General features: G+C 31.7%; 3 protein-coding genes across 9 annotated transcripts; all 3 read left to right on the forward strand.

Moving 5' to 3' along the window:
- Nucleotides 1-12006: 12006 nt before the first annotated feature.
- On the forward strand, nt 12007-78127 carry unc-13. 5 transcript variants are annotated; one of them, XM_071893603.1, is made up of 28 exons: nt 12007-12179; nt 15355-15472; nt 16404-16527; nt 35439-35605; nt 37012-37058; nt 37124-37143; nt 37224-37308; nt 39858-40183; nt 41086-42470; nt 42706-43575; nt 48467-48919; nt 62601-62629; nt 62689-62782; nt 65339-65413; nt 65485-65704; nt 69457-69577; nt 70621-70727; nt 72298-72439; nt 72518-73400; nt 73464-73631; nt 73691-74194; nt 74260-74703; nt 74780-74914; nt 74972-75197; nt 75268-75366; nt 75434-75593; nt 75667-75793; nt 75859-78127. In XM_071893603.1, exons 1-28 carry the CDS (start codon nt 12022-12024, stop codon nt 76021-76023), a joined length of 7452 nt encoding a protein of 2483 aa, XP_071749704.1. In that variant the 5' UTR covers nt 12007-12021; the 3' UTR covers nt 76024-78127. The 5 variants fall into 5 exon arrangements, with proteins under 5 accessions (XP_071749704.1, XP_040580519.2, XP_071749705.1 ...); XM_040724585.2 differs by lacking the exon at nt 70621-70727 and adding an exon at nt 71421-71527; XM_071893604.1 differs by lacking the exon at nt 42706-43575.
- Nucleotides 49339-54296, forward strand: LOC121128962 (uncharacterized). The gene is made up of 2 exons (XM_071893607.1): nt 49339-54085; nt 54204-54296. Exons 1-2 carry the CDS (start codon nt 50366-50368, stop codon nt 54249-54251), a joined length of 3768 nt encoding a protein of 1255 aa, XP_071749708.1. The 5' UTR covers nt 49339-50365; the 3' UTR covers nt 54252-54296.
- A 10130-nt stretch (nt 78128-88257) lies between the features above and the next one.
- On the forward strand, nt 88258-93828 carry dock (SH2/SH3 adaptor protein dock). 3 transcript variants are annotated; one of them, XR_005868323.2, is made up of 4 exons: nt 88258-88734; nt 89514-90258; nt 92048-92579; nt 93338-93828. XR_005868323.2 is itself a non-coding variant. In XM_040724624.2 (3 exons), exons 1-3 carry the CDS (start codon nt 88526-88528, stop codon nt 92243-92245), a joined length of 1152 nt encoding a protein of 383 aa, XP_040580558.1. In that variant the 5' UTR covers nt 88274-88525; the 3' UTR covers nt 92246-93262. The 3 variants fall into 3 exon arrangements, 1 of the variants encoding a protein (XP_040580558.1); XR_005868324.2 differs by having other exon boundaries at nt 88274-88734; nt 93361-93828; XM_040724624.2 differs by lacking the exon at nt 93338-93828 and having other exon boundaries at nt 88274-88734; nt 92048-93262.
- Nucleotides 93829-144179: the final 50351 nt, after the last annotated feature.

Raw genomic sequence — 144179 nt, forward strand, 5'->3', positions numbered from 1 at the left:
ACTAATAATATCAAATGTCTTTAAAAACAACATAACAAAGAATTGTCAGAATTTCCAATAAACTTTTTCCTCTTTATTTATGGTAGGGGTTATAAAAAGCAGTAAAACCAAGTTTAGTTGTTTATACTGAGGATTCTTAAATAAAGGTACGTGGATATACTCCAGAGGACAGGTGAAATTTACAAAAAAAAATATTTTCAAGCAAAAATATTTTGCATTGGGTTCTGAGTAGGGAATACGTAACTGAAAATATATTTTGAAGGAGGTATGTCAGTAGAAAACGATTGAAAACCACTGGGCACTACTTTTGAAACTCTTCCAAGTAAGATACCCTTTATACATAACATTGAAATATAACTAGCCATACAGGTGTGCGCGTCTAAAACTGAACACTCCTTTAAATTTTAGGCGTTTTTCCTTGTCTACAGGTTTGAGGGCTTTGCGAGGGGTTCTCTTATAAACCTTAAGCCCAAGATCTTTCTTAACTAGCCGGTCCATGGTCCTTCTGCTGACGTTGAACTCCCTGGAGAGGCCGCTGACGGTGACCTTGCCTCTCTTTTCCTCGACAGACTTTTTCAAGGCATTGGCCATTTTGTCCGACCTTCGAGGTCTTGACTTAGATCTTGTGGTCACCTCAGAAGTCCCTTTGGCTACCACACTGTTAACGGTGGTGCAGCTGCAGTTCAGAACCTTGACAATTTCAGTGGGAGTTATTCCACGCGCGGAAAGTTCCAAAATTGCGAATCGACGTCTCTCTATATTATCAGCTGTTGTTTCACTACTGCTATTTAGATTTTGCTGGAGTTTTGTTTATAAATAGTCAAGACCCCTGCCTCGAAGTATAAATCGGTTTCAACTCAATAAAATCACGAATATGTGCATGGCGTAAAATCTAAAGGAGTGTTCAGTTTTAGACGTGCACACCTGTATTCGATTATCCAACTTTTTGGTTTTCGGTCCTCTCAAAATGTACAATGTACACATGTATATATAAATTATAAAAAGACAAATTTACTACGTATAATAAATTTTTTGTCTTTTAGACATTATTTTATTAAAGATAATTTGTTTTGTTTTTTTGTTTATTATGTATAGCATATTTTGTTAAAAATAACCATATGTGTGCTATATCACCAGAATAATAATATAATATCACTAGATTTTTTTTTTTTGTAAGATGTATACACAATACATGTGACTTTAAAAAATCCAAGATTATTCATTGAAAAAGAAATGTTTAAAGAGTGGCTTTCCGATTTTGTATTTTCTTTCCTCCTCAAAAGTACCCTGTTCTTATATATAGAAGCCATGATTTTATATATCCTTACATAATCTTTTTCATAGGAGTGAAAATAGAAATGATTAAGCATTATATTTTTATGAATGTGACCATTTGTTGTTGACAACTCAAAAAGTTGAAAAACATTTTTGATTATCTATATAAAAAAGGGTATGTGTTCTTAATGGGTGCTCACACTCTTGGACCTAGAAGGCACAATTTTAGATGTGTCCCTTATACAAACAAACTTTTTTAAAAACTATACGAATAATGACGTTTTCTAAATTTATTCAAATTCAAAAAAAAGTATTGGGCAAAATAAGAAATCCCTGAATGTTGCAATTTAATTTTTTTTCAGGTGCAAACAAATTTATTTCCAATGGAAAATTGGATACTTAAAAAAAAAAAAAGTTTATAGAAATTTGTTTGCATTTAAATTTGACATGTAAAATGTATTTATTTAATAATTTTCTTCTGTTTCTACTTTTTTTTTTTTTTTTTTTTTTCATTAAACGTCAATTTTCATTATTTTGAAAAAATGCCCCAAAACAATGTATTTTATGCACAACATTTTCCTACATTCAAATTATTTTCAATTTTCGGAACATTTTATAAGACTTTTTTTGCAATATTTGCAAAAATGAAGCAGTTATGGATGGTTATTTTTTGGACAACATTTTTCTCTATAACATTTTTTGGTTTGGTAAGTACAAAATAAATCTTGATAGGTTTGTGTTCCTCTTCACAATTGCAATAAATGCTATTTACTACCTTTTCTTTCAAAATTTGTACAAAACAGTTTTACCAATTTTTTTAGCAAATTTTGATTTGGTAATTTTTTTACAAAAATAAAATATACAAATTTATAAAATGTATGTTAGAATACCCTAACGCTGGCTCCCAACCAAAGGGATTTATGATTGTAGATGTGATTTATCACTCCTCTTTGGCCCAAGCAATGCCGAGTAATCCTTTGCTTGTGAGTACATAAAAAAAAGTTATGAGTATGACTAATAGAAATTTCAAAATCTACATAGTTAATATACCAAGTAACCCAACGTTTACTCTATACTCTATGGAAAGTACACTCTTTTTTAGTCAAATAGTTATGAAATAAAAGAGAAAGTTAAATTAAAGCAATTTGTAACCCTCTGTTAGTGAATTGGGATATGACCCGATATTTATAAGAATATTTCTTTTTCTTTTGAATTTATTTTTCAACGCCGATACTTTTCAGTATAATCCTGAAACATTCATCCAGATTATATGCAATACTTTTTTATCTGGTTAATGACTTGTGAAGGATTTATTGACATATTTAATTTACTGTTTTGCTTAAAAGTCGTTACTTTGCTTTTTCTTTTGATTTCTTTGATTCTTCTTTTTTGAACAGTCAATTCAAAGATATATTATTGTAGCTATTATTTTATATAATACATGCATCCTCATTAAAACTTATTTAGTTACGCAAATTATCATAGAGTAATGAATATTTCATAAAACAATTTCTCATTAAATTAAAATGTTTTTACTATGAGGATACATGTTCGGTCCCAAGGTAAGAAGGGAATTCGTGGCATTGAAAGGAGATTTTGAGCAGCAACAATGCAACCAAAGTATCAAATGGCTCAAAGACAATTTTGACGACTTTCTCTCAAAATAATGTTGGCCTCTAATCTTCCCAGATCTGAATCTAATGGATTTTTTTGTGTGTCGCGATCGAACAACAAACTAACTGAATTCCTTGCAAACCAAAGACAAACTTATCATTTGGATGACTCTAGTTGTTGTACGACTTAAATAACATCCTTATTGACATCATTTGCCTGTTTGAATATTGCCATACATGAGAGGTGAAAATCTATTAGTGCTATAAAGAAGATAACCGTCTACAATTTAAATAGTATTATTGCAAGAAGAACAATATACAATATTGGATTTCATATATGGATTTATTTTGTACTTACAAGATAGATTGGTGGGAATTTTTTTATTCTTTTATTAAAGTAGAAATATTTCCACCACAACGATCTATCAAAGAATAAGCACAATTTTCATAAAGAACAATAATCTAAATAATTTTCCCTTTTGTATTCATAAAATTCGAAAAAAATACTACTCCAAAATAAGTTAATAAAATAGAGGCAAGGGATGTCAAACATATTTTCCCCAAAGGTCAATGCAGAATTATGGTGACCCTAAAAAGAACACATTACATTTAAAAAAATATTTTTGCTTTGGGGGTCGCACTTGGCTCATGAGTCTATAGTCTGAGACTCCTGCACTAAGTTTTACTATCTCATAGAAATTTGAATATACTGACTGTTCCATTAAAATCTGAATACTTTGAATTTTAAAATTCAATAAGATTTTGTTTATTAATGAAGGAATAGCGGCCAAATACACATGCTTATATCAAACTTCTGGATAAGACAGAGCTACCTTGGGCAAGAGAAAAGTTCGGGGACAACTTTGTTTTCACTTGAGACGGAGCTCCGTGGCATCGCGCGGCTTAGAACCATGTCTTCTAGAGAGTCAACTTTCCGGACTTTTGGGACCTCAACATGTGGCGTCCCTCCTCTCCAGATGAGAACCCCTTGGGCCACCCTATCTAGGGGCGTCTGTAAGATAGAGTGTGTTAAGTATATGCTACTCCTCAGAGGCGTGTCCAGTATCTATAGGGTTCCATCAAGAAGGAGTGGACCAAGCTCGAGACTGACCTCGTATTGAGGCAATTATTCCAGCTGATGGCTAACATAATTAATTTTCAAAAATATAATAGAGTGTGCGGTACCATTTGGCCACGTTGGGATAACTGACATTGAATTATATTTCAACTCTTACATGTCAATATTTGCATTTATAGAATTTAGTAAGTAAAAACGATCGTAATCATTTTCTTAAATAGAATTTTTTTAAATCTTTTACAAGAATAACGTTCAGTTTTAATTACTCGATCTAAAGAAACTGACAAATTTGGAATTTTGCGTTAGTTTTGGAGTTATTTGGGTTAATAGAAGAACACTACTTGATGAGTGATTGTGTTTCTCAATCTGGACAACTGATTAAAAATCAAAACACATAGAAATTAATTTTTTTAGTCACTTAGCGTGGTGTATGTGCAGAAAACACTCGACTGTGATGCACTCATACGGGATCTTGATGAGACCAAAGTTTATTTTTATTGTAGTGTATGACCCTGTACGTTCGTACGTTTCTTTCTTTCCCTTTTTTGTGTGTGAGTGACCATGAAATTAATGTCAATCCTTCTGTTCAACTTTTTTTAAAAGAACTTTTATTCACATGTAACTTTTTATAAAAATATTCTTAAACAGGATGGAAAATCTTTTACCACGTTTAAGCTTTTTTATGAATATTTCTGTGTTATTTTCGTAATATGAAGGACCAAGTTTTTTTTTTTTTTTTAAATATTAGCTATTGTTGGAAAAGAATATAATTTCATTTCCTATTGATATAAACAATAATATTTTTTCAAACAGATGGGCATTATAAATTTATACAAGTGTTGAGTACGATAATACACTATACAACTGTTTTTATGTTTTAATATACATGCCTCCTTACAAAAGGCTAATGTATGAATGCTATGAAAATAACAATGACATAAATTACTCTCTAAATCAATTTTAAGTGACGTGATAGTTATAAAAAGAAAAATTATGTGTAATGGGAGGATTAATCAAAATTGGACAACCGGATGTTTTTTCTGGAATCCCAAACGGGAAAATAATGTAAAATTTGTGATTCCGATTCTTATCTATTATTCGTATATAACTATTTATTACTTTTCTAAGTTATGAAAAAAACAAAAATAGCTCCCCCGAACAAATTAATGAATTTTGCTTTTTACTAGAAAATTTAATATTTAAATTTTCCTACAAAAAATTTAATTTGTTTGTAAAAAGCTGTGCATTTATTTCTAAAAATTTTTTGTGAAAAGCTGTGGATTTTTGCTTTTTTTTTTAAATAGTTGTGGATTAAAAAAAATAATTAAATAATGAATTGTGTATTTGTTACTTTTTTGAATAGTTGTGGATTTTGCTTTTTTTTTTAAATTTTGATTAAAAAAAAAAAATAATAATATTTGTTACTTTTTTGAATAGTTGTGGATTTTTGAAAAAAAAATTAATATCAAATTGTGTATATGAAATTTTAAAAAAGTTAACATTTGAAACTTTTTTCAAAAAATTTCAAATTCGAAATTTAATTTTTGAATATTTTTTTCCAAAAAAAAATATAATCCTTTGGACGCCCCTGATAGCGAAGTGGTATTTTCTAACTATTATTTAAAATATTAAAGAATTGGAATCGGTAGAGGGAATTTTACAAAAATCACATCGGGATTGTTTTTTAATAGTCCTATCACTACAAATTATACATATTATTCTTTTGATTGTTAGTTAGTTAAGGATATATTGCTATTTACCATAGTACATACATACATTAAAAATAGGGCAGATATCCATACATTACAAAACCATACATAGATACGGGAAAGAACGAGCACACCAAGGGGTATATGTGCTACTACAGCAGAAATTGATCTTAAGTCCTATTTAATTGTATCGTTATTATCAATAATTTGTTGCTTTTTTGTTCATTTAATGGCTTGGTATCTCTCATATGAGAGAGATGGACATCTTTTAATAAGGTGGTCTGCATTTTGTGGTTCTTTCATGCAAATATCGCACATTGTACTTGTATTTTTCCATTTGCTCAGACGGGCCAAAAATGGCTCTTAACCTGTGTGGGCTTGAACAACTAGTTCATGCTTTGAATCGAAAGTTTGACACTCTTTTGGTTTGGTTGCTTTAACATATGATGTGTATATTTCATTCTTTGATCTTCCCTGTATTTGTTGCAGCAAACTTCGAAGAAGAAGTCACCCACCATCTTCTTTACGTAGCTAGAAGGGGCTCCAACGCATACAAGATTTTGACTTTCAGTACCACCAATTCCGATATATGTTTATTTCACATTTCCGATGTTGAATATTTCTTTGCACTTCTTAACTGTATCACTACTTGCAAACGTATTTAGAATAACAGCATTTGCCTAATGAGAATCCGATCGAATTATTACGTTTTTTGATGGATTGTGTCGGTGAAGAAGTCCTACCACTGATTGTGTGATGAAGATTATTTCTGCATGGAAGACCAACGCTTCTTTATTTAGTGATGTTGGTGATTGATGAATTGACATGTCACCTCGAGGTATATCACATCCCGCAACTGTGTTGCCTTTTTCATCTTTGGATCTGTTTGTCTATATAATGAATTCAATTCAACTTGATGAAATATTTTAGCGCCAAGGATTGATCCCCAAGATGCCTTGGAATATCACCGATGCCATCCCAGGTGCCCTGGAGACAATGCCTTGTTCTCCATCTTGACATCGTTACTTGCGCTCTTATGTAGAGGTAGAGGGGAGTGATACTACGAACTGCCTCTATTCTTGTTGTTGGTGTTGATCGGAGGGTATGAGTCATGCCCAAGTGTGGTTTTCCCTTAATGGTGTTTAATTTCCTTTCAACCCTTTCCTTGAAGTAACAATGTGCCCATACAAGACCACATTTATTGCATCCTGCATCCCATTGACAAGAGTACTAGGATATTTACCACTTATCAATAGAAGGATAGCATCTGCATTCTTCTGATTAGATGAAAAAATATATTTGAATTCAATTTACATATATATGTATCTGTCAATGTTTTCCATTTCTAGTTTTTAAATTGAAAATATGTAAGGAAAGATAATCTTTTTACTGTACCTGTATACATTTTCTTCAAATATTAGCACAAGAATTTGAACACAACCATAGAGTATAGGTAAAGTTATACGTCAAGAACTGTTTTATACATTGGTAAAATTAAAATACTTATGTTCCAATAAAATATCTGATTCATTAATCAGATTTGTTGGTTTTAGGCACTCTCTGCCACTGTTCAAAGTATAGTTTTTTAGATATTTGAGCTTTACTTAATTTTTTCTTGCATGTGATCAATAATAAACCATATGATGAATTTGTGGTCTTTATTTAAGTTGGAGAATGGCTGCTAGGATATACTGCGAGTTACTAAAAGCTTTTAAGAAGAATGATGGTTCTCACACTAAATCATCCCTCACATTAGAAGTAGTCGTGTAATGATCGATAACAGGCCTGTAGATATACACAATTATCTATACGGATGGATCCAAAGATGAAGACGGTAACACCAGTGCGGGATGGGGCATCAGTCGAGGGGATATATCAATCTACCACTCATTAATGGCATTGAACAATGAGGCCTCAGTGTTCCAAGATGAGGTTTTTGCAATCCCAAAACCAGTGGAGGTTCTCGCAAGAAAAAACATTGATTGATCATTCATAGCCGTCTTACTACCAGCGAGGAAGTCAGAAAGTGTAAATAAATCTTGGACAAAGGGAAATGTGACAAACAATATATATCCTGATTAGTGCAAAGGTCATTCTGATATTACAGGGAATGAATTTGCAGACTACTTTACAAGGAGTTGTATTGAAAGTAAGTGAGTAGGAGTGTCACCAAGCTACACAAAGAAGAAAATGCATGAAGTTTGCTGCAATAAAAACAAAAATATCAAGGGATGAAACATAATCACGTCATACTAATAGAACCGAAAGTGAAGGCTATAAAACTTGGACGTGAAAGCCTGAGAATAATGGTTCTAGCTGAAACTAGTTACGGGCCTTTTTTGGCCCACCTCCGCAAATGGAAGAACTCAAGTGCAGTTTGTGTTTCGAAGAGCTAAAAGGACAGACCACCTATTCAATAGATGGCCAGCTCTCTCATATGAGAGACATCCCACAATGCAAAAATAAGAAGATCAACTTTGTATTCTAAAATTAAGGAAATGTACAATAATGAAATAATTATTGAACGTAACTTTTAAATCAAATAGGTCTAAGGAACAGCTTTGATATCACATTTACCTCTTTGAGCGGGTGTTTTCATTGCCTTTTGTTTGTATTATTTTATTATAGTGCATGCATATGGTAAACATCAATAAATTATTTAACTAAACTCAATCACCCTATAAGCATGCGATATTTTATAGCATTCTAGAATTTTCTCCCGCTCTATAAAATATTTTAATTATTGACTTTAATATTAGTGTTCGAACATTATTCCATTATGTGATGGATTCTCAACAGGTGGCCTCCAAGTGCATTTCTTACGGGCCCAGAAAATTATATAATAACAATAATAAAGTGAAAATAAATGCATTGGATGTTGGGGGGGATCAATTGCCACTAGTTATTTCTACAATATCCTTCTTTTTTCATCCCACGCCTTTGCATCAACCAACATTACCTCCGCTCAAAATTATCCACTATTAAAATTGATACATCGAGCGATTTCTGTGTTCCCTAGTTTGATCCTATATTTATATTTATCAAGGATATTGTCTGTTTTCTTTGAGCTGAATGTGGTAAAAAATGGATGATGTACTAAACTCCTCATGAGCACTTAGATCAGATAATGAAGATTGTCACAACTAGTCGAAATGCGTACATTAAACAAATAGCTCAGAATTCATAAACAAATTACAGCTATTAGAGTTATAATATTCATAAATAAAAAGATTAGATTCAATCCTCAATTACTTTCATCATGTATATATTGTTTACTGTCCAATTATAATTAAAGACAATGTTTCATTAGTGTGGCCTCCTAAATAATATCCTCATCTCATTTTGGCTCACCCACAAAAACTACATATACTATACCATACGTATTTTGTTGATGCCAGGAAATACGTTTCGAAGCATTGCACCGATGGAAAATTCAGTGAATTTGTATTGCCATACAACTTTTGCTGTTCAAAACCACGATACAGAACAATAATTTTCAAGTACAACCAATTTATAATAGTGATAATTTTCAAACCTTGGAGGAAAGCAAAAAAAATTCCCAAGACAGCGAGAATCTTATTTGTAAAGCTAAGACATCATTAAAGATTTGTAAAACTAAATGTTCATGTTTCAAAGAAAAATTTTAAATAGAATATTGCATCGTTCTGTTCTAGAGTCCATCGCAAAAATCTGATTAATTGGCATATGCTAAGTGAAATAGAAAAATATTCCAGTAAATATGTGTCGAGACTTGATAGGTGGATATGAAACCCCACATATGGTAGCTGTAAAGGCCAAAGGCTATTATCCTATATAACATTAACTCAATCGTATGTTATACTGCTCTGGCTGAGATTTTCGACTTTTTTTTTGTTTTAAAGGTAAAAAATTAGTTTAATTAATACAATCAAATAATTTGTTTTGCTTTTTTGATGTTTTCCATCATTTTCCCAGCAATTCATAAATATTCATGGTATAATTAATTTTCATTATCACTATAATATTTTGGTTTAGAGAGTTATAAATACGTTTATTAACTCAATTCTACAATGTATGGCATATTTTCTAGGTTGTATTATTATTTTAAGGAAAGCAATATTTAATCCCCTATAAATCATTCATCACTAAAATTGAGGTTATTTATTAATTTATTTATACAATACAAATCTTCAATTCAAGGTCCAAATTAAGTCAGTAAGATTTACATTACGGCATCGCCTGACTAAAACAAGTCTAATGTCCTCAGCTATAACTGTTTCTACTTCATTCCCCCATAACAGGGGTTTGAACTTTAATTGGTTGAATTAGAATTAGCTCTTGTTCAGCTGTAAACAATTATTGAATAATAATATGTTTTATCATGAACACAATATCTTAAAGATTACCAATTAAAAATGAAAAGGATTTTTTTATATTTAAATTGTTTATGTTAAAATTCTAAAATAAAACGATTTACTATTACCTTGAATTATATAGTAGGTAAATTTCTATTGTAGAACCTCCTTATATATAACATTCTTTGTTGTTTCTGTCCATTTGATGTAAATATAATCAAACCTACTCTCCCTTTTGACAACACTCTGGAACATGACACATATAATTGACCATGTGAAAATACTCATTTTGCTAACTATAAAGCAATTTTATTTATTGTCATTGCCATTGCTAACTTGCCATGTTCCTTCTTCAACAATAATGAATATTAAAGATGCATACTAAGATTAAATCGCTCATTTTCTTCCTAATCCTTTTTTTTAATTCGTATTTAATATACATTTTCCCTGTTTCTGTTAGGACTATAATTGGTTTTGGTACATTTTCGAATGGACAACCCATTCCTTAAAAAAAACTTTGAGAGACGGGGAATCAATCTTATTTTTGAAAAAATTAACTTATTAGCGAAAAATCAAGCTTACCCTCCAGAGCCCGAGAAACTGGTCCTATCAGAATTAAACATAACTTTACATATGTAAATCAAAGTTCAAAACGATTTTCATTTTATGTTTAAAGTCTGTATCTGTGTTCGTTTTTATCATTGTTTTTCTAATCGGGACGTACATCACACATACACATAAATTATTGTAATACTATATAAAGTATAGTTGTCTAATTACGAACAAATTTGGGCCGGTTTTCTCTTTCTTTTTTATGAAAAAGCTGCAACATACAATAATGACCTGACGCTTGAATACTCGTATAATGCGATAATTTTCTACATTTGACAAATATTAAATAACTTTTTTAAACTATATATTCTTTCCAAAATTATAACATACAAGAGTTAGTACCCGAGATTGCTCTGAAAAATTAGGCGTCAACTAAAAGATAATTTTTACTTTAATATGTAGAAGATAAAATCTGTATTGTTACTCTCGTTACTTTTCGTGAGCACACTCACACGTAGTTACTCAACAACATGGATGTTGTCTCCTCAAAAATGAAAGAATAATAATACTTGAGGAAAAAAAAGTTAATATTATGGCACATCAGTTATGAGGCAAGAAGTACTTTAGTCTTTAGAGTGCTACCTGGCTGATCCTTAGCTACAAACGCTCAATACTCTATGGAGATACCTGCAAGAAGCCAATAATATGACTACACTGTTATTTCTCTGGTCCAAATATGATATACATCAGGGAGTACTGTATACAGTTCACTCTGTATACATGCTCGATGCTATATGCAAAACGTCTGCAAAATTTCATTTATAGGTAGCTTACATTTTTATATATAAGATCAAAAATGTAAATGTGATATTAATCAGGACCCACTATATACAGTGCACACAGCATACATGCGTTTACTACATGCATAGTGAAATCTGCCAGATTTCATTAATATGACACCATTGATACTTCGTAGATCAAAAATGACTGTTTTTCATTCAAACATTCATACAAACAAATGTAATAAATAATTATAAATATCTTAATTTTAATCCACTTTAATCGCTAAAAAGGATCAACTAATAAAATACTACTTGTTATAACTTTATTTTATAGCCAATTAATTCATTCTTTCCATGCATTGAACATTTGTTTATTTAATAATAAGGCTATCAACTGATTAGCAAGGAATGATTTGGTTTCAAAAGACCTCCGATGGGAATACTAATAAGGAAGAAGTGTAGATAATTAAAAAACTGGAAAAACATATATAGGAATTGTTGATGCTGAATTATGGGGAAGTTCATATATTTGCTTTATTAAAGATTATTAGATAAAATGTTATTTATGCGTGGCTTTTGTGTCGTAAATAAAATATTGTAAAAAAACCATCAAAGTTTAAATAATATTCTTCAAATAAATAGAAATGAAATTGAACAAATATACATAACTTTGTAATAATGAAATATATTTTGTACATTGCAGTCAGAAGAGCAAATCTAGTTAGACCACAAACAACGAATTCAAATACATATGTTACACTTAAGCTTCAACACGTTAAATCAACTACGCTCACTGTTACAGGACCTCAACCATCTTGGGAGCAGGACTTTTTATTGTAAGATTTATTTTATTTTCATGTGTTTTTTTTAAAGTCATTTTCCTCATTGATACTTATTGCCGAGTATAATTAATAATTTTATTGTATTATGATTAGGGTTCCAAAATTCTACGAATTTTCAAACAAGTAAGCTTTCTATGTGAATATTAGAGAAGTAAGGGAAACTCTAGGGAATTCACAGCAATTTTGGGGGATTACAGATAATTTTCCAAGGTGAAAGCTAGAGACAGAAATATTCTATGTGAAAAAAAAATATTTTTTAAGCCTCTGTTAATGAAATCCTTTTCATACGCGATTACTGTGAACCGTATAAATAAAAAATACCAAAAATATAATGTATTTAATTACATGATAAATAGTTGTACGGTTTTAAAAAAAAACCGTCATATAAGTTTTCTATTACTTTTTGAGCTATTCCATACATTTTGCACGCCTAAATATAAATTGAAATGCGAAAAAAAAAAAACTTGTATTAATATAAAACATCGAAGAATGATAAATCTTTGTTCTTAAATAATCTTAAAAATATGAGTTTGGGGGTTTAACAGAATATAATTTGTTATTGTTATTCTTGTAGTAAAGACATAACATTTAAAAAAAAAACAGAAAATCCTAAAAATCAAAACGAAAAATAAAGGAACGACTTTTTGTAAAAAAAAAAAGTAAAATTAATTCACTAGACCTCCATAAAACATGGTTAAATATACAGATAACTCCAAAAGAAGGGATTATCATATATAACTTTTTGTATCGGTGATAAATTAGGGATTTAAAGGAATAAGAATTTTATTTATAAATCTCAGCGAGTATATATCGGTTAATATATTAGTACATGAAATAAACAAATTAATATACGAAAAATAAAAAATTGTGACAAAAAGTTGCAAGATGGAAAAAGTATGAAATTTATTTAGTTGATACATTTCAAAGATTGTTACATTGAGATTGAATGTACTTCGTTATGGGGGTTTGCTTGCTCAGTCTCAAATATTAACTTTTTTTTTTAAATTCGTTAAGAGCCTTAAACTGCAAAAGGTAAGAATAAAATTTTTGAACAAGGGTAGCGCCCAAAAATAAAGATTTGTTGGGCTGAAGTTATAAATAAAATAATTGTAGTACAAAAGTTATTGTTTCTCTAGAAATATAACATTTAAAATCTATTATTGATTGTTAAAAGTTGGGGCAGTATACTCCAAAAGTTCCGTTTCTAACAATTGGAGTATGAACAATAAAAATTCTACAATATTGTCCTTTAAATAGATATGAAACTCTTCAAAATACCATTACCTACTTATTCGAAAATCCTCTGAATTTATATAGACAAGTTTTAAAATAAAATTTACTAAGCTATTTGTATACTTTTTGGAAACTTTCTACCCCTTTGCAACTCTCATCATGATATTTAATGGGAGCTACGGCTAGGTGGTGGGGACAAGGTACAATTTTTATAATGTACAAAATGGGGGTGAAACAAATGCAAGAGATAACCTTTTTCAAATTTTGGTATATATTTGGTATACCAAATCAGCAAGTCGATTTTTTATACAAAAATTGTAAAAAAAAGTATAGTTTATTCATATAATTGAGCCCCCCTCCCCCACTATGAGATCAGAAACTTTGGCATGCCCAAATAGTTTATGTTTTTTGAAAATTGGACCAAGCATCCCGAATGGTTGTTTTTAAGGCCTCCAAATTTGTGAGTTGGCGGTAGTAAAATCCTGTGTTTTCATGGCAGTATGGAAAGGAGGTGTTCCTAGGTCCAAATCCAGGGTAAAACAGCATGGCCAAGAACCCATATGTACTCCTTGTCCCCAGTTTTAGCTCTCGTTTTATAAAAGTATGGTAGCAAAACATTTCCATTAGACATAGAAACTTTTTTTGCATGAATGGTTGAGGGGAACACCATCAAACCCTTTGATACTGAATGGCAAGAGTCTGTAGAATACAAATTGTCAGCTATGTCCCCAAGTGCCTCTTCTAAACGGGCCATCTTATTTCGACCTGAACCTGGGGACTCTTTTATAATGTTGTTGGGATCCATTCCATCCTGCATGGGCTTTTCAAGTTTATTCACAGTTCGAATAAATGTTATATATTTTTTTTTTCGGGGGAAGGGGGTCTTAGGCATAAAGCATATCGATAATCAGTCGTCTTCAATGTTCCTACAAGAAATTTTTTCAGTCAAAAATGCTACTAACCCCTTCCTTTAAAGCTTATATAACCCTCAAAAGGATTCTGTACTTTTATTGGTTCCCAGTAATTCTTTAATTAATTATTATTTCTTCCCCTTCTGTATATATATATATTTTTTTATTTTATACTTTTGAAGACTGTTTTCTTTGAAAAAATAAGGAATAGTCAATGTACTATTAAGAAAATATATATATAACATATATCTATGAGTTATTTTATTTTTCAAATAATAACTTAAATTATAATTAATCATATCAGGTTATAAGTAGGTTAAAATTAATACAGTAATCTTGAGATTACGTGGCTAATCTATATGATAGAGTTACTTTTCATTCAACATGCTGCTAAGGCAAACTAATTATGTGCCTGATTCTAAAAAATAAATTGGGTATTATTCCATCAAAAATATCAACTGTCTGTTCATAAGAAGTTAATAAGATTTTATTTCAGTTTTCTAGAACTGTGTTTCCATAAATAAGGAAAACATGTTCAACATGAAAAAAATATTCAAAATTGGTTCAAATACTATTTAAAAGGAGAGACTGAAATGAACGTACTTTTTGGGGAAATGACTGAAGCAAGGAAACATCAATAAATTCAATAACAATTCACTCGTTTTACAAATTTAAGCGTCACAGTATAACAAGATGAAAGATCTTTATTGGTTTACACGATTTGTTTAACTGTGTTAATCTACTTCTTGACTACAAAAACCATTAAGTCATTTTTATTTTTTTTCAATATTATGTGTATAAAGCCAAGTTTATACATTTTACATGAGAGATATATATTTTTGTAATTCAGGATAAATGAAAATCCCATCATTAGGATAATGCGGGTATAATGGATTCTTTGAATAGTTTTATTAACCTAGAGCGTTAATGAATTCTCTTCCAAGGAACCTACATATGAATTTATGTAGATAACAATAATTCTATTCACCTATAAAAAGTTATAATAATATAATCATTATTTTCAGTGAAATCGACAACTATGACTCTGGCTTGCTACTTGAAGTTTGGGACAAAGGCATGCTCTGGGACAAAGCCATTGGTTACTGTTGGACACCACTTAGTACCTTCCAGTTTTCAAGAATGGTAAGAGATGGTTTATTTCTAAATTTTTTATCAGCAAGTAAAAAAAAAAATCCATATAACAACCCTTTCCAAATTTTGAGGCATTTTGAGTAGGAAATTTCATTTACGGCTGCGTCAGAGTACTTAATTAATTCATTTCTATTGTTGAATGGTATTTTTTTCATCTTTTTCTTATTTATTTAGTATATTTATGATCTATTTATTTACAGTTTCTCTTATATTTTTATTGAAAAAAAATCGTTTTCACAATTTTTTAATTCTCTTTGATTTTTGTAAATGCTCCATGAAAATGATTTTTAAAAGTAGATTCAATCATAATTAAATTAGTAAGATTAAAGTTTCTTGAAGGATATTTGAAAGAGTGACAAGTCCTTTTACCTTTTCAAGGAACTTAATCAATGTAATTTTTTCTTCTTATTCTCTATTTCTTCTCCTTTAACGGATTGAATTTTAGGACAAAGACTTTGTCGATTTTTTAGTTACTTATTTGCACTTTACATAATATATTGTTATATAGAAAGCTCATCAGGTTTGTGACATAAAAGCTAACTGTTGTAGGACACGTAAATGATTGTTACTTTAAATAAGTAAAATATCAATTAATTATTGGTAGGTAAAAGTGAATAACTACGGTTATTTTTTATTTTTTTTAAATAAAAACTTTTGGGTTCTGGCTAATGCAGTTGATTAATTGTTCATAGTAACTCACCTACAGTTATAGGTATATCATATGAAATCAAAGTAGATTAAAAACTTTTTATTCAATTTGATCTCTAATCTATAAATTTAATCTATTTTGACGTCATAATTGTTGATTTTTTTTTTTTGTTTATTTGATAAATCTATTAATTTCTTCGCAAATCACTCAAATCAACACCTGCTTAATTCAAAATAAATAAAATAAAATCACAAACTATTACAAACTTTCAAGGAATCTAATGAAAGCTGGTGGTCTTTGGACTCTGAAGTAGTCATGGAAAACGGTCAAATCCTTTGTACCCGGAATCCAACGGGTCATAGTATCCTGGTTGACTGTAAATTTGAACGTCCTAGTGGTGAGTCATTGAGAGAGATTGTATTTGTTGTAGTCTGTGTGTTTTTGTTTTTTAATGGTGTGTCTTTTTTACGTTCTATTCTACTCAGTGTTTTTTTTTTTATCTTTTTTTAAAAAATGATTCAAATTTATTGTGAAGCTTTTTTTCTCTCTTAATGTCGAAACATGACCACAATTCTTCACTTTTATATGAGGTAATACATTGGAATGCGGGCAACAACCCTTTAAATACTTATTAGAAACTTGGGTTTGTTTTTTAAACATACTTTATGTTAGATCAATTGATTGGCAAGGGGAAGTCATGGAAATTTGTTTCTCAAGAATGACACAAGTAAAAAAAATTACTTCTTTCCAAAAACCTTTTAAACTCCATATTTAATTCTAGTAGAACATAACAAGTTGATCACGAAACTGTAATTAATTTGTTCGTACAAAATCTAGTTTGTAATAATTTTTTATCATATATCTTTGAGTATTGAGAACCTTTTTATAGGTTGGAGTCAACTTTTGAGTATGAAAAAAAACAAAAAACAATTTGTAAATCAGTTAATTTTGCAAAACTTTACATTGATTTTAAATAAATAATCATCTAAACCTGAGAAAATATAATTCAAAAGTTAAAAAACTCAAATATATTAAACACTTTGTTTTAAAAGGAATAACGTAACAGTTTCTTTAGTTTAAAATATTTTTTTTGTTTACTTGTGTAATTTATGTTAGGGTGAGTCTACACATATATTGTACGTGTACACGTTAACAACGTGTTTTGAAAAATACACCTTACGTAAATAACTGTCGTTCTTACAAAGTTTCATAAATCCTAGTATTTTCACTCCTACAAACATGAAACATTTAAAGTCGCATATACTTTTCATGTTGAAAGTGATAATTATTGAGGTTTGAAGATTATTATATGCAAAATCCTCAGAAATCACTATTCAAAGGCCCATTTCATAATTAATTAAACAAGTTATTTATGTGTACACCTACGATGGATGTGGAAAAGCCCCTTAAAATACTCGTTACCCAAAAATACTTGCAATACAAAGTATTACTGCATGCAACAATACCCCAATCAGTCCGGGTATTTAGTTCAGTGGATACCATACTCTACACAACACACTGATAAGATTTTATTATTTTCAATTAACTGAATGACTAAAAAAGTCTTGCAACAAAAAATACTAATATATAACGAATCCCAACTGAACGGGGTATTGTTGCAGAGTGGAGAAAGTAATTATTTGATCCCTTGCCGATTTTGTAAGTTTGTCTCCACTGACAAAGAAGGGAACTCAGTATAATTTTAATGGTAGGTATACTTAAAAAAATAGAGATATCATATGAACAAAAAAAGTATTTGAAGGAAGAAAAATGGTGAGTATGTATAGACAAGAACAACATCCCTAACGGGAATCATGGTGTTTCTTTGCCAGGGGAAAGGACTACTTCACAGCATCGAAGGGAGGATGGAAGATACATGTAGTGTAAAATCTTGTGGGATAACCTCCTTCCCTCATGTCAGTGCACTGAAAATTGGTCGTGTAATAGGTATTCAATACGATAAAAACCTTACATAAAACGGCAAACGTAATAAAGGAGGGGCTCAAGAATATTAGCCAGTCTTCAGATCTCAATCCAAGAGGTTAAACTTACAAAATCAGATGGGTATTTCTTTCTAGTGCTGTGTTGGTCCTTATTTATTTGATCAATCCCAGTCTTAGGCCCTATATATTCCCTACAAATGTCACTGATTTATTTTTCAAAATGTGATAAATGAGATATGTTTTAACAACCCATTACTGCGGTTTCTTTTCGAATTTTGATTCTGGTTATAGCGGAAAAGTTGTCATATAGTATAAAAGTTACCCAAATAAAAATGCATTCTCCTACGAGGTCATCTTTTGGTAGCATATCTTGTTAAAAGTTTGAAAGGAGACAAACGGTATTTATTTCGTCAATAAAAATTAAAGTAAAGTATTAATCAATATTTTCCATCACTTAATTATATTAGACATTATTCTAATTTATAAAAAGTATAAATTCAGGTTTTTTTTTCTAAAGCTACACTAACAGAAAAATACAAGAGAAAATTATGGGCGCACTTTACGCAGATCATCAAATTTTCTTTCCTTTTTTCTCAATCGAACAATTTAAAAAAAAATCTATTTATTGGGATATTCTTTATAGTTTAGATAAATGTCTATCTAAAATATTTATTGTCAAATAACTAAAAATGTATTCTTTTTATCTCTATTTACAAAGTAAAGAGTGTTTGTCTTTTTCCTAATTTGATAGAGAGTTGAGACCTAAAGATGACCCACAAGGATAGTCCAATTTCGTGCATCTAATTTTCATACCATATCAACACTTTAATGCACTATCAGTAATCGAAATTCGAAAAAAGTTGAAAAGTTACACATGTCTTTTAAAATATATTCATGCTATTATTATAATGCAATATGAAAGGGACAATTTATACTTTTGTTCTAATTATATTATTTATTCCATTATATAACAGAGTCATTTAAAAAAAAAAAACTCAATGACGTCAAAAGGGATCAATTTGACTTTCTTTAAAAGGAGCGTCAAGTGGGGCTGGACTGTATTTTAGTTCTGAGTCCACAATATGGACAGACAAGACAATACTTATTTTCTCCACTGTATCTATATTTGCTAAAGTGTCCTTGTGGTCATGTTTAACCTGCTGGATTTTGTAAAGCAAACAAACAGAATTGACATCTACATTATATGTAGGTATGTCGTCGAAATCCGAGCTCACACTATACACTAACACAACTCTGCACATCACATCATACTTTAAAATGCACAAAATGTGTTCTATTTATTATTTATCCTTTTAACAAAAACAAACAAAAATACACGGCAGCTTGAACCCAGGTGAGAGTTTTTTAACCTTATATATATTTTTTTGCATGAATTGTTTGATAATATTTATATTTTATTTAGAAAACTTCCGCAGCACGTAAAAAAAAGCTTTCTTTTAAAAAATAAATAGAAAGACCTCAAAAATAATGCACAACCCCATCTAATTACTTACACACCTCCCTCTGTGTAACGCATTACTAAAAACCCATTTCTTTCCTATTAAAAAGACAGAAATTCTATTTCTTATCTCTTTAATACTAAAAAGAAGAAAAAAAAACTTTCTTAAAATAATAATCTAACAACTTGATCACTTTGAAGTCTCTTTATCCCTTTCAACTGCATATTGAGATATTTATGAATGGTTTGGATAACGGTCTAGTATGAAAAACTAAAATTGAATACATGATTGGTATTTTTTAGTGTTGTAATTTGATCTAGGTACAGGTTTAATGGTTATAATATTTTTTGAGTCGATATATTTGGGTATCAGGGCTATTAAATTATATTGTCAGTTGATGACATCAATTGATATTTTAAATCAACAAACTTTTTATTGGTTTTAAAACGTTTTAAAGGGGTTTAAACCTTTGTGAAACCAATGGTCATAGCAGTGGTGGAGTGACATAGGAGGGTAATGCTCCTGATTGATTAATAATATATAGGGGCTAAAATTTAGGGGACGGCAAATTAGGAAAAAATCAAAAATACAAGAAACTATTTTTTTATATAAAATGTCGTATAAGAATGAAAAAGGAAAAAATAATGTCTTCTAACGAAACGTCATTTTAAATTTTCAAGACAAGACAATTAAATTTAGAAAGATAGAAGAAAGGCCTATACCAGTGGCAATGCAAAGCCCCTTTTTAAGAGGGGTGCAAGCCCCCCATAATATATATAATTAATAAACCTATTTATATAAGTGCCTCGAGTGTAATTGAAAACTAGACATATGGAATTTTAACAATTTTTATTTTGGAAACTAAGGAAGCTACATTAACTAATCTCTGTATAGATGCTGGAACAGGTCTTGTCATTTCCAATCTTCAATTGTGTCTCCATTCACTTTGATAATAACATCGATCCACCTTAAATATTTTTCAAGTGGTACATCACTAAAAAAAAGGTCGAGAATCCCTGCCTTAGATAATGATCTCCTCTGGCCTCATCTCTAAGTCCACGAATCGACTCTGAGCCAAAATATAACTAAATCTATTTAGAAGAGGATGTTCACTACTCAGAAATTTAAAAAAAAATAACAACTGCTTAGGAAAAGATAAGTCATTCTTCAAATATCCAATTCCAAAAAAACGGGCCAGCTAAAAAATACACCAGCTTTTTATCCCTAAATATTGTCTTTGCTTCACCTGGCATAGTTATTTTTCTTTTTATTAAAACGTTGTGACAATTGAATTTCAACTCTTCGTTTAAACAGTCTCCAATTTCAAAATTGAAAGATAAAGTATGATGTACGGCCAAAGTTTAACAACGTAAAAGTAACGAAAAAAGATTTCAAATCCAGTCTTAACACTGGTGTTTTGTAGGTACGCCAAAATATTAATAATTTCATATTTTTTATATAAAATATTTGCTTTAAAAAAAGGGGATTTCAAGAAATTGGAACTTAGGTAGATTACAAATACCTTTATAAGTATAATTCATATAATTAATTTATGTTAAAACAAAAGTTTTCAAAGCTGAGAGCATGATGCAAAATGCAATTTCCATAAATACGCTAGCAAATACTCTTTTTAATAATATTATGCTAACTTTTATTCTTTAGGATTCATTAAATTTATATTGTATGTACATTAAAAGTACTTTATTTGCCAAGAAGTTATTAATTTTCAAAGAGTTATTAAAAGTCATAATTTTGAATTTAAATGACATTTTGTTCTTGAATGGTTGTGATTTATTGATATTTTTATTTATTCATTTTTTAACCTTGTCAGAAGCATTTTTAAGCCCGAAGGAAATTACTCTTTATAAAATACAATTTAATATCAAAATGTTATATTAACACCCTCGTAGTAAAACTTATATTTTTTAAAGTCAGCAATAAAAAAATCTATAGTAATACATATTAGAAAAAAACTAACCACAAATTTTAGTATTAGCTTAGGTTTTCGAATTTCAAATGGTTTAAGATGGAAATGATTTTAATCATTTAGTGCCGATGGTGCCTTCAAACACACCAAATTTTTAAACAAGTTTAAACATTGAATTTGTCTATGACTATATATTTTTTAGTTATTCCTTATGCTAACGACTCTTATGACGATCTAGGTAATGTTCTGTCTTATCCTTATGTTGACACAGATACATAGAGGTAAAGTTTTAAACCAAGTAACAAAACGCGACCGTTAACAAGAGATCAAATGGTGCAGCTTTTTAACACTTTTCCCCCAAGATGTCGCTTTTCATATGACGTCAATCGGTCATTTTTTGTACTGACGTATTCTGATATATAATAAAGAGGATGAAGCGCCCCTGAGACTCTAAAATTTCTGAGAGGAAAAATGAAATTATTTACTAAAAAAAGTATTTTTCACAACTTCAAGCCAGTTGAAGTTGAAAATCCATGGTCAACCTTAAAGTCATTATTCGAACTTGAGAGAATAGTAGGAAAGGGAATTAGTCTTCTATCCCTCATAATTTTTTCCTCAATGATTTCTTCCTGTGTAAAATTTATAGGACGATTTTTTCCCCAATAAAAAGTTAATTTTTATTTTACTATGACTTTTCTCATGAAGGACATATGTGACTAACTGAGATGTATTAGTTCTTTTTATTTAATTTTCAAGCTTTCAATCTCTTTTGACTCGGCAAATTTGCATTTCTAAATGACGTATTTCCTGTCGAGAATTTTGATTAGGACAAATTTTGTTTGATGATTGATCTACTAAATTATGAGAAACTTATTCCTCAGTTGATGCATAAATTTTGTTTCTTTAGTTTCTTGATTAAAGTTTTAAATTTATAACAACACCTTCTTTTTAATTATATCTTCCTTTGCTTTTTCAAATCTATTCACAAGGTCAATTTTATTACTGTAACTGGTCAGCCGTAGTCCTTTAGTTAATTTTTTAGATGATTAACCTTATGGATATTAACAGAAGGTACTATCCGGGAGCTCCAATAAATTATTCAACATCTTACTTTTGTGCTTTGCTCAGCTCAAAGAGTTCTAGGGAACTTTTCATTATCAATCGATTTTGAGGAATTGATATTTGGGTGGGTTTTAGTCTTTCAGGCATCAACTGACAGATTAAAGTGGATGTCTCAAAATTTATCATCACTGAAATGCTTGCTACATATAAATGATAGATCAAGATTTAAGGGATCCCTCACCATACAGAATTGAGCCCAACTTTTTCTCAAACGAGGATCAGATGGAATGAATGGCATCATAAGAACATGGGCAATTGAAGAAAGCAAACTTTTTTGTATGTTATTTTGAAGATTTTCAGGGATGAGTCCAAATATAAAATTTCACTTTCATTTATTCTCATTACGTCGATGACCAACTTGCACTAATGAGTTAACAATAAAACAGAAGATAGTAAAGAAACAATAATAAAATTTTTTAGGGTAATCTTCTTGTAAATTGAAGAGGGGTATATTTTTTCTGAGTATTATATTAAATACCAATTGATATGTAGTTCATATTACGTAAATAAAAAATAAACTTTAAGTTAATTATCCATATAACATCCAGTAATATCAAACAATCATTTTTGTTAGTAACTTTTATCAAAACTATTTAGTTTATTTTGAAACTAAACCTGTGACATGGATGCACGAATGGAAATTCGTCGATTATGTTCAAGTGTCATTTTTCTACTTCTACGCAAAGCTAGAGAGCTCAGGTTTGTTTTGTATTGTAACTAAACTACTTATGCCTTAATATATCGAAATATGAAATAATTTCAATTACTCAGGCTTAATAAATTATTGAATTAGTATTTGTTCAGAAATCCAGATGTAGTCAACTTTTCATCTGAAAAATAGCAGTTTCCTATATCTGGATGATTTGACTGTTCATGACTATAACTAAAGGGTTAAATTTACCAACAATATTGTATTGATGACAATATTTTTGAATATTATGAATTCGATGTATAAATATACTTTTATCAAATTTCCAGAGGTCCCCAATTAAATTTTCACAGAATAAATTCAACAGTTGACAGTTCCATGAAAAGAAATTTATTCTACTAAATAAGACGGAAAAAACCCCCATCAAATGATCTTATGATTGGGTAGTGTACATTAGTTGTGTGATCATAGGATCAAATGTATTTCATTTTCCTTAGATGCAAGCCAGCCACTGAATAAAAGAACATTTATTTCTTTACGTATTCCGCCTTTAAAAAAAGTAAAAATTTAATCATTGTATTTCGATATTATTAGATAATATTGGAAAAGAGTATGTAATCAGTGAAAGGAAATATTATGTTAAAAGCGTACTCTTGCATAACTTAGTAATTAGCCGTTAATATTTATGTAAAAAAGTAAGTTATGTCACCGCTTCGTTATCATAAACTAAAAACACTCAAGGAAAAAGGTGACGACAAGCTGGCAAAGTCATGTAATCAAATCAAATTATAATCTTTAATTCTGATTGGTTTACAATTCTTTATTGCCCATGAGTACTGAATTAAACTATAGTATGGGTGATTTGAATTATTTGCAAGGCTTTTTGTTTTAGGCTCAACTACCTGGAGCTGGTTTAGTTCAAGTATGTAAAAAAATATATAAGCATACATATGTTTACTATTTTGATTATATATCAGTCAGTATTTTTTTAACAAATTCCAGTTGAATAAAATCCTCCCAATTTTGAAACTGTTCCCGTTACCGTGAATATTTGCAAAGTTCAAAAAGTCTGAAACATAATGTTTTAGAGAGAAATAACAATGATATATTAAAGATAGCCAATTAAAAAGATTTTATTTCTATTTAGTTTGTTTATGTTAAAATTTTAAACTGAAAGGATATGCTATAAACTATACTTAAATAATAGGAAATTTTCTATGTTCAATTCTCCTTATATACAACATTTGTTGTTGTTTCTGTCCATTTGATGTGCATGTAATAACCCTGCACCCCCCATTGACACTCTTGAAAATCTAACATATGATTAACCATGTGAAACTACTGATTTTGGTCAATATAAAGGAATTTTTTCAAAAGTCTGACCTTGTGATTTATTTAATGTCGTCATCATTGCTGGCTTGCCATGTTCCTTTTTCAACAATAATAAAGATTGAAGATACATATTACGATTAACTCTCTCATCCTCTTTTTAATTCGTATTTAATATACGTTCTGTTAGTACAATAATTGGTATTTTGGATTTGTAACTTTTTTGGTGCATTTTTGAATCGACAATCCGTACAAGGGGGACGTATATCAATCACACATAAATTATTTTAATACTACGTAGGATATAAACACAAATGTGCATGTCTCCTCGAAATTGTTGTATGAAAGAAAATAAAGCTCTGCTATGATATTTAGATCTGACCAGAATTTCCCGCATTTGAGATGAAAATATAATTAAATGACACTTAAAAGAGCATTACTGAAAAATGCACGCCAAAGAAAGCGAACCCGAATGAGTGGACACGCTTTAAATGCAGCCCAAGGTTATGTACAGTGATGTAAATATGGTGTGTTTTTTAGGAGGGCCTCTTTTTTGTAATTGGTAGAATAAAGAAGGAATTTTTCCTGTGTAGTGAAAATCCTATCCTATATGGATTCAATTATATTCAAATCCTGTTTGTGACGTTCGTGTGTGCTCATAAAGGACGGAGCCTTGCCCTAAAGTTTGCTTCCGGAGTTATAATTGTAAGTCCTTGTTGTACTCAAAGTAGAATTGGTGATCGACATCGGAGTAACTCTTGCAAATGTCCTTGTTTATATCCTTTTCTCTTTCTTCTCTTGAATAAGCTGATTGTAACATGAGCATCATTATTTTTCTCCTCCAAAACATTCTCCAAATTGTCAGGGTTACAATGTTGATTTTCGGTTTTTTTTTTTTTTTAACATGCGCAAAGGATTCTCGTCACTACTTATTTACATATTGAGGTAAATCAAAAATGTCCTAAAAAGCGGTATATAATTTTTATGGTTGAACACGATTTATTTTTATTTTTTTAAACTTTTATAATTATTATGTAATTCCATTAATTAAGACTTAATAACTAGAGTGCGTGCTCATTTTAAGACGGAAAGTATCTCGGGAGAGTTTGCTCGGGATGTATAGGTGTAAGTCCTTGTTGGAGTCAGTGTAGAATGGAGGATCCATATCGGATTAATTCCAGCCTAAGTGGGATTTCTGTTTAGTTTCTTTCTTTCACGACTGCTTACAACTGATCTAATAAAAAGTAATGAGAGATGAGCTGCTCTCACCCAAACTTTCTTCAAATTGACAGGATTAGCAAGGTTAATAGAAATACAAGATTACAATGCAACGCTTTTTCTACAAATGTTTCACTTCCACCACGCTTTTAACTGTTACCAAGAGTAGCTATATATCGCCTGACTTGACTGTCATTATAAAAGTACCGCTGTTTTACTCTATGACGTCGTATATGTCTGTCTTACTCAGCTGTCGCTACAGTACATCAAATGAAACAGTCTAGCAAGCCCGATTTCATGATAGATTAACCTTGTATTTGTATTAACCTTGAGGATTAGTACGTTCCTTTTCGGTTTCTTTTATTTTTACATACCGGTAGGGCATATTTTAAACACTTGCAGTTATGTATGCTTTGTTTCCCAAATAGTAGGATGGAATTTTTAAAAAAAACTACTTTATAGGGTATTGAATATTTATTTTTTCTTGTTGTTATATGAAATAGTTTGTTCAAGAATGCGGCATTCAACATTGTTATAACAATGAGAAAAGTTAGACTATTACAAAATGTTAAACAAAATAGCTTTTTATATCACACTTAGATAGTATAAAGTGCATTTGATGAATATAATGAGACTGCAATGGAATCCTAAAGGCATTTATGAAAAGAAATATATGTATATACATACAAAAGAAACATTATGATTCATTAAATAAACAAACTGAGTCAATAGGTATGTACATATATCTGTAGTGTTGTGTAAGTCCTTGTTTATTCGGTCCAGTCCAATCTTAGGATAGGGTTTATCCGTCCTAGGGACCAATCTTCCAGATTATCATATCAGTATTAGAACCGATTAAAAAAAAAAAAAAAAAAGTTGAGTGATGTCAACAAGGACCAAATTTATAAGTTTTAGGACCGGACCGAACCAAGACTGAACTGGACGAGACAGTAGTCTTCATTCCTATTTATGGACTGACACAACACTACATATTAGACTCTACTGAAATGTGAAAAAAGTTTAGAATTTGGTGTTGCAGGATAAATTTTACTCTGCATTTGATTCATATAAATCAGAGAATAGTCTTCAATCATCCAAAAAAGGTCCTACATGATTTAAAGCTCTTAAAAATATCGGGAAAAAATGATTTTTTCAAGTTATTCCTGTACAATTATCGAGTTGAAACGAGATACATGATTTTTATAAGATTAAGTATTTCAGATTAGACGTATATCTTTCAATAATATTTTAACAACATTGTTCTAAATGATTTGTTACGAAGTTATAATTGTAAGGCCCTTTTGGATTTAGGGTAGAATTGGAGATCATTGTCGGAGTAATTGTAGCAAATGTCCTCTTTTTCTTCTTTTCCTCTGAAGTTGATATAATGAAACGTCATTCCTCTAAAACATGCTTTAAATTGTCAGGATTGCCATCTTGATTTTCGGTTTCTTTCTGTTTAACATGCCTATTCTCACTGGATTTTCATCATTAGATATATGTTATAATGGATTGTAAATCAATTATCCAAAATTTACAACACCAAGAGAAATGGCTTTATAAATAATACTTTCGTATATGCCCTTAGAGAAACATTTATGAGGATGTATTAAGAAGTTGGGTGAGGGTCATCTATAATTTGATTCCAAAACTAATTCAACTTTTTGTTGGAACTGTGGATAAATCTGGTAACATATCTGAGCAGTTTCATTCATAATATTTATATTTACTAGTGTATTGGTTCGGTCAAAAAATCCTGGACCGGTCTGTGGGCATTATGATTTTGAAAGTATTTTGAAATTTTTTCTCCAAAGAATTTAATATTTGAAATTTAATTTCCTTGTTAAATTTGTTTCCTATATTTAATTTTCTGGAAAAAAACTATGTATTTTTTTTCAGAAAATTTAATATTAATTTTTTTTTATTTAATACTTTTTCCCCCAAAGTATTTTTTTTGAAATTTTTTTTGTATGCATCTCTGAATTTTTGAATTTTTTTCAAATAAATTTAATTTTTAAGAAAAGTTATGAGTTTTTGAAATTGTTTTTCAGAAAATTTTATGTTTAAAAATGTCTTTTTTTTGAACGCCTGTGAATTTTGGAAATTGGACCAAAATAATTTAATTTATTTTGGAAAAGCTGTAGATTCTTGAAATTTTTTCAAAAAAACATCAATTTTTGAGAATAGCCATAAGTTTTAGCGAAAAATTTAATTTTTGATTTTTTTTCAAAAGAATTCCTATAAACAACCCGAAAAAAAGTAATTCTGTTCAACGTTTATATACTAAAACACTATTTTAGTGGAGGATTTTAAAACCTTTTCCAATGAATATCTTTATATCTATTCAAAAACCATAATTTTTCAAGGAAATTGCAAAGATATATATTTAAAAAAAAGCTGTATTCGTCAAAAATCAATAACCTACGGAGCGCAAGACTAAAATACATTATACATATTATATAAAGGCTATCATAATGCAGTAGAAAAATAAGGCCTCCTAAAGCTAAATACAGCATTGCTATAACAAAGACTGTATAATTTTTTTATATAAAACCAAGAATATTAGGGGATGTTTTCATTGAGAACTGTATTTGTGTAGAACTGATTTATTGGCTCAATACAATTTGCAATAGCAAATACTTCATTGTCCTTTTTTTAAATCTTTTCTTCATACTTTATGGATGAAATGAATGAAGGAATCTTTTATATATTTGAGTGCGTTACGTACAAAATACATTCATACGTCATTCTTCCAGTCATTATTTACTTATACATACTTAAAATATAGAAAATATATTGCGTCATCGAAAAAAAGGATACAATAACTTATTTTTCAAAAAATTACTATCTTAGTTTTAGAGATGTAATGAAAGAAATTATTCATTTATTTACAATACAAACATCTGTAAAAACAGTTGTAGGTAGTCAACACACAAGCAAACTAGAATGACTTTTCACGAAATTGGATGTGGATAACATTTGTAGCCTTGAGAGAAATATCGTCAAGTTCTACTCACAAACAATTATGATGTTTCCATTGGGGCTCGCCACAAATTACAACTAAACTTGCAAACATTAATTGTCACAAAAGAGAATAAGAAATTCACGGATTTTATTGGACAAATCGATTTGGGACCAATTTAAGTCTAATAAATCGTATAAAGGTCATCTGTATATATATATATATAAAATAGAGTTTGTGTGAATTTGTCTTTTATGGGTTCTCACACCGTCGAACATAGGAGGTTGAAATTTTGCATGGTTGCCTCTTTTGAACCTGGTTAGGCTAAGACGGGTGTGCCGATTTTGGGTGGGATGTTTTTTGGAGCTCAAGAAGACTAGATGGGTTGAGTTATAAATCAAAAAGTGACTGGTGGCTCAAAAAAACAAAAAAAAATATACGAATAAAGATGTTTTCTTAATTGATTAAAATTCAAAAAAAATATCGGCAGCATAAAAAATTTGTGAAAATAGCAGGTTAGTTTTTTTTTTTCTTTTTTTCAAGTGCAAAAAAATGTATTGGATTCTTAGATAAAATAAAGTTTGCAAAAATTTGTCGGGACATTATTTAGCATATAAATTTTACATATAAAAATTTATTTTTATCTGAAATGTTTATCATTTTCTGAATAACTTTTCAATTTATTCATAAAATATCAGTATTCCATTTTTAAAAGGAAATGTCACATAAATTTCTTAAATTATTCAAATGCATTTTCAATTTCGGGAACATTTTATTTGCAAAAATAAACCAATTATCGAGAGTAATTTTTTCGATGATATTATTCTCCATAACTTTTTTGTTTCTGCAAATACGAAACAAAAACAGAATTAGGTTTTTTTTCTCTTTAGAATACCAATAAATGCTATTATCTATCTTTATTATAAGTAAATTGGTGGGAATTTTTTTTTTTTTTGCAGTTTTCTTCACAAATTTCGATTTCGTAATTTTTTGACAAAAATAAAAAATAGACTTTTCATCCCCAGAAATGTTTTCTCTCATAAATACTTTTTTTTATAATTAATAATAGTACATATACATAATGATCCTGCGCCGAAGGGGGGTAAACATTATAATGATAACTATATTTTGAAAGGTACTTATTTACATATTTTAAATTTAAAAATGGGGCTCCTCATGACTTTTAATAAAGGAAATGAATTCTAAAAATAAAAAAATCATTCTAAAAATATATTCCATTATTTGTCATGGTTTATTTTCTTTAATAAGTAATAACTATTCATTCAACACACAAATAAGTTTCATTCAACACTTTCTTAATTCTGGAACAATATAATTTGATATATGGATTTACATACAAGTACATATATACAAATAAACAATGAGTAATTGGATATCATTATTTGATCTGATGATGTCATTATATATGTATATTATTATTTTTTATTAGCTTACTCGATAGTTGTATTTAGGAACTATATTCAAAATTATAAATTAAATTATATTCCTTATCGTTCTTTTATAGTAACTACAACAGCTGAAATTATATACTAATTAAATATGTCCTTTCAGCTGTTCAACATAACCATTTTCAAGAGACAAGATAGCTCAAGTTGAAAGTAATAGGAGGTGTGTGGCTAGAGCTTGCTTTTATACCTTCTACTTAACATTTATTATTTTTTTCTTTTTATATTATTCAATCCTTTAGGTAATATAAAAGAAAATGGCGTACAAGAAGCCAAAAAAGGATGTGCGGACTTACACTGTGGTGTAATGTGTCTTTGTATTTTGAAATAGAAAATGATTTCCTTTTAAAATATTTGATCTTCTGAAAATGCACGTCATCTTCTTTTCATACTAAATGGTCAAGAAACTTGTCATGTTTTTTAGATTAGGTCCATAAAATGTGTAGGAATGGACAAGATGTAGATAAACATAACATTTTTAAGAGTAGAATAAGAAAAACTTTTGATACTTTGGCTCTTTTAGAAATGATGGTCATTCTTTGATAGATTGTAGTGATAGTATCATATCCTTCTGAAAGAATAATTCCAACATATCTTTGTATAATTTATTTTTTAAATGTTTAATAAAATATATACATACATACAGTAGAATAAATAATCCCTTGTCCTTTTGGTGAGGTTGCCCACTGATGAAATTTTTATATAGGATTGAGGTCCAGAGACTGGCAAGGGCCCTCAACTACCTTAATGTGTTTCTTCTTGAGCTACTTGTGATTTTCTTATCCACAGCCCTTTTTCAGTACCCTCTCCTCCGGAATGGAGGTTGTCGCCCAAGATTTACAGGGTGAATAGTTGGTCTATCCTCCCTTTGTAGTGGTGTAACCATCCTTTCCTCTTAGCAGATAAACACCCACAAAACATAAAGCTTCCCCCCTCCCACCCTTGACGGTGGGGACGGTGTTCTTAGGCCACTTTTTCTTCCTTCGAACACTTTTACAAAAACAAAAAGACAATAAACCAAGTTTTATAAATCAGAAAATTATTATTTTTGTTTCATTCTGATAGTACTCATTTAAAATTTTGTATTAAACGGCTTTGAAAATCATACATCTCTCATTGTCCATATACCAAACTTTGGTATTTTAATACCAAGTGATTTTTTCATTATTTTATTTCTCTTTAAATCAATTTTGTTCAGAAGTTATAGAGGTATAGTTATCCTAGTACAAAAAGGTGCAAAATTTAATTGGCAACATATTGTATTTTATAATTTGTTATTGATAATTTTGCAAAAACCTAATAAAGTTGGTTTTTCCAAAACCAAATCCGATTCTAATTATTTATTTAGACAACCGATTTAATTTGAAATTATTGCATGATACGGGATCTGATGGCACTAATTTTAGCTCTATATTATCATTATTCGGAGATTTATCTGTGTTCAAATAATTTGACAAATTTTATAGTGTAATTGAATAGAACAAATCGTTTTTTTTTGTAATATTAGCAGTTGACGAAATTAACTGAATTTCAGAAAACGCAGCGATAAAAACTCAATAGTAAAATTGCGATTAGTTTAATGTTCTAAAATATTTGGTCAAACCAATTTATGGCAATATTTATTTTCCACGGCAAACGCACACTCTTCCCTACTCCAACGCATGGTAGCAATTGACTCTATTTCCCTGAAAACTTTAAAAATTTGTCTATTGAATGAAACCACACCCACCCCGCCACTACTTCTACAGCCTGATTACCACGCATTATAAAAAGGAAATAATGTTCTTGCACCCTACATCCCTGTATCACACTCTTAAAATAAACCTATCATAAAAATTACCGTCTGTTCTTTTCTTTGTCAGCGAGGACACTCTTGTTTTTTTCTCCACTGCATGTATGCTATATATTTAACTATATATAATTATCATATTATCCTTCAACGAATGTCATTCCAAATGTACGAGTAAAAAGCCCGTTTAAAGTCCGAGAGATGGCGCTACTGGCGCGTATCGAGGTTATGTTTAGTTAGTAGCATCTCATGGAAGAACACACGCCAACTTTCAGCCAGATCGGTCTATTTCCTTCGATTTGATATTCGTTTGAATCGAGGAATCGGCCGGAAAGATTATGGCGACTGTCTTTTGGATTCGCAAGGAATAATCCTCATTGACTATCTGGAAAAGGATTCATATTATTCATCCTTATTGGACCGTATGAAAATCGAGTTGAAAGAAAAACTCCCCCAATTGGCCAACAAAAAAGTCATTTTCCATACGACAATTTCACCAGCTCATACATCAGCAATTGTGGTTGCAAAATTAATGTAAATAGGGTTCCAACTCGAGATGCTCATAGCACTAACAATCTCATGTACCTTCATTCTTCTATCATACATCACCATATAGTTGATTTTATAAATGATTTCTGGAGTATTAACGTCAACAGGGCTTCCAGAACGATCAGCGTCATTTGTGCCCATATGGCCACTCCAAAATTTTTGAAAACACTTATCAACTGTTGTGACCGAAAATGCCTATGATATATATCGAGCTTCTTCTTAATCTCCTGAGGTATTTTACCTTTCCTAAAGTAATTGTTTAATCAACACACGAAATTCTTTTTTGTAAATTTTTTGAAAATCACTCCACTTTCTCGATTCATAAGAATGCCAAACATGAAATTAAACGTTCAAATATGTCAGTACTGTGTGAGCATTACTGAAAAACTTTGTCCTAACTAAATGTCGGATATGCTTTTTATTATGCATTCAATGAATTGCATACAGGAAACTTGTGTTTTGGAATAATTAAATGTAAGAATTCCATAGAAATATATTTGCTCCGTGAATTACTCTAAGATGTAAAAACCCCTATAAATCTAGGTAAAACGGATTTCCGAGATATTTGGAGATAATCTTGAATCACTGTATACCTATACATAGAATTCATAATCATTTTATTTTTAGTTTAGTTTATTGATAAAAAAAAACGCATAATCATTTGAGAAATGAGATTATTTAATGTATAATGACCACATCTACGCTTAACTATGCTGTGTATTACCATTGGAGCATGTGTATTATTTCTATGAATGGATATTCAGTGTTTTTACACATAAAGTTTTATGTATTCATTCCTTAGCAAGCAGAAACTAATTAGATAAGTTTTGTTACATACAAATGATGAATGATGAACTTCCAAGGCATCCTGATGAATAATTATTCTTAATTGTGAACAGTAATATACTCATAAAGAAATAAATAAAAGGCGTGATGGTTTTGGAGTCTGGTCTAATCGATAAACAAATCAAAAACAAAATGTATAGATATTAAAGTTATTTAATGTATATGTGGCCCGTCAATACAAAATCAAGGTAGAATAATTTTTCTCAAAATCAAGTCTGGATTACATTTAAATTCTTCGATAATTATCAACAATTTTACATGACAAATTATTCTGATTAATCCTTTGTAGTCCCCGCTAATTCCACTTAAAGTAGCCAAAATCGATTGTCATAATAAAAGAACACAAAATATAGATATTTTATTTGGCCGATCAAAGTTTTTAACTCAAATAAAAGTTCTTAACTATCGTTAAAACTCTTGGGCATCTTAACTCATCTACGTCACTATAAATATTGATCACTATTAGTGTTGAGGCTTGATCCAGTCCATATTTTTCTTTCTTTTTCGGTTTGGTCTTAAATTATCTTTTGGTATAGACCGTGTACTAATTATTATTATTTTTGTCTCGTTTATTATAAGACCATTTTTTTTTTTTCTAGATCAACCGTCATTGATTTTTTCAAAAAAGTCTCGACAGTACACGATATTTTCTAGAACAATACTGTATAGTATATTTATATAATATAAATTTATTCATTCGATTATACAAACAAATCAATTGAGTAAAACGTAATAAGTAATAAAAATCAGTTTCCTGGCACAGCAGTTTGTTTGAATATTTCATTATTTAGTGGACTTCTATGTTTTCCAAAAGTTAAGACCAAAGGGTGAGAGAGTGAATTGAAGGAAGATACTTCTAATTTGATCATCCATCTTAAGAGATGCTACTCAAATTCAGAATTAATTCTGTATTCCACAGGAGACGACGGCATTAAAATTCATCTGTTTAAACTTAGTATGACGTCATTGTAGTTGAAAATACATATAATGCCATGTTGTAAACAATATATCTATAAAATTCGTCTAGACTGATTTTTTTAGGAGAGAACTAGACCGAATTTTTCCTTTGGACCAATCTAGACCAAAATTTTCCTTTAGATCGAATTAGTTCTGTTCAACCAAAAATATAACGATATCAGACCGGTCAAGGATTTCCAGTCGAAACCCAACACTTGTTTTTATCTATAAATGAAATAAAAAGTTAAATGGCATTTTCTCTCTCTTTTTTAAAGATTGTTTTTATGTCGACATAACACGCTCTGTACAAGCTGTTTTTAGTATATGCAAGCTTACAGGTTGCAACTCAAAAATGAGACGAATTATTTAAAGTATTTGTGATGAAGATTATGGATGGTCGGTATGGGACGATCCCAAAAAAATTCCGATTCTTTAATATTTTGAATAATAGTTAAAAAATGTCATTTTGCTATAAATTTCCAAGAAGTACAATAAATAAATAAATAATATTATTTACATTAGATAAGCTTCAATTGGCCACAGTTAAGTAACACATAAATACATGACAAAAAGAAATTTTAATCAAACCAAATGTCTCCAATTAGTAGTTTGAAATTAAAATGAGTCATGTTCTAATTATATAACACATTTTACGACCAAAAATATTATAACTTGTACAATTTGCGTATACAAGATGTAATTTTTACAAAGCATATATCTAAATAGAACTTCATGGATGAAATAAAACACATAAGACTTTTAATTCACAAACAACAGTTCAATCGATAAATAGTCAAATTATTCTGCTTTCAGCAAACCAGAAAATAATATTATCTCACATGGATCCAAGGTGACTATATATTGGATCCAAATGAATTGTACATAACTATATAGTGGAAATCTGTTTCCTGTCGCTGTTATAATTTTTTTTCTCTGTTCACACCACCTATAGCAATTACTAATTAAATAAACGTTTTGACCATCTAAAAATACGTGTCATTGTTTTTGTTGTGAAATATAAATTGACGTGATCAAAAATAGTTTGAATTAGGTCCACTACTCTAATAAATTCTTTGTTTTACTTATTTCAGCCGGCTTTTCTGAAGACAGTGATTACACAAGTGATATAAACTTCCCAGGAGGTCAAAGTCCAAACACAGCAGCATTGCAGTATTATCAAGTAGGAGGTGCTACTCCAAATTATACAAGAAGCAACCAAAAGGCACTTTTTCCCGCCAAAGATTCTCCACACAAAAGAGTATGATTGTATTGCTATATAAGAAATATTTAGATGAAACTTATTTCTATACTTTGATTCAATTAGAATCCTGATCTAGAAAGTTATTTCATTTCAAAATAAGAGATTTCTTAAAAATACAAGTTATTTATTTTTGAAAATAACTTATCAAAAACCTCTTATTTTGTAAAAAGAGAAATGTTGTAGATCAGGACTATATTATTATACAATGTTATAAGTTTGTTTATGTACATTCCATATATTAAGACCCGAATGATTCGTAGTTTCTGGGGATCATATGACTATTTGGAAGTTAAATAACACCGACTTCTTGGTCGATATTTTGTTGAAACTAACTTTAGAAGGGGGGAGGGGGCATAACATACAGGTATTAATGGATAGCCATTAACAATTAATCTAAAATCGGCCAATTTAGTTGGTTTGCTGATTTATTTGTGGGGCTCAAATATTGTATAAATCTTTATACCTTTATCAAAATCCCTCTTAGAAAGATCTATAAGTCCATCTGATTGAAAATAGAATTCCCTCAAGCATACTTTAAAATAATCAATAAGTACTAAGGTTGTAAAAATTGATGAAATATGGTCAACATAAAACACCACCTGAGATAATGATATAAAAAATATAGGTAATTCTGAAGAACGGCATGTCTGCTGACAGAGATCACTGGTGTCACAAATGAATAGGCAGCGCTACCAAACTGGAGAAAATGGAGAAATATTTGTTAATATCCAACACTTAGATATGGGAAAATTACATATATTTTTTAAGATGTATTTTGGTCATGGCTTATTGAGGGCACTTTTGCTGCATAAAATCACGTCAATTGTTGTATATTATAACAACCTTCTCAATAAAAGCTTCGTTCCTCTATAAATTCTCAATGATTTTGGTAGACCTGTAATATTTGGAATCCTATTCGTTTTGATTATACATATATTGATAAGATTCCAGCAATTTTTACATCTCTAGAGTAACTAATACAAAGAAGAGCGAGTTATTTTGTGGAACATAGTGTTCTTTTAAAGATTATAAGTATTTTAGCAACAACACGTATGCATAAATCAGTAAATATTCAATATTGGTGGGGCTTGGTTTTTAATTTTTCTTACAAATAAAAATCAAAAGTATCATAAGTATTGACAGAAAATTAATTTTTTTGGAATAAATAAATTAAATTTTTGGAAAAAATTAAAATATTAAATTATCTACTAAAAAGCGAATATTCCTTACTTGGGGGGAGGGGGCTACAACCCCTTTATCCCTCCCTCTATGGGGGCCCCTGATGAAGAGTAATAAACATCCATTGTTATGGGCATGTATGGAAAAATAATATTCTTAACTTGATTAAAGGAATCCGCTGATATGACAACTCATAATATACGTAAAAATAATTTATTTTTCAGAAAAACAAAGATTCCTTCCGATATTCTCAACTTGCACAATCAGATAAGTAAGAAATTTAATGCTATAAAGTGTTTATTTGCAAAAATATAATCCAATTATTTTGATTTGCAGGCGTAATATCCCCAAAAACAGTAAGGAAATATTATGTTTACTTATAGCTGAAATACAATAAAACTTTAAATAATTCATAAAAATATTTCTTTGTTTTTAGATTTGTCTCATTTAGTCAAAGGTGACGAGGATACAAAGGATGGAATCATCGACTCATCAAGACAATCAACTGAATTCAATTATATGTATGTCAAATAATATATACTTATATATAGCCCGTCAGCTCAAAAGGAACCTAAAATGATTTCTCTTAAAATTGAATGTGGATTACATTTGTTTTCTTAATTGATTTATCATCAATTGCTATACCAAAATCAATCTTAGTAATCTTTTGGGAGTGTTGCAAATTATTCTTAACTGAGGGAGCCAAAAAAAATAGTCACAATAAAAGAATGAGAAATCGACAGATTTTTTGCATTTGAAAGACTTTATCGAGGCCAATTTAATAAATACCTTAAATCAAATAATAGTTCTAACTATGCCTAAAATTCTTGGGTGTCTATGAAATATTGGGCTGTACATATATATAAAGTTAAAAAATTAGTGGTCATTAAATTATTTTTTGTGTTTTGTTCACGATTCTTTTTATGTTAATACATCACACATGTGCAAAAATTAACATTTTAAAGGTACGTAAAAGGTTGCGTGGGTTTACATTAAAATAGTTGCGTTTATTTTAGCTATATTGATATACAGTGATGATAATCCACAGCAGTTGTCATTATTATTTAATTCCTGAGATGTGAACTTCCTTTTCTAAATAGATTAAATAATATTCAAAACTTGATAAAACATTCGTATTTGGTAATAAAAGACGAAGCGTAACACTGATGATTTGTTGCAGAGTTATTATTGTAAGTCCTTGTTGGATTCAGAGTACAATTGGAGATCCACATCGAAGTAATTCTATCAAATGTCCTTGTTTATATCATTTTCTCCTTCCTCTCTTGTCACAGATAATATTTGTCGCAGTTATAATTATATATCAGAAAAATTGGTATTTAATGCAACTCTTTCACTTTGGAATAATATTTGAAATCCTAAAAATATATTTTGAGCAAAAAATTATGAAATTACTTAATTTATACCATTCAAAATCAAAGTAGATATATGTTAAAAGTGTTCTAATGTAAGCTTCTTTTTTTTTTAACTATTAAACTAATCATTTAAACTGATGAATTTGCCCTTCAAAAAAAAAGTGTCAACTTCAGATCGGGATTGTACAACATTATGTAATTTTTAGTAATTTCATTTAACTGAGGCAGTATTTTGTAAATTTGCATGTATGTACGAACGGAGTTAAATGGATTTAGAATTAGAATAATTTGTATTCCAATGATACAAAATATTCCCCCATTACTGTTGCATGAATAATTTAATTAATCCATTGGTTTGAAATTATATTTGGTGATGAAATGGAACCATTTGGAGACATCAGTCAGACCGTATAGATGTCCTATACCCCATTCATGAGCTTAAAAGGATCAAAGTAATGTAATTTTTAGTAACTAGGTACATCTACTTCCCATGAAGTTATTATTATGGCCGATGAATGAGCCGGGAGTTAGCAGAATCACATGTATTTACTCAAGGAGTTGGTTTTGAAACACAGAGAATATTCATTTTTATCACTGATTTAGAGTTGCAAATTTTAAAATAGCTAGAGATTCAGAGCCAGGATCTTTATATATTATAAATCCAACCTCAATAAACAGTTCGAATCATACTCTAGAAATTAATTTTAAATTATCAGTCCTTAAGATAATAAATCAACATAAACAGTTTCACTCAAACTACACACATCTAAGAATCAATTATTCTTAATTTATAGTTTCGGATAACATTTTGTGATCTTGGCTCTGTATCCAACCATTTGAGTAATGCAACTACATGTCCATTTGACTCCTTGTGCAAATAGACTCGACTCAACCGACTTTAAGAATTAATCACTTTAGTATTGAAAGATCAATCGATAAATTAGTTATTTGCATGAAACTTATAACATTTTTCTTTTGATTTTGAATTGTATACATTCAGTCAATCTATCATTTTTTTGCTCAATAATTTTGTTTTGGGATTTCAGCCATTATCCCAAAATGGAAGAGTTCCTTAAAATACCACGTGATGTTGAGATAAAATTAAAAATACTTGTGCTCCCCAAGATAATATTTGTATTCATTGTTTTAAATTTAAAAAGACAGATAATAAAAATCAGGGGCGTCTGCAGGGATGGTCTGGAGAGGCTGTAGCCCCCCCCCCAATTTAGAAATCTTTACTTTTACTAGAAAATTTTATATTTATATTTTTTTTCAAATATATTTGAAATTTCATATAATTTTTAAAAATTTTTGTGAATAGTTATAGATTTTGGAAATTTTTTCCAAAAGAATTTGTTTGAATTACAGAAGATTTTTGAAATATTTAAAAAAAAAACGTAATATATGAAATTATTTTCCTATAGCTATGGATTTTTGAAATTTCTTTCGAAAAAATGTAATATTTAAAATTTTTTGGGGATAATTTAACATTACAAAATTTAATTCTTCAAATTTTTTGTAAAAAAACAACAACAACTATATATATATATATAATCGGCGAACACCCCTGAAAATGATTACTTGACTGCTAAATAGTTGACTCGTGCTGGAATGTGGCAATAGCAAAGTTATTTATATATGCTCATAATTTTCCTACAATGTTCTATTTTTTTCATTTATTTTTTTATTTAATGCAGCAATGGTTATGGTGAAGAAAATTGGGGAGTTCCTTGTACTTCTTATGGTTATGACTACGAAGGTTGGTATCAAGACGAGTACGGAGAATGGCATGTAGATCCTTACTATTATCATCATCCAGAGGGTTACTATACACAAGAACCAGAAGAAGAGGAGCCGACGTCCCTTTTTTACGATCCAAAGAGTTCTTCAAAGAAATCCTTATCCAACAACAAAAAGAAAAAATCAAAAAACCTTCACTCCGATTCATCCGATGATCAGCGTTCGAACTATACAAATTCGAATAGAAGAAGTTCCAAATTTAAAGTTGTTAGAAATAGTATAGGTACTATTGTGTGTGATTTTCTGTAAAAATATGAAAGGCTCTAAAGTATCCGCAATAGGCGTGAGACTCACGCATTTCCACCAAATCTTCCTCTTTTAGACCGCATATCATAAGAGGGGCGTCTGCCGGGAGTGGGCAGGAGGGGCTGTAACCTCGCTCTAAATAAAGGAATTTTCCTTTTTTAACTAGAACAAATTTCGTCATTCGGGCAAATATGAAGGAAACAATTTAATATCAAAATTATTTTTTTTCAAAAAATTTGATTCTTTATGACTTTTTGAAATAACATTTGAAATTTCTATTAAGCCGACGTAGCTCATGGACAACACGATTGATTGAAATTATTTTCTTTTACCTGATGTGTCCTAGTTTGCGCCCCAGTCATTCCTAGAGAAAAAAATACTTTATATGTACATAAAAGCTTCACACAAGATTCCTAGTTTAGATGTAATACTACACTAGTTACTTATACTTAGTCAGCACAACTCCATTTATTAAATTAAAGGAACATTAAAGAAAAAAAATCAAATTTGAATTTTTTTTTCCAACAATTTTTTTGAGGTTTTCCAAAAAAATAAAATATATATATATATAATCTGAAGAAGACGCCCCTGAGTAAGTTATTATGATAGTGCCAATGATTCAAATGGGAGTTACCCAACCTCGGCATTGAAATAAACAACAAGTGCCGTTTATTATTTTATTTGAAGTTTAAAAAAAATCATTTTGTTCGTACGTCTAAATTTTCATGTGATCAGAACTCATTTAAAACTTGAGACCCCTGTTGAGTGAGTTAATAATAATATCTTATGCCCTGCATATATGTGTGTAGATACATGTATAAATGTTTATACGTATAATTAAATCGAGTTATAAACCTATTAAAATCTCTTTTCATGCAGGATTTATGAAAACTCTAGAGAACTCAATGTCTGGAGGTAAAGAAATTGTGGACTTGAACCACAAAAACGTCATTAACTCATCTGTACCTGTTGATTCGGAGTATATTCCTTATGGTGAAGAAGGAACAGAATACTATGAGGAAGGTTGGTACCAGGATGAATATGGAGACTGGTATCAAGATCCTGAGCATGCAGCATATTCAGCTGCATCGACAGGTGGTGCTCCCAATCCAAGCTTAGATAACAAAAACCAAAATTCAACTCCTGCTACAACAAATATAACCTCTGCTACCAGTTCTTTATCCCGTCCGAATAACTATGATGAAGGATGGTATCAAGATGAAGAGTCTGGAGAATGGTATAATCAATTTGACTGGCATCAAGATGAAAGTGGGGAATGGTACTATGAGGATCGTAGTCAAGACTACGACGGCTACTATCAAGACTCGAATGGTGACTGGAAAAAAATTGAAGAAGAGCAAATCCCTAATGGAACAGCCATTAAAGCATTTGACTCTGCACTACCTCTTGAAGATAAAGTAGATGGGGATGCCAGCGGTGGTGGAACTTCTTCCTCTATTTTCAAAGGACTTTCTTCAATTGGAGGTGATCTTCTGGATAAAGCCAAACAAGCAGCCGATATTTTGAAGGAAAATGAAGCAGAGACAAAACCTGAGGATCCCCCTGTTGTCACAGAGGAAACTTCAACCAAAAAACTACCTCCTCGTCCAGCCGACTATGATTATTACTGGTACCAAGATGATGAAGGAAATTGGTGGAACGAATACAACGATCTGGGCTACGAATTCGATCCAAACGAATATGAAAAGGACCCTGCATTGGCTCAGGAAAATAAAGACAAACCTAGTGAACCTGTGCCTTCCAAAACTGAGGAAAAAGATGAAAAGCTCTCCTCTACAAACAAAAATGACAATATTCCGGAAGAAAAGGAAAACCTTGTTACGGATCAGCCTATTTCTACTAAGAAACTACCCCCTCGTCCATCAGACTATGATTACTATTGGTATAAAGATGATGATGGAAACTGGAGGAATGAGTACGACGATAATGGATATGAATTCGATCCAAATGAGTATGAAGAAACCCCTCCACCACCTATATTAGGTGAAAAAACAAATGAGGAGGAGGAATTTTATACTGAGGAAGAAATTGCTCAAGGTGAGAAGGAACTTTTAGAGAAAGAAAATGAGGATGAACTTTTGTGTCGTAAAGTCTGTGATAATGAGCCACTTGATGTGGTATACGAAGAACCGGAAGCAGAGGAATCCATTAATAAGCAACAAAAGCGGGTATCATTTGATAATAAGTCGAGAGTTGATTCTGTTCGTCATCAATGGCAATGGGCCTTCACGAAGGTAGTTCAGGTAAGGGATTTTTGTTTAATAAGATGTGTTATCTTTCATATATTTATTTTTCTGTTTAACATATAATAATACATATGAATGAATGAATGTTGATCATAATTATAACCTCACTCTCACGCATTCAGCATTGTTACATATGTATCTTTCAATGTGAATAATAAGCCCTTTTAAATGTATTGCATTCCTGCGTTTGATATAAATATATTTTTTGCCCCTGGCATTACTACATATAAAGATGAACCGAGCATTGGAATATATGAGAATTACTGGCGAGGTATCCACTCTTGGAAATGAAGACTATGGATATTGGGATGAAAATGGAGTATGGATTGAGTATCAGGGCTATTATGATGAAGACGGTTATTGGATTGATACAACAGAAGAAGTAGAAGAGAAGCCAAGTAGTTCAAACTCTTCAACAACCCCAAAAGAACCACCGCCTCCTCCCCCTGTCTCAGTTCCTCCTCCTCCCCAGAAAGAAAATGATATTAAAATACCTAATGAGGCTAAAACTGCAGCAAACGAAGCTAAAGCCGCTGCAGCAGAGGCCAAAGCTGCGGCTGATGAAGCGGCAAAAGTAGCAGCAGAAGCTTCAAAGAATATTATGAAGGGCATATCAAGCTTTGGTGGAGGACTCCTGAGTGGCTCCAGTGATAACAAAAAAGGCGGGGAGAAAAACTTTTTGGGTGGTTTTGGCTTTGGATCTTCCTCGTCAAATTCTCAAAAATCATCGGGTGGTTTAGGAGGGTTCTTGGGTGGCTTAACAGATGCCGCAAAAACGGTTGAGGTTAAGAAGGCCCCTGTTGTGAAAAAGGTCAAAGAAATTCCACCCAAGAAAGAAACTCCCTCTGCATCTTCCCCTCCACTTAAACCACCTACAGCCAGTAGTGAGAAGCCTAAGGAGTCCAAAGGCCCTGAACCAAAAGGCAAAAGTGCTGAAGAGGTTATTATTAAAACAGGGGAGAAATCCGAAGAGAAGCGACATGCCTTTGCAGCCTCGGATGAACTAGAGGTTGATGAAGAAGACGATCAGCTTTTCAAGCCTTTTACTCATTGGATGACTCCAAAAGAGAGATGGCTATGGTCTTTTGGAATGATAATCAAGGTAAAGAGCCAGTAAAGAAGTAGATGATGCTTCAATGCTCATTAGTCCAGATTTTTTTAAGCTTCTTCTTATTCTTCTATATTTTAAACTTAATACTTTAATGCATTCATGCATAATACATACGTATTCAATACAAATGTACGTTTAATACGTTAATGTAGAGAGCTTGCAAAAATAAACATCTCAAGACAGAAAAACAGGTTGGGTTTTTTGCCAGACTTTACCTTTTTATTGCTTATTAGTTTCGTCTATACAAAAACACGTATATAATGCACTTAGATGATGATGATGATGATAGCAAGGTCATTTAATCAATCCATTAAAATCATTTTTTAATATGTTGTTTCATAATTACGTATATTTACGACGATACTTTTTTTCTTTTTGTAGATTTTAGTCTTTTTCTTTTTTTTTTTTTACATATTATATAGAATAAATTTGGTTTGAGAAATGAAGATACAAAAAAAAAGATAGTGGACACTAAAGAGACTTTAAGGCAAGAGACCATGAATTCAAATAGGTCTAAAATAATTTACATCATTTGTTTAACCTTTTTGTTAGTCACTGTTGGGGGTGAAATTTGTGTAGAGAAAACTACAGTTATATTATCCTTGCATTCTACAAAGGTCCCATATCTTTGAATTGCTATTCTATGTTTTGATCGAGGTTTCGAGAATGATAGAACGTAATTTTCGGATCATATTTTTTTGCTTAATCATTATCACAATCAAAGCTATAAGCAATGGCTATATAAAGTGGGCTCATAGTCACCGTAATATATTTTTCCCACGCAAGACTTCGTTTTTTATGATAGCACAGATGACTTTCCATGCCCATTTTCTCTCACAATGTATACAACATTTTTTTACTTTAATAGCATTCACCTTGCTCACTAAATTAAAAGTAGTAATGGGACACATCCAAAAAATCAATGCAAATTCTTTAATATTTTAAATAAAAAATACAATTTTGCTTTTAGGAGCATCCACAGAATAATATTTAATGAGGGCTTGCTTTTTGGAATTTATTTGAAAAAAAATCTCAAAATTAAATATTATTTGCAAAATTATTTAACATAATTAATTTTTTTTTTTAAATTTCAAATATAAAATTTGATATTTTAATTTAGCTGTAAATATCAACAGCTATGTACAATTAATTCATTTTTTGGAAAAAAATTCAAAAATCCATTGCTATTTACAAAAAAAAAAAAAACTACAGCTGTTCAAAATAAACAAAAAAAGTTTTGAAGAAAATTTAAAATATTAAATTTTCTAGTAAAAAACAAAATTGGGGGGGATTGTAATTTTTTTCTTTCATAACTTAGAAAAATAACATTTAATTAAATTGGTATCTGAATTGCAAATTAAATATTATTTTTCTCATTCTGATTCTAGAAAAAAAACATTTGATTTCCGATTTCCGATTCCGATCAATTGTCCCATTACAAATTAAAAGTTTGAATTCATGAAGATTGTGTAGTAATATTCAAATTTACTCAACACGTCAAGCTGACAAACAAGTTACGACAAAGCCAACTATATTTAGACAAATATTGATCATGTGATTTTTTTTTTTTTTTTCACATTGATTTCAATTGTCACTCTGCCTTTTTCCTTAAAGTCTCTTTATTTGGCATCATTCTCAAGTTAATCCCTATTTCTCAAGCTCTATATCTTTCGTTATACATACATATATACCTTTGTAAATTTTGTTTTCATTTTGTACCTGTGGTCATCGCTTACTAAATCTAAGATTGACATCAAGGAATCTTAGATAGAAAATCAAAATATTTTTTTTTTAGAAAAAAAAGTTTCCTACTGATGAATGTCAGGTTTCTCTTTTTTTTTTTTTTTTAATTAAAATAAGAAATCAGAAGACTTTACTCATTACTATTCATAGACATGCTTCAAATTAGCATTTTTTTCAATTATTTACCTACAGGAAAAAAATAATGAAGAAATTTATTTTTTGAACATCTTTTTTTAACATGGTTAGTGAACTGGGGTAAAATAAAACAGAGATTTTATACTTTATTAAGTAACATTAAAGACTCATTATTTAATACTTTAAAATTTGTACGATTTCTTTTTTTAAATTATGTAGAAAACTTTGGTGGCTCAACAAGATATAATTTATTAATGTTATATTTTAAACATTAGAAAGGAATTTTGCATCAAAAAGACCATAAGTATATATTACTTTAAACCAGTGGATCTCAAACTTTTTACAGTGTTAAAAGGAATGATAAAAAATATCCATGATTGAATATACAATAGGGGGTTTAATCCAATTTTATTATAGAAAGTATACTCGACAATGATTGTCAGTTCTCACTGAAAATCCACGAGTATAATGGATGATGTCATTGGAACATAAATACAGGAATATAATACTAAAGAAGGTTTTAAAAACCTAAATAAGGCGTTGATAGATAAGAACCCAATGGAAAAAACAAATTTAAATTTTTTAATGTATTACTTTTTATGTATTACGTTTGGCGTTTATTCATTTGAGCAAGTATTTATTTGGGCGAGCTCCCCATGTTTGGATGACATTGATTTATCCTATTTGTGACGTTCTTCTATTAGTTGTAGTTTAAGAACCACCACGTTAAAGGGGATGGAGATGCCTAATCAACGCGCATCACCTTAGATGAGATTGTGTACGATAAATACATTCAAATCTCCAATTTTATTTAGAATAGTGTTAGATTCGAGTCAAACTTTCGAGTTCGGCGTCGATCTGAGTTCGTTTTAGGACAATATATCAATTTTCAAGTTTGGTCGAGTTCGAATATTTGAGAATTTCCACATAATACAATGGGATGCATTCTATATGTATTCCCACACGTCATACTTTCTCTGTCTACCCCAAAATTGGAGACAGCAACAGCAGAAAGTTGACATTCAATTATCCCAACCTATTAAAAGCAAAAAAATAACTTCACCATGTGAGACAACGTGCCGCAAAGAATATATTACTAGAGTAGGAGTCGTCGAGGGATCTCGACTTTTTAGAGAAATTTGGAAAATTAGCACTTTGGAGGATCATGAAAATAGATAGATGGTCTCATTATGTGAAAGAAGTTGTAAGTTGGTCTCTTATAGAGTACCTATATAGGTAGGTCTTAGTCGATCCGTGGATTGAGGATGAGGCCGGAGGAGATCATTACTACGACTCTCCTGGCATTTTTACTCTGGAACATAAATGAACTAGCACTGAATACACTGAAATCATGTCTCTTATTCAAACTTAAATATATCTAATGTATAACTAAAGTATGCTATGATTTTATGGCAGACCTCTACGGATAATTCCGAAATAAGACAATAATGCAACAACGACAAAATTGTATTTATTCTGACTAGACGTTCCAGGCAATGAAATGTATTTTAAATGGAAGTATAAACCATTCTCTAAAATAGGAGGGGTATATAAAATCCTAGTTCACTAACGAAGGGTTAATAATGTCCTGTACAAAAAAGCCACAAAACGGTATTACATTTGGGATTTTGTCTACAAGATCAATATAACTACTATTTTTATAAGCATGCAATCTCCTTACATCTTTATATAACTTTCAAGTATATTTCTCTCATTCTTCTTGAGCCTTCCTTTTTATAACCTTTTTTTCTCTATTAATATATATGTTATATGTACATAACAGGTGGAAACTTGAGATTTACGAAATCTCAATTATTTTCTAATTGCTTCATATTACAAAAAGATAAATATTTAATAAAAAATGATGTCAAGGGATGGATGCTATATGTACATTCAATTCCACTCTCATCAGCTGTGACTATGCAAGCCACCCTTTTTTGGAAAGCAATGCAAGTCTTGCATATGTAGTTTGGATTCATTCTAAACTAGGTTTTATTTACAACTGCATTTATGTCCATCACACTCCAATGTTGCATCTTAGATGCCTTAATCTCAACATGTTGTCAGAATGTATTGTCAAGGGAGCTACCATCTGTTCCGAAGAGTGGCGGTGGTGATACACTCAGAATCATTTGTCTCCCCAAAAAAAACTTATAAATCGGTCATTACGACAGTCTACATTTTCATCTGAAAAGATTATCACGTTTCCAGCTGTTGGAGATTTAAGGTCATTTCAAAGTCCTTTTAACGTTGGAGATGATTCTGTTTCCTACTTTTTCTAAGTATAGGCCTTTCCAACATTACCAAAGACATCACAACAAGTTTTGTAACTGTTTTATTAAAAACACTTACACAGCTGATATTTCATAGAAACAATAATACATATTCGACACTTTTGAAGTGAGTCACTTAAAACCCTTATAATATTGAATTATTTAAGTGTGTAAGTTCCAAGTTTCCACCTTGTATGTGTACAGTAATGAAAGGCATTTTGAAGACACGAGAATAACGATGTACAGAAAAGAAAATCATTTAAAATATTTCTACTAATTTTTTATTGTTTCGTCTTATATTTAAACATAACTTTAAAACATAATCATTTTAGATGCCACAGTGAGCAAATTTTAACATAGTTACATATATATAAATACTAACTTATTATAATACCTATATGACAGGTACTACTACTGATTAAATGATATTTTATTTGATAGTGATTTGAATTAGGTGTTCTCTCTCTAAAAAAAAAAATTAATATATATATATAAATATATAATAAATAAAATATCAATGAATCGTTTTAACAATTATGTTTAACTCAAATGATAGCACATAGTGACATACTTTGAAGCATGAACAATTATTTAAATTATTTTTGTGATAATTCTAAAAATGCATAACTAGATATTAAGAAACTTACAAATAAAAAATAACATGTACTTTTTTTTATTTCATTTTTCTCTCCCCGAAAAATAAAATAACTTACTGAACCTTATAATAAAAGATCAATTGGCTAACTCGACAAGGATTTTCCCCTGAGCAAATTGATGAAGTCCTTGCAGAAGAAGAGTATATGGAGGCAGCACGAAAAGAAGGGGGCTATTTCGATGAAAATGGAGATTGGATAGATCTCATACCAGAGAATCCATCCCCACACCCAGACAAAGATCTTTTAGCTCCTTCTCAAGGATTGGATGGTGAAAGTGCTGCTCCCACTTCCACGCTCCAAGGACTTTCCACCATTTCCGAAGAGGGAACAAAGGTCAAGTCCGTAAAGTTCCAAGATGTAGATGATAGAACTGCAGAGAGTTCGAAAGGAAATGAGGGTCAACCCCCTGCATCCCTGGGCTCCGCTCCTCCTGGAGATAATAAACCTAAATTTGTGAAGCATATCAATAAGACAAGGACCATGTCTGGTAAACAGAAATGGGAATGGGCCTTCGAGAAAATCATTCAGGTTCGAATTGTTGGATGTTGTTCTTTCGTTTTTAGTTATTGCATGCAGTTATTTGATGAAGCTCTATAATTAATTTAATTACTATTATTTATTTTTTTGCATGTCTTAGACGCACATTATACATATACTATTTTTCAAAAGACTCTAGGGTTTAACAATGTATGATGCCTTTACATATATGTTATATCAAACACCATTAAAGACACTCTTGTTCATTACGGTAAAGAATTGATTTTTCAGTATATTTTGAAGAACGAAACATTTCTTTTGAGTCCGTTTGTTACATCTCTATACGGACATTTTCTTTCTATATAATTTCAATAGATAATTTATACAGCATAAATATATGTACATACATACATACCTCAAAACTCTTTTGTAAAAAATTCTGGAAAATAAGTAAACAGAATAGCAGCCCCCACAAATTATATCATATAGTATGATTAGCTTTCTCAAAGGGGAAATCCTTTTTCCCATGTGATCGTTTCAAATCATGTATGTATTTAACATGATGAATGGCCCGTTAATTAGATGATTGTTGAATAAATGTGTAGATATATGTACACTTAGGAGAATTGTCAAATCCTTCCACTTACAATATTGTACAACATATCACGTGATCTTTTCCTGTTTGGAAAGGAAAAGGCATTGAGTTAAATATGATTATTATTAGTTTTTCATGAGTGAAATGTGATCAAAGTACTTAAAGTACTAACTATTTCATGTCTTACAGATAAGTTCAAACAACTCCCAATGAACCAATGTTTAGGAAATAGTTTTGAATTTCAAAGTGGGCAAATACATAATATATATTTTTTTTTTCAATTTCATGTCTGTGTTGCTTGGTTATTTTTTTTTTTTTTCTTACGTGGCCCTCGATTGGCTTGAGGCAGAGTATTTTTCCCCTTTTTATGGAAAGAATCAATACATAGAGGCATTTGTGTATTATATACCGCTTTTCCTTTGGTTCTGAGAGTGCTTTCTTTACTGGAGAGAGGAAGGCTAAAAGAGAGATAGAGAGAAAAAAAAAGACAAAAAAAAAGGCTTTTTCCATAACTATGCCACTCTAAGGCTGTTTTTTTTTTGTTTTTTTTTTCTTCTTCTTCATTTATGTGTATAGTTGTTCGTTTAGTAGTGAACAAGACTAAATTTTAGTTGTGTGTCCTTCTGATTTCTTTTCTATTTTCTTTATTTTTTTGTTTACTCAAAAGTGTATAAATATCTGAGACTCTTATTTTATTTTATTTTTTGTGAATCTCTAAGATGTAAATTAGTCATGAATCAAATTTGTAACTATTATATTAAATGCATTACAACGTATGCATAAGATAAATCGGTACAATTGAGAGCACAACTCTTGTTCTTGTTGGACATAATGAGCCTCACCCGGCTACTAAAAAATCATTCAATAAGTGCGCTCCTCTGGGTGGAGATAAAAATGCGAATATGATACCACATCTATCTACTTATGGGGGTGTTCATCATCCCCATCATCAAACACCCCCCTCCTTTCCACCACAACCCCCCAATATTCGCCCTCAAGTTAGTGGAGGAGGGGCTCTTCAACCTCCAATTAGACAACTACTACATCCAAGTCTTTTTACCAAGCCCGCTTCAGTGCCCAATGTTTTACCTAGACCACTGCCAATACCACCACCTCTCCATACTCAACAACCAAATACCTCTAATGACCCTTTTTTGGAGGAGCAGGTTGAACTCCTTGCAGAAAAGATGGAGGGACTGGAGGGGGAGTTGCGCTATGCCTGGCGCGCTCTTGATGTATTAAGTCAAGAGTATGTTAAAATGTGGCAAAGACTTGAGAAAATGGAGGGCCTTCTCTCTGAGCAGCAAACAGTCATCAGTCAACTGATTGATCTTTACTCTGTGGACTCCTCTGGCTCTGGAAATGAAAATCTCAAGGACGAGCTCTCACGACCAGGATCGCCTCCCTTGCTCATTCCTGATGAAAATTTCTACAAAGCATTGAATCAAGTTCATGGAGAAGCCAATTCAGACATGAGACTAGCTCTGAGCCAAGATGGGAGTAACGATGAAGAAATAGAGTCTCTTAATGGTGTTCGACCTACCTATCTCCCAACAGAATCACCCAAGGCTTCCAAAACCGGAACCTTTGCTGACTTTTACAACGGTGAATCCAATAGTCAAGACTTAATCAAAAAGTTGAGTAAAAAACAATCAAAGAAGAAAAAGGCTGAGACCACAGATGATGATGATTACTCTGAGGAAATGGATGGAAAGTCTGTCACTACTTCCTCTCGCTCTACCCAAAGTGGACAAACTCATAAATCTGATGAAGGAATAATTGATCATCCTGAAGAAGTTTGTACAAGTCCTGGTGTGTATGATAATATTACACCTCCCCCACATCCAGGACCTCCAAAGAAATTGAGTAAAAAAACTCACCGACCTGAAGAAAAATTAAGGAAATATTCTTCCCCGGTAAATGGATCTTCCTCATCCAGTAAATCAGAGAAAGTATCTAAGAAAAAACAAGATAAAATACGTCATGGAAGCCTGCCAATTGGAGATGGTTCGTATGAAGAGAAAGAAGCAGCCCTCGCGATGGCTGCCCTCGGAGGAATTCATTCTGACACGTATCCAAGAAGTTCTCGGAAAGAAGGAGGGCCTGATGAAGAGATCCCGCATCCAGGGTTGACTCTTATTGGAGGAAAGTACTCATTTTCCTTAGAAGATGCAAGAGAGGAAGAACTGATAGAAAATACTATCAAGGGTAGTAAGAATAAAGGAATGATTGCAAATACGTCGACAACTCCTGTTCTTGGCCCTACTCCATCTGTTTCTTCTTCTTCCTCCTCCAATACGGCCCCTCCTCTCCCTCCGAAAGCGAGCGTTGCAAATGGTAAACCTCTATTTACCAGCCTTCAATCCACAGCCATGATGAAGCCTTCTTCTTCATCTGCTCCAAACATTAGCATCAACACGTCCTCTTCCTCTTCTTCATCCGCCTCTAATAATAATAATAAAAATATTAGCAGTCAAAATATCAAAGCACTCAAGCAACAGCTCTCGAACCCATTACCTCTAAAACAGAGTTCTACTGAAAAGACAAGAAAACTCTCTTTGAAAGAAAAGAGGAAACTACGTGCTGAAAGAGGAATTCGAGAATTAGACATTCAATCCTCATCGGAGGGGGGAGGTGTTACGGCTCCTGGTCAAACTAATATTCCCCCAGGTCATCCACCCCTTCACTCGACTACGACGACATCTACCACAACTGCAAGTACAGTTTCTCTTCGGGGCAAATTGGACTCTAGTGAGAGTGATCAAAGTATTCGATCGGATCAAAGTGCCTCAAGTCCAAAACTAGAACTTGTGCCACCTTTAACTCCTAAAAAGCCTCAAGAGCAGCAGCAGAACGATTCAAGTAACGGGTCGAATGGGCGTGAAAGAAGTTCTTCCCGAGAATTTGCCGTATCTCGTGCCCTTGGGAAGTATCGTGAAAAACAAAAACTAACCAAGGAAAAAGGAGGCAGCTCCAACTCAGATTCACAAGAGGAACTAGATCTTCCCTATCCCACTGACATTGTATCTTCCCTCACATCTTCCATTCTAACTGAAGGAGAATCATCATCGAGAAAGAATTCTTTGAAGCATCAACAACAAGGAATTAACGATACATTGAAGAATTTAGATGCTAAATTGGCAAAAATGGAGGAAGTGAAGCCCCTTATTAAAGGTAAGAAGGAGCGCGGTAAGCTTCCAAAGAGTAAACGCCAGAGTACAGAGGATGAATCGATTGATAAAGAGGATGAATGGTATAAACATGAAATGAAGGTACTTGAGGAAATGGAGTATGAAAAGGAGATGGAAGGGATTCAACCTCCTCAGGAAATCAAAACGAATATGAATCTTGTCTTAAAGGAATTAAGAGAAAAAACACCTGTTTTAGAAAAGTCAATTTGTGATAGAGTTGAAAAGGATCGACTCCAATTGCAGTTTAAAAGTGTAGCCGATTTTTCTAAGACGGTTCTTCATTCTAGTATGAAAAGGAGTAATGAATTTGATGAGGGAACTCTTGATGACGAAGAGGAGGATGATGATATCATTGATGATGATGATGATGACACAGACTCATCTCATCCTGCTGGAGCCCTTAGTTCAGAAGACGAAGAGGAGGACGCCTCAGATGCAACTCAATCTGGTCCAGATTCTTTAGCCGATTCATACGATGAGGTTGAAGACAAAAGAAGAAAATCAAAATCAGGTAAATCTGAGAGAAAGGCTGCTGCACATGCAACTACTGCTCTTCAGTCTGGAGAGTCTGGCAGTGCTGGAAGTTTAAGTAGCCATTCCAAACCCTCATCTAGTTCATCATCATCTACACCTCATAGAAAGAGTGATGGACAACAAAGTCCTCCAAGCAGCACTAAGGTTTCACCAAATGAAGATTCTCTCTCTCTCACTCCCACAAAAGAAGAAGAATTCGAGGAGCAGGATGTTACTACGGGAGAAGTGGTTGAAGAAAATACCGAATATCAAGAAGAAGAAGAATTTACAAATGGATATTATGACGAAAATGGGGAGTGGATTGAATCAACAGGCTATTATGATGAGAATGGAGACTGGGTTGAAACTGGGGGTTACTACGATGAAAATGGTGTGTGGATTGAGTATGCTGGTTACTATGATGACAATGGAGAATGGGTAAATGTGGAGCCTAATCCACCAAATGTGGCACATGAATATACAGAGGATGAACCCGGAGTAACAGGTGTGTACCCTGGGATTGAAGAAGATTCTGAGCCTCCGGATCGGGGAGGGAATCAAGAAGAAGAAGAAGTAAAAGAAACTCAGTTTAATGAATCTAAATCTGCCGATCATTTTTTAGTGGAAGCGGGGGTGGCTGTAATTCCTCCCCAGGGACAGACCACTCCCGTTGCCAACAATCATAATGAACCACCCTCTACCGATCCAGACAACAACTTCCTTCACGAAGATGACAAAACTAACAATAACCATCAAATATTAATAAAAGAACAAGATTCAGAGCCAACTGAATTTGAAGAAAGAGATGACGTAAACCCTCAAAATCCAACTCTAGATCCTTCAGATACAACAACAAAGAGCGGTGAGAGTAAATGGGGAGCTTTGGGGCATACCCTTAAATCTCGGAACACTGAATTGGTGAGTCCTTTCTTCATTTTACTCAAAGGGTTCAATATCTCATATTTTATTTTCTTCTTTTTTCATCTTCCCTTTTCGTGTAACGTTCTTACTCACATATTCCACATAAAAATTTAAGTATCAAGAGAGCATTCTCAATGGATCCCTAGGCATTCGCAGTTTTTAAAAAATAAGTCCATTTTCCTTAACAAAAAAAAATACTATAAAAAAACATTTTTTCCATGACCATATTTGACTTATATAAAAAAAAATACTTGTACAAATGAAAAGTGAGGGAATAGATATTTTCTGAAATGGTTTGTGTATGTATGTTCTTATAATTGTATTTGCCATTCTCCACATCAATCAAGATATCGGTAAATAATAACGGACGTGCTAATTAATCTAACACATTAATGTACATAGACAAAATAAATAATTAGTAGTTGTGAAATATTATGAAAACGAAAATGGTTAAAAAAGTAAAAGAGATTTTTTTTTTCGTGAAACTCTTTTTTTTAATACATCTTCCTTTTCCTCTCTTTCTATATATCATGTTATTACCTTAATTGTATCTTGCAATCTCTCCTTCTCTGAAAGAGAAAAAAAAGGCCCAAAATCATTGACTATGGCCAATTCTTCCCATAAATGGAATTATTATCCAATAATGGCTGGGAATTGTTCACAGTAGCTTAACTTGAGCTAATTTAAATTGAGCTAATCCACATTCAGATTTACACTGATAAGAGGAAACGAAGCAAAAGTATAAACAGCCGACAACGAAATGCTGTGTAAATTGTTGTTTTTAGTGAGGTAACGCCTTGATATATAAATGTATTAGAGTGGCCCTTCAATTTGTTTTGTTTTCCAAATGTTGGGAGGTATTTCAATAATGTTCCGTTTGGTACAGAAATGTAAAAATATACTAACTGGAGTCTGTAGCTCACAAAGAAAGCCTTTTAGAAAAATTGATGGAGTCCCATTATTAATTTTATTCTACTTTGAATGAATAGAGCGTTGTGCATAACGTCACTAATTGCATTAAGTTTAAGAAAATGCACACTTGGGGGATCATAGAGGATATTTTTACGCCATGAAATGAACAAATTCCCAAATAATATTGATGCAACTTCATCAAATGGGTTTCAACATAAAAAAGGACTGAACATCTGCATTGAATACTACTTGATGCCAAGGATAAACAGTAATATTTGAATTAAATCAAATTAGTATGTACTAAAAAATATCAAAATGGGTAGATTTGTATAATTTTGAATATCGATTAGGGACAAGAAAAATACCCCATTCCTTCCATTTGATTTGTAATTACAACACGGAAATAAGATTGCGTGACGCTGTAATAACATATTTTTAATAACTTATATATTTATTTAAATAAATATGCAGGAAAGGGTTAAATTTAAATAGACATTAGACAGTAAGGTTGAAATCATTTTATTTGATGCGTCCGTAGGATTATATTAGGGAAAGGGCTTGGCTTTGATCTTCCTTTTTTTTTTTTAAATGAATCCAAAAATTAAAATTTTTTGAAAAAAAATTCCAAAAATTAAATTGTAAAAATTACATTTTTGGAAAAAAAAATCAAAAATCCACAGTTATTCTCAAGCAATATTCAAATATTAATTTTTTGGATAAGAAATTCAAAAATCCATAGTTAATTAGAAAAATTTTAATTTTTTGGGGAAAAATTTCAAATATTATTTTTTTTCTTTGTTGCATAATTTGCCTGAATGACGAAAAACAAAAATATTATATATATCTTAAATATATAATATCTTTAATTTATATTTAATATTACTCTAAAAGTAAGATTATAAAACTATCATGTATGTGTGAAGTCATAAACAATGTAACAAAAGTAACATCACTTTTAATTACTAAAACTTCAACGAAAAATATCGACGATTTCCACCGTTAGTGTCTTACGGATCTGTTTCCTGCTCTTTTTCTAATATCTTTTGCAAACTATAAGGAAATACATATTAATTACAGACCTTTAATTGTATATTTCGGATTCTCAGTTAGATACTTAATCAATTACACCTTCTAAATTTAATAATCAATATAAGTCAAAATAGAGAAAAATAAATTTCCTGCGTACTTTTTTTGTTCTTTATTTTTAACATAAAATCTTAAATTTTTGTGTAAATAATTTTTAAATGTGAAAAAGTGCCTATTCATTCTAAAGTTACACATTTTTACGTAAAATATTTTGATTTTAGATTGTTTGTTTATTGATCTCACAGTCAAGACTTTTGTTGTTGAGGGGAAATATTAATACTATAAAATATAATAATATTGAGTGTTTTATTTTATATAACTTGACTTGGACTTGAAATTTGAGTACTCGTACTTGACTGTAGTCTAAAATAATGCCTTTTTATATATGAAAAAAGAAATTAGATGTATGTATTTTCGAAAGAAAAAAAAGATCATCTAAATGCTATATTTCCTTAAAAAATCCTGATGACTTGAAAATTCTGACTTGCACATCGTGATTTGATCCATTGTGGACATGTTTATCGAATATTTACTCAAAATATGTAATAATAGATGTAGTAAACATAGATCCAATATTTGTCTTTTGTCAATATATGACTTTAGTAATATGTATCGTGCGTTATATAGTATTATAGGCTATATAGTATTAGAACGATAAAATTTCGCCATAAAAAACTTTTTAGGCAATTTTGTGATTGTTTGAAAAGATGGGCACCACCAAAGAGGAAATATCCTTCTTTTTTTTAAACGTTCTTTTAATAGGCTAGATAAAGTTTCACTGATTAAGTACAAGTAAACATTATATTATTAAATTTACTCAATCTGACCTAGGAATCTTCTTTGAAGTCCATCTCTATTAAGTATATTTCCTTTTCTAGAAACGGCCGGGTTGCGAACCTACATACAGTGAGTTCAAGAGAATAATTTATCCCATGTGCGTTGTCCATTCAGCTACGTCGTTCCAAACCCCATTTTACAGTTTTTCTTCGAACAAGCGGAAAATGCAGGGCAGGTCGCAAATAAAGTAATTAGTCTTGATAGTGTAACAGCCAATCAAACGATATTTAAAATTCGTCTATTCCGTTCCGGCAACTTTGTTGCCAAAGTTGCACCATGCTCTGGACGACCAATTAATAAAAATGTGCATAAAATAATGGAAATCATCGAGTCTGACGGTTAATTAAGATTATTATTTCTTCTTTTTCTATCAAACAGAATAATTTTGGGCTATGTCCTCCCAACATTTCAAGGGGAAAAAAGATTTTAATGAGACTTTTGATATACATTCTCTCAAAAAAGTACCGGGAATTGTTAATTTAAATTACCCACGCTCAAGGGGTTAAAAAAAAATTATAGGTCATCATTATCTTTCATTATGATGCCAAGTTCGAGCACGATCTGTAGACCCATTTGCTTAGAACAGCTAGAAAAGTAAGTGTATCTCTCTAGTGCTCCCCGATTTTTACAATGAACAAAATTATTGAACAAAAACATCGTAATAACAGCTTAAGGAGTTATCACATTGCCATAACATCTCGCACGAGTCAGTTTGTACCATTCTGGGTGAAAGTTTGGGCATAAGACGCGTGGTTGTACGGTTTGTTCCAAAAGAGCTGAGTTTTCTGCAAAAACAGTAGTGTGAGCAAATCTATTCGGACATCCTTGATCGAAATAAATCCAACGTTCATAGAATAATGAACTAATGATGTAAGAGTATGCCATGCAAACAAGCCAACAATCATCAAAATGGAGGGAGAAAATATTCATTGTACAAATCGTGGAGGCGCTCAAACTTGGCATCATAATGAAAGATAATGCTGCCGACCTAGAAAAAAAAAATTTATATTCCTTCGGTACGGACAATTTAAATTAACGATTCCCGGTACTTTTTGTATGTATGCACTATATACTACTATAGAGTAGACAGTAAACTAAGTCAAAAGTGAACGAACTTGCTTCTTTCATGATAAATAAATATCATTTGAATCCTGTTTCAAACCGAGTCCCCTTTCCTCTCTTGAATATGTATCTTATTCTTGACGATGTATATTATTACATCTCTATGAAAAATGAGATAATTTATATAATAGCACACCGTATACATAAATAATTGCCCTTCTCATCTTGTTCTAGAGTAGATAGAAGGGTTGTTAATGAATATAAGAGTCCCTGTTGGTCTTACGTCTACAATATTACATACATTGTCCTTAATGACCCTTCCTTTTTGTATTTAATTATATCTTGAAAGTGATAAATAATACTATGGAATACTTATTTATGTATCTCAGGTCATACGCGTGTTATTATCAAAATGACGATAAAGTACTTTGTAGCATCATTTTCTTATGTTGTAGATCAACAAGAGCGTATGTCCTATTCTCCATCTCCAAAAAAAATTTAAGGAATTTTTACAATATTTTTTTCAAAAAAATTGAAATTTAATAGTTTTTGTCAACAGCTGTGAAATTTTGAATGTTTTTCAAGAAAATATTATACTTGGAATTTTTTATGAACAGCTGTGAATTTTGTAATTTTTCGTGAACAGCTGTGAATTTTGTAATTTTTTGTGAACAGCCGTGAATTTTGTAATTTTTTGTGAATAACTGTGGATTTTTGATTTTTTTTCCAAAAAATTTCATAAAGCAATTTAATTTTTGAATTTTTTTTTTCTAATTTTTTTACAAAAAATTTAATTTTTGGACCTCTTTTCAAAAAATATTCTTAAAACCAAGCCCACTTCTCAAAAAAAAAAGTCTATACATAATCTTGGGGACGTTCTTAATCAACCATGACATTTATCCACGCTTAAACTCAGCTTAAATTACATCATAGTTGTGTTTGTTTATCGAGGAAGTGAATAAATAAATTGGCTAATATATTTATAAGAAAAGATATTAATTCATTTGAGCAATATGTCGCAAATCCATATATCTGACTTGTTTGTCAAAAAATCCATCTACCAAATCACTCAATCAAAGCATTTCCCTCTTGTCAATACTTATTTTTATCCTACAAGGTTATGTGGCGATTCAATTTCCTACTTGCTAAGATATTATGGGTTAAAGCAATCTAAAATTACCTCGATGAATAAGCGTAAGGATCTATTTTCCTTCAGTATAATAAAACTGACTCAATGCCCTATCCCATATTTCTTTGAAAAGATATTGTCATTATTAATATACATTGGAGAAAGCAAAACATACATTTGGAGGCCCTCTATGAACAAGTTTGTTATAATAATATGTAGACCAAAAAATTCATACAATACTTACAATTGTTTTATGTATTGCTCTTCATTTTTTTTTTTTTTTGCTAAACAGTCAAAATGTTGTAGATTTGTAGTCAGTTGAGCGTTTCTTTAGGATTGATATAGTTACATAGACGTCAATTTAGAGCGTTCTGTTTTTGGGGTACAATTGATATTTGACTCCACTAAGGTATTTTCTGTTAAATGGTAGTATAGAAACGCTATTTACAAAATTTCAGATCTCTCATTATGCAAGGTAACTTTAAAAATGAAAAATGGGATTTTTTTAAGTCAAAATGGCAGATTTCAGACAAGTTGTACCACTTTTAAAATTTTAAAACTATTGGTAAATGAAATAGGAGCGCTTTTTAAATATATAAGTACGTTTACAAAATGATCAATAGTCTCTCAGCATTATAGTATTTTTTAATATATTTATTATTTGCAAATTTTATTTAATAAATTGTATTTGGTGCACCTCAAAGCTACATATTGCCACATCATCTTCCTGATAATGTATATATTTTTTTAGTTTTCCCATTAATGTGACCTTATTGTCGCAGAGGCTTTAATCTATCCCAAAAAAAGCTATGGTTATAGGTATACAAATAAATAAATACAATGTTTAAGTTATTTTCATCGGTTCAAACTGGTTTTTTTCTTTTTTTATCGCTTAAAGATTATGTTCCCATATTAATACAGCAAAGTTTGTCTGAATGTTTGTAGAGGCATCATTTTTAAGTGTGTGTTTATTATTTTAAAAACTACTTGATCGAAGAAATAAACATGTAACAACTGGCAGATGTAGCTACAACTCAGCGCCTCATATAAAAAAAAGTCATAGTATAATGGTAAAAAATATAATGTAGCAACTAAAAATATAAGTTTTTGAAGCAATATATCAAGTATATAAATTTACCTGAAACATTTTTCAGACACCTTAGATTTTTAAAATCAAACTCTCACAGTAATTATTGATCCATAAATTGGGCCTAATTTGACCAAAAAATGTCCATTTTTCACATTTTGAATGAGATTATTATACCAAAAAAATAGCTGAAGGACCTTAAAATTTTGTGAATAACCTCTTTTGCAAAAACTTTATAAGAGAAAAGACAAAAGTGCCTTCAAAAAATTAATCTACCTCTAAAAACGGACCACTAAGTTTTTCATATAGATATATATAAATATTAACTAATACGAATCGGAGACTTCGATGTTATCATACTATGATTAGTATTTTTTTTCTTCATTTTAAGTTATTTTGAAATGTACTGCTAGAGAATTTCAAATCGTCTACCTACACACACATATACGTATATCCCATGTACAAGTTGTGATTCCTACCATTAAATAGTCCTTATATTTGTCTAATTCTCAATCATGACACCATTAAGATGTATTACATATACATAAACTTTACGAGTATGCATATATATTACACCAATCATTTCATTATGACGTTGAATAATTTATAGTACATACTTAGTTAAGAGTGATCGAACTTTGTACTCAATAGTTTTTGTAAGTGTATCACAACATTACTTCAAACAAAGTGTGTAACTTTCATCAATAACGTCAAGTTATAAAGTTCAAATTTAATTAAAAATTTTAATAATAATATTTTTTAGGCTATATTTTATTTTAAAGGATTCTCTATAATTGTATCCACAAAATACTTTCTTTATTTAAAAAAAAAAAGTGAATTGTAAAATTTGGACACATGTCAGTCAAAGCTGGTTTGAACGTGAGTGGGACCCCTTCGAAGCCCTGATTAGGACTATGTCTAGCTCCAGTTTTTTTATTGATGTATTTTTAATTTAGTTTTAATACAAAAATTGAGACGTTATAACAAACTTATCACGCGTAAATTACTTCGCATTTAAATAATATAATTATATTTTTTACTTTATAAAAATAAAAGCCCTAAATACCCTTAAAATTAAAAGGTTTATCAGTGACTGACTTGTTTCTAAAACGTCCTTCTTCCAATAACTTCTTCACATAAGCAATTACAAGGGCGTCCGCAGAATTATATAAATATATTTTGAGAGGGTTGGTTTTTTGAAATATTCTGGAAAAAAATCCATAGCTATTTTATAGAAATTATTTTTTTTTGGAAACAACTATTCACAAAAAAAAAATATTCCGTAAAAAATTTGAAAAAATCCATAGACACTCTTGGAAAATTGAAGTTTTTGGCAAAAGATTTCAGAATAAAATTTCAAATATTAAATTCAAAATGTAAATCCATAGTTATTAACAAAATTTTCATAAATTTAATTTCAAATACTACAATTTTTCGAACAAAATTTCTAAAATCTATTGCTATTCATAAAAATAAAGTGTTTTGTGTAAAAATCAAAAATGTATTACTATTCATAAAAATTAAATTTTATGGAAAAAAATTTCTAAATGAAATTTCAAATATAAATTTTCTGAAGAAAAATCAAAATCCACAATTTTTGAAAAAATTTCCAAAATCCACATCTAATCACAAAAAAAAATCAAAAGATTAATTTCAAATAGTAAATTTTTTTGGAAAAAAGAAACAAAAATCCATAGTTATTCATAAAAATTAATTTTTTTCGGAAAAAAAAATCAAAAGTTCATTTGCTATTCACAAAAAATTTCAAAAATTAAAATACTAAATTTTTAGCTTTGCTGCATAATTGGCCCGAATAACGAAAAAAAATTATAGTATAAAGCAAAAAAAAAAATTTTTTTTTTTTTTTTTTTGGAGGGGATCCTTTCTGTCCACCCCTTGCGGACACCCCTGATTGAGTCCTTCATTCTGAAAAATATATGCTTATGTCAAAGCTCACAATCCAGAGTTTTTTTAAACTTACAACTGCTCATCGGTCTAAAAATGAGCGCTGCAAGATAGTCCATTACATTTTTCCCCTGAGACAAACAAATTCCCAACTTGTATATGAAATATATTGTATGTGTAAGCATACGAATATAAGTAAAGGGTTGTAGCATTAAGATCATCTTGCTTTATGTATTCAGTCGTTTCTTACCTTTGTTTTTTTTTTTTTTTTTTTTTTTTTTTTGTTTCTTACAACATACTTATTAGTATAATTTTTTTTTAAATTGAGGCAGTTCCAGAACTTCTCATCATTTACTACCTTCTATTATTTTTGTTATCATACATTAACTAATTATTATTAACATAACTTTTTCTTAATTGTAGTCTTTTATTTTATTTTATTTTCACTATTGACTCGATTCAAACATTTTTTCTTCTTCTTCAATTTCCTATAGGAAAAAACCGGTGGGAATAGATCCAATAGGTAATGTATTACTATCAGTTGTTTCCTATATGCCAATATATCTATACAAAATTTTCTAGGGCCGAGAGTGACAATCCATTTTTTAAAGACATTGATAGCATGCCTCCAGAGTTTAGACCGCGACGGAAATCCATCCCTTTGGTCTCTGAATTGGTGAGTACATTTATAATTTGCAAATCAAATTTCTTCATAAATCGGTTTTCCTTTTTAAAACACAATTTTCTCTCTTTCTTTATTCATTTCCGCTTTACCAAATTATATAGGTGCTCAAGGTAAATAATCCTTTATAGATTATTATAAGTATAATTAAGTAATTGGTTGCATGTACAAATAACGTATTTTATTCAAATTATCGAATTATAATAAGTAGTAATATTAGAGTAGAAACAGGGTTTCAATTATTTAATAATTACCGGACTTCTATCCCATAAATCTACAAATGTCCAATAATGTACATATATTTTCCCGAAATAGAAAAAAGATTTAATTTTTTTAAAGAAAACATCCAACCAATGTATTCGGATTTTCTAACACCTTTTTTCGTAAATTAAAAACCTACCTACGGAATTGTCCCATTTTTTTTTCTGGGTATGATATTTACATACGTAGCTCGTCAACACTAGAGCAAGTTATAATGATTTACACCGAAAATGAGTCGGAATTACAACATTTGTATTCTTCAACTAATTATCTACTATTTATGTTGACGCAATAATCTTATTACTCCTTTAGAGTCAATGCAAATTGCAAATGCAAGTGTATATTATTGGTTATTAAATTTCATTCCAAAAATTTGAAAGGAAAGCTCACAAGGGGCCGAAAATATGTTCGTGAGCTATAAGGGTGTGTGCATTGATGAACAAAAGTTATTGTTTTTTTTAAATTTATCATTTTCTTTATTTGTGTTTAAGATTGTTTTTGTCTTAACTCACCACATACAGAATGGTGACCCAAGACTTGCATTACCATGACTTAAGTACGAAAAGTGTGCTTTGTATCCAATCAAGAAAAGAACACTCAAAACCAATTTGAAATATGTTTAAATAGTATATTTTTCATTAAATATGTCCTCCTTCACAAGTAATAACAGCCTCGGCACGCCAGTGAACATATGGTTAGCACTTGATGATGAAGGCCGTGTCCCTGGACTACCACACTGTCATGATGGCAGTTCGGAGTAAATCCAAATTTGATGAAGAAGTGTGGTAGACATTCTTTTCCATGACGACCTGAACTGCAAATTCAAAGGTGTCAAGGCCAGAGCTGGAGACAGACCAGAAATCAGCCATATTGTTGCTGCAGATGTTTGGGTTCTTCTAGGCTATATGGGGTTGTAATGGACTTTTTGATGTTTTAGGCAGTCTGCATGGAGATGTCAACGGTTCTTCTCAGCAATTACCAGCGTAGTGCCTTTTTTTGTCGTTGCTCTCACATTTCTACACTTTGAGACATGTTATAAAAGCAAAACACGTTTATTTTTGTTTCAGCTGTCATTTGGTGGCCTAATAAAACATGCTAAAAAAATAAAAAAACGTAATTAATTGATATTGCAAATTTTTGGTCCCCATTCTGTATACCCAAAAGTTTTTTTGTTTGTTTTTTTAATCTAGTGCCAGTAGAAATGGGTGTAGGGAATAGTTATTTCCGCCCATATATGAGCATATACATGGTATACTTAAGTGGGAAGCACGTTGTAGGGTTATTGGCATATTTGTTATTGTATTTAGAATAGAGATAATTATATGTGTAGCAGTACTGTACATAATTATTATTTAATGATAAATGAGGTGATATTGACTCACTTCATGAAAGAATCATGTCAAGTAGATACACAACAAAGCTTTGAAGGTAAAATCCAAAGAAATAGTCACGTCCCAAATTTTTTATTATTACTTTTCTTTTGTCATTGAAGTGAGTTATTTTCCATTTCTTTTTTTTATCCTTCTTTTTCCTACAAAGATTTTTATCTACTTCTAAGGCTAGAATAAAATATTGCTTTTGGTATTTCTTGGAAGTAAAATATTATCAAATCTTTTGAATCTCATGGAAATATTGATAAGGATTTATTTTATGTCTACAAATATACAATGTATGTAAATATAGAGTACTAAAACGTATTTCTTCATATCCAACGAGAAAATATACCAATTCAATGAATCTGTAGTACAATAAATAGATGTGAACATTTACTTCAATATCCAAATAATAATCCTAAAGAATCCGGGTTTTTTTTTATATTACGAATTCAATTATCATTCGATGCTCAAATTATTTTTTTATAATATTGTTGCAAATATCTGCCTTGTTACACGCATTTTGATGTTCTCCATGATTGTCTACTATTGAAAAAAATGGAAAGAAAAAAATCAATTCTATTGAAACTTTTGAAAGATTGTTTATTCTTCACATTCTAGGATTTTGTAAAAAAAAAAAATAATAAGCTATCTTTTAAACAAATTTTCCCTAATTTGATTTAACCTTTCCATTTTTACAATAGTAGAAAATCTTGGAGCACACCAAAAAACATTTGATTTGTTATTGGTTAAAAAACTAAAAATGGCTGATATTGTCAACATACGTTCTGGAGATGTCTACCAATTTGATTAAAAAAACATTTGAGAATCAAATAAGAAAATAATTCGGAATTAAAAAAGAACGGTTTCTTTTTTAACAAAGATGTATAAACTATTAATATTTTATTTTACAAAGACTATGGCAGCGAAACGTAACTCTTCAGGCTTAACATCCGCCTTACCAAGAGCAAGTTTGAATGATGAGGAGCTGGTAAGCAGTTGATCAATATACTAAGAGTTCCAGCCTGTAATAAATGTATATTTCGTATTCATTACTTTTAGAAACTCCACGTTTATAAAAAGACCCTTCAAGCCTTAATCTACCCCATATCAAGTACCACTCCTCATACCTTTGTTCTTTGGTCCGCTACGTCACCTACTTACTGCTATGAGTGTGAAGGACTCCTTTGGGGGATTGCTCGACAGGGGGTTCGTTGCAATGAATGTGGTGTCAAATGTCATGAAAAGTGCAAGGATCTTCTCAATGCGGACTGTTTACAACGTGAGTATACTGTGGATCGAAATATTATGTTATAGGTAATACATTTCAGGGCCATCCGGAGGGCTATACATGGGGGTTTTTGGTTGCGGAATTTTTTTTTAAATTTATTTTTTGGTTAAAAATTTGAAATATTACTTTTTTTACAAAAAAAATTCAAATATTAATTTTATTGTAAAAATTGAAAATTTTTGAATTACATTTCTTGCTCTTTTGCATTATTTTCCGGAATTATGAAGAGAAAAAAATTGTCATTCCAGTGGCTCACTCCCTGTGCAGACACCCCTGCATTTGGTACACTTTACCATTTTATATTTAGATAGAGAAATATGATTTATTTCATTTCTATAATTTCTGTGAGTAAATACGAAAAAAAAAGAATATAAATGAATAAGGTATATTAAATTGGATGCTTTCTAAATTGGTACAGGTAATGATAATTAGAGTTGAGAGGGGGGAAGAGAAATAATAATAATAAAAAAGAGGAAAAATAAAGTAAACGTACTCCCTTCCCCCATATTTGTAATGTTTTTTCCCTTTACTTGATAGGCTTCCTTCATTTTAACACACATTGAAGCAATTATTTCTTTTTTCTAGGCCATATCATAGAGACTGACAAAAAATCAGGTATTTTGAAAGTATAGGAGATACCATACTTAGTTATAATATATAGCATCGCATTTGATATGAAAGAAAGAGTCTTTGAAAAGTATTTTATAAGGATATTCCTTTGAAATCCAAATAGATTTAATTATCCGGCTTATACAAGACAATAAATTTTCGGGTTTTTTGTTTTTTTTTAGTTTAACAAATATATATATAATATTATTTAGTTCAATTATAGTTATTCTCATTAGTTGAAGTTACGGTTAAGTAAAAGTAATTTTTGTGAATACGACACGGTTGATAATTATTAAATCATCTATGAAGGACAATAATTAGAGTTGTAAATTCTATGCAATTTCTCTTTTGTTAGATTTTTTGTACTTGGCAATCTGAGCAGTGTTTTTACTTTCCAAAGTTGACAACCTTATTCTTTCGTTATTGAGGAGGTAATCTAAGGTGTAGTAAAAATAAATCTATTACTTTTAATAGATTTTTTTTCCATTAATGTTAATCTCCTTAGAAATTAAAAAAAGTGACGGTTCTACTCGAAAATTTCCATTATTTTATCCACATTTTCGACAATTGACCTTCCAGAGCATGGTGTATCTTTGACATCAAAGTTACCCAAACAGAATCTACGAAACCAAAATACTACATGATTTGCTGTTGCAGTATCAAAAACATAAACACTATTGGCATTTTTAGCCATTTACCTTGCGGCTTCGCCTTTTTCAAAGAACAACTGTAAAATATGGAGTATTTTCTCTTTGCTAGTGTTCATCTTTGAACCCCCTTCAATCAATACTGAGTCAAACAATCAGAAAACTGTACCAAAGGTTTTTTTAGTACAAAATCTTATCCTTCAGACACCTTCCAGCATAAACCGATTGCACGGGAGATATACATATATTACTAAAGCCATCTATTGCTAAAATAATGGATTTATTTTTACTACGCCTATTATATACGTATATAGTAACCACGAATGCGTGTGCTGATGATTTTTGGAGGTAGTTATAGGTAGGAACTCAAAGTGGAACTAAGGATCGATATCCTTCCATTGTCCTTGCTAAATATAGAATGGAGTTTGTATTAATTTCCTTCCACTCACAGCTGCTTATAGTTAGTCTAATAAAGCATCCTAACAGATAACCCTCCCAAACATTGTTCAAATTGTCAGAGTTACCCTGTCATTTTTGGTTGTGTGTGCTTTTCACACACCGAAAGTACTTATTATTTACGACTCTAGAAATTATAATTATTATAGTACGTATGTAGTCTATCTTTATTTGTACTTTTTAGTCACTCTTATAGGTAGTTGTGTAAGGGTCGTCAACATCTTTGCCTTTCTTCTCAAACAGATAAAGAAAAATATTTCATTTTTTTAAGCAGAACTTATTCATAATCATGATTATTTATTATTCATTTTAAGTGGGTTCATTAATCATATTAAAGGTTCATCTCAGTACATAAACAACTAGATTATTGTTTGGAGAAATGCTTACAACTCTCTGCGTGAATACAGCAGTCAAAGTATAGAGAAGAGTAGGGATACTTTATCCCCTAGGCTCCCTGCCAATAATGAGCATTAACAAATCAAACAAGTTCATTAGGACCCATGTTTTCTTTTAGTGTTGAGTATTTTGTTTACGAGTATATGTTATGTCAAAAGGAGTATACATATGAAGGAATGTCATTGACGTAAAGAAAGCAATGGATCCAAAAATTAGTTCAGGAGTAAACTGGGATTTGACCTATATGGATTTTTATTTTCAATTTCTCATGTTTTGTGAGGACATTTATTTAACAAAATCATATAAAAATAGTGCCCGGTACAACTTTTTTTCAATATTTGAGCTTTCAATACGAGGCCTAAATCCCTTGCAGAACTTGACTATGTAGTCAGACTCGAGCTTGGTCCACTCACTCTTGATGGAAGCCTCTACAGACTTGACATTCCGGTCAAGAGGAGTACACACCCTTTCCTCCAGACGCACCTAGATAGAGTAATCCAAGGGTTCGCATCTGGAAAGGAAGTCTCAAAAATCTGGAAATTTGTTCAACTGTTAATCATGTAATTAAATACGTTTTATATTGGGGTTTCTATTTTTCCAAGTTTGCTAACCGGTTTATAAAAAGTATTTTAAGTAACGGAAGAGTAAAATTAAAACTGATGTGTTTTTTTGGGAGTTCGTAAGAGAAACAATTCAACTTTGTGTCCTTAACCCTCCGTTCGAGAGCATCCTATTTATAGGGGGTTATTGTACCGGGGTAAAGCGTTGAACTAAATAATCCAAGAATTTCATTACATCAAACAGTAGTAACATAAACTCAAAATTACGCTATTTGACTTTGCAATACTTTATACATTTGGCACATGTATATATCAATTAAAATTCTTAAAATACTTGATTCAGTTCAAGAAAAGGATGTAAAATACCTTTTCGTTTTATATTAATTTTAACAATAATAACTTGGGGTATCAAGAAGATATAATTCGGGTTTATTATAGTTGAGATAAAATATCATAATTTCCTTTTTGGTATAAATTTCCAAAAATAATAATTAATTCTAACGAATTTTAGCTACCCAAAAAGTACTCATTAATTTTAATGAGATTCAGTATGATATATAGAATAACAGCGGATATATCTTTTATAGCATCGTTGTAAATAAATAAAAAACAAAACAACGACTTAAAAGTGAACAAATTAATCAACTTATATCACTACACCTATATTAGAAATTGCAAAATTTGCGAATTAATGTTTACAGCAGCAAAAATTGCATTTATTCTTAAGGATATTTCAGGAGAATACTATAGATTCGTGATAATAAAATCTATTTTAAACAGATTTAAAGTATTTTCTTATGAAATTAATGCAAAAAAGCTCCCAGTTCACTAACGAAGGTTTAAAGACAAATTGAGGCCTATACATGGTAGAAGTACACAATACGAATACTTTTTGCTTGGTGACAAAACAAATGACATTAAAATACAAGTATTATTTGCTTATAATTAGGAAATGTTGATAGATTACTAATTCATATCAGACTGACATTAATCTATTCGTCAATAGATATAGTATACATATTGGGAATAGAGATTTGTTTTGTCTCACTCATATATTCAAAAATATTTTTTATAGGTGCTGCCGAAAAGAGTTCTAAGCATGGTGCAGATGACAAGGCCAATACAATCATTATTGCCATGAAGGAGCGAATGAAGGAACGTGAACGAGAAAGGCCAGAAATTTTTGAATTGATTCGGTAAGTATTTGCAAAATAAGCTTAAGTACATAAGGATTTTTTTCCATGGTAAAAAAAAAAACAACCTGCTTGAAAGCAACATAATGTCCAAGTAATGTTGGGTCGGTCAAAAAAACTAAAAACACTGAAATCCTATCAGTCTCGTCCTAATAAAAATTTATTAGTCATATGATTGGTACTTATTGGTATTTTTTGGTAATTGCACCAGCTGAAATGACGTAGTTCACTAATTACGTCCCAGGAGGCGTGTAGCTAGAACGTGTAACATGGCGTTACCTCACTAACACAAAAATACCCTATCTATTTTGTTGTCTGCTGTAGATTCTCTCCTCTCCCTTAATACTCATGGCTATTTCATGATGTATTATTTTTGATAAATAAACAAAGTAATAGGTTATTCAATACTTATGTTCCGTTTCCAAAAGGACAGGAATACAATTTCTTGTTGATCCCTCGTTGTTTATAATATATATATATTGGTCATTTCATTATTTATATGAATAAATTACGGCAATCATATAGAAATACAAATTTATAGCTACGCTTTTAGTAGAATATTATTAATCAATATTATAATACAGTATAGAATAATATACTATATATATTTTAACATTTCCAAATTTACGGAATTACAATTTATTTTAAAAATGGTGAGGTAGTAATATGACTGTGATAGTCTGGGAGTAAATAATATATATAGCAGTTTGTATGATTGACTTATTTGGCTAACTACCATATGATTTTGAGCCTTTTTTTTGTTTCTTTTTGGAGGAAGGATTGCAATAAATAATAAAGGTAACTATGGGGTAATACACAAGTACTATACCTTCTAACTGGCATTCATTATTATTTTGTTTTTATAACGATAGGACTGAAGAACCGACTAATTGGTCTTTAAATACCATTAAGTGGTAAAAAAGATCAAACTGATTTTTTTAAAAAAGACAAAAAGAGTATTATGAAATCAGTTCTATGACCGATCCAACAATATGCACAAGTAATTTTCTCTTCAAACACATATGTATTTTAAAAAATTATAACAGGACACTTTTCAAAGTACCGGAAAAAATTAATAGAACCATTATGGAAGCCACTCGATTCACTGTGTCACAGGGGATAGGAAAATGGTTAGCTAAAATAATTATAAAAGGTTCGAAAATCTTTTCTTTTTCATAGTAAAAAAAAAAAAAAATGGAGAAAACAATTGGGAACGTTGTATGACTTTTTTTGTGGTTTGTCCCTAAAGGAGTTGAAAAAATAATCATATTTTTTTGTCTCTTAATTATTCATATAGATATTTTTGTCTGTATGTACACATATCTACTTCTATAATGGATCTTCGATAGTAATTGTGCTGTTGATATTTTTTTATTTTTTTCCTTTTTGTATGTTATATTCAAGCCATGTTTATAATTTGAAAGGATTTGCAAAAATCATGCGTTTTCTTTATAGAGCAAATCTGAATCCTCCCAGGATCGGAAATACCGGAGTATCCATTTGACTTTAATGCTCCTTATTTCCACGTGTTGATCTGTGTGTTGATTTGTTTGCATATATTACTACTAATAATATAATTTTCCCAAATAGTTGTGGATTTATTTTTTGTAATTGATGTTGCCATATTTTTTCAACCCGTGCTACATTTAATACAAAATTCTAGGAGTTTCTAAGAATATCAATGGATCTGATGCAACAGTTTTTTTGTTTTTTTTTATCACATTGACATGAATAATAATAAAAAAATTATAATTTCATGCTCATAATAATTAAATAACGATTATTTTTTCTGCAAATGAAACTTAGAGAAAACAAAAGATGTATTTTATATTTTTTTACTATTCAGGAATATATTTTCCATAAGCCCAGATAATCATATTGAACTAATGAATCAAGGGGAACAGACTGTTCTTGATGGCACATCCAAATGGTCATGTAAAATTGCTTGTACAGGTAAGTTTATCTCAAATATATTCTATTTTCTTCTCAAATTCCTGTTTATACAAAGGAACAAAATACTTTTGGGTGTGTGTATTGCTGTTGCTGTTATAGTTAAATATTATTTTTTTAAATTAAGAGTCATACTTTTTATCTTTTATTACTAACCTGGATTCAGTCAATGTTGTTGTTTTTTTGTTTAATTTTTTACTTTGATCTCGTTTTGAATAGAATCAATTTTCCAATAGGTTCAAAACACGACACTTTCTCCATTTTTAAAACTACTTTTAGATGCATACATACTTAAGTAACGTTGTCAGAATAACTTATAACTCTATTCAGGGACGGTTTTAGCATGAAAGGGGGCTTGGAAGACCTTTATTTTCTTCTAAAAAAGGCCAATCCTATCTTATTTATTGACCTTTTTTAATTAATAGGGTGCATATTTCATTAAATGACGTTTTTGCAGAAGAAAACTAAAATTATACCCTATTTTAAAATATAATTTGTAGTTTAGAAATTTATTCTCAGTCTATATATTTACATTTTATACAAATATATATTCAGGGTGGAGCCCTCAATCAACAGTGGAGCAAGTCCCTCTTATTTCTCCCTAAAACCGACCCTGGCTATTGATCGCAATAATAATAATTTCCCAACTCTAATTAAATGATTTGTAATTATCATCAACACTTTTAAACTTTTCAATCAAATAGAATTCTGACTTATTAATATTTCAAAGTTGATCCGTTCTTCTGATTCATATGATTGTTGTATTCCAATAGTGATTTGTGCTCAAGGACTTATTGCCAAAGATAAAACAGGTACTTCAGATCCTTATGTGACTGTTCAAGTAGGGAAATCCAAGAAAAGAACGAAAACAGTTCCTCAAGAACTCAATCCTGAGTGGAATGAAAAGTTTTATTTGTAAGTTCTTTTTAAAAGCACATGGCTCCTTCTTCCCTCCTCTGAATCGATATTTGTCATTATTATTTTCTTTTATAGTGAGTGCCATAATTCTTCCGATCGAATCAAAGTCCGTGTTTGGGATGAGGATAATGATCTTAAGTCAAAGCTTCGCCAAAAGTTTACCAGAGAGTCCGATGATTTCCTGGGTCAAACCATCATTGAAGTGCGAACTCTCTCTGGTGAAATGGACGTATGGTATAATCTAGAGAAACGCTCAGATAAATCTTCAGTCTCTGGAGCTATTCGACTACAAATCAGTGTTGAAATCAAAGGCGAGGAAAAAGTTGCTCCCTATCATGTTCAATATACTTGCCTCCATGAAAATTTGTTCCATTACCTCTGTGAAAAAAATGGAGGAAATGTCTCCCTTCCTGAAGCACGAGGTGAAGATGCTTGGAAAATATATTTCGATGAAAATGAGCAAGAAATCGTTGATGAGTTTGCTCTCCGATATGGTGTTGAGTCAATTTTTCAAGCCATGACACATTTCCATTGTTTGTCTTCCAAGTATCTTTGTCCCGGAGTCCCTGCCCAAATGAGTACACTTTTAGCCAATATTAATGCATTTTATGCACACACAACAGCAACCACAAACGTATCAGCCTCCGATCGATTTGCTGCGTCTAACTTTGGAAAAGAAAAGTTCATAAAGCTCCTTGACACACTTCATAATTCACTGAGAATTGATTTATCCATGTATCGTAACAATTTCCCTGCTTCCTCTCCAGAAAAGCTTCAAGATCTTAAAGCAACTGTGGATTTACTTACAAGTATTACGTTCTTCCGAATGAAAGTTCAGGAGTTATCAAGTCCTCCAAGAGCCAGTACTGTTGTAAAGGATTGTGTCAAAGCCTGTCTTCGATCAACCTATCAGTTCCTCTTTGAAAACTGTTATGAGTTATATAATCGCGAATTCCAGGTACATTTCCATTAGAACTTGACATATATGTTATTATATATATTTAATTACTCAATCCTAAAGGTGGATCCAAACGAAGCTAAACGAGATAGTGAAGACACTGGGCCACGATTGGATGATTTAGAGTTTTGGCACAAACTAATTGCTTTAATTACTTCTGTAATAGAGGAAGATAAGAATTCATACGGTCCAGTTCTAAACCAATTTCCCCAGGAACTCAATGTTGGACAGGTTAGTAGTCTGTTTACAAAATGCACTTCTTTATAAATTACTTTTTGATATTTTTTCAGCTTTCAGCAGCAACCATATGGGGTCTTTTTGCAGTTGACAAGAAATACGCTCTTGAGGAACATGAACAATCCAGGCTTTGCAAGTCATCCACGTATCTAAATTGTCATTTCCGTGTCAAATGGCTCCATAAAACATATGTATCTTCCGTTCCACCTTATAAAGGACAGGTTCCAGAGTATCCCGCTTGGTTTGAACCCTTTGTTATGCAATGGTTAAATGAGAATGATGATGTATCCTTGGAATTTTTGCATTCAGCTTATGCCCGTGATAAGAAGGATAAATTCCAAAAAAATACAGAACATTCAAACTTTTCCAATTCAGTGGTAGATGTTTTTACACAGTTAACACAATGTTTTGAGGTGCTTCAAAAATTGGAATGCCAGGATCCTGAAATATGGAAGAGATATATGAAACGTTTTGCCAAAACCATTGTCAAAGTTCTCACGGCCTATGCTAACATTCTCAAAGGGGATTTTCATAATCATGTCAAGGATGAACCGACTGTAAGTCAATATTTCTTTAGTATTCCATTATTTATATGTACAAACTCTTCTACGGTCGGTTTTAGGCTTGTGTTCTTATGAATAACATTCAACAAACTCGCATTCAGCTAGAAAAAACTTATAATGCTATGGGCGGTCAAGAATTAGAAGAAGATGCAGCTTCTGTCTTGAACCAACTTCAATCCACATTAAATGGAGTTTTAGATGAGCTGGCTCATTTATTTGCCATGAGTTTCAATCGGCGTGTAGATGCATCCGTTATTTCAATGGGGAAACTCTTATGGGAGGTAAAAGGTGGAGGACAAGGTCAGGCTATATCCAAATCAGAGGTGCAGGCAGCAGCTGATGGAATTTTACAACCCCTTATGGATCTATTAGATGGTTCTTTGAGTATGTATGCAGAAATTTGTGATAAGTCCGTGTTGAAAAGGTTGTTGAAAGAATTGTGGAAAATTGTGATGAAGAGCTTAGAGAAAAATATTGTACTTCCACCAACGACGGATAAATCTGTGAGTTCATCTTGAAGGCTTTTATTCCCTGCCCACATACATATGACTATGTAATTTATATTGTATTCTTCAATAGGCCGCGATTAAAAACTTGGCTGGTGATGTGAAAAACATGGCAGAGAAAACAAAGAAAGTTGAGGATGTAACGGGATTTTTCAAATCTTTTGGAGGCAAGCAGGATGTCAAGAGTAGTGTCATGAGTGTTGTGTCTGTAAGTTCATACAGATCTAGTTTCAAATAAATTACTGATACATTTTGATTTTTTTAGGATATTTCAAAAGAAGGAGAAAGAAGTTTATCTCCCAAGCAATGCTCCGTTTTAGAAGCTGCTCTTGAAGTGATAAAACAATACTTCCATGCTGGAGGAATAGGTCTTAAGATGAGCTATGTCAACAAATCAGAAGAGCTTAAATCCCTACAACATGCCTTGTCTCTTTATACGCAAACCACAGATGCTCTTATTAAAACTTATGTGTCAAGTCAAACGCATCAGGGTAAATACTTAGCTATATAAAGATCCTTTGAAATAATTAATAAGACTTCTTTTTTTTTGTCGCATGACAGATTCGTCTTCATCGGAAGAGGGAAGCGTTGGAGAAGTATCTGTACAAGTAGACTTATTTACTCACCCAGGTACGGGGGAGCATAAAGTAACTGTCAAAGGTAAGACATCTTTTAAATAAGTGTGTCTTCAAATAACCATTTTCCTCTCCACATTGGATTCCTTTAGTTGTAGCTGCCAATGACTTAAAATGGCCCAAGACACAAACTTTCAAACCCTTTGTTGAAGTGATTCTGATTGGTCCACATCTTTCCGATAAGAAGAGACTTCAGAAAACAAAGTCTAAAAACGCAAATTGGTCACCCAAGTACAATGAAATATTTAGCTTGTAAGTATATTCGTTTTTACTTCAACCATGAAGACTGAACTGAGTACTAATGTTTCCCTCCTTTATACCACAGTATTATTGGTAATGAAGATCAAATCGGTAGTTACGAACTTCACATTTGTGTGAAGGACTATTGCTTCGGACGTGATGACCGACTCATTGGGGTATCCGTCGTGCAATTAAAAGATATTCAAGATCAGGTAATGACTCTCATTTCCACCTCATTATTAGTCATATGGCGTTTTAATATGTTTTTTGTTTACAGGGATCCTGTGCTTGTTGGCTATCCCTTGGTCGACGTATACAAATGGATGAAACAGGTTGGACTATACTAAGGATATTATCGCAGAGAACAAACGATGAAGTAGCAAAAGAATTTGTTAAATTGAAATCTGAAGTGAGAGGAGAAGATCCTCTTCAAGGACAATAATAAACATTGCTTTATTAGGCTCTCTTCAAAAAACATTTATAAATGATGATAAAAATAACCAAAAAAAAAATAACAAAAAAATTGTTGACAAACTATTTTTAGAATTGTGTGATAAACGTCCTCATTGCTATTATAACGAGAAGTATTCCAAATCATTTATGAATTCTTAATTACTACATAAATACCGTTAGCACAAGTTATTAAAAAAATAAATACAGTATAGATATATTACAAATGTGTATGAAAAAAAAAAAACATTCAACAGCTGTAATATCTGTTATTATCTCTTGTAACTATCTTAACTTTTATATATCCAATTAACGCAAAAAAAAAACCCAAAATTTTTTGTACTTGTGATAACCTAACTAAACAAACTTAAAAGATTGATGATAATCTCTTCTATAGTTATATATATATACCATATATCTATATATTAAATATGCGAATACGTATTCCTTCTATGTATTATAAACAAAAGATAATTTACAAAATTGTTATTTAATGATCCTGTTACTTCGATCGATCGATCGATCGCATCATTGTTTATAAATGATTTTAAAATTTATTAGTAACATATTTATCCATTCACTATTTATTTGAGACCCTATTTATTCTAAATGAGTCTCTTCTTTTTTTTTCTTCTTGTTCCGATTCTTCATTCCCATTTTTTTAAGTCCCTCATTTTAAAATATATTTGACAGATCTATCTCTTTAATTAAGTAACCTCAAATGGCTATAAGTGATATATACATTTAATTTCCATGCATAAACTACTATTAACAGAGCTGGTTTTAGGGCGAGTAAGGAGGCCCCTTTATTTATTTCGTTCGTCAAAATTTGAATTTCACAAAAATATAAATTTAAAATCTTATTTGCAATATACGATGAAATTTTTATATAAAGCATTTTTTAGTTTTAGTATAAGATGATGTTCTGCCAAAAAGAAGTTTAAAATCTTATTAGCAAATAAAATGCAATTTTATTTAAAGGTCTTTTTTTAGTTTAAATCTGTGATGATCTTTTACAAATAGATTTTCGTCTGAGATTAATCTTTTTAGAAAAATATTTGTTTATTTTTCTGAGAAGATCTTTTTTGAAAATAAGTTTTTCACTTTTCTGAAATGAAATTTTTTTAGAAAATATATTTCTATATTTTTCTGAAATGATCCTTTCAAAAAAAAAAAAAAAAAAATCTTCTGAAATGGCCTACTTAAGAAAATAAATTTATCATTTGTCTTAAATGAAGTTTTTTTATTATAGAATTTTTTAATTTTTCTGAAAGTGCCTTTTTGAGAATATAACTTTTTTTTTTTTTTGTGAAATGATTATATCTAAAAATATAAATATTTTGTTTTTCTGAAATGAACTCATTTAGAAAATAATTTTTTCATGAGATGACATTTTTTTTTTAAAACGGACCCTTATTCAAACGTGGGGCACAAAACATATGCTCCACCTCCCTTAAAACTGGTACTGCCTACAAACCACAATCTTGTATATCTACCCTCATGTGGACAAGGCAAGATTTTACTGTATAATTATATATTTATTTCATACATTTCTATACATCGTCCATTTAATTTAATAATCAAACTTCGGCTTTTTTTCCATCTAGAAGTCGCTTAGCTTACATCATACTATATGCATATTCCTATATCCATTTTGTATTAATTCATCTTATCCCCAATTCATTTGTTATGTTCTTCGTTGTTGTTGGTTTTTTTTTCATTCACACAAACGATTTTCTTTTAAAATTCTATTTTGCAATCGTTGTATTTCCAATAGATACATACCCAAATCCTTTTAAATATTAAATACATATGAGCATAAACAATTTTTAACTGCCTTAATTAAGCCATTATTAATAACATATATATTACTACACTTCATAAATATCTACATAGATATCTTTTTATTATGAATACATAATATTACAAAAGTATTGTTTTCCCTTTTTTTATTTAATTTATAAGGATAATTATTAACAAATAATAATAATACTTATTATTTTTAATTTAATTGTTACCTATTATGATTAATTATTACCATTATTCTTACCAACAAGAAATATATCATTATTATTCAAAAGCTTACATATACCATATATTAGGCGTTTCATTTCTTTATTTAAGGTCGGTTCACTGATGGGGGCAAGCAATATTATTAAAGGGAGCCTGGCAAACAGAGCAGATTTATTAAGTGACGGTCTCTCTTTCTATTTCTGGTGACGTCAGTGGGAACCTGGCTTGGTTAAATTTAATCATGAAAAAGTAAATAAAAAAGTAGTTCAAAAGTGATTCAACAGGACATTACATGCATTTAAACATATACAGCCGTTTAATGATGGATTTATTAAAATTGAATATTATTAAATAATTTCATATCATATCTTTAACTTTCTGTGTTAAATTATTATATTTCGCTATATTATTGATAGGGGATATTACATTGCTTTAGACGTGGACCATTGAAATATGTACAAATACAAATTCTATAACTAATTAAGGTTGAGTTAGGAAAAAGAAATTATATACCGATATGTTAAAGCATAAAAAATTAGCTACAAAACAAAGCAAATATGAGCTCTCTGGCTTACGTACAAGTCTAGAAAATGGTACTTGAACGTGATTGGCGAATTTCCATTAGCTCACTCCAAGCAATTGGGCGTTTTCAGGACTACCGTCTACGCAATCAGTATGTCCAAAAAGTTGGAGAGGAAGAAGTGCTATCTCAAGAAGCCCAAACTGATTCGGAAGAATTAAAGAAAAAGCCCGGGAATATCCTTTCAAGTCCATGAGGACTCATGCAAGAGATCTCAGGGTTTCACACCAAACTGTCAAGAGAGCTCTAAAAAAGTTGGAAGAAAGAGCCTTGTGAGGTGGAGAGGCCACTTTTGACACCTACAATAAAAGAACCCCATCTCCTCCCTTGTAAGACTCTTTTGGACGAGTCTTTTCAGCTCTTTTGAACTTTTTTTTACACTTTTGGCCCCCTACAGCCCTGATGCCAAACACTGAGGCCCTCAATGACATTGTCAACCACCACTGGGACAACAGAGCATTACTTTGGCAACAGGTGCCAAGCCTTCTGCTGCCTCCTGGAAGCCGTCATTGTTGCTAAGACGGCTACATTATTATTAAGAAAGATCAGACACTTTTGTTGAAATTCTTTTGTGAATTAAATAAATTATATCCTGTTGAGGTTTAAAATTCAAATTTTCCAGATTTTAATGGACTACTCGCTACATAATTAGATTAAATAAAACTGCATATATGTTTTGTATTAATTGGCTAAAGCACTGGATGACACTTTCCCTAAGCAGTATAATTTGACATATTGTTTAAAATTCCATAGAGATTATTATTACTTCAAAATAGAATGCAATTTTTTTTCCATATAATTTCTATATTTTGAAGATATATACTTTCTACTACAATTTTAAGACAAAGTATCTTATTTTTTTATTCAATAGGATCTTTCAATTCAGTCAAACAATAAACATACCTACAGAGAGTTTCCGCTTATCACCATTTTTGGGAACAACAAAAATCCGGGTTATATGAAATTCGCGCTGTACAGGGATATTTTTAGCACTAAAACCCGTAAAATGTGAGAAAATATTTTTCAAACTGCACTTTTTACTAGTTTCCTTTATTTTTGATTTATGATAAGGACAGTCAAAACTTTTTATTCATCCTAAATTATTTAAAACAATGTATGCCCAAGGTATGTCCATAAGAGTTTTCTTTACTTTTGTTTACTGGCTATTTTGGTGACGTCACAAAAGAACAAATTTAGGAGGAAATTGTATTAATACATAATACAGTATTTCATTTTCTCATCAGATATTAGTGTAAATTTTTACCCTCCGACGATTACGGTACTAAAATTATTTTACAAAAATAAATTTCAAGTAGTTTTTAATGAAAATAAATGAAACATAATTTTTTCGAAAGATTGTCACTGGAGAAAATGGCAAAAAGGACTGGCAATACAGAAATCTACCGAATTAGGTCTCCCTTCTTCTTGATGAACTCTCTAATTCTGCCAGGATTCTCCAAGATTTCGAGGTCCAGAGATTGCCAGACAGTTTTGACTTGCTCTATAAGCTTCTCTTTGGATGTGCAAGTGGGCAAGCACTTCTCTTTCATAATTGCCCACAGATTTTCTATCGAATTCAAGTCAGGACTCTTACCAGGCCATTGGTATTTCATCCAGAACCCAGAAAGATGCTCAGAACACCATTTTTGAGTTGATTTGGAGGCATTTTTTTTTTTTTCACAATTTGTCACTTGCACTCAGGAACAATAAAATACTATTTACCATAATTTTTCAGAGGATCTATTTATCAAGAAACATTCAAAACAAGCATGGAAAAGTATTCTATTAGCATCATTTTGGCTTATCAGGGTCATACCAAGCAACATGGTGGAAAGATTGAGAAGTCCAAAACGACAATCCCTATGTGTCACACCTTTTATACACTACTGCTTGCTTTTGTGTTGATGAGTCACAAATATTTTATAAAAATGGAGGATTATCTTGTAAATTGTTTTTCGTAGAAAAAGAAGTTCACTCCTCGGAAATGAAATAATAATGGCAACAGCTAAGGAAAAGAAAATTCTCTCTTCATTTTGACAACTCCAAAAAGAACGGCGAGCTAAAAAAAATGCACCTGATTTTTTTCACTATAAATGAGTACGTAAGTGACTTTTAGGTCATTGGTTTTTGTTGGTTGTCTATTTGCATATATATTGTCTCTGGTTGGTCACCGTCTTCAATACTGATTGGTTCAAACCAACTGATTTGAAGCCTTTTTCTTTCTCTTTTTGGAAAAAAAAAGATGGCGCAATACAATAATTATGAAAAAGTACAAATTTTGAGGTTTAAAATTTTTCCCTGTCAGATGAGGCAATGTTGAGATTGCAAACTTCTTAAGCCTGGACAGGTTCTTTGTCTGGAGAGTCAGGAAGGAACTGGAACAGTTTGGAGGTGATTATGAACCAACAGCAAAGTGTTGTGATCACAAGATGATGACAGCCAGGTTGATCAAGATTTCATTGCAAATTTGCAAAAACTCATTGATGATAAGCCATCCAAATTGAGGAGGGGCGTCACCAAAGACAACTGAAATGAAAGGCTGATTAGGAGGATTAAGATGATTTTGGATACTAATCATACAACAAGCGAAGAGCTCAGCTTCGGACATAAAAGACAAACATTGGACTGGTAGTCGTGTTTTTTGTTTTTGTTTTTTTTACTTTGTTGAACCCTTTGCTTGGCCTCCTACTTCACTGGATCTCAACCTTATGGGCTCCTTTGTGTGGGGTGCAGTTGAGCGACACACCAACAGATCCTTCTGCAATACAAAATACGAGTTAATGTTCTGGATCTGGGAGGAATTCCGGAATATGCAAAAGGGGATATTATCAAAACCTGCTCCCGTTTCCGAGGTCGAGTCTAAGGCATTATTCACGCAAAAGACATTCATATTAAATGACAAGAATTTATTTTATTCAGCTTTCATTTGAAAATGGTTTTTATTAAAATCAGATGACAATAAATAAGTAAAAAATCTTCTTCTTTTTTAATCGTATTGGTTTTTTAAATAGAAGTCGTACTCAGTGTATCCATCAAATTGTTAGGCTCTGATACACTAACTAACAGCCAGATAGGCAGAAGGATCGCTTGAATACTATATACATAAAAATACTTCCAACTTTGTAAATCTTTTTTTTTTTTTTTTTTCAAATAACTCTTTAAAACCTACAAAATGTTTTCAAAAAAGACATAATTAACACACTAATCTGGACCATAGTTAAACCTCCCCTGTTATAAGTTATTTCCACTTATTTGGAGGGATTAAATTTCAAATGTATGCGTGACTTAAAAAAATTCTTGTTTAAGGCTGTTATACAAATGTATCCACTTCTATATATCTATGTCTACTTATAATCCTGTAATCATGTATTATAAATGGATATTTTCTTATAATCTTGAAATTTGTATATTTTATGAGAGTTGATTAATGATTGTTATTGACTTTCTTCGTTAGGAAATACCAGGAACATTTGCAAAACAGAAGGGATTAATATTTTGAAAAAGTACAAATAAGTCCACGGATAATAATGCTAGAGAGCTTAAATTGATACTATTAAATTAGGTGCTATCCACCAAAAATTTTAATTATTGCAGTTTGTTCAAATCAAGTAATTGTGGCTGCATTTCTTCCAGGAAAAAACCCCATTTTTAAAACCTTTGCGTAGTCCCCCCGTTACAAACAATTATGTAATCAGCTAATCATCCACGAACATAAAATAAGACATGTTGTTAATTGAATAAGCATCTATTTACAGGGGGGAGGACTCAAAAATTAGAATTCCCTTTGAGGCTGTTTAGTCTCACTTCTAAAAATCTGTTAATTTTGTACTTAGCGTCATTTGAAAGAGCTGACAAAAGCTCCAATTTTATATTTGTTTTGTTTTTTGCGATGAAAAATGTCGGAGTAACAAGCAAAATGGCCGAGGGTGTGCGATCTCCTCAGGGCAAACGTTGATCTCCGACAAGAAGTTATTCACAGTGGACGCTGTTCTGAACAGGAAAAATGATCGCTTCTCGGCTAAATCAAGAACTCAGGTTTAGGGAGCCTTCAGGACAAACATCATCCAGTCAGGTCATGGTCCTCGGATTCGTGGTGTCCGACGGCAGCAAGATGCCTCCTTACTTCTTCAAGGCCAACGAGAAAGGGAACTCTGACGTCTACTACGAGGTGCTCAGGTACTATGTATTGCCATGGTTGAAGAGCACGTTCTCCAGGGACAACTATGTGCTTACCCAAGACCACACCCCCAGACACACACGTCCAAGAAGGTACATAATTTCTGCAGGGAGAACATGGCTGCCTTCTGGTCGTCATAATTCTTTTCTTCGTCTGCGCCCGACGTGAATCCGCTGGACATTGTTGTTTGGTGTTCTCGGACGGCAAAACGAACTAGACTTCTCACTCAAATGACAATGCTATGAAAGAAATTATCACGGATGTGGGGGTTGGCATCTTTGAAGTCCATTTACATAATACATATTTCCTTCTCTAGAAACGAGCGAGACGCAAATCTACGCACATTGAGTTCAAGAAAATAATTTTTCCCAAGCACGTTGTCCATTGAGCTACAGTGTGTAAATAATATAAATGTTACCTCCACAATATAAAATGGGCCCCACTCACAGTAAAACCGGCCCTGGCTACTATCAAATGTATGCATTGTCTATTCATATATAATATATTTCTCGAGTTTATTCTTGGTCTCAGCCTATGAATATGTCTTGGTTTGACTGTCAAGGCCAAAGCAACTCGAATATTTTCTCTTACTCCTCGTCTCGATTCCTCAATATGTTGGTTGAAATCTGAGGTAAGGTAATCTTGAACACCATATTACTATAGAGTCATCTAAAGCTGTGATTGATCTATCACAAGGATCACTAAACGTCTGATTTAGAGAGAAACAATGCAGACAAGTGCCTGAGTCCCATGCTTATAAGATTTAAGATGTTTTATTTCATAAACATTTTATATTACACGAATAAAGAGGCCTCGTATATTCAGAAACTGTAACTGATAGGACCAAATAAAATGTATGCAGATAAAGTACAAAATTTAAATAATCATCTTATTGTTAAGTGCAGCTTAGCTTTCATGACGTTTCATTAAATTAGCTGCCAGCAGATATGAGTTAAAGGAAATCCTCAATTCTACTCCGAATCCAACAAAAATTACATTTAAAACTCCACAAGAAATCCTCAGAGTTAGTGTTCTACTGTTGGAATTAAATTCAAATAGTATAAAATGCTGGTATGTTAAATAAAAAAAAACGAAAATAAACGTGGTTAGCCTAACAATTTGAATAATATTTTGGAACAGAGTAGCTTAGCTGTAATGCCTTTTTAATAGATCAGGGGCAAGCAATTGTGAGAGAAAGGAAATAAAGACAAATCCCACTCCGTATATAGCAAGATCTTATAGTCTGGAATTACTCCAATATCGCTCCTCAACGATACTCCAACATGGACTTACACATATAGCTCCCAAGCAAATCCCCATTCTTACTCTCAGTCTTTTATGAGCATGCACACATGTGATTACTTTAAAAAAGAATAATGATAACAGCTATAGAAAATAAAAACATATATATTTAGGTGGCTAAATACTCCAAAACGCCGGACCCCTACCATTATAAGAATATTTTCATGTATGGCTATAAGTGTTAGCCCCTGTTGGACTCGGAGTAGAATTGGTACTTATTTCTATCATCTCATAACTGCTCACAGCTAATCTAATGTAACGCCATGACAGCTAAACTGCTCTCCTCCGGATCTTGGTTAATACAAGAGGGTTTTTTCTTTGTTGTTGTTGTTTTTAGGTGGGAAGGGGGGAGTTGTGTTACCCATTTTTTATGTAGACATAATTTCACCAAAATACAAATGAAACCGAACTTGGATCGAATGAGATAAGTCTTTCAAAAATAATAAGGTCATCATACCGTTCTAGGATTTCCAAACCGAAAACCAACACTAGTCATAATTATTTGTACTATTTATATCCAAGACCAATTATAATGCAATATTTTTTTAATTTCTTTTTTCCTATTTTATTTTATTAATCAACAGGAAATATGTATATTATATATAATACGAGTCCAAATATAGAACAATAATACCAATATGCTATAAAAGCGGCTGTATATACTCTAAATAATGCTCTTGTTGGAAGTGATTCCATTGAGATCCCACTCTGAATTTTAAATATGTTTGAAAACATATACTGACACATGTTCTACAAAATTAGAACAAAATCAGGCTTGCTGCTTGGCAGGGCGCCATTTTGAAGGATGCACCAGAGCCCCAAACTTTTATTTTCGATTAAAATTAGATTATGATTGAATATAAGTTAAAGTTTGTGTTCTTGTGCATCTTTTGACGTAATTTGTGTTAAAATTGAGGCACTATGAGCGGAATTATGGCCTTCTTAACAACACTGGTCCAACGCATTAGGCCCAACTTTGAGCGGGCCCACAACGGCCCAGGTGAGTCACAGAACCCTAATATTTCACACACTCTCTTATCTAATATAAAAAAGCCAGCTCACCAAAAAAACATCAAAATCGGGTATGGTCATGCCGTGAGGGTGTGTACACTTGACGTGGAATGACTCTAAAGAATCAGTACTTTCTTCAACAAATTTTAGCAAGGCCTTTGCTTGTCCCTGATTTGTTGAAAGAGGTGCAATCTATGCAAATCCGTTGATTTTACATAAGGATAAAAAGATCCACTACAACTACAACAAAAGTACTATAAATAAAACCCTCACTCACAAATTTCGATGTCTCTTCATTACAACTCCATAAAGCCATTATGTAATGTACTTACATAACTTAATAAAAAAATATACTAGAGGGAAATTAAAATAATCCATAGGATTCATGGTCAAATAAGTATTTGTATTATTGTCTATGATATTTTGTAAAGCATTCATCTGTTGGTTAGCGTAGGATTCATAATATGTTATATTATGGATCTCCCATACCCGTTATGGGCGTCTAGTGCCTTTTCTTACTATTCATGAACTAAGTACATATTAGGTAGACGGACCTACATACATCGTATAGAGTGGGATATCAATGATGAGTTATTTCATTTTTATTGATAACAAAATATACATACAACTCACAGAAAATACCCCACGCCGACGTCGATAACAAAGAGTAATCCAGTGAAGGGCTCTACACATAGTAGCATAATATGATATGGATGAAAAAGCCATGCTTTCTTTTTGTCTCCTCTTGGAAATGAAAGAAAATAAAAGAAGCCGGCTTCTTTGAGGAAGGGGGGATCTACCCCTGTCGCCCTTACTCACTCCCCTCTCAAAATTAATATTTGAAAAAGGGAAGAGTCCTACTAAGGAGACAGCCTCAAAGGCTGCTGCTAAATAAAAAGTAGTTATTCTTTAAAAAAAGTCTTATTTATTTTAATGATGTTATAATAACATGATCTATTATGAGAAAAAGTATACCATTTGATAAGAAAGAAATTGAATATGTCAGCAACCATTTTGTCCCCAGTTGAGATATTTAAAATAATATCAACTAAAAAAGATAGCTAAGAAACTTGGTCACGCAGAGAAGCAGGGGAGGTGTTGACTAAAAAAAAGAAGGAGGAGGCTGCAGGAAAAAAGAAAAAGAGAGTGAGTAAGTTTGAAGGGGGGAGAACACACACTCAGAATGCTCCGTGGGTGAAGGAGTTTTCGATTTACAACAGTGGTTCTCAAACTTTATACAGTATGAGCGCTCTTACAATACTAACTGGCGCACTGCATGCAAAATAAGACTAATATCTTATAATTAAGTTAAATATAATAACAACATCATGTCTTACCTCTATGAAGTTTATTTATTCCTGCCTTAATGAGAAACGAAGGCCTGATGAGACCTGTGCATGTCTTCAATGTTCGACCTCATGTTTGAGTGACAAACTCTTATTTCATCATCAATACATTGAAGAGAGTTCCTTCTATTTGTACACTTTATAACAGAAGCTAGTTACAAGAAAAGTCACTTCTAACTAGGGATCTGAAAATTGTCTGAATCCTCGGGAGTGGAAATCAAACAGAAATATATAAATTAGCAACTCTGATAGGCGACATATCTGCTGACAGAGCTCAATATATAAATATAAAGTATTCCTTGCTTGTAAATATGTTAGAATTATTTGGAGCACTAATATCTTGTAGATTACCAGCATTTTCTTTCTTTTTAAATCCATGCTCACGGGGATTTTGACAATAATAATTAAAAAAGAAGCAGGTTTTTTTTTTTTTTTTTTTGTTAAAATGGAAAAATAGAGTTCACAAGGTATGCAAAAGACTGTTCCATTGCCTTTAGCTGTTAAGTTTGGTACGCTCAAGGGATAGTATTTTGCCGAAAAAGTCATTTATTTAATGGACGGATTTTTTTACCCAGGATTTAAAAAAAATAATAATAATATCTACTAGTAGAGCAACCACAACAGCTGTATTAAGCTCCACAATATCAGAATAACTTATTATAAATCTTTTTGCCTGACTAAGACAAGGGACCAAGTAAAAATCCTTGTGACTCATATATTTTTCTTTCTATAAGGTTTTTCATAAATTCTATAATTAAGATTTCCATTTTTGCACAGGAAAAATTAAGTTTAGACATTATAAGAAAGAACACACGCACCAACCGTTGATCGTTGTAAATTGTAAGCATTACCGCCTCTCTTTGGTGTAAATTGTTTTAGAATGCATAATGGAAAAATAATATCTTCCCTGTACTTAGCTATTTAAATGTAGAACTTTCTCCTCTTTATAGCAGCAATTCTTTTTCAATCTCTTAAAATCATATACCAGACAACTGATGTCAATAAGGTTCAGTAATACCTTAAGCCCTGCTCTGGCCTTCACAGCACAATCATTTTTTCTTTACAAAATTACATCCTTAGCTACAGTTTAGGATAGTGATAGTCCAAATAAACCGGATCAATTTGAATGAATTTGTGTATAAGAAAACATAGGCCTAAACAGCCCAGTTTTATAACTATGAAACCCCTTTTTTCATTAATATTAAGGAAAATAGTAAACTATTGAATGACAAAATGGAACCAAAAAAAAGAAAAAGGACATAAACCTTACTGTCTATAAAAATTGTCTAATTTTATGTTATATCTAACCACAATATGTATTTAAAATATTAAATTACATCGTTGTACAATCTTATTTCTATAGTGTAGAGAGTAAATTAATATTACAATGAGGAAGGAGATATTATTTTCTTATTATTAACCAACTTTTGTCGTCCCTAATAGGGATAAGGGATCTTTTGAACATATTACTTTAATGATATTCAAATATTTGAGTTGTTATGATTGCCTTTAAGCACTATTTAATGCAGATGTCAAGTCTTTTTTTATTATTATTAAAGGCATTTGATGAAATTTCATGAAGATATATTGAACATTTCTTCGTTTTATGTAGTAAAGTTATTAATTTTAAGCCCCCAAAATGGCGTTTCCTTTAATGATGATGCAATTTATGATGTTGATGATAATGCTCTACATATATTTGAGGAATACAACAGAGCGCATCTGAAGAAACAGTATTAAAGGCGCCCAGTTTGAGAGCCACTGATTTACCCAGATTGATAATAATAAGAAAGAAAAGGAAAGAAGAGAGAGAGAGAGAGAGAAAGAAAGAAAGAAAGAAGGGGAAAAAAGGAAGAAGTGAATAGAGATTGAGGCTCGAGAGGACGGTGTTTCCATTCCTTCCTTCGTTCCAGTGATTGGGAACTCTAGTTTGCCTAATTCCAGTGTACACCTGATTCTGGCTCCCTCGTATCATCTTGGACGCACTTGAGTGAGTCTTATCGGTTGTTGTTGATTGTCCTGGGTCTGAAGTTGCACCTGTGCAAGGATTCCGCTTGGATCCACAATGGGATGCAACAATGAAGAGGCCCAATATGTGATGGCCAAGTATGACTATGTGGCTCAAGGGAACCAAGAGTTGGATATGCGTCGCAATGAGCGGCTTCTACTCCTGGACGACTCCAAGCATTGGTGGAGAGTGTCCAACTCTCGGCACCAGACGGGATACATCCCATCCAACTATGTCAGAAGAGAAAAACCTTCCATTTTTGACAGGTTAATAACCTCATTCTCTCCTTCTCTCCCACCCCTTTTTCACTCTCCTCAGTCAGAGGCATAGTACATTGAATCCAGAAAATACACAATAAACAGTAATGAAACTCCATGAAAATGCCGTTAAGAACTGCGTTTCATTCTACTTGACGCCACTCCTAAAACACTTCTATTTCAATTCAAACTAAGTAATATCTACTAAATTTGTACAATTTACCCATTACTTCCGATGGATTAGGGACGAGAAAAAGTAGGATTATTTGATATAAATATCATATTTTCTTCCATTCTAATAGATTATTTTTATCTACAAAATGGAAATAAGATTGTATTACGATTTAATAACATTTTTTCCTTCTATTTTAGTGTTTGATTTATAATACCACTAGACAATAGAGGAATAGATTTTTGATAGGCAGTAATGTTTAAGTCCTTTTATTTGTTAGTCCTATTTGACATCCATTAAAAGTTTATTATTTTCTGTAACATTAATTTTTTGTAAATGCTTTCTTTTGTTATAAAACTTGGTTGTTTAGGCCTTCAAAATGGCCGACATTAACCGTGCTGACGTCGTGTGAAAACGCTCAATGAATTAGTGGCGGAAGGGTTCTTTTGTATTATGCAATCCTTATTCTCTGACCCAAGACAGACAATTCAATCAATTGTCTGCGACTTTTGAGACAAAGTAACCTTTGAAACCCACAGGAGTGTTTGGCCCATTCTTTCCCCGTTCACTCCCTTTAATTATGTTAATTACATATATATATATTAATTTTTTTTAGTATCAAGAAAAAAGTAAAGGGTAACAACACAAGCAATTCTTCCAATTCTCGAACATTGCCTTCATCATCCACGTCAGCATCTCATCAAAATGCGGGCTCTCCCATCAAACCCTGCAGCAAAGACCCCATTGGTGAGCCCATCTCTTCTGCTATAGTCAAATACAACTATCAAGCGCAGCAATTAGATGAGTTGAGTCTAGTCAAAGGTGCAAGGATTCTCATTTTGGAAAAGTCAGGTGATGGATGGTGGAGAGGTCAGCATGGTAATAAAATTGGATGGTTTCCTTCCAACTATACTCAAGAAGAACTTGGAGACGATGCGGCCCATACATATTGTATGGCAGAAAATATTTTGGACATTATGGTCTCACTCTATAATTTTAAAGCTCAAAATGATACTGAACTTTCCTTTGAAAAAGGGGATCGATTAGAGATTTTGGATCGACCTGCATGTGATCCGGATTGGTATAAAGCTCGTAATACGCAAGGACAAATTGGTTTAGTGCCAAAAAACTATCTTATCGAACTAAGTCAGTACTTGACTCAAGATGTTAATAATGGTTCCACCACACAAACGAATGGTGGACAAATTAACAACAATAATAACAATAGAAATAATGTCAGTGTAGAAAATGCTAAATCTCAAACTTGGTATTACGGTCCGATTTCTCGATCGGAATGTGATGAGCTTCTCAATGATTGCGGTCAAGATGGAGATTTTCTTATTCGGGAGTCAGAAACCAACGTGAGTGTGTTTAATAGATTTTATATTTTTATTCAATTAGAAGAATTACGCCCTTGAAAAAACTTATTATTCAAGTGAATATTTGGCCCTTTATTAGTTCACTTTTACTATTAAATTTAACTAAAATAAAGTACATTTCAGTACTTCTACTGGATCTTTGACATATTTGTGACGTCGATGCTTTCTTTTTCTTTTTACTTATTTATGTTTATTGCTCATATATTATACTATTATTTTTATGAGATAAAACTTATAGATTTACAGTTGAGTTTAGGGGGAAATCAAACGGCAAAAACTGCTTTCAACATGGGTAAAATTGAAATACTACTGCTCATATTGAAAATATATTGGTTTTGCTACAGTTTTTGACTTTTTAAAATATAGTTTTTAAGATATTTGCGCATAACTTCCTTTTTTATACATTGTGTATGATCAATATTATAACATACGATGAATCTATAGTCTCTATTTATGTTGAAATAAGGCTGTTAAGGTATATTGGAGAGTTACTAGAAGCTTCTAAGAATAATTAAAGGGTTCTATTACTCTTAATCATGCCATATTTCAGAACATTTGTGTCATTTGTCTGCTCTAGAAAATATCCTAATTTTTTAGAGGTGGTATCAACACATCATTCCATTACGTCATACCACCTTGTTCAAGTCAAGAAATACGTTTTGAAGCTATAATATTATGAAAAAAATGAACTTTTGTTGCGCAAAACCACAATACAAAATAATAATTTTTAAATACAACAAATTTGTAATTGTTGAAAACTTCCAAAGCCACGAGGAAAGCGAAGAATTTCACCCAAATTCGAGAGAATCAAATGTAGAAAGGTCACTATCAAGCCAAAGGTGACACTTAATACATCATGACGATTTAGAGAAGGGAGATGTCTCATGTTTCAAATTTAATCGTGAGTAGAGTATTGCGTCATTTTGGACTCCATGGTAGACGTCATTCTAGAAATACTCATTTCCACTTTAAAAAATATAAAAAATCATTTTGAGTTTGCCAGATAGCATTTTGATAAAGATGACAACTTTTGGGATTTCATTTTGATGTTTAATGAGACAAAAGTCGAACTTTGTGTGCTAATGACAGACGTTATGTTTTTTAAAAGTAAAATGAGGAATACTATTCTGACTGGGAAACATGTTTGAATAAATGTTAAACTTATGATTTGTTTTTCATCCAGATGTATTGGTGAATTATGCTAAATACATCATGAAAAAAAAACACCACAGATTATATTGATATATTGGAGGCTTATATTAAGTCATTCGACAAAATTACATGGAATTATATGGATTTGACCATTATTAAATGGGCATATCTAAAAAAAAGTATATATATATATTCAAGTAATAAATTCCGGATCTTAATCCGATTGAGAATCACTAGCGTGAATCGAAATCTAGAGTCTATCTTAGTAATTTATCTAATGAAAAGTAATTAATTCAAATTTGCAAATAGGGAGGGAAAAATGTTCTAGTAAATGTAAGTCCAGGCGAGATAAGAAGATATAAAAGACAACTTATGGAAGTTATCAAAGGCCTTGCTAAACTAAATCTTATGTTTACTGTTGCTGAAATTTTTGGTTAATTTTGAAAAAGTTAAAATTTCGGTTAATTCATAAAAAGAAAAAATTATAGCTTGTTCTAAGTATAGGATGATATTTTCAGTAGTTGATTAAATATATGTTCCATAATTAATTTTCATGGTCATTGCAATTGCAACTGTATACATAAATTGGAATAATAAGTAAAATCAATTTTTATTTCAGATTGGCGATTTCTCTGTATCATTAAAGGCCCCAGGAAGAAATAAACATTTCAGAGTTCACGTAGAGGGAAATTTATTTTGTATTGGCCAACGTAAATTTGGATCTCTCTTACAACTCGTTGAACATTATCAAAGGGCTCCAATCTTTACGAGTTCAAGAGGAGAAAAATTATTCCTGATTCGTGCTTTGCCCAAATAATGATAAAAAATAAATATATGGTATTCACATGGAAAGATTGGGAACACAGAAGATTGTAAATCAGGAAGATAACAAAACAAAACAGACTCAACTTTCTTCCTTGTATCTATCAGCTCTATTGTTTGAGCTAATATCCTTCTATTATTTAATCATCATTGTCAACATCAGCGGTTTTATCACTTCCACCACTCCTTATTTACTATTATTTTAAACGGAACGAGCCTTGTTTAACAATTGTTTGATTTATTTAAAAAGAAACACACAAAAAACTGTGGAATTACTGGTGCATCGTGGTTTTATACTTTTATACATTAATTGTTTAGTTAATAAATTGGTATGTTGTAATAGTATAAAAATAAGACTCATATGGTCACTCAGTTGTGAATTACGATTCTTATATTATTACATATGGAAATTACTCAAAACACATTTAATTAATCCTACTTTTAAATTCACTTTTTCCCTCCCATGACATTATAACGTAACTTATGATCGATTGAACTTTGATCCAATTCGTCTCTGTGTAGGGTAAATCAAAAAGTTACACAGCCCTGGATTCCACTCGGAATAGATTTATACTGTAGTGCACGATGAATTAAATTACTATTAATATAACATATTTTTCGACTATAAAGTTGTATAATTTCCTTTAATGTGTGTGTGTCTTCTTCGTGAATTGCATGATAACACTGTTATATCGATTATTTTATGAGGGGGGGGGGAGATTTCGAAACAAGAAACAAATAATCATATTGCTCCAGTCATAATTTGTGAGGATTCTCTCAGTTGAATAGCTTATTATTATAATTAAAAAATGAGCACGCTGCAACAAAAATATATTGTTTTTATTTCGTTCGTTTCCTCTAAATAATCCCACCCCATTCCTCGCCCGCCCCTGTGTTATATAGAATCATATATATATTTACAATTTTTTTATAATACATTCTTATTGTTGACAATTTAAAAAAAAGATACAAATCACTTCTTATGATAGTAATAATAATAATTAATGATGAAGCCAAGTACATTTATTTTTAAAATCGCTCTGATTGACAATAACGAGTTATTTTTTATATTATTTATTCTATTAAGTTCTTGTAATTCATTTACTACAGAATGGTCTCGGACATGTGTATGTAATTTACTTGGCAAGGACGACTCAAATACCTACAATTAAAGAAGACATCCTTAATGTGTTGATAAATGATATTCTCTTTATAATAAGGACCCTATTTTTTTCCCTGCAATATGTAAATTACGAATATATTAAGTATTTATGATCAAAGTAATGCTATGGAACAACGTAATCACTCTTATCATATTTGTCTACTTGATTTTTTATTTTATTTATTACATTGCTTCTTTTCAAATTTCCCCCCATTTAAAAAAAAGAATATTTTCTCGTGAATGTAGTAATACTACATAATATAACCAAAATTTACTAAGACTTTTTTAAATCAAACTTTGGTCACTAGTGATGTGTAAGCAGGAGCATTCCAATAAGTTCGAAGCCACTTCCTTATTATCTTTGTAACAAATACTTTCTTCACCCCTAATTATATTAATATATATATAAATGTTAATTAGATGTGGTTTTTTTTTATTTGCTGCTAATCCGATTTCTAGTCCGAAGTTGCTCACTATTACTTTGATATAAAAGAGCTTAATATTATATATTTTATTTACTACTTTTTATAGATCTTAACTGTCAATCTGTTATGTTACTATTTTATTATGTAAACTTTACATCACTTTCATTTTTAAATAAATACTACAAAAAATTATTCATAATTTATACGTGAGACATATCGGTAGATGGGGTGGGGTCATAATGAGAGTACCAATGAAAAGATTCAATCCCGTACAGAATTTGGTACGCATTAGAAAATGTAGTAAGATTTTTATTGAGGTTGTCTTACTATTCACAAATATCTCATTCACTGTGCTTGTCCTTGTTCCGAACCGCTTATTATTTAGAGACACCTTGTTACTGACTTCGCAGTTAGTAGGCACAGGGTATCCCCGAATACTTTTCTCTTACGGCTTCCACAAAGTGCGTTGGCTATTATGTATAAAACATGTTCTGCCGGTAGTGTTGTGTCGGTCCAGTCCTGTTACACAGTGGACAAGGAGACTAATTTTAAGCAAAATCCATGATTTTGCTTAAAATTAGTTATTTTGTAAAAAAAAATGTCCTGTTCATCAGATGCAAAAAGTGTCATTCAAGAATAGTGTGTGTAACTGATTTTATGAGAGCATTCCATAGAAATGGAGCATCCATGATTTTTTATTTTTTTTTCTAACATTAATTCGGGTCTTAATTTTTTTTTGTTGTACCTTTGTTGCATAAGTTGGGATATTTCTTTCGTAATTTGAAAACTAGATTCTTTACAACATTAAAAAACGATTTCTAAATTGCGTTTATGGTGTTTATATAAGTGCGCCCCCAAAAAAATAGGCATTTTTTCACATTGTTTCGATACATAAACGACAAACCTAGCAACATCTTTGCTTGGTAATTTACTAAGCGTCGACATCGTTATTTCATCGATTTTCGTGAAAAATATTATGCAGAGGATATACCAGATGACTGAAACCTTACAAATGAAGGAACTCAATGTCATTGATGCAACTGATGTAATATAATCAATAGTAAAACACTTGTCAATAATAAGAATTGACACCAACCCTATGAATTAGGAAATTGTAGGAGATGTAATATTTTTGAAGAAAATCGGTGTTTATGATCCTGAAGCTGAATTTAATATGAAACATCGATCCTAGAAAACAACCTTCACGATTTGACAAAAACAATGATACCACATTAAATTTATCAATGACACAATCTTACAAGAAAGACTTTATTGAATTTTTGAATGCCCTTATTGTGGAATACTGCGACAATTTAAAGAAAAGTCTTGCTGTGTTGAAACCATTTTTCTCAATTCTAAAGCCACCTCTTGCAGTTCCATTAGTTGAAGATATGGACAACCTTCTTAAATTCTTTCCAAAGGAGGTTAATATAGATTCATATTCTCTTCATTACGAATTTTACCACCTTGTTTCCCATATAGCTTGTCTGAAGAAGGAACGTATGAGTTTGAAAGATGTGGCCAACTTTTTTCACGAGAGGAAATCTATACTTCTATTAATTACATTGCGTTATAATCTTGTCTTGTTGCAAAGGACAAAAGATCATTTAGTAGATTGAAGCTTATAACACTCGTTCAAGAGTTACAATAACTGATAGCCGTCTTAATTCCCTAATGCTTTTGCCTTGCAAGAAAGATTTGACTGATAAAATAGATTTATCAAGGATAGCACACTCATGGGCCTCCTTGAAAGCTCGTAGAATAAAGCCCCTTTAGGTTTAGTCATCAGATATTGTTTACACGTTATAAGTTAAAATATGTAAATAAAACAAGTTACAAATTATGACTAATCTGATTGGTTATTAGTAATTTGAAATATTCGTGCATTTTTATCCTATCCTTCTTTTTCCTAAAATGTAAAATCCTAATGAATGTGTGTTTTTTGTTTACCAAAATTCATACTAGTAGGATTTTTTTTTATCCCCCCCCCCTTAAATTTCAACGCAACGCCCATAATAATAACCAATGTTGTTAAGGATTAGGTGATAAAATTCAATGCAAAAGTTACGACGTATTGTGGTCTGGATCTTCGTTTTGTTGTGTACATCCTAAGAAGAACCCAAAAGCTCTTTAGTACAACGCAGAATGCATTCTTTTGACGAACTACATTATAGGTGTCGTTTCTTGAATTTGATTTGTACAGAAGCTTGTGGTGCAGTTGGTGAGTCATGTACGGATTTGTCATCCGACAGCGAACGTTCCAGCTCAGTGCTCTGACTTCGGAGTTAGAACTTGACATATAATTCTCCGTGAGGACTTAATCTTAATCTTGCAATCGCTCAAAAAGCTAGCTAGTAGCTAGTCCTCTTTCTGATCGAACGACAACCCAGAATACTTCCTCACTCACTCGCAATGTTCCCCAACAGTCAAGGTAGGGCAGCCTCGTATTTTGCTTCTCCCAAGACAGACCTTTTTGGAACTTAATAAGAAGTTCCTTGATTTGTTTCTCTTCCAAATCAATCATATTTCCATAGTTAAGACAGAAACTCTTTCATCTGGGTGTTCTACAGCACACCCGCTGCGGACGCCCATGGTGAGCTACATGAATCAAGGAGAAACTCTAGCATCTCAGTGAGTGTGTTGTGGTAAAACTAGTACTGTGTCGTTCGGGAAGGATTTGTTCTTTTCAACGAATCTTTTTACTGAACGTACTGAACCGACACAGTTGAATGAGTGATTCGTTCATCTATACCTTTAGTTTCCCATATATAGAATATATCCCTCAACCTTAATCAAATATTTATATCCACTTTGACTAATTTTGTTAAGTTATTATGAAATATGAATATATAAATTTAAATATCACACGGTAGTTCATTAGCTTGCTAGTTTGAGCGCACTCTAATTCGCGCACCCGGACGACTGCAAAGTCACGAACTAACCAACTGAACTGTCCAACAAAAGAAAAACTGATTCACTAAAACGATATCGTGTAATATCCTAAAATACACCCCGGCCCACAGGGTGTGCAGGTGAAGTACTGAGCCCCAAGTTAGTTTAAACTCCACAATCGTCGCGTTTCCAGTATGGGTATTTGTTTATTCTATATGGAATGTCTCCTCTTCAAGTGTTTTCCTACAAAAGAAAGAGTTCTTAAAAGTAATTTGCTAGGAAAAATCATCAAAATAATAAAGATGAGGTTATACATTTCTAATAGAAGTTGTATTTTATTAGTACCTTAATCAAAATAAACATTAAAAACATATTAAAAAGAAAAGGCACAATCAAAAAGTACAAAGTTGGCCCAAGTCTACAAGTCAGATGATTTTGATTGAAATTTACCTCTTTTTCTATTAGCTTCTGAATTCTTAGCTACCATTCTCTTTTTTGTTAAAAATTGGATGTCATCATTCCGTTTAGCACTGAAATTGTTACCCATGACATTAAACAAAGCAAATGAAATTCTTTGAAGAAAAAGGAGTGTCAATCCTCGCACTTTACTCCCACAATGGTGATAATGTCAAGAGTTTAAACTGTCCTGCATCCTGTCAAGGAAGTGGCAACAAATGAAGCTCTAGGATTTGGGGTGCGAAGTAAACTGTCTTTCTCTTCAGGAGTAGCTGTGATGTAAGAGAACATGGAGTGAGCATAAAGACTGGAGAGGTAGAGAAGGTCTGATGGAGTCGACAACCCCACTCTGCTCATTATGTCGATGAACTCTTTCAGGTCTACATGCTGATTGGTTGAGCTATCGTAGGTTATTGAGTCCGGAGGTGTGTCTGATGACCATTAACTCTTGGCATGATGTACAGCTGGTATTTTTCTTCAAAGAAAAACCAATATACCCGGCAACAAAGTAGAGAGCATTACTCTCTCTCTTGGAAGCTAGTTCCTGGAGGTGATCTGGTTGCCAGTTAGTCAAAATGAGCTCAGCTTTTACCAAGTTTTCATCCAGCAGACCTTTAATTTATGAAGTAGTCAGACCTGAAAATTTAAATGTATGTTACAAAATGTCGATTGACGGAGAGAAAAAAACTTGCAGGAAGTGGGCATGGAAGTATAGAAGTGTTTTGGAGATCCCCCTAGAAGTGCTGGATTTTCATTACTTAAATGAAAAAAATCAAATTCATGTCATTAATATTTATTGTAGATAACTTTTTAATATTTCACTCAGTATAAATTTTTTTACAATCCATTACTTTTGTTACCTTGCACTATTTGATGGAAAATAAGTTATCTCAAGATAGCCTCAAAAATTTAAAAAAAAGTGTAATGGATAAAAAAAAAAACTAATGTACTTGAAACATTTATTTATCTATAACTTTTTTACGTTTTCACGTAATTTGGTTTATGAGAAGTACATCTATTTTAACCCGAAATTAGTACCTTCAGTCTTTATTACTGCACAATATGAAAGTACTTTGTCTTAATTTTTATGCTCTTTTTTTCAATAATTCCCATTTATTCTCTGGAGAGCGTGGGAAGACAATCATATACTCGAATTTCCTATACCAAAATCTGTAATCTAATAAAATACGATAATTCAATAAAACAGCAAAACTTTCTTAAACATCAAGAGAATTGAATGAAATTTTCAGCAGTGACAGAATACAGTATTGAGCAAAAGTTGATGTTTAAATACTAGCAATTGAATTGTATAATATGAAATTCTTGTATATGGATATCTTCCCACGCTCTCCAGACAATTAATTATGGATATTAAAAAAAGGAGAGGTTAAAAAATTATGAACAAGTACTTTCTTATTGGGCAGTAATACAGATTGAAGGTGATAAAGTCGGGTTAAAATTTATTTATTTTGCATCGACAAAATAGATAAAAACTTTATAAAATACTGGATAAATAAATGCATTAATGTCCATTACACCTTATTTGTGATTTTGAAGGCTATCTTGAGATGACTTATGCTCCAGTGAATTGTACAATTAAACTAAGCAACGGATAAAAAATATTTTAGACTAAATAAACTATATTTTAGCGAAAGAAATGGCGGCAGAAGAATTTAACCTGCCTTGGGGACAAGTAATTCTCCTGAATAACCGTGAGCCGAGCTCTATTTTGGAATATTTGATGGGTTACTTGAAGTTCAATAAATCAGCAGTGGAAAATTTAAAAACTAAGACCTGTAGACTGGCGTTATTATAGCATCTTAGAAGGGGCCCTTGATGCTTTGAAACGTGGCGTCGGTGGAGTTTAAACGGCCTTGGGCCCTACCATTTCATCTGCACAACCTGAGGGTTGTGGTGTATTTTGAATGTTGGAAGGGGTTCATAATGCTCAGGGAAGTGGCTGCGGAGGAAAATTTTTATCATTCAATATTTTGATTGCCGAATATAATATAATTGCAATGAAATTACTCATAATCATAGTGCTTACAATTAAATAACTCAACGATGATATTACCCACAACAATTTTGCCTCACAATAATAATGTACACTTGGCTTTTACCAGGGCACGATATTAACCTCAACGATTTTTTCCGCAACCTTTTTACAGTGAACCATATCTATTTGATCCTTAGATATTCTTTCTAAGAATAATAATATGATAACAACTTTGGAAGCTATATAACATCCTCTCAAGTCTGAACTACAAACAGCAATTATTATATTATTTTTATCTATGCTGATGATCATGTTAATTTAAGACATCATGTGTTATTACCTTTAATTGTTATCATTTTAATGACTAATGGGATTGGAACGGAATAATCACCTATGACCTACTCCCATCGGGAAAAACACTCAATTTTGTCAACAACTGACCAGATTGAAGAAGAAAATTGAACAGAAGTTGCAAGAACTGGCCAATGGAAAAAGTGTTGTAATCCATCAAGACTAAGCCAGGCCACACACATCTTTAATGAAGATCCAAAAGTTCCAAGAGCTTGGATGGTAGGTTTTATCACACCGGCTGTATAATCAAGCGATTGTTACCTTGTCAAGCATTTGAAAAATTTCATTGATGGTACAAAACTGGCCCCAAGAGAGGCTTGTGAAAATGAAGTGGTGAAGTTTTTTTTTTACCAATAGGGACTTCTTCAATCGGGGAATTTTGAAATTCCCTTCAAAATGGACAAAAGTTATTCAACAAAACGGCGGATATTTGATATAAATCGGATAATCTTAACCCTGTTAATTTTATATTCAATTAAAGCGAAAAAACGCTCAGAACTTTTTACTTCATCTATTATTATGAAATTTTTAGAACAATATAATGTGAACTTCATTTTAAAAATTGTGGAGAAAAAATATGACAAGGCTAGCCAGGGAGTACGTAAAATACAAATAGGAGTTGTTGGTATGATTGAATTATTTGTTGACACAATAAAGGTCACGACGTGAAATAAATTAAAATAATATCATATGCTATTAATCAAACAAGAACAACTTAGCTGTCATGATATTTGATTAAACAAGCAGCTATAAGATGAAGGAAACAAACAGAAAACCGTATCTATGAAAAATATTGGTAGGAATGACTCCATTTTCGATCATATATTCTACTCCGAATCTAAAAAGAACTTACACTTATAACTTTGCAATAGATCATCAATGTTACTCTTTGTCTTCCTAGCAGGGTTACAGCTCTATTATCTCTTCAACAGCAAAAGACTACTGATAAATAAAGAACACAGTTCAGGTTGCAATTAAAAAACGAGCACAATCCTCCATTGTCATTTTTTGAACCTATATTTATTATTTAGCTAATAGTAAGAAGTAGTGAATATTGTAGAGAGAGGAAAAGTTAAATATAAATATGTCAATTACATTAATTACGTCTAATGAATAAATAATAATAAAATATATTGGTTATCAAACACATGTCCATTGGGATTAATCATCTTGCCTCTAAAATGTTAATTCCTTATTACAATTAGTCGATTATTCGGCTTAGTTATATTTAATTTCTAAACGTTTATTTCATCCACATTTTCGACAATAAGCCTTCCGGAGCATGGTGTATCTTTGACATCAAAATTACTGGAACGGAATCGACGAACCCAAAATTGCACATGATTGATTGTTACAATATAACCATAAATACTATTCACATTTTCAGCCGACTTACTTGCGAATTCCCCTTTATTGAAGACAGACTGTAAAATAAGGCGTTTTTCTCATTATTGACGTCCATTTGAATCAGGCCGCTCAAACAATACTGATTCAAACAAACCCAAAACTTTCTGACCAGGTTTTTAGTACGAAATCTTATTTTTCTAACATACTCTAGTGTAAACCAATCATATTTATACAGTGCGAGATATGCATTACTAAAGTCCTCTATTGGACAAATAATAGATTTCTTTTTAATACACCAATTATATTGAATAATTATTCATTATGGATCTGATTTTGTCTGTACAATTATCAATTACTGTGTATCTACATGTCTCACAGTACACCATTTGCAGGTCACTGGCCCATGGAATGGTTGTGTATGAAATAGGTATTTTAGGTTAAATTAGAGATCAATTTCTACATACACATTTATTTCTGATTTTTATTGCTACATATTTCATTAATATATGGATTTTATTTAACTCATTTGGATCATTATCTGCATCCCTTATATTCATAGGATCACTTTTATTAGGGGAATTGCATCCATGCCTTAATTTTATCACTGCATATTTCCGCATCTGCCCCACTACATAACACGAATTCCAACAGTTCTCCAAATTCCATCACTAGCCTCACTTTCTTCTTCCTCTTCTTCTATCTGCCATAATCGGTGCAACATCATCGCTTTGAATTAAACTTGGACCGACACATCTGTTCTTGGTCCACCTCTGCATTTCTTGTCCAAATTTTTCTTGTGATTCAGTCTTGATTGCATATTGTCCAATCATCTCTTTCTCCCATTTTAACTCTGCGATCTATCTCTCACCATCAAACCACACTACGTTATTTTTCCCCTTGCACTCATTGAACTCGTTTCTCCGCCTTGGGAACAACATGGGCCCAGGGAGACTACTCCTGTATCCTCGACTACATGGCAACATTTCAACACGTTTATACCCAATACAACGTCGACTACATCAACCTATTTTTTACAAACTATAAATCTCACTTTATACGACCTTCTCTCGATCCCAATTCTTATATCCTGTTCCCCCACACATTCGATAAAGGTGCTGTCGATTGTATTTATTTTCTTTCTTGACTTATGGGGCATCTTTTCCACAGCATCTATCTTGTTAATGGGTTTGGTGCACCCCGTATCAATGTGGATCCAGACCATCTTACCCTCAACTTTTAATTGTATATTTAGGATTAAGCGCCTTGAACACCATTTTGAACATTGTTGGCGCTGACAACATCCCTGATCGTTTCCATGCACTGTACTATCAATATCCCACTTCCAGCAGCTTCTCGTTATAAAATATATCACTATATGGGAAACATTAGAGTCATTTCTATCTAATTTGATCCCTATGAGTTCATTGGATATTAATTTTTTTAATGAAAATTAGTATATATTTTTATAAAATTACACGAAAAAATGTATCAATTACAATCCTATAACTAATTAACTACATAATAGTATCATCGTATGAAATTGATACACGCAATCATTTGGGTTTGTATAGATCTGTATGTAATATTATATTAAATCTAAAAGTAGTTATAATCAACTAATCATTTTTTACTATGTTTTACTTCAAACATGGATTCATTATTGTCGTTGGTTTACATACTTATTTTGTCACGTTGAATGCAACACAAGCACTTATATTATATCAGAAACTGTATGCATACATTTTTAATTAATCATCATTCATAACACCTACCTACGACAGAGGAAGAGGTGTAAAAATTGCAAACGAATGTATAGTGGAGTACGATAAATACAATCAGAGTAAATCGACTAATTCCCCCCACCCCCAAGTAATAATACGTCAGACCACGGTTCATGGGCCACATACGGCCCACCATGCCCTTTTCATGGGCCTCATCCCCTCTGCCCTCTTATTTCATCTTATAAAGCATATCTATTTTTTTTCACAGAGTTAAGATTGAGATGACATCGTTATCATGCTGAACAAAAAATCGTTTAAAAAGTAAACAGTTAAACGAGTTCAATGTAATCGATTTAGTGAACTAAACAAATTCAAAAGAAATGAATTATTATAATGAACTAAATAATTAAAAAATGAGAACGAAAATAAGCCTGATATTATTTACTTGTAAATTATTTGATTTTTAAACAGAAGCAGTGATTCTTAAGTGAATATATAAGAGTACTAAAACTACCAGAAATCTGGATGAAACAAATACTAATATCCACTTCTGGAATCTTGGATGATTGTAAATTTAGGACTCAGCTATATTTCCTTTCACGAACCACATACAGACTGTGGGAGGATAAACATATAATTCGGTCATCCACGCATTCGCTTGTGAATACTTAAAAATTTGAATCTCTCAATATAAATGACCCAAAACTCAAGCAAACTATAGCTTGAGTTATTCTCGATGGATTACCTGTAAGAAGAAATTCGCTTCCTTAAACAAAGGCACTTTACTTTGTATTCATAAATTCCAAAGTATATATTGCAAAACAAGAACAAAAGACTATCTTTGAGAGAGCCAATCAGATTATAAAAGTTTAGAGCTATTTTAATTGCTCCCACATCAAGATACGTTGCCTCTTGTATTAAAGTACCGAGATTCTATGAAAAGCTTTACCAAAGGCATGGTGAGATTCATTCCCATTGAACCAGAACTTCATTTAAAAAATTTAAAACATATATTTAGTATTTTTAGAAGCACCATTGACGATGAAACGACGTAGCTCAATGGACAACGCGCTCAGGAGAAAGTATTCGCTTGAACTCATTTTGTGTGGGTTCGCACCTACTGGAAGAGCCCCGTCTCCAGGGTTTTGCAGAGTTACATTCGAAAATTCCCCAGGAAGAATGAGAAGAGGAAGAATTGAGGAGGATGAATTGAGTTTTTTTTTTTTTTTTTGTCTGACGAGGCTTCAAACTTCAAGGCTTCATCTTTCTTAATTATCTTCATGCGATAATTTGTTGGGGTCTCTCCGGTGGTGGAAAATTGGTGGAAATTCATGAGGCAGAATCGGAAGTTGTGAGTGCTCAATACAAAGGGAATGCTCGGTATTTTAGACGTGTAACAGATATTGATGGAACCTTAAAGAAGCGACAACAGAAGAGATTGTTATTAAATTTGGAATTGAATTTAAAATTTGGAATATTGAAAAGATATATATTTCATAATAAATTATAGCAAATAAAGTATATAAACAATACTTGAATTTGTGGTTCTTCTATTCAACTTTTTTGCTGTAAAGTTTTTATTTATTCTTTAGTTTTATATTCATTTATGGAAAAATACTCATTTCCCACAGGTATCGTCACCGGAGAGGATCTTCTTCTAGTAGATTGTTTTACAAAAATGTTACTACTTGAAAAAAAACTGCATAGCAGGAGGAGGAGGAAGATTCAAAAGTTTATTTTTGCATCTTCCTGATTTAGCTACGCTAGACCTTCATGTAATCGGGCTTGCTAGAATTTTCTATTTGATGTATCGTACGACTGCTCGGCAAGACAGCCCAATTTTGAGAAATAACGCAAGCAATCATAATATATGACGTCCCTTTTGCTAGAAATTTCAATTTGATGTATCGTAAGGACTCCTGTACCAGAAAAATAGATTTTGACATTAAAGGGAAAGATATTCGTCTCATGGGTTAGGCTCTCATCTAACAACTCTTTTATTTCAGAGAATTAGAAGTCCCGAGTCCCCCTCTTCCGTCTCTGTCAAAACAGTCTACGAAAAAGACTGTTTGATTTCAGTCAAACCAATAAGGGAATTGAAATTGAAGGATTATTCTGTATTAACTCTTTAGCCTTATCATCATCAAGTCTATCATTCAATCCCAGACCAAATATAGTCAATTTATATTTATTGCAAGCAACCTTTAGGAATAAATGTGGCTCAAAACATTCATAATATCTTTTTGATGTAATGATTTAATTTAACTGAAGTATCTTTACTTTATTGAAATAGGACCGACAACAGATTTAAGATTCTGAATTTAATTTAGCAATGGTGTTTAGATTGACATACTTAATATAAAATATCGTTACTTTTTGATGTAACTCTAAGCGGCTCTAACCAGAACTTGATATACGCGCTTGTAGAAGATGATATCCCTGAATTATCTCAAGTATCAAATGCTTGGCATACAAAAGCAGTCGACTATGATATAGAGATTTGAAGTGGAGTCTTTGAAATTAGAGTATGCTTATTTTTCAAAAATTCATAACAAATGAGAATAGCTCATTAATTAACAATCAAAGGGGGATTCGACCAAAGATTAGAATGAATCATTTTTGAATTTTTCCCTCCAGAAAAGAAAAGTACATGAGAAAGCAATACTATAAAAGCCGAGGGTCCACTATATCACAAACCATAAGAGAAGACTCACACACTCTCTTCAAATAACTAAACCCTGTTTGCTGTCGTAGAATAGTATTGTTTCTACAGCCAAACCGTTTGAGTGTTACATATACATTCATGTAAATAATTTGTTTTCTTAGATCATCCAAAGTTGATTGTTGCTTTCTTTATATATAAAAAAAAACCATAATATTTTCCGTCAAATCTTTGTAAAACATTAAATCAAAGGTTTTAAAATCTCGACTTTTATATTTTGAAATAACTACGTATGATGGTACATATGATTCATTACAAAAAGAATATTCAATTTTTTTCTCCATTTTATATATCCAATAACTTATTATTAGAAAACTTAAAAATAAAACTTCAGATCTATAACTCAATCATACTCTGAGCTCTTTTTTTATGATGACTTTGATTAAAAATCGCCAAAAATAACTTTTCCATTCTGAATTGTAGATCGTAAACCAATCATCCTTATTCATATTATTGTTATTAAAGTCGTAGAACACGAAAATACCATGTAAACCTTCAGTGGTAATCAGGGTGCCCTTTTAAATCTTTTAATTTGAATCAAGTTTTTAGAGTATAATTTCGATTCAACGGTACCGGGCCGTGCAAAATTATTTACCGATGATGTAAATATACTTTTTAAGAGGTTTTGTGGCAACCAATGTGATTGTTTAGTATTTTTACTGTTAAAATAAACAAAAATCTTTCCTGTGAGAGCGTAACAACTTCCACACGTGAGACCATGTCGAATCAGGAAACAAAGAAGATCGAAATTGCAGCCCTCCTCCGAGCGGGAGTGCCTCATAACAACATTAAGGAACAGGTTGGGGCCTCGTTGAAGACAATTTACAACGTTTCCAAGCGCTTGGAGACTGGGGGTGATCTCAAGCATTCCCCTGGGCTGGCAGGAAGCCCACTGTCTCAACAAGGCAAGTAAAGGCAGTGTTCAAGAGGACTCCCAACAGGTCCATTGCCGACATGACCAGAAAGATGGGAACGTCGACATCAACTGTTTCAAGGGCATTGAAAAGGGCTGGAGGAAAGTCCCTGAGGCGTACTAAACGCCCTCTGCTACTGAACGTCAGCGAGAAGTCAGACTTGAGCGTGCCAAGAAAATCTTGAATGATATCAAGAGCTCATCTGGACGCATCATCATTTTTTCAGATGAGAAAACTTTTACGGTCGATCCTGTTTTCAACAGGCAAAATGACCGTGTTGTGAGCTTTGGAGATGTTTGGAGATCCAACGGGAAGGCCATGCAGCCGGTATGGTTCCCCACTGGCTCAGATTAACAGCGGAGGATTATGTGAAGATTCTGGCGTCCAAGGTCCTTCCGTGGATCAAATCCATAGTCGGCAACTCTCTTTGGGGGTTTCAACAAGATGGAGAACACACCCACGCTTCCAAGAAAGCTCAGGAGTGGCTCAAGGACAACATGAACTTTCGACCAAGGACAACGGGCCCCCTCAGAGCCCAGATCTGAACCCACTAGACTTCCCTATCTAGGCGCACGTGGAGACCAAGGCCTGCAAAAAACGACGCAAGAACATAAATGCCTTAAAGGCTGCTGTCAACAAGGCCTGGGCCTCCATGAACGCCGATTACATCCAGCAAGTCTGTGGCAGCTTCAGACATCGCCTGACCAGTGTCATTGAGACAAATGGTGGCTACATTGATTAAATTTGATCACAAACTATTTTATTATTCTAAAAATGTATGAATAAATTGTTTCTCAAGTCATTCAAATACCATTATTGTCCGCGATATGTTCTGAACAAAAATCGATAAATAATTCTGCACGGCCCGGTATATTTCGAAATTAAATAACTATATATATGAAAATTAAGAGTAAAAACAATTGATTAAAAACATTTTAGCATTCAAAGGATAAATTATTTGGAATACAGTTCCTCTAAAAACAAGAAAAATGAAGGATTTTATTTAGAAGTGAATTTTTTTCTTGCGATATTAAAAAAAGGAAAATATCAAATAATAAAATAATCCTCCTTTCCCCACAGCAATTTTAGAGTGTGAGGCGTGCTTCTTCATTCTTTTTTATTTTATCCGGATTTTAGTCAATTATTGGATTAATTGTAATGAATAACTAATATTTTTATTAGCAAGAAGATTAAACTTTATAATTTCATATACAAATCATTCCATATATGTATTACAGATTAATTCATCTAATCTACTTATTTGTATCTAATTTTGGAGCTTTTTATTCAGTATTTTATAAAGACTTTGAAAATGCCTTTTCATTAGCTAAAATGAAGGAATGTATTTCATAGCCCTGAGTTTGTAATACAGTCAAGCCTTCTTAAAGAGGGTCAATTATGGCTGAACTATTAATTTCTGCTGGATTATTGATTAAAAAGGAATTTATTTTTGTGTAAAATTTGTTCCAAATTAAGTTAAATATAATTACGAGTTTTGACAAAAGAAATTTTATTCAAATCGGATTAAAAGCTGTTATGTATTGTCTTTTATTTAGTTTTATATCATGACGTTGGGATTTGTTTTAAATAGATAGGTGTTTTACGAGTTTGTATATTTTAATACTCAAATGTATGTACGTCCTTTTAAATGTAATCCCTTACCGAATATATGTTTTAGTGTATGATAGTACCCCCAATCCAAAGGTGTTCTTATTAACTTTACTCCGGTCCGTTGCTTCCGTCTGTAAGGGGTGTTCGCGGAACATTACAAAAGCACACATAATACATTATATAATTTGATTAAGTTTATCAAATAATAGTTACAAAGAGATAAAAAAAATTAATTAAATCTTTTTTTAAGACCGTTAAAAATTAGCGATCCATGACTATTCAAAGATTTTACTATATCCGATAATCGACCATTTACCATATTGAAAAGCTTTGATACTATTTGTTTAGTTTATAAAAATTTGTGATATTATCAATATGGTTGGAAAAGTCATAATGGATCCTTGCTATGACATTGAAAAGTTTCAAATCCTTCTAAGACATCTGAAAATATATAATATAGTATAAATATGTACATTATGTGAACATTGAGTGCATTAAAATTACTCTCGACTACACTAAAAAACTAAAGACTAAAAAAATCAAAGAATCACTTATTTTCTTGCATATTTTATAGTCAATAAGACATTCCATTAACTTATTTGTATTGTGAGGGGGATTATCTTCAAATGAACCAAGATAACAAACAAGGTTCAAAAATGAAAATTTTCAAATTTTTAACATATTTTCTTAAAAATAAGGTAATCAAAATTTACATATAAATCTATATTTTTAACTATTTGTATTTAAATATAGTCCTTTAAATAAAAAACTTTATTAGTTTCTTAGGGGAAAAAAAAGAAGAATTAAATGGCTTTTGGAGAGAAAGCCAATCAGATTTTGAAAATGAATAATGGAGGTAAAATGGCGTAGAGGCACAGGACTATAAACCATGTTTTAGTATTTGGTTAACTTTATTATTTATTTTACAAAAAAAAGTAGTAATGTTTCCAGACAGAGGCAGCCTGACAAGGGGCAGTGGCAAATTGAGATAAACGAAAGAAAATAAACTATGTGATATATACTTATGACTAGTTTAGGTCTAGTCCAAGACAGTATTAGGATCGGTCTTTAGGACTGTCAGTACTAAAACTGATTAAAAAGAAGAGGAAATAAAGTTTTTGTGACGTCATCAAAGATATAACTTTATTAGTTTTTAGTACGGATATGCACTCAACTAGAGGGAACTGCAGTGTCAGTCTTAAATAAGGACCAACACAAACCAACTTATTGCCTTCCACTGAAAATCATCGAACTAGGTCGCCACTGCCACCAATCAAAATATCTTAACTTGTCATGTAAAAAAAATTGCCAATACTTTTAGATTTATTATTTTTTGTTCAAAGTTAATGACCAAATTTTATATTTATTTCAGATGGACTGGGTAACTATTTTTCTTTCTAGTGACATGGACGTCCTGGAGTTGGGCTACTTTATTGGAGACAAATATTATTTGTCAGGTGATGCACAAGTGAAGTTTGAAAAAATATGTAGGAATCTTTGTGACTCTGTGTCAAGTAAAAAACCAGACAAATGATCATATTTAAAAACTCTATGAATACAGATATGATTCCCATCATCAATGCTGAAAAAAATGTGTCTTTTTACGTGGCTATTATGAAGTGAGTAGGGCTAACGTTTTGTCAACTATTATGTAAACAAGAAATTTAAATTCTTTTTGATTTCATTTATTAAATCGTACACTTTTTGAGCATAATAAAGTTCATGTACATTTGCAAACTATACCTAAGAAATTATCCCCATTTTTTACATTACAGGGAACCATATATTAAGTCCCCTTACTTTAAAGTTTAAGTTAAACGCTTATTTCAAAAAAATTCTAAAGTTTGTTGGTACAACTGAATTTCTTGGTTTCTCCGCTTTTAAATGATATATCAATAGTAATGGGATTTGTGTTAGAGCGCGAGGAAAGGAATTATTGCTATAAAGAGGAGAAACTTCGACATTTAAATAGCATTGGTTCAGGGAAAATATTATTATAATATTTAAATTCATATATATTTATTTAATTATGGATTTTTAAATCAATTTACACCAAAGATAGGCGAGAATTCTTCTTTTAAAGGGAAATGTCAACACACCCATGACTTATGAAATGATGAATAAAAAAGAGGAAAGAGCATGCACATCAACCGTTTTTCTTTTTCTAGTCGGTGAAGTTAGTTTTTTTCTTTACAATGATACTTTATTAATATATCACATGTTCTAACCGGAGTAAGAGTGTAGATACTAAGACATTTAAGACAAGGGATAAAATATTTAATCCTACTATAATGGCTAAATTGGAAGATTGCCGACATTGTATGAAGTAAATTTGAAGACTGTCCAGCTCAGCTCTCGAAAAAATGGCCTGTCACTGATCAATGATCAGTGGAAATTCACTCGTGATCTACAATATTCTTTGTACCTTGATAATCATGACTGGTCAAATATATTTAATTTTCTTAATACACATTTTGGTGATCACTAAGATTGGTAGGTATGAAATAATTATTTGCAGCGCTGAAGCTTATCAAAGCGCATTAAAGTTTGGAAGGAGCATGAAGAGGTTATCAGCTATTTTAGAGGGACTGGTAAACTTCGTACAGATTTGGAGATGACATCAAAGATGATCCAAGAATATCCATGAAAAGAATTCGAAGAAAAATGGAAGACAACAAGAATACGACGACTCAAACAGCTGGAGTTGAGATCGTATGTACAAATCCCAAGGTAAATATAGACAAACACTCTTATGCAGAAACACGATACAAGTTAGTCGTTATAAAATATCTTTATAATTGTATAATTATAACAGAGGCAGATAACAGTATTATCCATGAGTGATAATACTGGCCAAAGTATCCAGCTCAAATCATTGTTTTGGGCAGAAGAGAATGCTCCCTATTTGGCCAGTACACTACAATCAAATCAACTATCCCTTGTCTTTTTAGTGTGTGTTTCGACATTTTTACTATATTTTGTATATGCGATATGCGATTTGAAAGTTGATAGCTTAAAAAATAGAGTGATGCCAACTACTTTTATAATTTTTCATAAATCAGCGTTTACTTTAAACTTTATAAAAGCGACAATAAATATGTTCCACCTTGAACTTATTTTAGGTAAATGACTTATAGCGTCCCTAATGACTCGACTCAATCAAGAACAGTCGACACAACACTAAACATTATCAGGAAACTAAATAGGTTTCCCTTTCTTCTTATTTTGGTACCGGCTTGAGCACCAGCATTCCCTGATCAATAGCGTACATCGGCTGAAAATATACCCCATAGACAGAGGTTATAAAAAGTTTTTTGTAATTGCTACCTGAAAATAATTTTAAATTTTCGAAAGATATCCTCATCATTCATTTATTATTGAAGAGAGAACAATAAGTATAAAATAATCACTAGTGCGTGAAAGACGAAGAATATTTTTGAGGATTTATGATCGAGTTCTAAATTTAAGTCCTTGTTGGACTCGAAGTAAAATTGAAGATCTACATCGCTACAATTCCTGCCTATATCATTGCTAAATTCGGCATGGAATTTGTGTTTATTTATCTTATCTCGTAGCTGCTTGGAGGCACTTTAATTAAACATCATGACAACTAGCTTTATTTATGTAAATATCAAAAATCGATAGCCATTTAGATTAAATTAAATGTTTTAAACTTAAAAAATAAAAACCTAGCTATTCACAGATTATAACATTTTATGGGAAAAAATTTCAAAAATTAAACTTCAAATATTGTATTTTTTGAAAAAAAAATCCTATATTAATTTTTTTGGAAAAAAATTCGAAAATCAACTATCATTCACAAAAAAAAATACTAAACTCACAGCTGTTCACAAAAATTTCGAAAATACAGAGCTGTTCACAAGAACATTAAACATTTCAAGAATATAGTGCAGTTCACAAGAAATTAAAAATTTTGCTCTCTTCCATAATTTGCCCCAATGACCTTATGTTTAAAAAAATAAATCTTGAAAAAAAATATTTTACCCCTATTTTTGCGTAAAACTTTTTATCCTGACCAAAAAAAATTCTGCTAAAAAGAAAAAAATTCTTAATTTGGGGGACACTTCTACTGTTGTTTTCTGTTTTTCAAATGCTCGCTCATACGTAGTATGTTATACTTAGATATTATCTCCTCAAGAATAATAATTTTTTCTTGAGAGAAAAAATTACTTTGATGTGATGTGCCTGGAAGTACTTTAGCTTGTTGTGTCTTGACGAGGGAGAGACACAAACTTATTTATAGTAGGAGAGATCCAGGATGACCGAGAGACATGAGGAGAAGGAATGCGTGGAGGAGTATTTACAAGAACATCTGTCTTCTTATTAAATACAAAACCATACTCTAAGTTATTTACAAAATACATGACTATTTATACTACGTAAAATACAGTACTTATAATACATACAAGAAGATAAGAACATGAAAAAGGAAATATGAAATACATAACATAGCTCGATGCTAAATCTTATCTAAAGTCACATTCATTTTTAAAAATAAAGTACTTCCTTTTTTTTAATATGAGCTGATCTTAACGCCTGTGAGATTTCATTCATCTTTATATATCGTTTTTTATCATTCTATACAAATAATATATATATATATGACTAGCGCGCTCGTCATATAAATAAATTATTTCATAGATCAAGTATCTACACTCAAAATGACTTACTTTAAGCATAGATACTTTAATACTTTGCTTTTTTAATATAGATAAGCAAAAAAAAAAAATCAAAATAAAAGTTTCAAAATTGAAGAAAAGAAAAGAGCCTTCCACATTTATCCTACATAATCCTAACATTTAAGTTTTATGAATTACCTTAATTGTATTTTTTCAAAATTAGATGCGAAGAACCTAAAGTATTACAATGCTGACGTCATGTCTTGCCAGTCTTCTGACTCGGGCTCAAAAGAAGTAAATTGTTACTTATATGTTTATAAGTTTAAAAAAAACAAAAAAACATCTACAATATATTATTCTCTGATTTATAGCCTCCAAGTAAAAAAATGCGTTGGAATCGCAAACCATCAACCTGGATGAATAATACATCCAGTGACAATTTAGGAAATACAACGAGAGACACAGTTAATGATAGGTTATCAGCTTCCCTTTGGAGATTTGAAATAGGTCTTGAAATTTCCACTGGGTCATCATCCAATGACGATGATCAAAGGTACATATAATGCCATTTATCTTTTTTTTTTGGTCACAATATGTAGGCTTAATGATTTGTGATTAACACAATATTTTCTAGTACAATTGTACCTCGACATAAAAGAAACACCTATTGGACCTCATGTATCTTTTTTTTTTTTTTTTTTTGAAATACTTTATACTTCCTGTATATTTAACATAAAATAATATATTTTTTATAATATTTCGGTATGACATGTTTGATTGTTTGACCCCAATTTTACTGCCAAAGTGTGAAAAAATATTTAGGATAGAAAATAAATATTGAGAATTGTTTAATAAGTCTTTCCTAGGCTAAAAATGTCTGTAGATTATGATTTTTTGAGTTTCAATCCTGTATTTTGTGTGATTTAGCCAAGAAATTTGAATTTGTGTCCAATTTCCCCCAAAACTGACAGTTTTTGCTTCATAAAAGTTTTGAAATCCCAATATAGTTTGTTTTGTTTTTTCTTTCTTCCATAAAACCTATTGGAGCTAGATACTTTAAAGTTTGATCATTTGTACCTGAAATAGTATTTTTTAGGCTGATATGTTTATTTTTATCCTGCCAACTCTAATATTTGCAATTATTATTATTTTTTATGATTTACACATTTAAAATTTTGCATTAGATGAGGCCTTAACCAAAATACAACTGAGCGATATTTGTGAAAACATAATCTATTATGCCCAGGATATACTTCTTAATAAAAATGACACCCAATTTGAGTCAAACAACTTAATACTTCTGGATTTTTTTTTTACGAAGCAACAAAAACTTGACTTTTGAATAAAATTTCCATGTTTCGGAACGCATGATATTGCGCAAACATACGACTAGCAGCCACTTGATATTGACTAAGTCAAGGCCCTATTTGTCACAAAACAATTACTGGTTCTCAAAACCACCGATATTTGACTAATTGATTCATATGTAGGACTTGAAAATACTGAAGAAATACTTTTATTTCTGTCAGATTTACAAAAATAAGTATATCTGAATTTTTTTTGCATATTTTGTATTTCTGACTTCAGATTTGAAGTCAACATTAAAATTTGGTTTAGAAAACATGTATTACTTATAAGAATTCGAAACTTTTGGCAGATTTATTTTTCTTTGAAAAATATATTCTGTATTTTCAATGTTATTTAGAATTGTTATAAACTATTCAAGCATTGATTTAAGTAAGTTTCCTAAATGACAAAGAGTATAGATTTTCTCAAATTGGCATATATGGCTATTGTTTTGTAATGATTACATAATGTGAATTTTAATGTATCAAATATTTGAAGTGGTTGATAAATTTGGGGGACTGTTTTATTTATAAAGCAAAAAGCAGACGATCTCTGTATCATATGTTCATATCCAAGTGATTTTTAATTAATCCTCAAACATTCTACATGTCATGACGTCACTAGTCCATGACATAAATCATGGATACATTTTCTCTGGCATCCATGGCTTATCCATCCTCTGAGAGTATTCTGTCCCGAAGGTTCTATACAAATTGCGTTAAAGTGTTTTCCCATAAAATGTCAAGGGAATTTCGAATGGTTAAAAGAGCAATTATGGCTTGCACGCGCAGTGTCTGATAAAAGTGTAGAATTTCTGTCATATGTTAGTAAAAATGAAGAAGAAAAATAAAAAAAATTCCCTCATTTTGGCAAAGAAAATACTATACTACATTTTGATACTACTGTATTTCAGATATAATACAATCACACAGACCTACATAAAATAATTTTTCTAATAAACATCCTTATTCTAAAATATTTTTGTATAATTAATAAATAATCTTTTCATTGATTTCCTTCGTTCTATAAAATTAATTGTATTTTTTCTTAGTTCAATTTTAAAAAAAAGTAGTTTTCTCAATTTCAATGTTGATAAAATGTCGCCATGTCTCTGATTGTAGCTGAATAAAAATCCCCTTGAGATATATGATCAAGATCTATTTTGCTAGAAAATAAATATAAAATGACATAATAATAATTAAACAAATTTAACACTTAGCAATATTAAAATTGCATACAAAATCATACAAAACGTTGTATGACGCAACATTTCTAACGTATCGTCACGCAACCTTTTTATATTTATTAATCATCTCCCTCTATTGTATGATTATAATATATTATATAATACTAGGACCGTACCCTTATTGTATATTTGATTTAGAATTATTCTATTAATGTTTTAAATAACTCTATAATTTTGTAAAACTTTTCGATAGACAACATACATATTAAGACAAACTCACTAATCCTCTTCCTAATTCCCATTTTTCATTTGTATTAAGTATACGTTCTCCCTTTTTCCGTTCTACAATAATTCGTTTTTTTGGATTTTTAATTTTTTTTGGTGCATTATCGAATCGACAGCCTATATCTTTAAAAACAAACTTCGGGAGAGAGGGAATAGATCTTGTTTTATGAAAAAAAATATTTTATTTGTGAAAAAACCGTCCAGAGCCCAGAAATCTGGTCTGATCAGAATTACACATAGCTCTAGGTATGTAAAGGTGGAACAATTTTTATTTTTTTGCGTAAGGCCTGTATTTGTCCATTTTTGAAATAAATAACCTCGTAATACGCTTTTAATAGCAGACATACATTCAAATAAACATACAATAATTATATTATATTATAGTAGATTATATCTATTTTCACGAACTGGAGTATTATATTCTCGTCTTTTTCATTGTTCTGTACGATTGTCTTTGTTCTGTGAACGTTTAAGTTTTTCTATTTTCATTAGTTCCTTGTTCATCTCGAACATTTTCGTTATTCAGAGTCCTTAATGTATTATCAAATGTACAGAAGAGGCGTTTCTTCCTTAAAGTCAATCTACCAGATCCATCAACCTTCACCGTGCATTGGTCATTATCCCAGACTTCTATTATAGTCCTGTCCTATACCATATTTTAGCACCAAGTCCATGTTGATTTTTTATTATTACTCTATCAACAATTTCTTACACACTTCTGCTTTTAGAAACACTATTCACAGTAGTAAAAACAGTCATTGGTCTTAATATGTTTTCTCTAGGATTCCAGGCATATCGCCATTTTGGATCGATTTGTGAATTAAATAAATTATGTTCACATTTGTTCAGGCGAGGTAGACAGTCAGTCATGTGTGTCCCAAAGATACCCATAGCTGGCAATATTCTAGTAACGGGGTCTGGAGTATTTATAATAATAAGCTTTCCTCGTAATATTTGTCTGTATTTAGGGTTCCTTTTCGACTGATTTTTTATCGTAGATTTCTTTTCATTTTTAACAGCTACTTCAGCTCTTCTGTTAGATCGAGGGAAATATATCAACGAAGTACGGTGATTGATGCCCCCTTTTTGTAAAAACTCTTTTGTTTCGTGGGATGTGAATTCTAGTCCATTCGATATGTCTGGAACTCCGAAAGTAGCTCAAAAGGCATTTTGACCCAATGCATTCATAAATCTTAGCCCATCCTGACAATTTATCAGCGACTACGAAATTATTATCTTACTGAATATTCGTAATAATCAGCCACTATGGCGTCAAATGGAGAGCTTGGAATACTAGGCATTACCAGAGGAGATTTAGCTTGTGATGGAGTAATTGAATCACACAGTTGGCATTCCTTCCTAGTTCTCTCAATATCTTTAGGTATACCAGGGTAAAATACACTTGAGGAACCATGGGATATTATAGTAGGTACAGAACCTTGATGAACTGCATCAAGTGTCATTAACGCCTCAGCACGGAGTTTTTCGAATACAAAGATCCAGTTTTGCTACATAATCACACCTCTCACTTTGTAAAAAGATTCCAACATATTCTTGTACGTCACTAAGGCATAGGGTAAAAAATATTTAGCCTTTCTATCTTTGATTATACCCAATAATGCTTGTGATACCTCAATATCTTTAGTAGTATCGCCTAATCTCGCCCATGTAGATGCTGCGTCGGCAACTGCATTTGTATTACCTGGGAGATGTACAATTCTAAATTTGTACAAGAGCGTCCCTTGTTTTAGTCGGAAGAGTCGCATATTGGAATTTCACCTAAAGTTTGATCTCCCCACAACTTAAAAAGTAGATTGTAGTCTGGCATTACCAACAATTCATTACGACCTCGATTAAAGTATCTGGTTTGCTAGAATGACCCCTAGCATTTCTCCTTTTACAGGTGCATATCGTTTTCCTCCCTTAGATAAGAAACATAAAAAAACAAAAGTAACCTTCCAGTCATCGTCCCAACATTCGGGAAGCTCAGAAGTCAAATACACAATGCTTCTGACTTAAGTAATAACCAAGACCACTACAAGACCAATCTGTCCTGAGGCACATAACCTTACTCAGATCAAATATCTGAACTACTTCTTTAGTTTTATCTATAACCAGATTTTTTGCCTGTTTAAAAGCCTCGTTCAGTACACCGTTCCAAGGAAACACCGTTTTTGGACTGACAAAGTATTTAAATGGTTACTCATCCTACCATAATGCGCAACTTAGTTGATAAGTCCAAACCATGATCGAATATCGGCTATAGATTTGGGAGTTGGAAAGGAGTAGACGGAATCTATGCATATATTCTATCAAGGGTTCAACCCTGCAACTAGAAATTCTAAATCACACAAAGTCAACACCCTTACTACAAAATTGACACCTGATCTTCCCATATGTTCCAAAAATTCAATTATCCTGCACCAATGAGTTGCCATCTTTTCGATGTAGAGTAAAGTATCGTGTACAAAACATACCCTCTTCACCGAATAATTCCATCAAGACGTCTATTGTAACCACCCCCACTTGATAAGGTTCCATGTGGGGCCCTTGTGTACTGAAATCCTCCAGTTGGTAAAATAAGTTTTGTCATTTCTTTTTTGGAATACTATGAAAACTATTCCAGGCGTCTGTGATAGTCTTATAGGGTCCAGAAGGAATATATCTAGCCATTTGAAATTGAGATTTACTTGCATTTGTATCCCTCTTGCAATGTTTATTTAATGGAGACAAGTCTACCGTGCGTCTTGACTCCCCATTGCTCTTTCTTGATAAGACCATTCTATGACACCATTCATATGTCTTCACTCTTCCCCATGGGAACTCACTCTATAATTCCAATATTTTCATCGTTTTTGAGGTCCTCCTCTACTTTGTCCTTCCAATGTATAGGTATTGGTGAAGGGACATGAACTACTTTGGGAACATCGTCCTCCTCAAGCAGAATCTTAATTGGAGGTCCCCTTACATTAGATAAAGATTGATGAGGGCACGTATTAAACGTGGACGCTGCATGCTTATCAATTAACCACTTTCTCATCAAAGGGCTATTCATCTCCGTTCATTCAAAAGGTAGGGTTCAAGGTCTTTTTGCAGGTTCTTTTCTTTTTTAAGCATCCCTAATCAGCATAATTTCTGCTTGAAATCACTGCGTTGATAGGTATAAGGAACTAATGATATATTATTTTACATTATGCCACACATATGCCATTATCTCTGCTTCTTTTTTAACTTTTCCCGTTGTTTCCTCAAGTAGTAAAATTGCAGCATCAACATGGATCGGTTGTTGCCCATTCTAGAACCTTGATCAAGTCTTTGGGTCGAAATCCACATTTATAAAATTATTTTCTTCCCCAAAGACATATCTAAGCGACAATGTTTTATGTCTCAGTTTTACTCCTAGATTTCTTCAAAAAAATCCAAATAATCCCTATGAAGTATTCTATTCCGTCCCCTGAAACCCTAAGTGAATATTTTAAATACGTTTCCACACTGGAGACATTTTTCTTACTTAATTAACTTTCCTGGCTCAGATTCATATCCAACTGTTTTTAAAAAAGTAGATACTACTGCCGAAATGGATGTATTACTTTATGACACTACTAGTCCGTTCTATTCATTCCTAATTATTATGAGCTCGGATATTTTTTTCTTATCCACATTCTGAATTGTGATGATTTCTTTAAATATTTATGGATAGCGTATATTTGTAAATATCACAATACGAATTCTTTCATCTGTATAATCAACAGTTCTTTCACATTGAAACTTTATCGAAAACCCACATGTATTTGTCTTACTTCGAACCTTCACTGCTTCATAGAGAATACATCCGTCTGTTCCACAGATTTTAATTACTGTAATACTGCAATTGATTTAATGAAATGGAAGGCAACATAAATAGATGGGACCTTCAACAATAGGGTACAGAAGAGACAGTTATTGAGTTCAGAATTTATTAAGTTTTTCTCGTATGGAGGATATATATATTCCATAATAAATTAAAAGAAATCAAGCATATAAATTAGCTGCTTCAAGTCTGCTCCCTGATGACCTTCTCGACAATTCCAAGCGGAGGATTGCTACTATCTCAACCACCTTTTTGTACTGTGTGCTCATGGTGGAGACTAGGACAATGTTTATCTTAGTATTCGACAGCTAATTATGTGTTCTGTAACATTGTAAAAAAATGACTCTTAATCTCTTAAAATTGCATAATGGAGATGATTAAATAGCCCGGTATATATATGTATTGGCAATTTTATCATTTCTAGGAATACATTTTGCTATCATATATAAATCTAAATGTGTAACTACGATTATAATAAAATATTACTTAGCAAATGTATGATATAGTGTCGTATGTAGGATTTTAATATTATGAATATATAATCATTAAGGGGTATCATATAAATAAAATAGTGAGATATGTCATTCTATTTTTTTCGAAAGTTGCATATTGATAAAAAAAAAAAACACTTGCAAATAAATGAAGTTCAAGTAATCAGGCCGAAGGTAAGCAATGCTTCGAAACAGAAACTGGAAATTTACCCCCCTACCTGGTTTTTGCTTAAATACTTCCGTATGAAGCAAAACTTTTTTCTTAGGAAGAAAATTAAAAAAAAGTATTTATAAATAATATTACCCATGCTCCTAAAACCATCTGCCTCTAAAATAACAAAATGATTCTAGTCTTTGAAAAAAAAGTATATAAGTAAATTCTTCCTCGTCTTATCAATCTGTGATGCCACTTCAACAAAAAGAATTTCGTGAATATACTTAGTTGTACTTTAGTAAAAAACTTTTTATTTAACAAATATCCAAAAGATACTTTATAAAAGTAAATTGATTCCTTAATTGACGGGATTCGACTTATTCAAATAGATCCATACAAAGTCTAAAAAAGAATAATTTATAAAATCTTACCCAGAAAGTAGATAAATATGATATGCGAACATAATGGGAAAATCTCACCGCTAATAACTTTCTCTAGAGGATCTTAAACACCAGCAAGGATTGTCGGATATATAGCACAATCATTATCCAGAAACTTGTTTTGCTCACAAAATATTTAACTATCATATGACCTTAAATCAAGTAACATAATACAAATAAATACTTAACTACCGTTAGTTATCATAATACCTTCAACTTCAACTGATATATTTCTAAAAATTTAATGTTCGGAGTTTTCAAATTGTATCCCACCCAATAGGAGTATGAATCAGAAATGGAACGTTTTAATTCGCAGGATTTATTATGGGGATAGATAAATTTATGTTATGTATAATAATACCTGAATAAATAGGTATAGTTAATATCATATACTTGTCACCAAAGTGAGGAGGGGGCCAGGAGCACGGGACGAACCGTGAGGAATTTAAGAGAGTAAGGAACAAGAAAGAAATACTCTGATAAAGGGTTGAAACATAACTTTATCCTAATAATAAAATATTGTACATTAAAAGAGACTACTTAAAAGTATGAGATCAACATTAGCTTCACATGTATAAGCAACAATGTAGATTTCGAACAGAGAAGGAGAGAAATAATGAATTCGTGAGTTAACTCCATACTGAACAAATGTAACACAGCTATCAGTATGGATAAGTAACTATTTTGCAAGCTCTCAAGAGTTTTTTTTTTAAATTTTATATGAATTTTTGGTCCAATGAGGATTAAAACAAGTCTTTTATTTATGAATAATTGTTTTCCTAGTCAGGGCACAATTATTTGACTCCTATGAATTTAAAAAAAAACTTATATAGAGATAATTTCAAAGGGTTGTATCTCCATTTCTTTTCAATCCCAGAGTTCCCATTAGACAACCAACGATAAGAGCTGAAGGCAATAAAGCAGCCTTCCGCATGCCTTGTCACTTGTATATATTTCTTTCTCTATGGTGTATAGTATGAAAATACGATGCAAATCCTCCTTTATATAGACCCAGAATGATCCAATGAAGAATGGAATTATAAATTGTAGAAGTACGTTTGTCTTCTCTTTCTATCTTTTTTGATATATGATCTGGCTAAATAAATTTCTTTTTCTCTACAACGTAGTTTATTTAAAAATTTAAAATATAAAACACACTTGGTACTCAATATAAGGCCTTGGTGATTGAGTTGAACTACTCTGACTACCAGAAGAAAAAAACATAAAAAGAGTTGCACTTGTTGGGATTATTTTTAGCTTATACCTTATATATGAAGGTAAAGGTAACCCAAGTGTACTTAAAGATACTTACTCACTAAAAAGTATGAAAACGTACTTTTAACGATATATAATGTATAGTATATCAAAGGGTTTAAATATATATGTAGTGTACAAGTTGTAACTATTATTAGAAAATTGTACAAGTTGCAACCAAAAAATGAAATGGATTATTTTAAATCAAGGATTGACTGTCATTGTAATATCTGAACATATTCCACATATTAATGGTGTAACTTTGGCTATTTTAAATTACTAAAATTTAAGTATTCTGTGACAGAGTATAATTACATAAAATTACATTTAAAATTAATAGATCAAAATGAAGTCATGGTATCAGTTTACAGTTAGTAATTAGAAGGACCCTCGTTTTAATTAAAAAAATCATTTTAAGAGAAAGAAATTGCAACTTTCAGAATCAGTTTATTCAAGTTTTAACTTGTACAGACATGGCAAGTTGTACAAGTTGCAACCCAAAAGTTAGATGTATAACATTTAAGGAAGGATTTACAGTACTTGAGATTAAAGATTAGACTGATCTTTGACACGGATTCGTAGGATACACCGGTATGGTACAAATCAACTAGTCTTATTCGAAAAGATCAAAAATCTGAGACCCAAACAGGCTTCGGGTAGTCGAACTTTTACAATCTTTAAAAAGGTCCGATGGATTTTCCGGATCTTAAAAGATTATTGTATTGGTTAATAAAGATTCGACGGATCTTGTATCTTGATCTAAAGTACACGGTTAAGGTCTAGATAAATTTGTATTAGACAAGACTCAGTATACAAACAAGTGACTTCTGGTACTCGAAGTTTTACGGATAGTAAAGAAATCCAAAGGATTTTTCAAATCTTAAAAACTTTTATAGATAGTATCGTTTAATACTTATTTCTAGAAAAAAATAATTATCTACAGGCCCAACCTTTAATGTTTACCCATTTGAACACACAAAGTATTGAAGTCCATGACATGATCCTGGGTGAATTAAAATCCAAAAAATCAATGTATCCGCCCTCAGAGTTGCTGGTGAGCTACAAGCGGTGGCAGAAGCTGCTGCAGACCCTCTAAATGTACTCAGTACTAATGAGGCTTAATGTCAGGGTCTTCAGGCGTGGTCACCGTTGTGACGTCTTCTGCAGAACTTGGACTACTCGTGTAGCTAAATGGAATAATCTTGGGGTTGAGGTCTGGGATTAAATTTTCTAGTAATAATCCAAAATTCTTTAATTTGGGGGGGGAATACAGTGCCTCTAGCCCTCCCTCTGCGGACGCACCTGAATAACCATGTAGTTTTAATAAATCTAAATATAATGATTGTATCAATTAATTGTTGATAATTCAAATGACCAATGTTACAGTTAAAGACGAAGAAATTCGTCATAGGTACAATTAGCTAAAACAAGTTACAACCTGTACAGAATCGCAACTTGTACTCAACACATCTATATATATTTGAAAGAAAATTAAAAAGACACTTACATTAAAATTCTACAAAATATTTAAAACCGCAAAGATATATACTAAAGTACTTCTTTCTAAACAATGTTTATAGTACTTTCCTCTTAGAAGATGTATACATAGACCCTTTTCACTAATCAACTAAGCATCCAACGTAAAACAGAGCATGTTTATATATATATATATATATGACACGCTGAGCCTCATAGAAGCTCGTTACTACATTGTTATTTTTTAGGTTAAGTAGTAACACAGTTCTAAGATATTAAGAACTTACTCAAAAATAAATGATCTGTGAATTTAAAAAAAAAATTCCAAAAAATTTAACTTTTTTTAGACAACTATGGATTTTTGAAATTTTATTTCCAAAGAATTTAATTTTTTGAAAATAGTTATGGATTTTAAATTTTAAATTTTCTAGCAGCTCTGGATTTTGATTTTTTTTCCAAGGAATTTAATTTTCCTTAGAATAGCTATGTATTTTTTTTTTAAATTCCATAAGTTGTTTTTTTTAAACAACTGTAAATTTTTGAATTTTTTTTTAAACAGCTTTGTATTTGGAATTTTTTTTTCAAAAAATTCATTTTTTTAAACAGCTGCAAATTTTTGAATTTTTTCCCCTAAAATTTAACTTTTTTTAATCAGCTTTCGATTTTTGAATGCACGTAGGTTCGCGCCCGGTCGTTCCTAGGGAAGGAAATATATATAATTTATATGGACTTCAAAGACTTTTCCTTGGTCTTTGAAGGAGTAATTGTAATACTAAAATGTTTACTTATAGTTAATTGGTGCAACTCCAGCTGACCAATTAAAGTTATATTTTAGCAAATTGTGTGTTTGTTTGTTTGTGGATAATTCATTTTTGAGTGTACGCTTAATATCTACCACTTAATCTAACAATCTAGTAACGAGCTTTTATGATGTTCAGCGCGTCGTATTAAAAAAACATGGTTACAAAAACCAATAAACTATTTTATAATAAATTACGTGCATTGAGTTCAAGAGAATAATTTCTCCCATGCACGTTGCCTTTCAACTAAGTCGTTCCAAACAAATTGCTTGCTTTTTCTTTTTCATATGACACGTTGAGCCTTAGCTACACACACACTTATTGTTGCATTGTTATTTTTGATATCAAATAGTCATATAAGCTAATAAGCAAACACACCAAAAAGAGTCCTCCACGCACAAACTTTCTTTATTCATACCAATTATGATTGATTTTCAATATTCAAGGGATCATTTACACTGTGAAGCAATATCGTCACCATCTGATTAAATATATTCGACGATAATATATCTGAATTCCAACGGTATTTGTAGATGAGTGACGTTCAACCGAAGAGAGACAATCTTGTTAGCAAAAAATTATAAAGTATAAATATTAGGGGGAGGGGCATTGAAGGAATTTGCCCAGGCTCTACAAATTGTAGTTATTCATAATTTTGAAGTTAATTTTGTATAAAAAAATGATAAATTGTATTTGTAAAAAAAAAATGCAATTCAAAGATTTTTGAAGATTTTTTTTTTTATTAAAAAAAAGAAAGTGTTATTCGATCCATTCTTTAAAAAATAGATATAACCACGCCTTTTACCTTTGCCCCAGGTTGCTGCGTTGATGCTAAAACTGGCCTAGATAAGGAATACAAATTATGTCATAGGTATTGATACAATTTTTACTCTTTGAATGGATAAAAATGAATTCAGTTTGGCCAATATGGGATCCAAAATAATGTGTTCCACCTTCATAATATTAAGTTGTGTATTGATGTAAATTATACTATACCAAAAAGGAGGTAAAAGAACAACATCAAGAAATGCAAGTCACATAGTTTCACTTCCATGCAGAGATGATTTTGCATATTTCTCTTCACTTAACGCGCAGAAGTAGTCATTGTTCAGTCGTCATGCTTTTAAAGGTTGATGAAGGAGTGATCAGGTCCTTAGAAATGACTCTTCTAATGGATATGTAAAGTGATGGCAAAAATATGATTATGGAAGAGGGAGCGTTTTTGTAATTTTTGTTGCAAAAGGTATATTTTCCCCATCCTTATTTTTGAAGAGAGAACAATAAATATTCAATTAACACTGAGGATTTGTTGTGGAGTTGTAAGTGAAAGTCTTTGTTGGACTTGGAGTAAAATTGAGGATCGACCTCAGAGTTATTTCTACCTAAATCATTGCTTGATACGGGGTAGGTTTTTTGTACATTTTCATCATATCTAAGCTACTCACAGCTAATTTGATGAAACGTCAGGGCGGTTAAGTTGCTACTATTCTATCAAACATTCTTCAAATTGTTCAGTTTCTTTTTTGTAGCAAACCAGGAGATCATATTGTTTTCATAACTCAAAATGTACCTACCGGGTGGTACATTGAAATCTGAAGATTTACTAATTCAGTCATAAATGAAGGTTGAGTGATGGAAACTAACCCATATTTCGATATATTAAAGCATATACAATTAGTAACAAAAAAAAAACAACCACCTGGAGCTCTTTAGGCAATGTACAAGTCGAATAAATGAAACTTGGACGTGATCAACGAATTTGCATTCGTGCACTACAAGCGCCACTGTCTACGCCATCAGCAAGTCCGAAACGTGGGAGAGGATGAAGGGTTCTTTCAAAAAGGCCAAACTCGACACGGAGGAGTTAAAGAAAACAGCCTAGGCCAATCCTCTTAAATCCATGATGGCCCATGCAAGAGATCTTGGGATTTATTACCAGACTGTCCTGAAAACTATTAAAAAAATAGGCGGAAAGAGCCCTGTGAGAATGGGGAGGTCACTTTTCACACCAGCTATGAAAGAAACCCATCTTCTCCCTTGCTATACTCTTTTGAGTTCTTTTTTACACTTTTGGCCCCCCTACAGCCCTGATGCTAACTTGCAAGGTCTGCAGTCACGGATGCATCAATGCCCCAGTCAGCCCGTATTGCTGCACTATAACAGAGCACTAAATCTGAAGCAGATGCAAGGCCTTCCACCACCGTCTGGAGGTCATCAATACCACAAAGGGCTACTACATTAATGATTTAGATACCTCAGACACACATCTATTTATTGGTTGTGTTTTGTTGAGAGTCACATGTTTAATTAATAAATTATATTTTGCTGAAGTTTAAGTTCAAAGTGGTCGGAAGCCAATGGAATACACAGGATGGCTACGATCTTAAATTGAGCCTTTGGCCCTTGGATTAGTGGTCACCAGCCAATCAGATGTTTTTGGTTCAATCTCGTATGCATCCTGGATCGATGCATTAGTTGTAGTCCTTACTTGAGCAATGTATGTGTAATATTAGAACAGATGTCCTGAGTTTTACCTCTTATTTTTACAGAATGAGCACAGTCTTCCCTCCGCGTCTTTGTAGATTTAATCCCAAATAGAGACGACTTTACCATTCAGTACCAAAACCACTTCTCCTTCAGATTCATGAAGGGGTGTATCATAGCAACACGGGAACATTTATCCCGTATTGTTTGAATGAGAGTTCGAGCATTTGAGAACGTTTTTTTAACTAAAATATTTGGACACCTAATATTTCATCAAAGTTCGACAGACAAATCGGGAGTTTAAAACTTTTAAACGCAGAAAGAATTGACTTGGTGGACCATAAACTGTATCGAGAGTTATTATTTTTTTATTAACACTATTCTTTTCATATAAATGAAATTTTGAGGTGAGGTCGATGTTTTAGCAATCTGGGGTTCTCCAATTGTACTCAGATGATGTTCTTTAAATAGGACATCCCCCAAAGACTTATTTGGAGTTAAAATATATTGGCTCACATGGACCTAATACAGGAAGTACTTTTAGAGTGGAATCCCATGTGCTTGACATCCGTCCCTAATACATTTTCACCGTTCTTACACATTTTAATAGATCGTTTGGTCCTATAACTATTCTATTTTCAAAGATTCACATTCGAAATCGTTGCTAAGCCAAGTGAGTTTTAAGCTTTTCCATACCCTTTCAATATTTGTGAGACCCAAAACCCATTTTCGCATGGGAACTCCATTCTGTTCTTTGAAATATAGGACCCCTTTGAATACCACAGGAATCCCTCACTTACCTTATGCATCTCTGATGCAATAGTACACGAGAATGGAGTATACATTATCATATTGGTAGTCGCAGAAAGTATATTTTGATTCTACGCAATCATCTTTTCAGGTATGTTTGTTGAAAAGTGTCGAAGAAGTCAGCTTTAGAAGGAGCTTTCTATTAAAATCTTTAGTAATTTTTTTTATTTAGATTTATATCTGATTCTTCGCCATTTTTGGAGATATATGTAAATGCTTAGAAGAGTTATTATCACTTGAGCATTTCCTATGTTTATTCGGAGTCCAGATACGGCCTCAAATTCCTTTAAGATAGTTAATATTCTATTCATAGATCTTGTGATTTATTTTTCATTGCCTGAGCAGATAAAGGATACGTCATCAGGTGATATGAAAGCCTTAATAACCTTGTGACATCTATTTTAGTGTCTCTAAATTTTTCATCTTCCTGGATCCTATCCCATAATGTGTTTATTGCCATCATAAAAAGGATGGCGAAATCACGTCTCCCTATTTAAAACCCAATAAATATTTAAATTCTCTTTGTAGACAAGGTACGTTTAATTTTAACTTGGAATTTCCTAATGTATCAACTTTAGGTAATTATACCCATAGGGGTACTGTATCTTTGGAGTTGATTTATTTGGAGCTCATGAGATATAGAATTGAAAGCTTTTTCAAAATAAAGGAGTAAAATTGCAACATCATCTCCCTTTTGTTTTATGGTATCCTTGGCCTCTTGGCTAGAACGAGGAATGTCCCCGCGTATTTTCCTCTCATAAATTGTTTCTGCTCAAATGGTATCCTGATTTTCAACCTTTTTTCCATTCGATTGTTCAGGATACCCGGGATAATTTTGTATGACGTGTTACACAACGTTATGGGCCTATAGTTTCATAGATAAAGATGATATTTTCGGTTTTTTTAAATTAAAGTTAGTAATCCCGTATTCATCAAATCTGGTAATGCCATGTTTTTGAAGATTTCTTCATACAATAATTCTAGAAGCGGAGCAAGCTTCTTAACAAACTTCTTATAGAATTCAAATGACAAGCCTGATATTTCCAGGGATTTATATAGTACGAATGATCCATTGGGTATTGTTTCGAGAAGATCATTCTTCCAATTTTTTCATATTCTAGTATATTGTTTATTTCTTTGCAAACATTTACTTTAGCCTAACAAGTTCCATTAAGTTTTTCTAATATATTCCTCAGGTATTTTCTTCTTAAACCCCCTTTCTTCCCTTGGTTTTCTAGAAGGTAACTCTATCATTTTTCAATTTTTAGAAGAGCCGTCTTTGGGCTAAGTAAATGATTTTCTTGTAATTCCATTGCATTGTCTATTATTATGTCAATTATATTGCAGATTTTATCGTTGTTTTTTTTTGTTTTTTTGCAGAGAAACATTCAAATTCCGAAAAGATGCCAACTTTTTTTTGCTTTTTTTGAAGGGTGCAAAAATTGGGGAAAGCTCAGAAATTCCGATGCATTAATACATGCCTACCCAGAATAGATCTTCAAGACAAATCGGCCTCATTTAAAATTGAGTCTAGAACAGAGGTTTCCCAATATTTTTTAGCCTATAGACCACATTGGGAACCAGAGGTCTACACCGATTCTATAGATAAATTTTTGATGACGTCATGTGTTTTTCAAAATTGTGAACATGGTCTGATAACGTAATATGAAGTGAAATGTGTTTCATGAATCCTATTCTTATATGTATCATGATACTGAAAAAATAGGTTCATAGATTGAGATCATACAAATCAGTTTATACAGACTATAACAACAAAATCCAGCACTTTTAATCTAGTTACTTTCAATTAACATAAAATGGTAATGTTTTAAGATGCATTCCAAAAAACATAAACAAAAAAACTGAGCAGGATATACAATCATTGATAATTTAGTGTGCTCAATGTACCCTCCGTAGGCCTTAATAACGTCCTCGATGCGGGTCCTGAACCACGTACAGGCCATGGAAACTAAAGCCCGATCTAAATTTTTGAGTTCCAGTGTGGTGAAGTGGATAAGGGACTTCTTGGTAGTGTGAGGACCTCTGTTGACCTGTCACTCAAGGTAGCTCTAGACAAAATAATCCATCGGATTCCAGTCGAGGGAGCCAGAAGTTATAATATCAGAAATATCCTTATATGAGATCACTCACCTGGGATCCTTGGTCTCCTCCAGGGTCTTCCTCAACACTGCAACCCTTCTCAGGTCGATCCTTGTCATCTTTGAGACTTCAGCATTGCTGATATCCAGATCGTTGTTGACCAAAACGATCACAACAGTTCTGTTTCTAAAATTGTAATAGGCTTGAAATCTTATGCTATTGACTCCATGGCAGTGTTTTGGGTACTCAGTGAAATGTTTCAATTTATATTTCACCACAAAAAAACATTGTACCATTTTATTTTCATATACACCAGAAAAATCTGGACATTTGAAGCGCGGGTTTCGTTGTTATATCCAGTATATTCAGACTAAAAAATCGGTCTATAATTTGAAAAGGATTAAATTTTAATCTACGGTCTAAGAGCAACATAAGCTAGACCTTAACATAAGTCAAAATCTGTCTAGAAAAAATCCCGTAAGACCGAAGCAAATAAAAAGTTTGGTCTTGACGGAGTTTCAACACTAACTCATAGGCATATTGACTATGGTTTTGTACTTTCTTCTTTAAAAAGGCCCTTAGAATGGCTTTCTCCTCCATATTCACTAACTATATTCTATATTCATGTAATCTATTTTAATAGATATACAAACCGAAATAAGGAAAAGAAAGGGAAGTAGGTGGAATTAGTTAGAAGCAGAAGATGAATTTACGACATAAGATGAATGTTTTCTTGAATATGTACTTTTATACAGACATAATATGCTAATATATTGAACATTTATGCACGCGTCCTCCTCACTACCTACGTCCTACATCCATAGCAGCAGTAATAAAGAATATCCCTTTTTGGCTCTCCAAGTTCGTTACGCCCTTTCACATATATATGTCTAAGATTTGTTCACTGAAAATGATCAAACCCTAAAATTTATTGGAGTGATTGAATGGGGAGTTTTTTTAGGGGTTCATTATCATGATATGACGATTCCTCTTCCTTGTTCATAAATACTTTCATCATCCCTTTTTAGTGTTTTGTATAGACGGGGACATTTTGATATCATATCGTTATCCCTATTATATCACGCAACCTTTCCTCCAAAAAGATATAGGAGAATAAGGCCCAAAATCAATTGCTAGATAAACAACTCTTTCCCAACTATGTTTGATGATGTTCTTTGTGTTAAAATCAGCATTTTTCTTCATCCAAACACTTTTTTTTTGTTGATACAGTGTCTCTGATTCTAGAATATTTCACCAGGAATTATCGCCTTGTGAAGTTTTGCCCTAATATACGTGGCAAAAAATATCTTCTCACATATAATTTAACAAGCGTCAATTACAAGAGTTAATAACTATCGAGACAAACATAAGGAATTCTTCAAAATAAGCTCCCTCAGTAGGGAATAGATCCTGTGGCCCTCTGTCGATGTATATGATAACTAGTCTTGAACCTTGGTCATGCGCCTATTTTTTTCCAAGCTTGGTCTTATGTGATTTTTTCTAGAGCGATTTTTCGGTCTCATTTATGGACCGATTTTGTTTTGGAACCACTCTATGAATAGATTTTTTTCAGTCACTTTATTTAACTCACTATCACAAATATACGTTAAAATACTTTTGTTTATCAATTTACATGTAACAACACTAATTTTCTCAACCCCGTCTGTACGTTTACTTTTCTACAAATATATAATTTTATAATGATCACCAGTGGTTTCTCTTACCCCTTTAAGGTGCGAGAGGCTCAATATAATATCTAAAGATTGACTATAGTATTTTAATGGGATGTAAGCATGAATTTGAAATATTGCTTATGAAAAACACTTAAAAATTTACTACATAAGTATTCAGGGGTAGCTTATTGGTGTTCCTCATAAGTCAAAAAAATCACTAGAATTTGGTAGTGAGGGTGATGTATCTCGGGTATAGCGCACTTCAATATACAGATGTTGTAGTTTTATACCCCTATCTATGTCAGCTCGGAGATATTCATCTATTGGATCACCCAAAGTAAATATACCACCTTTTTCCCCCGCTATTATAGGGTTTTATTTGTCCTGAGAGCCATTGAAACATAGGCAATTTTTTTACCAAGTATTCTTTGTTTTTCTTAGTTTATTTTCTGAGTGCTGAGTAGACTCATTATATTCACCAAGGTCAAAAATGTCACCTTTCTGCTTTTAAAACCCTTTGTCCAATTCAGCAAGTACCATCTTAAGTAGATTAGGTTTAAATATACTTTCTACACCAAGTATAGTATTACAACCTTCTTATGAATACTTTCAGTTTTTAATCTATTCTAGGAAACAAACTTGAATGATGGTTCATCTGCTTGTAGCAAAAATAAAATATCCATATCTAATCATTCCTTGTGTAAGGAGGCTGAAATATTTTTGCAGCAAATTTGTTTTAGCCGATGTCGTCAAATGAAATTAAAGCTCAACCAGATGTTGTCCGATGAGGATACCAGCACAAAATAACTATCAGGAATTATAATTCGATAAAGCATCTTACTGTAAAAATTAGGGATTAGGGCGGGTTTTACGGGGGGGGGCATGAATTACTGCTATAAAAAGGAGACCCTTACCTACATTTAAAATAGCATTTTTACTGGAAAAATATCAGCACAGACATCAACAGTTTTTCCTTTTCTAATCGCCTTAATTATTTTTTTCTTTACACGGATCCTTTTTTATGCATCACTACCGATACCAATGTTAGTGCGAATGAATTGCCTTTAAGTTTTTCCATTGTACAGAATGACAATGGAATAACCTTTCAAAAGGTTATTTTTGAAATATGTATGTAAAAAAATTGATAATGTATCAAGGTCCTTATCTGGATATGAAATATTGCAAGAGTTTTAATCATCAAAACTAGGGATGCATCCATGAGCAATTGTGCCGATTTCCGATTAATTGACCAGTTATTTATTAGCTTTATATTAATACTAGGTGCATGTAAAATATACCGTAAACGGCAAAACAACATGATACATCTGGAATCAAGAAAATACAACTCAAAACTAATTTGTGATATGTTTAAATACATTGAAATCTAACACTTATTAATTCAATAATTAATGATAGTGGAGTGATTGAAATTAATTCAAATTTCGATATATTAAAGCATAAACAGTTAGTTACGAGCAAAACAAACCTGAGCTCTTTAGCTTAAGTAAGTACAAGTCCAGAAAATGACACTTGAACGTGATCGACGAATTTATATTCACGCACTTCAAGCAGTTTGGCATCTCCAGGACCAACTTCTACGACGTCAGAAAGTCCTCAGCTTTGGAGAGGAAGAAGGGCTCTGTAAAAATGGCCAAACTGGATCCGGAGGAATGAAACAAAACAGCCCAGCCCAACCCCCCTAAATTTGACGAAAGCCCATGTAAGATATCTTGGGATTTCAACACCAACTGAAAGGTTAAAAAAACCTTTTGAGGGTGAAGAGGCCCCTTTTGACACCACAATGAAAGAACTCCATCTCCTCCGTTGCAAAACTCTTTTGAATTAGTTTTAAATAAATCTTTTGAACTCTTTTTTGAGACTTTTGGCCACCCTGAGGCCCTGATACCAAATCTTTCAACTACACTTTTGGGTCCATGTCGAGGGAAAGCCCTACTGTGTCAGTCATCCAAACACCGATGCCCACAAAGCTACTGTTAGTCAGCACTAGGACGCTATGAAAAAAGACTATATCTGCAGTGGATGTGAGAACTTCTGCCTCCGCGGCAGAGCGGCTACATTAATGATTAAGAGAGCTCAGACACACATGTATTCATAGTTTTTATTTTGTTCAAATTCTATTGTTAACTAATAGATTATACCTTGTTGAAGTTTATAATTCAAAGTGTTTAGATTTTAATGGACCACTCGTTATTTGGCTATATTTTTTATTCAATAACTTCTCTTTCACAAGGAATAATAGCCTAAAAATACGGGCGAACAAATTGGCAGCTCTTAACAATGAAGGCCGTGTTCATGGGTACTATTCTGTCATGATAGCAGCTAGGAGAGAACCTAAATTATGATGAAAGGTGCGGTAGATATTTTTGTCTAATACAGCCCAAAATGAGAAATCCAGGTTTTAAGATTAAGTCTGTAATTGACTTCTTGATTTTGTTGGGAATACGGATGGAAATGCTAAAGGTCTTTGCAGTACCTCTCGGTACAGATACTGGCACGGAAGAGATTGGAAAGGTGTTGCCTTTTTGTTTTTGCGCCTACATTTTACACTTAGAGATATGGGGTAAAAATAAAACTTGTTTATTTTTGTTTCAGATTTCCTTTGGTTGTATAACTTTGGAATTGAAAACAAAGGGGATAAAATTGTACTCAAATACTACTGTAAGTTTTGGGTATGCACTATGTTTGGCACGGTTTTTAACATTTAATTTGTGAAGGTAACATGAACTATATTTAGGGGGGGGGGTCAAAAAATTGAGAAACTAAATTTTTTGGAAAAAAAATTAAATTTAAATATTAAATTCTTGGAATTTTTTTTTCAAAATCTATAAAAATTTAAAAAAACATAAATCATACGAAAAAAAAATTCAAAAATTAAATTTTATTTTAAAAAGCAAAAAACCCTTAATTTGAAAGGGGCTATAGCGCCTCCAGCCCACCCATTGCGGACGCCCCTGGAAAAATTTATGTAAACTATAAAATTAAGTGGTCATTTTTTTCCAAATTTACACTAATACTTTTTTTACACAAAAAAGTCCTGGGAGTACAAATGATTTACTCAACTCAAAAATAAACATGCAACCCTTATGAAAGCATCCTTTATATTGAATTCCTAAGATTAATTCGGAAAAGAAGAGGAAAAAACCTTACTTATCGAATCTAATAAATTCAATATTTCATATGTGAAATACAGTACATAAAATTTTGATAGCAAATTTTTGCAATTTTCTTCATTGATTCACAATATATTTTCCCAGCCCTATTTATATCATTGATAAATCTCACTAATATCACTGTGTTAGCCTTTTGCTTTATTCATTAAAAAATAATGGATTAAATGTATGTGGAATTACCTTGTTAGTTAACGTATATTTATATAAATTATTCAAAATAATTTAGTTTTTTTAAATATCTTAATACAAAATGTTAAGAGATTATCCTTTAAGCAAAGGTTCTAAGCCACAAAAAAATGAATTAACAGTGAGCGAGACTTAGGAAAAAGATTAGAGTGTGGGGTCTTTTATTTTTATCTTTTATCTTTGCAACAAAGTTTAACAGGGAAAATAGCAACATTCATTTCAATATTGAATGAAAACACCTTTTCTTGTTTGAATACAAAATTTGAGGTAATGTCTCTCCAAAAAAAATTTAGATGACTTTTTTTTTCTCGAAATAAAATTGACAACAGTAAAATCATCATTGGACATTTTTTTTTTTAATTATATTAATAACCACTGACTTTATTTATAATTTTGAGGGATTTTATTTTTTTATGTTAAAGCACCAAACTTAGGGCAAGTTCTCGAAATGGTCTTATTTAAACCAGCAATGAGTATGCCATATTCCAACGGATTAATGTTAGGTAAAGATGATAAGATGGCGGGCAGAAATCCTTTGGTATGCATCAAAATGTTTCCTATCTAGGATCTTATTCGGGGAAACGAAAGCCGTTTTCGTTATTCAAATTGCACAAACCTCATCTAAGTCTCTCCTCCAGACTTTCAAAACCACAAAAAATTTTATTGGCTCTCCCAAATGGTTGTCCACTCAGTTTCTTCAGTAGGATTAAATTTATACAGAATCGAGAAGAGACAACTTGCATCTCAATGCCTCTTTAAAACATATTTTATAAAGATTACGATTGCTATTATACCTAATTCTTTGATTTATAAGACTTTTTTAACGCTATTTTTGAAATTCTTACACGAAGGAGATCACATCTTCGAAAACAATGATGGAGTGGAAAACAGGGAAGTCAACATCTTTTGTTTAGTTATCTTGAAATCAGTAGTTCTTAATGGAAGATCTGCTCCAAGTTAGATTTTGTTTAAAAATTTATGAAAAAATATTTTTTAAATGAATAAAAATAGTAATAATTTTTAAGTTAATTCATTCAATCAAAAACCCAAGGGGTCCGAGCAATTTTCTTATTGTTTAACTTGATTTGAATTGTGAAAAGAGGAAGGGAAAATCAAAGGGGATGATGACATTGATGATTGTCGATGGAGAAGGTGTAGGATCGAGTAGTGATTTACGATGAAGAAGAGGAGGAGTAATGATGGTATTTATTTCTATATCCCATGGTATAAATAATATTGACAGACTGGGATTCCATTCCAACTCACTATTAAAGATTTATCATGACGTCATTTATAATCCATAAATATCATGATCCATCACTCAACTCTAGTGCTGACTCCCCAGAACTCAGCTCTATCTACAATCCTTCTCAAAAACTACTGGTTAATGTTGAAACATAAACCGAATGACATCGCTAATATCCCTCTTCAAAGTGGGAATGAAAGGTCCAAGGAGTAATTTTACAGGAAATGAATTAACTAGGAATGAAAAGGCAGGGAATGAAACAACAGTTGACGAAATGCACTACCCCCGGCACACTGAACAGTACCTTTACACTTACTATCACCTCCAAGATACTCAATCCTATTAAAAAGAGAATTACGATTAATTTAGAGGCATGGACTATCGAGACAAAAACCTCATCTCAGAAGTGAATAAAAGAGTTCTACGAGAATTTTCGAAAGGACAACTTTCCGAAAGGGGGTTTTGGCCAATAATACGCTCACGCCATAAAAGATTCATATACAGAACTTTCTCCTATACGTAAATAACCCATAACGTTCTCAATCGTACTAAAAACTAAAAAAACAAACAAACATGAGATTATAAAATTGTTTGGCCCTCTGACTAGAGGCTTTTTCTGCAAAAAAAGGTTGAATACTCATGTTCTATATTGAAAAGCGCTTGATGTTAAAGGAAAGTCACTATAAGCCCCAATCTTCCTACGTAGACGTAATTTTATAAAGTGTCAATGATGTTTGATTTTGATTAGATATCATGACTGTTGTCATTAGGGGATATTGTCCAAAATGTAAATTGAAATATCAAAGGCTTATCATTCCTAAAGTTGCGTCTTGACAATAGAAATAAATGTAGATTAATATTGTTTTTGGGGAAATCCCCCTCCCCATTTTGTGTTCGAAGGTTTCCCTATGAAGAAAAGCTTTTTTATTATGCGTCATTTTAAAAAAAGTTATAAAATCTATGTTTATTATTAAGTATTGAATATCTAATTTTATTTGAAAAATTGTCAGGGGATTTTTCGAGGGTTCAAGGATCAATAAAGCCTTGCACGCACATCGTCTGATAAAAAAAAAAACAGGACTGACATATATAATTTGATTTTAAAAAGGAAGAAGAAGAAGAAACGCTTTCGCCCTTTCTGCAAAGAAATAAAAAAAAAAAATCATTCTAATAAACATCTATATTCTAAAATGTTCATGTAAAATTAAAAAATAATGTTTTCATTGATTCCTTTCATTCTAAAAAATAAACTGTATTGTATCTTATTTTTATAGTCGTTTTTTCAATTTCAGTTTTTATAAAATTATAGCTTTCTCTCTGATTGTAGTCATAAAGTTTTTTTTAGAAGACACTGAAACAAGATTTACAACTCTTTCTACGGACTGAGAATGACAAGGAAGTATCTATCATTAATTGGTACATATTATTTAGAAGGTTTTGAAATATAAGTGTTCTAAAAGGACTAAAATCGATTCCAGGTCCTTTTTTATACTCGATCTAATTGGTTAAACACTACTCTTAAGTGCAATTCATTCATTTAAAATAGGCATATAAGCTGCTAAAGTGGCCTTACTATTGATAACTCTAATCAAATGATTACTTCTGACAACGTTTCTACATTTGTGTTGCATCCGTCACACACAATAGGGGCCAATGAATCTGCACTATGGCGGTTTTTGGGGGCAAATGGTCCATATATTCAAGACCAGGTTCTTTAATAATATAAAAAACAACATATTGTTTATTAATAATTAAAATTTGATTTAAAAATAATGTAATTAACTATTACTAAATGTTCTTTTTTGTCTGCACAGAAAATGTTATGTGTTTTTTTAATGTCTCAGTGGTTACATTTTTTTTTTTTTTTTCATTTTCATCAAGAAATTTAACCATTCTTGTCTTTTGTCAATCCTTGAATCGAAGCCACTACATCTTACTGTAAGCAATTCTTTTTTTGAAAGATCCTCATTAAGTTTCCTTATTCCCTACTTTCTTTTTTCTAACTTTTTGCCGATCATCGGGTTTTGAAGGAATGTACAATTTCAGCCATGATTGCAAAATTTGCATAGATCAGTATATTTATTTCTGAATGGTGCAATGGCTTCTTCTTCTTCTGCTCGACATTATTTTCTGTTGATAAATCTTGAAAACATGGAGGTGGAATATCCCTGTCGGTAAATGAAGGCTTTGAAGGCTCAGAAGGCTTTGATATTACTGTACATTCGCCGTTTTTCTCCACTTATTCGACTCCATGATCCTTTTGCTGGCAATTTTTGTCAATGGGCTCAAGCATCCTAGTTTTTATTTTTCAACTCAATATATCTTTGAGACTCCCTCGCAGAATTATTTTTAGAGCAACAGCACACATCACTGGGTATTCCTTTGTCATAACATTGGCATGAATAAATATCAAACATATCCTCACTTTCTTTGATCATTTGCTTAGCTTTGACAATTTCTTTGACTAGTCCACTTTTAGAAAGTCTATCGACATTTTCATCAAGTTTTTGTATTTTTTCCCTGACAATATATTTACTGATTGTTGGGAAACTAAACTTTTCCAACTCTGAAACCACAAGCTCAGTGGTTTGATTGTATGCATCCTGAGTCACCTATTTTCCATGACAGGTCTAATTTAGAAATTGTTTTATCTTCAAACAGCACAGGAAGACATCCTTCCTTGAGGAAAGAACAAATTTATATACAATGCTCCGTAGAACGTTTAGTCACCAAAATGAAAAAGACTTCAATAGTAAAAGTGTTAACTAATAAATCAAGAGATTGCGCATACAAATATAAACATTTGTTTTGAATATGTCGCATTCAGGTTTTTCCTATTTTATGTAGGTCAAACAAAGAAAATTGTACCAGAAGATGGAACTGAACAAGAAAAAAAATGTATTTTACGTTATTTGGGGGGTAAAAATTTTTTTATGTATTTATTATGTGATAATTTATTTATATAATTTTTCAAAATGACGCATTACAAAAAAGTTTAACTTCATACTGGAACCTTTGAATGCAAAATATAGGGGTGACCCAAAATATATTTATCTACATTCATTTCTATTGTTCAGACGTAGATTTTGTAATGGTTAAAACATTCGTGAAAAACTTATGCTTTCTATAACTCTGTTATTTTTGTTTTTTGGATATATCTTGAAAATATTTTTTTGTGACCACAAAGAGATCTATAAAATTTATGTACGTACATTCATTATTATTCAAGTAGTGAGGACAAAATTTAAATTATATATTCTTCTTTTTTGGAAATTTTCTAGCGGCCTCTCCATTCTGTACCGAGACGACTCCACAAGGGTAGCTAGCCCCCCTTTGGACACCACTGTCATAAATGACGTCACTCTATCCTTTTTTCTAGTGACATATGCAATTTAGGGACCCCTTCATTGTGTATCTAGACCTCCACAGGGGTAGCAACCCCTACTTTGGAAACTACTGCCATAGATGACGTCACTTTATCCTCTTTGACGTATGCATTTTTTTTCTTATTTTTGGAGAATTCTACAAATTAAATTAAAAGAGTGAATTTATGAAAATGGCCTAGTTAGCTATAGATAAATAATTATAGACCCCCCAATATCCCTAGCGATTAAAAAAGTATTCTATCAGTCAATTAAATTTAAACAATAGGTTTGGTCCTGAGGTAAATTATGTCTCCGGAAAGCAATAAGTGTAGAAGGGAAGGCCTAAATAATCATATTTTTGTGTTCCTTGTTCAATTTTTTCACGTTCAAGCGCTCATTTTCCACCAAATCTCAAAGTCTGATTTTTATATACTTGATGCATCACTAATGGATAGTCATTGATTCGTATCGTTTTGAAATGACTACATTACAAAAAATCTACTGGAAATAAAAGTCAAAACAATTTGTATTCGCTTTATATGATGGGGGTTTCAGGCCCTTATTGGCCAAGTGGTGGGCTTTTTAAATCAAAGTCATACAAATTTGGTAGCTCATATTATCTTTCATTGTTTCAGAGTTTATTTCAAATAATTGGAAAAATTCCTATTTAGTCAGAATAGTGTAGAAATAAGTATAACAGACTAGCAGTAGGAAGTCTGGACTCGAATATTAAAATTTAGGATTTACTTGTTGCAAAATCGGATATTAATACCCTTAAATGTAGATAATTCGTATTCGTGAGTATTCAATACATCACTAATATACATTTATAAATTAGATTTCATTCCTTCAAATTGAAATGAAGAAATAAAAATCCTAAACGCCGTTTTATTAAGAATAGGAGATGAGATAAGCGTTTCTCATTAAACTTTCTTTATCTCCCATTAAACGCCATGTCTATATATTTGGGGGTTCTTAATACCATTGGATCATCCATGACTAAATGAAAGTATAGGAAAAATAAATTGGTAGTTATCTTAATGAATTAATTGAATGAATCACTAATTTGTTTCTCCCACTCCCATTAAGAACAAACAATGATGTTTTTTTCTTCGTTCTAAAATTACATTTACCTCTTACATACATACATATATCATTATATATGCCAGGTACAACTTACATTGGTTGTACAAGCTGTAACTTGTATAAACACATAGTACAAGTTGCAAATTTTTGGATCTTAAAATGCATTATTGAAAGACGAAATCAGTCATTTTAATTATTAACTATTAATGGAGGCTATTATTTTATTTTGATTGATTAATATATCTTGCTTATTATGCATTTACGAGTAATATATCTGTGATTATTTGAACTTTCTAATGTGCTACAAAAAATTTATATATCAGTAATTTTCAAAGTTAGATTAATAATATATATCGACCCACAAAATAATATTGAATGCTCACCCTATTTCCATCAAAAGTACTCGAAAGCCTTCAATTAACCCTTTCATACCCATAAGGTATGTGAAATTATTTTTTATTGAATGTTGATTATTTTATGTCTCCAAAATCTAAATTCTAGCTTTTTTGTTTAGCGTGAAAATTATGGTACATGGGGAATGAATTAAGTTTTAATAGTCAAAAAAATCTTTATTGATTTATTCATACACTAGCGGAAGTACCCAGTACTATCCAGAGTAACTAGGCGTCAGCTACAAGAATAATTTTTTATTAAATAATATACAAGACTAGGACATACCCGTATTATATATTTTATTTCGAATTAATGCTTTAAATAACTCCAGAATGTAGAAAAATTTGTCGATGGACAACATTTGCCCATTATAATTAGAAATTTGTTCCTCCTCGAAACATAATAAAGATATATACTAAAACTAACTCGCTGGTCCTCAGCTTCTTAATTCTTATTCAATATACGTTCTCCCTTTTTCTGTCTGTACAACAATTTGCTTTTTAGATTTTTAATTTTGTTGGTGCACTTTCGAATGGATAATCCATACCTTTAAAAAAACCTAGAGATACGGGGAATCGATCTAGTTTGATGAAAAAATCAGCTTATTACAAACTTGCCCTCTAGAGCCCAGGAAACTGATCTGATCAGAATAAAATGTTATCTTAGGGACGTAACTCAGAATTCTGAAAGACTTTTATTTAATGCCTAAAGTCTGTATCTGTCTCCGTGCAGGGGCCCTCATGAAATTTGGCTGTTTTCTTTAACTCTTCCGGATCTAGATTAGCCTTTTTTTAAATAGCCCTTCTTCCTCTCCAACGTTTCGGACTTGCTGACGTCGTAGAAGGTGCTCCTGGAGATGGTCAAATACTTGGAGTGCGTGAATGGAAATTTGTCCATCATGTTCAAGGGTCATTGTGCATGAGCTAAAGAGTTCTGTTTTTGTTTTTTTTAAGTAATTGTTTATGCTTTAATGCTTCGAAGTAAGAATTAATTTCAATCACTCTAACTTAATTAATTATTGAATTAGTAAGTTCAGATTTCAATAAACCCACTGGTATGATTCAACTGAACTATATATTTATAATCAGCAAAAAATAGAATAATAACAGAGGAAAACTATAATACACCCGTTGATACATTAACTAAAACACAACACCAGTGTCCCAAAAAATACTTACATTAGAACTAAACAATCTTTTAAGTATAGATGTCTCAATATAAATACAAAACTATATTTGATTTACAGCCCCCTCTCCCCCCTTAAAAACATCTTATATGTAATATATATGTTGTGTACAAGTTACGATGTCCGTACAAGTTAAAATTTCTCCGTACTAAAATGCATTATTTAATTACAACATTGGTCATTTCTAATTACAAACTATATATTGATACTATCATTTCATTTTGATCTATTAAAATTACATAATTATATATTTATGTGTAGTGTAATTGTGGGTATTTTAACATGGTATTAAAATAGTCAAAAATGACACCATTGGTATGTCGATTATCCATGGACTAATCAATTTTTGCATTATCCTCTTCCCGAAAACTCAAAATCCTTCGTTTAAAATTATTCAGTTCATTTTTTGGTTTCAATTTGTACATGTTTATTGTACAAGTTACAACTTGTACACAACATATATTTATTAAACCAATTCATATAAGTAATTGTATTACAATGTTGATACTTTTTAGGCCTATGCCTCCGCTTCTGTATGTTGAAAGACCTCCTTAAATGACCAATTTTTGGTATTAACGAAAAAATTTAATATTTGATTTTTTTTTTCCAAAAAATTATTATTTGAAATTCTAATTTTTGGATATAGTTGATTTCTATCTTTTTTTCCAATAATTGTAATATTTGAAATTTAATTTCTCAAATTTCAAAAAAAAAAAAAAATCCTCAAAAACTCTATATTTTCGATTTTTTTTTTCCAAAAAATTTAATATTTGAAATTTAATTTTGAAAATTTTAAGTATATAGCTGTAAATTTTCGAATTTTTTGGGAAATAACTGTAGATTTTTGAAAAAAAAAAAAAAAAAAAAAAGTTTTCAAAAAAAAATTAATTTTTCTGAATAGCTGTGAATTTTTATATCATTTTTCCTAAAATTTAATTTTTCAATTTTTTTCAACTTGCAACTTGTACAATTAGTTCATACAACTTACAATTTGTGCAACATTACATATGTATAAGATTAGGAAGAAAATTATTACGTCATACATGTCAACGACAGATAAGGGAAAAAGAAAAGAATAAGAGATTTACTTACTGAAGGCAACTAGAAATATATATTATTAGTGTTCTGTCTACTTGATTCGATTCGAACCAAGCTGAGTCGATAAATTAGAGAGACTTTGTTGAATATATACCTACGTGTGATGTGCCCTTTTGGTGATTTTTTTATTTGTCCTTTATGGGCTCTAAGAAGCAAATATTCATAAGCAAACTAGGCATTCGTTATAAAACCGTGAAGTAGTTCTAGTCAATAGAATTAGTAGAATATAATTAAACATTGAAATTCATTGATAACCACTTAGGGATAGCGCCACATAATTCAATAACTTTTGAAGGTTGGTCCACTTTTTCGAACTTGATTCGGGTCGACAGATCACCAATATAATTATGTCAGAAGTCTGGATAAAGAACTTTTTACTTATATATCGATAAAAACCCCACTTGTGCAATTATATTACCTAAAGAGAAGGGTTTCTGTTTTCCGGTAACAACAGGACGTTGATCAGTAGCATCTACGTAATAATGTCTGACCTTTTTAACACTCAATTGAAACAATGAAGTAAAATACTTGAATAAATGTGGGTGTTCAAGATACCAAGACTGTGAGTAGAGATATGAATAGCGATGAAAATCCTGTTAACAATGGGCTTGAGTAAAAAAAAAAAAAAATCAACATTGTAGCCCTGACAATTTGAAGAATATTTTGGGAGGATAGAAAGAATATTGCTCATGACGTTTCATTAGATCAGCTACAATTACCTGTGACAAAGGAGAAAGGAGAAAAGGATATAAACAAGGACATTTAAGAATTACTCCGATATCGATCTCCAATTCTACTATGAGTCCAAGAAGGACTTGCAATTAGCGTTGTATCGTTCCTAATTGATTCGGTCCATTCCAATCTTACGACTGGTCCTTAAGAATGTCGGTGCTTGGGACCGATTCTAAGGACAATTCCACCGTATAAAAATTTCAACATGTCAAGTGTTTCGGAGCACTTACTTTAATTTTGTTTACAAAAATTTGTTGCAAATTCTTTTGATCCATGTTTTTCAGTCGCAAAAATCACAGAACACGAAAAATACTTCTAACCACTATGCTTCTCACAAAAAACTAAACATATTATATAGTTGAAACAGTAAATATATGTTCTTGGCGAAAAAAAAATGACCATACTAAATGTACGTTGCCGCGAAATTTGAAAAGTAATCTTACTTTATGAAAACACCTTGTATTCCTCCGATATATCAGTCAACTCCATCTCCACACCAGTGTTTAGGGCATCCATATTAACATGGGATGTGGCAAATGCTATCCTTTCGATGGAGCCCCAGATACAATAGTTAAAAGGGTTGCAGTCTGGTGAGGGCGGAGGGACCATAGCCACAAATTTGCAAAGTTGTTATTATACAACTTTTGAGTTTTTTTGGCCTATTTTGACTTCTCAAGGCTCTTGTTGTCGCCTTCAGATTTTTAATCTTTGTAATGAGACCCTTGGAGCAGGAAATGATCAGGAAGATTTTGCCGTAACTCATTCTTGCATCAAGAGGCGCTGACAAACAATTTATTTTGGCCATAATCTCAGTCGTCATTGGTCGGATGAAGAAATGGTTTTAGAAGATTGTTATTAT

Source organism: Lepeophtheirus salmonis, chromosome 14 (assembly GCF_016086655.4).
Source record: "Lepeophtheirus salmonis chromosome 14, UVic_Lsal_1.4, whole genome shotgun sequence".
In the NCBI taxonomy this organism is placed as follows: Eukaryota; Metazoa; Arthropoda; class Copepoda; order Siphonostomatoida; family Caligidae; genus Lepeophtheirus; species Lepeophtheirus salmonis.

Excerpts from the sequence above, each read along its gene's own strand:
- dock (XM_040724624.2), top strand. The coding sequence starts at position 88,526 with ATGGGATGCAACAATGAAGAGGCCCAATATGTGATGGCCAAGTATGAC. Across the intron at positions 88,735-89,513 it reads AAACCTTCCATTTTTGACAG|TATCAAGAAAAAAGTAAAGG; the intron begins GTTAATAACCTC and ends AATTTTTTTTAG. Across the intron at positions 90,259-92,047 it reads TTCGGGAGTCAGAAACCAAC|ATTGGCGATTTCTCTGTATC; the intron begins GTGAGTGTGTTT and ends TTTTTATTTCAG.
- LOC121128962 (XM_071893607.1), top strand. The coding sequence starts at position 50,366 with ATGATACCACATCTATCTACTTATGGGGGTGTTCATCATCCCCATCAT. Across the intron at positions 54,086-54,203 it reads AATCTCGGAACACTGAATTG|TATCAAGAGAGCATTCTCAA; the intron begins GTGAGTCCTTTC and ends TAAAAATTTAAG.
- unc-13 (XM_071893603.1), top strand. The coding sequence starts at position 12,022 with ATGAAATATATTTTGTACATTGCAGTCAGAAGAGCAAATCTAGTTAGA. Across the intron at positions 37,309-39,857 it reads TCAACTGAATTCAATTATAT|CAATGGTTATGGTGAAGAAA; the intron begins GTATGTCAAATA and ends TATTTAATGCAG. Across the intron at positions 73,632-73,690 it reads AGGAACTCAATGTTGGACAG|CTTTCAGCAGCAACCATATG; the intron begins GTTAGTAGTCTG and ends ATATTTTTTCAG.